Source organism: Chanodichthys erythropterus, chromosome 24 (assembly GCF_024489055.1).
Source record: "Chanodichthys erythropterus isolate Z2021 chromosome 24, ASM2448905v1, whole genome shotgun sequence".
NCBI lineage: Eukaryota > Metazoa > Chordata > Actinopteri > Cypriniformes > Xenocyprididae > Chanodichthys > Chanodichthys erythropterus.
The window spans coordinates 9,669,002-9,775,391 of NC_090244.1; the positions used below are offsets into that span (position 1 = coordinate 9,669,002).

The following is a 106,390-nucleotide window of genomic DNA, read 5'->3' on the forward strand; positions in this document are numbered from 1 at the left end:
CATCTTATAGCAGAACTTCAATTGCGTTAGCATCCCCATTGACTCCCATTCATTTTGGCGTCACTTTGACAGTGAATAACTTTACATCTGAGGCGTTTAAAGACTCAATTTGTCCATTATTTATTTCCTAAGATACACGACAATGTATAAAGGGCTCCATTACCTATGTTACATTATGGCCCCGTAGAAACAGTTTTTGTAAAAATAAGCTAACGATTGCATCATAACCACTCGACTCTCTGTCGCACAGTAGAGAAATTACCGTACAGACATGAGGAGAAGCTCGCAGACAATCGGGGAGATTATCTTAATATGGCGTACTGGCGTTACATTTTAAAATACTATACAAAATAATTAATCACTCCAGCTCACTCACGCCAAAGAACTCCCCGCTCAAGCTCGCCGTCTCTGCAAGATTAACAATGGCAGTTTGCACGCACAGCTACTAGAAGATTTACATCTGTCAGACAGGTTGCGGACGTCATCAAGCTTAGTTTGAGTCTGCGCGTCAGAAATGGAAGTACTAAAAATGGCTAAAAATGGGCTTCACTTGACTCAATTGAGTTCCAATGGGGTCGCTGTGTCCATTTCTTTTACTGTCTATGTGTGGGCCTTAAACTCCTCTTCTGTCATTAATAGAGCTTGGCAAACTACGTCACTGCGCGTTGCATTCTGGGTAGTCGCTGCCATGTTTTATGTCACGCTCAGGAGCGTACAATGACAATAAATACAAATGACCAGATGAAAAAACGACTTTATTTACGTTCATTTTTAAAGAGCTGCTTGTACTTACTGAAAATAAATGGACTAATATTTGAATCTCTTGTGTTCATTCGATCGCTCAGTTGTGTGGCCAGGACACGATATATACACACATAGAAATCATACCCCTGGTGGAAAAACCAGCTGGACCAGCTCAAGCTGGTCAAGCTGGTCAACCAGCATGACCAGTTCAAGCTGTGTTTTGGAACATGGTAGCTGGTTAGACCACCGAAAACCAGCTTAAGCTGGTAGCTGGTCAGACCACCCAAAACCAGCTTAAGCTGGTAGCTGGTCAGACCACCCAAAACCAGCTTAAGCTGGTAGCTGGTCAGACCACCCAAAACCAGCTTATGATGCTATAGTTTACTAGTTGTTTTTTTGTTTTTGTTTTTTTGCAGAATTGTAAACAGCCAGGGTCTGAAGCTGTGTAGCTGGTCATTGATTTAATTTAAAATAGCTGATAGTTACAACACCTACCCTAAGCTTATGATAAAACCAAACCTATGCTTTAAGAATGGAGCACACAGACACAAATATATCCATTCAAGAGAATCCAATTTATTTATGTGAATACCATTTTCATTAATACAAAAGATAATAATAAAATAAAATAAAACAATACAACAGATTTGTTTGTTTTTTTCTTTATATTTGTATGAAATTATTAATTATTTGTAAATTTAAACCAATAAAACATTACAGTGTAACTACTTAATAGACAAAAAAGTAGTTAATAAAGCAACCAATTTACTTATTTGGCTTTTTTACTTTTTTGTTGATGTCCTGAATTTTTCTGTCAGGTAGTGTCCAAGTTTCATTGTTCTAGCCTTCAGCTCTGCTTCCTCTAAGTTTTTGCCCTCCAGCCATTTTTGAAAGCAACCTAGGAAAAAATATATACACAAGAAACCCCTTAAGCCTTGACTACCACAAACATAATGTTCTTGAATAAAGCTAAATTTGACCATATGAGCTATTTTATTCTTGATCATTTGATTAATTTAATACTCAGAAATGATTGATCAATTGCACTGTTATCAGTATAATCAACTGATTAGTGAACAGAAAAAAAAAAAAAAAAAAAATTAACATCTATAATTAAGAACGGGTTATTTTACCACCAGAGTATGAGTACTATTAGCTAACCATACAGAGAAACATACAGTTGTGGTCATGAGTTTACATATATCTTGCACATATCTTACAATATATTGTAATGATTTTGTCTTGAGGACTATATTAAATTACATTTCACAAATATATTCCCCATTTGTAAATGTTAAAAAATAATGATATATGTTAGGCCATATTATTCTGAATGTATTTTCGATGTATTATTCGATGTATTTTTCACTATGTGGCTTGATGGCACCATAGAGACACAGTGACACGCGTTATAATCTGATAACCACGCCCACCAGGGGGTAAACAATCAGAGTCCCCATGGACTTTAAATAGCATAAGGCTGCCTCTTTGTCATTTCTGGCTTATAACAAAAAATAGAACAATGCCTAAAAGCTGCATTGTGACATGGTGTACAGCAAACAAGTTAAAAAAACCCAGAACTAAGATTTTATAAGCTGTTAACCCCAAAAAACTAATGTTTAAAAACACAAAAGTGGATACAGGCAGTGAGACAGAGCACCACGGGTCATATTACCATAAGAAATGAATTAGTGGGGAACGTAATCGGCGACAGGTGAAATAATTCATTGACATGGTTAAAAATAATTATTATTTTTTTCTTTGTTTGTTTAGCATAACCTGTCGTTGATTACGTTCCCCTCCAATACAATCCTTAAACATTTGTTGGGGTCGACAGCTTATAAAATCTTCGTTCTGGTTTTTAGCTTGTTTGCTGTACACCCTGTCACATAGCAGCTTTTAGACATTGTTCTATTTTTTGTTATAGCCCAGAAATGATAATGCGCTCTGTCTCTATGGCTTGTCGGACAAAGCAACACTAACTAAGGAGAGTGGGTCTTTGTGAAGGGTCAATTATTCATCCCCAGGTTGTTCCAACACTTTATAAATTCTTTGTTCTGTTGAACACAAGGAAAAATATCTTGAAGAATGTGGGAAACTTAACAGTTCTGGGGCACCCAGATCACAGAATTTCATTTTGGGTGAACTATCCCTTTAACCGCTAGAGCGCCAAAAGTTCAGGACTGCAGCTTTAACTATTAGTTTATTGTACTATAAAATCTATGTAACATTTGCAACTGTGATAATATATGGCAAAACTGCTTGGTCGTGTTACGGTACTTATCTATATCATATACTTAAATTAACATTGTGAATTTTTACCTTCTTTATGTGCACGTTGCTAAGCTCATTTGTTTCAATTTCTCCACGAAAGTCTCTCACAAAGAGACAGGCAGCATTAACTTGTTACCATAAATACATTACCCATTATCAATCACGGTTTATACTGAATTTAATAAAATCAGAATCATTCTCATATTTTGATGCTTCCTAGTTATTTTTGTCACTGAAGTTTTAATCAGGCTACTTGTCTGGTCGGGCAAGTACAATTCTCTTTTTTGTCCTGGACATGTGTTAATGTTGAGCCCTGAACATTATTTTTAACAGTTTTAACACATTACTTACTTTTCAGTGTTCTAAATTTATGAGGTGTCAGAGGTGGCCTAGGGTCGGATTTGGTGGTAGGGCAACTTTTCCCTTCTAGGCTGCGGTTGGCCAGTGTACTTGTTCCCCAGATACACACAGCCAGCTCTTTCACGAACAAGCTGTCCTTCACATTGAGTTGAATCTTGTTCCATTTTTGACGGTGTATTACTACACCTTCACCAATATTAACCTGTAAGAAAAAAAATAAAAAATTCTGTCATTAATTTCACTTCACTTTCACTTAATTTCAAATAACAACTTTGTTACTTTGTTGCCCATTCTCGATGGGAAAGCACCCAAGCAACATCGTTAGGCAAAACTGCCCAGCAACATTGCTCAAAAGGTTTCCCCATGTATCATCACCTTAAGAACTCTGTTCATCTTCAGAACACAAATTAAGATATTTTTTGATAAAATCCAAGAGGTTTTTATCTTCCATAGAGAAACAACAAAATTACCACATTCAAGGTCCAGAGAAGTAGTAATAACATCATTAAAATAAGGTTCAATCTTAATGTTATGAAGCAACAAGAATACTTTTTGTAGTCTGTCAGTCTCCTTCTTTCTTTCTGTCAGTCAGAACGGCAACTCATTATTGGCCGGCTCCTGCATCAGCATCACACGCATGTGTAGTGATTCGCACATGAACAGCATCGGCTAATACTGAGCGCTCTGATGTAAACACAGAACCGCTGGACTGTTCACATACCTCATGGTTCTCTGAGTTTTGATCAACAGCAGAACTGACCTCTGTGGAAGGGGGTGTGCAGTTAGGGAGGCGATGTCTTCAAAACAATTACAGATTAACCAGATTAACCATATGGACAAATCAGTCAAGGAGCACCATGATTTTTTTTTTTTTTTTTGCCAAAAAATGTTTTTATATATATAAAAAAAACTTTATGACTGATTTGAAGCATCAGAGTATTGGGTAAACAGACTTTCAATGGAGGGAAATATCCCTGATTTCATTAAAAAATGTATTTATTTGTGTTTTGAAAATGAATAAAGTCATTGGGGTTTGGAACAACATGAGGGTGAGTAATTGGTAGGGGATAGTCCATCCATATAGTTAAACTGGCCCTGTCATACAACACATAACAACAACAGTAATAGTATTAATAAAAATATGATTGATTTAATAGAAAAAAAGTTCTGCATAGATAGATCATATACTAAACATCTTACCAGTTGCTGTTTGGGTTTTTTTCATGAGGTCTAAAGGGGGGCTGCTCTCTGAGGCATTGAATGAAACAAAAAAATGCATCACAATATTCAATATACACAAAAAATCTGCAAACTTGTAAATAAACACTGCAAGTTTTTAAGAGCACTGAAAGTAGAGAAGGTAATACAAATTTAAATTGGTTTTATAAAATGTAATTGTTTTAAATAAGGTAACCAGGATTTGTTTGTAAACGAGACCTCCCTTTGCTGACTCTACACAGTAAAATCCCCAGAGTTAAATCTACTCTGCTCAGAGAACATTTGGTCCCTCTCTGAATAGTGTTAAAGTAACAGTGAAGCAGAGTTAAAGGTAATGAGATAATTAAGCTATTAATTCAGGGATGATTAAACATTAATGATGAACACCTGCTTTTAACAAGCAGAATCACTGAAGAAAAGAGAAACACAAGAACTACAGCTGACTTCAGTCACAGCCTTAGATGAAATCAACTGAAGATAAAAATCATTGAATTTCTCAAGATCTGATTCACTTATTACTAACCAGATTGACTTTATTTCTTTCACATGTCTAAATAATTTCTTGTTGAGAATTAACAGAGGTTTAGATGTTGGTGTTTTATTGGTCAATAAAGTATGCCACCATCGTGGTGGTCAGGGTTTGTTTTAGTTGGGCTCTTGACCTTTTTCTGTTTTTAAAATAATTTGTGTTTGAGCAATTGCAATAGTGTTTCACAGCAAACACTTGTGCATTGCTGAATCAAAAGACTAAAGGAGCAGATCCTTTCTATGTTAGATTTTTCTCTGCAACAATGCATATGTTGTTTTAAAGCAGTGAAGTCAGTTCTTATATGCTGAGATATCCTATATGCTGAGGCCCGATTGTATCCAAAGCAACTGATCATATGTTTAGTCATTTGTACATTTTGGTTTTGCATTAGCAAACCTGTGAAACTACAGCATGAAAAGAAAGTGCTGCAGCAAACAGATATAGGTTCATTTTAAAACCATGCAGTGCATAAAAAAATATTGAACTACTGCCTCACTTAGACACACACAGACATCAAGAATCAGCATATGAATCTCAACAATGGTGATAAAAAAAAATGCTTCATGCTACAATGCATGCTGGGTATCACCATAGGACAAAACTCCCATCATGCCCTGCAGTATGAATAATTATTGTCACCACTGTTGAGGACTGTATGCTATATTTTCTTGTATAAGCCTGAGCTGTAATAGTTGCTCATTTTTAGCACTGAAGTATTACGGTGGCATTAGTTTAATGGAATTTTTTTTTGTTGTATTTTTTTGATAGCTGAATCTCAGTCAATAAACCAAAGAGAACAAGACCTCTTTGTGATGCTTATTTGAAATGGCTTTCAAGCTGCAAATTTATGTGGATCTGCTCCTTTAGCCATTTGATTCAGCAATGCACACATGTTTGTTGTGAAACACTATTGCAATTGCTCAAACACAAATTATTTTAAAAACATAAAAAGGTCAAGAGCCCAACTAAAACAAACCCTGACCACCACGATGGTGGCATAATTTATTGACCAATAAAACACCAACATCTAAACCTCTGTTAATTCTCATTAAAAACTTTTGTAGACGTGTGATAGAAACAAAGTCAATCTGGTTAGTAATAAGTGAATCAGATCTTGAGAAATTCAATGATTTTTATCTTCAGTTGATTTCATCTAAGGCTGTGACTGAAGTCAGCTGTAGTTCTTGTGTTTCTCTTTTCTTCAGTGATTCTGCTTGTTAAAAGCAGGTGTTCATCACTAATGTTCAATCATCACTTAATTAATTGTTTAACTATCTCATTAACTTTAACTCTGCTTCACTGTTACTTTAACACTATTCAGAGAGGGACCAAATGTTCTCTGAGCAGAGTAGATTTAACTCTGTGGATTTTACTGTGTATCTGTAGTGTAAATGTGATAAAGTCTTACCAGTCGTACTTGGAAGGGCTTGATTTGTGGCTCGTGGGGTGTTGCATCCTGGAACATAAAATGTAATCCTAAATACAAAATTATTTTTGAACACATTGTAGAAAATGTATTTGGCCTTAGAGTGATTAGGATTAGTTCTTATTATTTTGCATGGACACTTTTATCCAAAGTGACAAATTAAGAAAATACAAGCATTTATCTTCATTTTTCAAACATTACATGTGTGTTAAATCATCCTTAGCAGACAATTTTGATTTTTAAAGCCAGTCCTACCAGTTGTCTTTGGAAGAGCTGTAGTAGCTGTAGCGGTGTTGCAACCTGAAAGGTACAATGTAACTTCATATGCAAAAATTATATATTTCTACAAACACTGCAGAAAATAAATTTTGCCTTGTTCAGTTCAATGAGCAATTCCCTGTAATCTTTATTTTATTTATTTATTTTTTATTATGCTGCACAAAATCTTACCAGTTGTCACTGGAAGGTCTGGGATAATGGGTGGAGATGTGTTGCTTCCTGGAACATAAAGTCTCAAATATTATGTGTGCATGTGTTAAAATCATTGGCAGACAAATATCAGCTTGAGTGTGGTGCTAAAAGTTAATAATAATAATAATTACCAGAAAGGATTTTGGCTACTAAACATGTTTGAAGTTCAACATTCAATTTCCTCAGTTCCTTCCCTTCAGCAATAGCCTCTTGATACTTCCGGGCGAGAGATTTGTATCTCTTGTCAAGTTCATCAAATTTTGATTTTGGAATTAGTTCATCTTCACTCTCACTTGATATATCATCCACAATACGTTTTTCCCTTTTGGGTGTAGAATGAGGAGGAAATAGTGGTTGCTTTCTTTTCAAGGCTTGTCTCTTTTTCAAAATGTCCATCAGAAAGGTCTGCTTTCCTTCCTCAATGCTTGCCTTCTGGGATGCCTGAAAATACAAGTAACACAAGTATGAGGCTTTTAAATTTTTTCAGTTAATGGAGTTCATCTTGCAGTCTTTTCATGTTACTTACAGCATTATCCTTAGCCTCCTTTCTTTCTGAAGTTTTGTTCTCTGGTGGACTTTTATCAAGCAGCTTTGGCACTCGAATCCTTTTCCCAGTTGCCAGCACATTTTCAATTTCCTCACACGTTTCTGGAAAAGCAATGAGAATAACTGTCTTACCAAGTAATTGTTTATGTTCAGTCTAGGATTACACTAAAGGTAACATCCATTTTTACTCTATATGTAGTTCTACTTGATTCAAACCTCTAAACTTTTAAATGAACAGAGATAGATAGATAGATAGATAGATAGATAGATAGATAGATAGATAGATAGATAGATCGATCGACAGACACATAGATAGATAAGATAGATACATAGATAGATAAGATAGATAGATAGATAGATAGAACAACAACAAACAGATAGACAGACAGATAGATAGATAAGATAGATAGAACAACAACAAACAGATAGACAGACAGATAGATAGATAAGATAGATAGAACAACAACAGACAGATAGACAGATAGATAAGATAGATAGATAGATAGATAGATAGATAGATAGATAGATAGATAGATAGATAGATAGATCGATCGACAGACACATAGATAGATAAGATAGATACATAGATAGATAAGATAGATAGATAGATAGATAAGATAGATAGATAGATAGATAGATTAGATAGATAGATAGATAGATAGATAGATAGATAGATAGATAGATAGATAGATAGATAGATAGATAGATAGATAGATAGATAGATAGATAGATAGGCTAATTATCGGCTTCACATGTGTCACAAAAACTCGTCAGATCTGTAAGCTGTTAGGGCTGTAAATGAAAAGATACTTGCCTTTCATCAACAAAATTTGTCCCTTTAGGAAGCGTCCTTTCCGCAGGATCCAGTAAGTGTGAGCAGAGAAATCCTCCGTATTTTTCGGGGCAAAGTCTTTAATGTATTTAACATTAACAACGTCCTTAACCCCATCGTCTAAATAATGAACATATGCGAACATTTTAGTAAAAACTATGTAACGTAAATGTAGATATCTAAAGCCCTCTCGGTAACCGTATTCAAAAAGTAACCGTTAATCACGTCACGTGAATGCGCGCGATACTTTGTGGCTCGCGCAGTAGTTGCGCACTGGAGTAGTTGGCATGGAAACCATAGACTGTAAACATAGAAGAGGGTTTTTTTAGCGAATTAAAGCTCCACTAATGTAAGTGACAAAAAATATATGTTTATTTTATATTCCACCCAAATGTTTCTATTTCTATTTGATTAACTTGATCTTTTTTGACAGATAAATTAACACTTTGACCGTTAGATGGCGCTAGCACCCAGCTAATTCTGTCTGAGATACTACCACAAAGGCTATAATTCTCACTAATACAGACTCATGGTGGTGAGTGAAAACAGTCTACTAGTTGCTAGTATAATATATATATATATATATATATATATATATATATATATATATATATATATATATATATATATATATGAGAGACAGAGAGAGATTGTGTAGGATAAATCAAATAAATAAAAAATATAAATTTGTTCTTTACAAATATGGTAGGCTTATGTCTCATCTTAGATTATACATTGTTTAACAGAGTTTAAGAACCAGACAACAACAGAGGGACTGTGTTCTAAAATGAAGAGGTATAAGAAGTACCTGGAGCCAGACACTACTTATCTATTGCCAAGGACAACAAGATTCAGATCAAACACTTACAGTTCCAACAATGATGCACCTGGACCATCTAACAATGATCAGCATCCTGAACTAGATCACAGAAACCGTATACATAGCATTGAAGGGCATGGAGAGGAAGAATGTGAGATAAACAAAGTATGTGATGGAGTTGAGCCAGAGGAACAAAACAGCGTAAATGGCACTGAAGTCGATAATGTGGAAGAAAGTGAGACAAATGAAGCAAGCGATGGAGAAGCAATGGAATTAGAGGAAGGAAACTATGTAGATGGTGACAGTGAAATAGCAAGTGATGGGGAAGTCACTGAAACTGATGAAAGTGACGAAGGCAGTGATGTTGAGGAACATGATGATGATGGAGGAGAAGAAAACCAGTCATTTGCACATGATACTGGTCCAAAATTTGATGAAAACCTAAATGTCCCAATATGCAGATTTCTCTCAATTACAAAGGCTGAACTCCTCCTGCTGCTCATAACATTCACACTAAAGCACAATTTAGCATTTGCTGCACTGCTCGACCTTTTGAAATTGATTAATTTTGTTTTCTCTAAAACGGTTCTGCCAGCCAGTAAGCACATGCTTGGTAAGGTGTTCACACACTTCAGCCAGAGAACAGAACTTCATTTCCTTTGTACATTCTGTCAGTCATATCTTGCAAGTCATAAAAAAGATAATCAGAGGAAACACTATGTGTGTTCACACTGTAACAAGATAAACAGTACCCAAGATCTGAAAAGTCAGAGTTACTTTGTAACTTTACCAGTGGATTTACAGGTTAAGTCACTCCTTGAAAATGACAACTTAAGAAATTCACTAAATTTTAGATTTACAAGAGAAACATCAGAGAATGTACTCAGGGACATTTATGATGGTGATATGTACAAAGAGCTCTCGCACCCAGGTGGAATTCTGCACAATAAGGATAACCTTTCATACGTGTTTAATTCAGACGGAAGTCCCTTGTACAAAGCCTCAGGTACATCAATCTGGCCAATACAGCTGGCTATAAATGAAATTCCACCTGCTGAACGTAGAAAAAACATGATACTTGCTGGTTTGTGGCATGGGAAAGGGGAACCAAGGATGGATATATTTCTTCAAAAATTTGTAGAGCAAGCGAAAAAACTGGTTGTAGATGGAGTAATGTGGTGGAACAAAATCACAAATTCATGGATAAAAAGTAAAATGGTAGGGTTATGCTGTTGTGTGGACTCTGTTGCTAGACCCATGATGCAAAACCTCACCCAGTTTAATGGCTACTATGGTTGTGGGTTTTGTTACCATCCAGGAGAATATATCTGTGGAGCAGTCAGGTACCCTGTTAGTGAGGAGCAACACGCTGACAGAAATGCATCAGAAATGATCCATGACATGGAGGAGGCAGTTAGCGGTGGGCAACCTATCAGAGGGGTTAAGGGCCTATCACCATTGGTAAATTTACCATATTTTGATGTGGTTTATGGATTTGTGCCAGATTATATGCATTGTGTTTTACTTGGCGTGACTAAACAATTGTCAAAGTTGTGGCTGGAGGAATTTGGTAGAGAGTTCTACATTGGCTCTCCGGACAATCAACGTGTTGTTAATGCACGCTTGTCTAAAATAAAACCCCCTCAGTATATTCGCAGACTTCCCAGGGATCTCAGTGAAAGAAAGCACTGGAAGGCTGCTGAGTGGAAGAGCTTGGCTTCTTTTTTATGCATTGCCTTGCCTGAAAGATATTCTCCCTTCAAAATATCTTTGCCATTTTGCGCTATTAGTGCAAGCTGTTTACCTACTTTTGAGTGACAGCATTTCAAAAGATGATGTAAACAAAAGCAGACCAACTACTCCTTGAGTTTGTTTTTCGCTTTCAGATGCTGTATGGTGGAAAGTGTATGACATTTAATGTCCACTTACTACAGCATTTGTCAACGAGTGTGAAAAATTGGGGACCTCTTTGGGCGCATTCAGCATTTAATTTTGAAAATGGCAATGGAAAGCTTGTAAGACTTGTTAAAAATGCCAGGGGAGCACCACTTCAAATTGTTAACAAGTTCATTATGAGTAGAACTCTTCCATTATTAGCAAGCACAGACACAATCAGTGAGAGCACACTCCAGTTTTGTCGAGAAGTTACTGAAACAAATAGACTAAAGCATACTGACTCACTTTGTGAAGTCTGTTTCCTTGGCTCAGCTGAAATTTTGTCACTCAGTTTTGAGGAGGACGTTGCTGTGAGGCAAATTGTTCAAAACATGCCTAGAGGTACAGAGTTTAACATCTACTGCCGACTGATGGTGAACTCTGAGGTCATTCACTCCACTGATTACCAAAAACCAGTCAGGTCAAATGACACTGTAGTTGTTTTAAAGGATGGAACATTTGGCATTGTCAGTAAGATCATAACTTTGAAAATTGAAGAGTCAGAGAGATGCCTTTTGCTGATAAAAGAAATATGTCCAGTTGATGCACCCCTTTTGGAGAATGGAAGATCAAGGGTTTTTCTTCCACATATTTTACTGTGCGCTTCTAATTTTGGTCAGTTAAGGGCCATTCCACCAACCGAAATCTTAAAAAAATGCTTATACATTACCTTCACAAATGAAAAATACATCTGCATCTTTCCAAACACAACTGAAAGGGACATTTAACTGAATTGAAAATATAAACTCTGTAACAGCACCACAAAATTACTGTAAAAAGTTAGGTTACATGTGTGATATTGTGTCACATGTGTTATGATATTCTACTTTATTATATATAGCTAGGCGCAAAAACAATTATTTTGAATAATTATATTATGTTAGCATTTTATTTCAACTGTAGTTTATAGTATTTTACCTATATGATATTTAAACCATTTAAAAGGTCAATATGTACCTATTTGCATTCGTACACTGTATTTTTTCCCAAAATATACATATTTTTTTATAAATATCTTTAAAAAAATTACTTTATATTATAAATTGTATGTGTATGTATGTGTGAATATTTTATAAATATCTTTTAAAAAATTATATTTTTAAATATTTGTTTAGCTTACATGTACATTAATATTTAAAATGGAATATTGTGCTGTATTCTGTGTTCTGTATTTTTATCTTGTGTATGAATTATAGTCATTTTTACATTTCTGTTTCATTATTTAATATCTGTTTGCCTAACTTATTAAAAGTTTCATATTTGCTATTTATTAGATCTGTATTTTATTTTGTATTTAATTAGCGCAAATGTACCGTAATTAGCACAAACCTCAACACACTGCAACTGAAGAAAACATGCATATAGAAAAAAAAAACACCAGCAAATTAAGAAAACACCTTCATTTTACTGTGTTGCAAATACGCACATCACCACATGCTTCAGACTTCAATTAACAAACTTTAAAGCAGCAACAAGGATGAAAACAGTTACTTATTTGCCATTTAGCTGTTGATGTTTTAGTTTTCTGTCTGACTGACTTTTTATCTGAATACCTATATGCAGTAGGCTGTATACCTATATATGAAAATGTAACATGGATCTTATTGGCTGAGAGTAAACTGCACCAGGAATCTTTAATCGGATCTTTAATATCAAATCATCTTAGAAATGGCTTGAATGGGGCACTTGGATTTTTATATAAATAAGCTAGTCTAACAGCTTCGTGAAAAACGAATATGAGGTAATTTCAGAATTGTGATTTCCAAGTTTGGAAAAAGTCATGCAAAAATCATGTAATGTTTTTAATAGTCAATATACCATATGCATACTATATCCATTTTAAAAGGGCTGTACAAATGTAATCTAAGTACAGTGACTGGTATGCAACACTAGGTGCAGCTGGTCCACCAGCTCAACCAGGTCACGACCAGCTCAGCCAAGCTGGTCCACCAGCTCAACCAGCTCAGCCAAGCTGGTCCACCAGCTCAACCAGGTCAGCCAAGCTGGTCCACCAGCTCAACCAGGTCACGACCAGCTCAGCCAAGCTGGTCCACCAGCTCAACCAGGTCACGACCAGCTCAGCCAAGCTGGTCCACCAGCTCAACCAGGTCAGCCAAGCTGGTCCACCAGCTCAACCAGGTCACGACCAGCTCAGCCAAGCTGGTCCACCAGCTCAACCAGGTCCCGACCAGCTTGGACCAGCTAATGACCAGCTTGGGCCAGCTACCAGCTTGAGCTGGTTTTAGCTGGATTTTCCACTAGGGTGACGCCTTCTATCAGACCACACACAGGACAAAAGAGATTTCTCTATTTCAGTTTTTAATAACTAAGTGTGTGGTCTAGTCATCAACAGAAAATTAACGGACTGAGAGGGGAGAAAAATGGATTTTGGCGTGACATTTCTTGCGTGTGCGTGAGAGATTGATGCTGAAAGCGTGAGTGTCACGCCAGATGCGTGAGAGTTGGCAACCCTGCATGCAGCGTCTAATCGCGTAAGTACAGTGTTTATTTTGATGTTTACATTGATGAATGAGTTTGAGGCTATGCTCCGTGGATAACGGCTAATGCTACACTGTTGGAGAGATTTATAAAGAATGAAGTTGTGTTTATGAATTATACAGACTGCAAGTGTTTAAAAATGAAAATAGCGACGGCCCTTGTCTCCGTGAATACAGTAATAAACGATGGTAACTTTAACCACATTTAACAGTACATTAGCAACATGCTAACGAAACATTTAGAAAGACATCACTAAAAATATCATGTTATCATGAATCATGTCAGTTATTATTGCTCCATCTGCCATTTTTTGCTATTGTCCTTCTTTGTTTACCTAGTCTGATGATTCAGCTCTGCACAGATCCAGACGTTCTGCACTTGTCTAATGCCTTTCATAATGTTGGGAACATGGGCTGGCATATGCAAATATTGTGGCGTACACTTCGACTGTTACGTAACAGTCTGTGTTATGTTGAGATTCGCCTGTTCTTCGGAGGTCTTTTAAACAAATGAGATTTATATAAGAAGGAGGAAACAATGGAATTTGAGACTCACTGTATGTCATTTCCATGTACTGAACTCTTGTTATTTAACTATGCCGAGGTAAATTCAATTTTTGAATCTAGGGCACCTTTAATGCAACTACAAAAGTTTTAAGTACACTAAACTTGAATAAGTTGGCAAAACTCAATTGGCAATCAGTTACCTCAAAATTAAGTTATAATTTTAAGTTAAGATTTTTAAAGTTTAAGTAAGCAAAACTGGCAGATTTTTATTTTATACTACTCATACATTTTAATTGTTCTAAACCTGACTTCAGTAAAGTTGGTTTTATATTCGCACATTTGGACATCCGTATTCAATAGCCTTTTCAATCACACTACACTGGACATTCAGTGGACATTCACAAGTAAATATGCTATTAAAACAATACTTGCCTATTTTGAAAAAATGTTGTAAGTTGACAATCGTTGGTTGTCAATATCATGTCGCTGCTTAAAATTCGCAAACTTTAATTTATTGCACATTTATTGGAAAGTCTGAATTTATCAGAAGTCCGGATGTGCGAATACAAAACCAACTTTACCGAAGTCTTAACTTTAAATGTTTGAGTACACTCATACTGTAAACTTAAAATTATGATGTAACCCCAATGTAAACATTTCTATTAGTGTAAAATTAGCTTGTTATAAGTACTAATTTGCTAACGTGCTAATTTGTTAACATGTTAACAATGGTATAGCACTTGCTGAATGTTGCTTTTTTTTTGGCTTTTGTTTGACTAGCCTACTGTATTTTTACAGTATGTAAGTGCTACAGACATTCAGTACTATACAATATTCAATACAATACTATACTTAAAATGCATTGACCTTAGCCTACTACTGTAGGTTGCGAATTGCAAAATTTGTTTACTGTGTTATACTTTTTTTCTGTAACCGCATGCTTTGGATGCACTGTTTATATTTTGACTGGTTTTGTATGATCTGAAAGCATTACTTGATTTTGAGCACAGATAAAATGGTTTGAGGTCAGAAGAGTCAGATGTTTTCTTTGGTTTGGGTTTGGAGAAAGTGGGTGATGGTTTTAAGTAATGTTTTAGCATTCGAATTACTTAATAATTATGTAATTATGTAAATATCTCCTATACCTTTGTATTTATTTAAGGTTTGTTTATTTGTTTATTTTTCTCCTTTAACTAGTCTAGTCTCTACTGAACAAGATATTCAGTGCAGCTCAGCCCCACCAGCAGAGGTCTCCAGTAAAACCTCCTGCGCTTTTTTGCAGCGCGCTGTAACCTCTGCGCATGCGCTCTTACCGCGCGTCTCTTCCCTCCCCGCACTATCAAACTCCTGCCTGTCCGCGCCGCCGAAACGCCGAGCCGACAATGGCACAACTGGTGGGACCTCTCCGCAAAGAGCTCGCTGACTCCCTCTCCTCCTGCCGGGTGTTGGTGGTCGGGGCGGGAGGCATCGGTTGCGAGCTGCTTAAAAACTTGGTGCTCACCGGCTTTAAGAATATTGAAGTGGTAAGTTGGAGGAAGGCGGACTCTCTTTGTGCTGCATGAATCAGGCCCCATTATCACCGACTCTCATTTATAATAGTTTGCAATGAAATTGAGAGCCATGCACTGTATATACCAATGCATTACACGTTGCATTTAGCGTTTTAATGGCGTAATGCTGTTCGTCTCATCGTAAACATTGAGAACAGATTTTTTTCTTTCGCGCCATGCTCTGTCTGTGACGTACAACGTCCCTTGAAAACATTGACCACAGTGGCCGTACTTTACGCTAAATTTCCCCGGGTAATTCGTCAAATGTTTTTTGTTTTTTAAAGTTTATTTTAAAAAAGCAAATGTCTATAAACATTTCTGATATATAATATATTTATACGTGATATCAGGCAAATAATGTTTTAGTGTTAATAAACAGCCATTTTCCATCTCTAAATGTAACGTATGGTTTGATATTATAGTAACGCAACGTTACTAAGTAAAAGTAGCAGGATTTTTTTTTTTTTAGTTTATTTAGCAATCGTTAATCTTGTAGACAAGGTTATGAAACTATACAAGGTGTTTATTAGAAGGATAATTAAATGCAGGTGTTTCTACAAATATTCAGTTTTCGATAATCAGTTGTTTACTGTACAAAATCATAGTAACAGTGTTGACTATTTAAGTTTTCTACTGACAAATGTAACAAGCATATATTTGACATTTCACATATTTGAACTTGAAGCGTTTATTTCCTGAAAGGAGGAGGATGAGGATTCAGTCACCATTTCATATTGAATGACAAAAAAAAAAAAAAATATATATATATATAACAATTTTATTTGGAATTTGGCTGTATTAAAACATTGCAAAAACAACAATGACATGATGAACTTTCTGAGTGACGTATGTCGTCATCTATCGACATTTAGCAACATATTTATATGACATTAAAAAAATGGCATTAAAAAGCATTAAATTAGATTTGATGAAACCTGTAGAAACCCTGTATCAGTGTGTTTTTATTTATGTAGTTGTCCATCTATTTAATAAGGGAGTGTTACAGTAGAACACAACCTGTCTTTAAAATGCTTGGTGATTTAATCAGGGGTTTCACTATCAATTTGTTGTGGTTTGGTTAGTTAATAATCCACATTTGCAGATTGATCTGGACACCATTGATGTCAGCAACCTCAACAGACAGTTCCTGTTTCAGAAGAAACACGTTGGGAAGTCCAAAGCTCAGGTAAATTGGAAAACTGACATCAACTTATGTGTGATTTAGAAATATCCATCAGACATTGATGACTTGGTGTGTTTCAGGTTGCCAAGGAGAGCGTGCTTCGGTTTTGCCCATCTGCGAACATCACTGCCTATCATGACAGCATCATGAAGTGAGTTCAGTTACGTTTTTGCCAAGATGAAGGCTTTTTGTGTGAAGATTCATTGTGGGTTTCAAGTGTCTGTGGTTACTATATCAAGCACTAATTCTTTGGGCAAAAAGTTTGATGTCCAGTGTTGATGTCTTTGCTCCTTGCAGCCCAGATTACAATGTGGAGTTCTTCAGGAATTTCCAGCTTGTCATGAACGCTTTGGACAACAGAGGTATGGTTTATTCAGCAGATCTTGGCAGAAGTGAATGAACACTACCATCTAAAATGTGTCTTTTCTGTTGTCCATGCAGCGGCCAGGAATCACGTCAACAGAATGTGTTTGGCTGCCGACATTCCCCTCATTGAGAGCGGCACGGCTGGCTATCTGGGACAAGTCACGGTTATCAAGAAGGCAAAGATCTTCTGTTGAATCAACTTTTTGATATATTTATTTCAATGTCATGCTCTTGGCATTCACGTCAATTTCCAAAATGCAGGGTCAGACAGAATGCTACGAGTGCCAGCCTAAACCTACACAGAAAACCTTCCCAGGCTGCACCATTCGCAACACGCCCTCTGAACCCATTCACTGCATTGTGTGGGCCAAATATCTCTTCAAGTAAGTTCACTACAGTAACATCTGTCCTGTCTAATATAAAGATGTCGACTAAACTGATGTTGTGCCTAATCTAGGGCCCTGTGAAACAAATATTATTTTTTTCCCAAATTCCATGTTTTCCATTTAAATTTCTGGATTCTGTTTTTATGGTATAAGTTTTATTAACTAAAAAGGATTTCTATAATTGTTTTTTTGCTTTAAAGCAATTTTATAATTCATTTTTATAAAAAAAAAAAAATTGGGTCCTGTGAAATTTTCTTCTTCCCCCCCCCCCGGTTCTTTTTTTCTAGATTCTTTGTTTTATAATTTAATACACATTTTATTATCAAAAATGGTGGAAAACAAATGAACGTGTAACACTTTGTAAACGATTACAATTTAAAAGATTCATTTGTTAGTTTACATTCAAATATGGATGAAATATTGTTACATTCTTTAATGTTTTAATAAACTTTATTCATATTCATGTAATGCCAAAAATCAGAGCCATTTTTCATTTCCACAAGGGTGTTGCACAAAGTATTTGATTTCCATAACTTGTCTTGTGAAGCTGTACTTTTTCTTTGTCTTGTTAAATTATAGGAGAAATCAAACTCAAACACTTATCAACGTTACAAAAACATGAATTCTAGACTTTTTCACGGTCAAAAGACTGTCTAGCACCAACCCTTCCTTCCTTATTCTTCTTCAAAATTGTTACACATACGTAACACTTATAAAACTAGTCAGTCACGTGACTATACCACAAAATATGTATTTATCTAAAAACATAATCACTTTTTTTTAAAATAAGGCAAAATATTACAATATTCTTATTGTTTATGGCTCTAATAATGAATACTTTGAGAAGTAGTTTTCTGCACAACATTAATATATTTCTGCCATAATTTCTTCAAGTTAAATCAAACGTTTATTTTGGCAGGTTGTGGTGGAAAATCTTTGAGTTTCTGTGTAGCTGACGATAGTTTTAACCAATAAAATGCTGTATGAATACAGGCCTGTTTTGGGCGAATTAGCTTGGTTTTGAGGGCAAATTTAATTGCCCTAAGCTTAAATGTTATATTGAATGCCTTTTATAGTCAGCTTTTTGGTGAAGAGGATGCGGATCAGGAGGTATCACCCGACACAGCTGACCCTGAGGCTGCCTGTGAGTAGCCGCACATTTACAATTTACAACTTTTTTACTACTACAATGGTGACCATTTCTGTGGCAGAGTGCTTAAATATACTTGAACGAAAAATAAATATACATTTTGGTGTATCAAAGCCAGAAACTATCTTTATATTTATGCATGGAGACTTGTTCTGTTAAGTATGTACTGCAAGTTAAAGGGATAGTTCACCCAAAAATGAAAATTGTCATCAGTTGCTAAACCTCAAGTTGTTCTAAATCTGAGTGAATTTCTTTCTGCTGCAGAAGATATTTTGAAGAATGTCAGTAACCAAACAGTTGATGGACCCCATTGACATCCATAGTTTTTTTTTTTGTTTTTTTTTGTCTCCATACTCTGGAAGTTAATGGGGTCCATTAACTTTTTGGTGACCCATATTCTACAAAATATCATCTTTTGTGTTCAGCAGAAGAAAGAAATTCACACAGATTTAGAACAACTTGAGAGTGAGAAATGATGACAGAATTACATTTTTGGGTGAACTTTTAACTAATTGCTCAACATGTTGTGGTTGTTGGGACCGTCTGATAAGAAGTTTGTGCATTGATTATCAATCACAGGGAACCCTGCAGATGCAGCAGCCCGAGCTACAGCCTCAGATCAGGATGGAGACATCAAGCGGGTGTCCACTAAAGAGTGGGCTCGCTCAACAGGCTACGATCCCGTCAAACTCTTCAACAAGGTGCAAGCTCTTTTATAAATCTGACCTTACATCATTACCCAGTCTGTTCTTTTAGAAGTGGTCTAAAAGTGATATTGTCCTTTCAGCTTTTTAAAGATGACATCATGTATCTGTTGACCATGGATAAGTTGTGGAAAAAGAGGAAAGCCCCGTTACCTCTAGATTGGACGGAAATCCAGCAGCTTGGTGAGTCTGTTGACAAATTCAACAAATTTAAGTAATTGTATTTCAAAGACATGTTTAATGAGGCTGTATGGTGTGTGTGAAAGCTTGTTCTCAGGAGGAGGCTTGTGGCACCGGTCTGAAGGACCAGCAGGTGCTGGGTGTTCAGGGTTACGCCCAACTCTTTCAACGCAGTGTAGAAACTCTCCGATCTCAGCTGACAGAGAAGGGTGAGGGTGCGGAGCTAGTCTGGGACAAGGTGAGTTTCCACAAAATTGGTTTGAATTGTCCAAAAGTTTGTGATTGGGAATGTCAATGGGTTCAATGAGGGGCTATAAATTATATATATATATATATTATATTTATATATATATATATATATTAATATATAATATATAAAAATTGCGCTCTATACCCTTATATAGTACTATTTTTGGGGACAGCCATTTATAGTAGTGACCGAAACCATAGTGGACATTATTAGGGTTGGGAATCGAAAATCGTTTCTGGAATCGGATAATTAAGGTCAGGAATCGGTTATAAAATTTTAAACCAAAACGTGGGCACAGAAAGCCACCTCTCATACTGAATAGTGCGCTTTACTCAAAATATCCTCGTAAACAGTCAGTTTAAGTGAACATAAATGATTGACAAAAACTAAAATGTGTAATGGGCGCATTAGATCCGTGCAGTTCTTAAAGTGACAGCAGCCTAATATTCCTGATGGTGTCTATAATAACGTTAATCAAACAATAAAAGACACTTGTTGTTCTTGACTGAATAGCTTTTGTAACTATATTTATAATGTATATTTTATTGTTAACTTCAATAATGCTTGAAATTTATATTAGCTAGGCTAGTTGTTTTTGTTATGGTATTTTTAAACCATAGGCAAAAGTTCCTTGTGTAAGTTTTTTTTTTTTTTTTTAGCCTGTTGATTTTTGTTCATGGTATTCAGCTATGAAGTGTTTTGCAGTAAGACTTGAATATGAATGATGTACAAATGTTTTTATTTTTTATTTTTTTTATCTTACTGGAATCAATAAGCATAATTGTTGAAATTCAAATGGTACCCAACTCTAATTCACCTCAATAACTAGTGTACAACCGATACACTCAACGGCCAGGCCAATGTGAACATCCAGGATAATGAATTCAAAATGGTTATGGTTTTCACAAAAATATTAACCAGCACAACTGATTTCAACATTGATGATAAATGTTTCTAGAGCAGCAAAAATCAGCATATTTCTGAATGATTTCTGAAGGATCATGTGACACTAAAGACTGGAGGAATGATGCTGATATTTTTTTTAAACAGACAAGTGTTGAATTATATTAAAAATACTTATTGGCTATCTGTCAATTTCTGTTTCATCAAAATAAAAGAAATTCAGTTTTCATTTCTAATTATTAAAGATTGTTCAGTGTGAACTTACATTTGTGGTGCTATTTTCAGGATGATCCTCCAGCCATGGACTTCGTAACAGCAGCTGCAAACTTGCGCATGAATGTCTTCAGCATGAACATGAAAAGCCGCTTTGATGTCAAATGTAAGTGTTTAGAAGGCTGCATTGTCACTGTGATTTAATTTAATTATCAGACATTATTTTTAGTTGGCGTTTAAAAACATTTGTTGAGTAAAACTTTTTTGTGTTTTTTTTTTTTTTTTTTTAAAGTTGTCCCTTTTTGGCTTAAATTTGTAGCAATGCTTTTTCTTTTTTTTTTTTTTTTATTACCAAGAGCTATGACCTTATGGCCTTATGACTCAAGAGACCCAGATTCTTTGGTTGTGGCTAAAAAGTTAGTTCTGAATTTATAGTGGCTTTAAACAGTGTTGTCTTCTCTTTTAGCCATGGCAGGAAACATAATTCCAGCAATAGCCACCACTAATGCCGTCATTGCGGGTCTCATTGTTCTGGAAGGGCTCAAAATTCTCAACTCAGATTTCGAACAGTGTCGCACGGTGAGCTTGCGGTTTTTCATTTTAAGATTATAATCAGAAACGTAACAACCGAACTGCATCACATCCTGTGTTATCTAACACATCTTTGCGTTTCTTTTTCTTGCTTGGTTTAAATTCATTACATGTCAGTTGTGAAGACCTTTTCCTGTTTTGAAAGTTTTGTCAAGTGATATAGTTGAGAGTTATGGTCTTATTTCTATGTCCATCTTTAGATCTTTCTGAACAAGCAGCCAAACCCCAGGAAGAAGCTTCTCGTACCGTGTGCACTGGACCCTCCCAATCCCAACTGTTACGTGTGTGCTAGCAGACCCGAGGTCACAGTCAAACTTAACGTGCACAAAACCATCGTGCAAGCTCTTCAGGACAAGGTACCACAAGCGTTTCCATCCACAAGCACTGTTCTTTATGTGACCTCCATGAGAGGTTAAAGTTTGGATTGGAAAGTTCTCATTTATATTTGCGGTGGGGCTCTTACAGATACTGAAGGAGAAGTTTGGCATGGTGGCACCAGATGTGCAAATTGAGGATGGAAAAGGAACAATCCTCATCTCCTCGGAGGAAGGAGAGACTGAAGGTGTGAATTATTTCTGCCACTAGAGGGCATCTATTCTCTACTGTAACAAAACTCTGAGCTTTAGGGTCATTCTGTGTCAACTCGGCTAACATGCAGTTACGGTACTGCGTATTTTATCTCTTGTTAGCTTCAGAAGCTGTTAAAATGAACAAAATCCCATCTTTCAAATATCCCTAAAAGTGATTCAAATATATATATATTATAGTAAATACACTTTTAAGAGCAAGTTAATGTGTATCAACCATTTTCAGTGAATTTTTGGTACTTAAGAGTTGTTTTATGCACTTCTTTTGATAGAGGGAAATAAGATACATTTCTAGTTTAAACAATATTTATTCTTCAGACATTCCTCTTTAAATGCAACAAGTAATCAGCTGTGTGCAAAGTGACCCACATTTGGTTTTTGATCACTGAAAATAGTGAACTATACAAGGCTTTGAAAATTAAGATTCCAAAAAAGTTTATTAATAATGAGAATCTAGAAGGAAATTAAGATATTTTGAATATTTTTAGAGTTACAGGCATGCACACTTTGGAAAAGGGATATTTATGGCACTCAGACAGCTATGTTCTATGCAATTGAGCTGATAGAAAAACATTACATTTCTAGGTTCAACATTATTTGCTCTTCAGATATTCCTCTTTAAAAGAAAAAAGTATCAGCTGAATGCAAAATGACTTGGTTTTTGACCACTGAAAATGTGTACAATTTGCCAATTTACTCATGGAGCTGCATTTTTAGATCTCAATATTTCTGGGATTGAACCATCAAGGGCTTTTAAAATCAATGAAGATAGCAAAAGGAAAGTTTACGAACCAGAATCTAAAAGGATTGATTATATTTAATACTTCTTGAGTTACAGGCATGCAAACTTGAGGCAAAAAACAGTGCTTTTTGCCATTTTTGAACAGTCACTGTTGGGATATAATGAAAGAAAGATAGCTAAAGTCAACAGATTTTACTAATAGACCTACCAATCTCTGTGTAAAAATAAAATAATGATGCTGTCATCTTTCTAAAGTCATTTTTACACCCCTGTAAATTGGCTCCATGTCTCAGGTGAAATGTCATTTTGACCCCAGTCTACAAAATAGTGGATTACTCAGTAAATATCTGTGACATTTAATATTTTGGCTTTCATCACCAATAATATTCGTCTTTCTACAGGAAAAATATTAAGTCAAAAATTTGAGCCTGAAATTTGGTTGAATTGACACGGAATGACCCTTTTAATGTTTTGGTGTCTCTGTTTCTCTATAGCAAACAATAACAAGTTTTTGTCCGACTTTGGGATTCGGAATGGGAGCCGTCTTCAAGCAGATGACTTCCTACAGGATTACACTCTTCTGGTCAATGTAATTCACAGGTTGGTGTGTTCATTTAGCGAAGAGGATACTTCTTTGCTCTTTCTTGAATATTAACATTTATTTTTTATTTTTTTGTAGTGAGGAATTGGAAAAGGATGTTGAGTTTGAAGTAGTGGGTGACGCCCCAGATAAGGCTCCAACTCCGAGTGCCCCAGAAGAAGGGAAAAACATTGCCAACGGTAACAAAGATTCTGCCCAGCCTTCTACCTCATCTAAAGGTAAGAACAACATTGATTTCCTGCAAGATTTTGGCAAAACATCAGCTTTTTAGAGGAATGGTTCACCTGAAAATTAAAATTTGCATTCAGGGGGGTGAAATCCACATTTTTGGTGGGGTTCCCCTGCTCAAGTTTGCATTCCAGGGGCTAAATATCATGTTAAGTGGGGTTGCTTTAACCTGCAGACATAAATCCTGTGGGAAAACTGCAGAGTTGGCGATACTGAATATAGTACGCAGTACTCATACTTGCTTTTGTCATTTTGGAGTTTTGCAAAACAAACAGCTTGGAGATTCTGCTAAGCATCTCCTACTGTGTTTTGCAGGCAAAAGAAAATAATCCAGCATTGCAATGACAGAATTTTAATTTCATCATTGCTTTTTTGTGTTTGTTTGCAGCAGCTGCAGAGGATGATGACATCCTTATCGTAGACTCAGACGAAGAACCGTCCTCGAGTGCCATGGACGCTTCCCCGGAGCCTAGTAACCGTAAGAGGAAGCATCACGACGCTGAAACGGACGACGCTGCGTCTAAGCGCAAACGCCTCGACCAGCAGCCGGCCGATGATGATGAAGACATCATCGCTCTAGACTAGCATTTTTGACAAGATTTCTCCTGCCCTTCGAAAGAGGACTTTCCTCAAGTTGAATTTTTGTACGGTTTCTCTTACCAAACATGTAAATATATCTGTACAATATGGTTCAAGCTCAATGGATGTCGTCTTTTCCTTCTGTCCTTTGTTTTTTTGGGAACAGAAAATGGCTGAGTTATGAACTGCACTCGGTTAGGTTTTCCTCAGATGGATAAAATGCTTTTCAACTTTGTATTTTTTACAATATGTGACCTGGTGTTTTGCCGTGTTTTAGAGAAGTGCTCACGGTATTTGAATGCATTGTTTCATCTTGAAAACCATATTCCATATTTATTACAGGTTTTGTTTTTGTTGCCAACCTCAGTAATATTTCAAAAAAACCAAAACATTGTACAGTAACACTTACTGTATGATGGCCTGGCCATCTCCTGTTGCATTGCTTTAGCACCATGATAATAAAAAAATATTGCCTTTTTTAAAAAAAACAAACAACAAAAAAAACCACTCAGACAACTATTTATACCATTGTGTTTCATTCGTATATATTTAGCCTTTAGAAGTATAAATGAGCCCATGCCTCATTTACTGACCAAACTGAGGAGCTGAATAAAGGACATCTCATTTAACCTTTATTTACCATAAAAGCGTGTTCTTAAGAGGGTACAATGTCCTAATTGCATGTTGTTTACATTGCAATGTTTGACGTAAGAAAAATCTGTTTTCACTTATTACTCACGTAGATGTCAGAGTCCACAGTTCACGTGGTAGATGTCGTCAGTAAGATGTTACCTGACATGATTACCCTTCCCCTATTTGGCAACTCGGGTAAAATGCAAGTTTTACGTTTTCAGTGGCACGTTTCGTGGGAGATGTTCAAGTTTGTTTTTGTTTTTTTGTAATTGGTCTAGATACCTGTGTGATGTAAGAAAATAGTTTTTGCAGGAAAAAAATATATTTTACACGACAAATATCGAATACAATGGAGCAGTAACTTACAAATGTTGGTTTGGTAACGGAAAAAAACGAGGGAATTCATTCTCAGTCGTCCTGGCAGTTGAGTTCATCGGCTGAACACTAGTTATTGAGGTGCATTATGGGATAGAATAAGTGCACTCGATAATGTCCCCTATGGTTTCGAACACTACTAATGGCTGACCCCACAAATAGTTCTCCATAAGGGTAGAGAGCGTTTTTGTTTTTTCTTTCATTAAACCATAACTTTTGGACATTTCGAAGCTGTAACAAGTTGCAATTTAAAGGGTTAGTTGACCCCAAAATAATGTAATTTATTACTCACTCTTACGTCGTTCCACACCCATCAGACCTTCATTCATCTTTGGAACACAAATTTAAGATATTTTTGTTGAAATACGATGTGGCCTGCATAGCCAGCAATGACATTTTCTCTCTCAAGATCCATTAATGTACTAAAACATATTTAAATCTGTTCATGTGAGTACAGTGGTTCAATATTAATATTATAAAGCGATGAGAATATTTTTGGTGTGCCAAAAAACAAAGTAACGATTTATATAGTGATGGCCGTTTTCAAAACACTGCTTCAGGAAGCATCAGAGCGCTATGAATCAGCGTATCGAATCGTGATTCGGATCGAGCGTCAAACTGCTGAAATCACGTGACTTTGGCGCTCCGAACCGCTGATTCGACACGTGTTTTGAAATCAGTTATATAAGTCTTTTTTTTTTTTTGTGGTGCACAAAAAATATTATTGTCGCTTTACAATATTAATATTGAACCACTGTGCTCGAACTGATTTAAATATGTTTTTAGTACATTAATGGATCTTGACAGAGGAAATGTCATTGCTGGCTATGCAGGCCTCGCGGAGCCATCGGATTTCAACAAAAATATCTTAATTTGTGTTCCGAAGATGAACTACGGGTGTGGAACGACATGATTCTCAGTAATAAATTAAAGAATTTCCATTTTTGGGTGAACTAACACTTTTTGCTTTGAATTGAGTGATGTAAATAATTTTTAGTAGTTAATGCAATTTATATGTAGGCTTTTGTTTTACATAACAAACAGCGTTTTGTTCTATATGTATTTATAATATAATTGTCACCATTATTATCCAGTTTTAACGTGTATATTTCATTAAATGAATGCCCTAAATAAACCTTGAAGTCCCATCCTCTGCATATAATTAAGACCTAACGCCCCTCAGAGGATGAAGCTGATTGGACCGAGGCTGGAGACCCGACCCCCAACTGGACCTAGTCCTCCATTTTATCCACCTTCTACTGGGATATTTAAACCTGTCCGTCCACTTCTGTCTCGACTACAAACAAAAGCTCTTTGAGTTTCGTAACACCGAGACAATAGGAAACATCTAGATAGTTTGGTGGGCGTTGTTAACCAGCCGTTTTTTTGTCTTCAGCCTCCAATCAGTAAGGCGCGAGAGTAAGTTGAGTGTTGTTGGCACGAGCTCGGCGCGAGAGCGCACGTCAAAAGACTATATTTTACATGGCGTGACCTGACATCTACGATTAATCAAGCTTTAAGTTTTAATCCGAGTCTTTAGGCAGTCTTCAGATAGTTTTTGTTCCTACATAATTCATTTTTAGCTTGTTAAAGTGAACTGAACACAACATGGTGACACTGACAGCGATCGTAGCGCCTCTCGGTCGGCAAATCCACAGACATCTGGTGAAGCATGTCAGAAGCCAGCGATGGATACCTGCTCGGGCATGCAACTTGTCTGCATGCTCCAGCAAATTAGCCCTGAGTCAAGGTTAGTGCAGTTTTTAAGTTTTTGTCATGGTAAATCGCCTCCACCCCATGTTGTTTGGGTTCATGGTCGCAATTTGTGCAATATTTCCCATTCTCCCACCACTAGGTTATATTACAGATGTTGTATTGTAATTTATGACTGGGTTGATGATTATGGAGTCACAATGTGTATGTTTATTATCAGCGACAACGCCTTCCTGAATGACTTCCGGGTTTTGAATGATAGTGAATGTTTACAAGAAACACGATGGTAAATGATCAGTGCATTGATTATATCAGGGCAGCTGCAGCAGTGTATTGTGTTTAATTTTTGTGGGGCAAAATACACCTTGAATGGTATAATTTTGGCTATATGAAATAACCCCATCCTTTTACAATGTGCTTTACATGATTCACATGTCACTGTTTTTCCACAGGCCCCGCCCACAAGAGATATATAGGCCATGTTTATGATGTCTGCAGAACATTTCATTGAAAACATCCCTGAAGATGCAATATAAGTCATGTTTTTTGTGCCTGTAAGAGTTTTTAAAAAAGGTTGTAGTAAGTAGACAAATAAAGAATAGCAAACAGGGTATAAAACGGGGTCTGAAACTCTTTTTTTTAATGTCATTTTTACAAGAATGAATGGGTAACTAGATTGTAAACTTAGGCTAAACTGTCAGTCAGTGGGAGTAGTTATTTATAAACTCATAAATTCATCACTTTTGTAATTGTTTTGCACACAAGGAATATATCATGTATAACAATGTCATATTCTTGAATATTAGTATAACTGTTTGTACTCATATCTTTACCATGCAATTAGTAGCTGTTATCGATTTAATTTCTATTGTGTAGACCTTATCTTATCTAAAACCGATTGGTTTATCAACACACAAACCAGTCTTTTCCGATTTTAATGGTTTATGCCTCACATTGAAAGTCATATAAAAGCAAAGAACAGTTAAAGGTTACTTACAACTAACCTAGTTGTAAAAACAAGTAAACATTAACAAAGAAAAAAATAAAATGTTTTTCAGTTATTGTGGTCTGGCAGCTCCATGCTTTTGGTAATGAAAATTACATCCCAAATCAAGTTTATTGCAAAAGTTCATTTTAATCGACATTTAATCAAAGACTGAGCTTAAATATAACAGAGTTATAGTTAGAACCCATGTTGTGTTTGCTTACCACAAAATGGGTCAGCACAGTTATAATCCCTCTTTACTAGACCACTTAAATGGCTGACAGGGTCAGGAATTATAGTAAAGGCCATTTTAATCTCTTGAAAGGCCTGTTGATCACATTCTCTGGTCGCTTTAATTCCTTCTGTAGAATTTAGAGCATGTGACCACAATCTAAGCAGTTATTGTGTAAGAAGAGCTCTGATGGCAAACCTTCCTGCCGTATAAAGGAACTCTTTCGTATTTGCTCAAGGATTGCCTATAACGTTCCCAAGGCAATAACTATTCATAAAGCTGGCATAAAACCCTGCTGACTGTCTTCCTGTTGAGCATTACAGTCAGTTTTTCCCTGACATTTCGAATGTCAGGGTTTTTTTCTTCTTCTTTGAGTCATCGAGTCACAGGAGGAAGCATATTTTCTTCTCGACTTTTACTTCTCTAACACATTCCAGAAGGACGGCTTGTCTCCTCTTTGTGCCGCTTGAATTGGATTTCTTTTTGCTGCTTTTTTTCTTGTTGGGATTTTAAGCTTTTAATTTTAGAATCGGAACAAATGTGTAACGCAACGTGTGAGGATGCCCTGTGTGCTATAAAATGTAGGTTTCTATCTATCTATCTATCTATCTATCTATCTATCTATCTATCTATCTATCTATCTATCTATCTATCTATCTATCTATCTATCTATCTGTATGTTTTATAAAGCAGTTTTCTTTAGCTGTTTTTGTCATATTTGTTGTAAAAAGCTGCATAAATTTTTTGAAATGTCTTGTTCTATTGTTAGACTGTCTAAAAACCTAGTGTGCTGCCTTCATAGATGGCATTTTGGAGCATCTTGCTTGTTTTTGCACATTTCTGATAGTGCTGATTGCTAGGTTTTGCTTATCCTGGTCATTCTCTCCACAGTACATCCGATGTGGCAGGAGCCGCTTGCCATTCCCGGTGGAGATCGCCAGTCACCTATTGACATCGTGGTGCGTAAAAGCATCTTTGATCCGCAGCTCAGACCTCTGAAAGTACAGTATGACCCAAGGACCTGCCAGCAGATCTGGAATAATGGTTACTCTTTTCTGGTCGAGTATGATGACACCACTGACAAATCCAGTAAGTTATCTTCATTGACTTAATACCAAAATTTGCTGTTATCCATAGAATGTTCTACAGTTACCGCAATAAAACCGCATTAGAATAAAATGACTGGAAATCTTAGATCCTATATTAATGAATTAAGTATTTTATCACTGTGGTGGAGACTTTGCATGCTTTAACTTTTTCCAAGTTGGAATTTCCTATGTGAGCTTGGTTAAATATGTGGTTTTAATTGTATTATGGTGTAATAACTGTGGCAGAAACTAACAATTGAACTGTTTTGTGACCTGAAATGAATCTCTTTCAGCTCTGAAGGGAGGACCACTGGAGGATCAGTTCAGACTGTGTCAGTTTCATTTCCACTGGGGAGAAAACAATGCCTGGGGCTCTGAGCACTCCATAGACCGCCGCCTTTACCCTGCTGAGGTACCCTTACGTAAGATTTTAATATATTTTAAGGATTTACATAGCAATGAAGAATGAAAATGACTTTTGAGCCATCTGGATGTCATTGTTTTACTATGAGGAAGTATTTCTCTCTTGCGACATAGAGCTTCTCTATAATAGAGGGTGGAGACTTTAAAGGATTAGTTCACTTTCAAATAAAATTAATAATTTACTCACCCCCATGTCATCCAAGATGTTCATGTCTTTTTTTTTCTTCAGATGAAAAGAAATTGAGGTTTTTGATGAAAACATTCCAGGATTATTCTCCTTGTAGTGGATTTCAGTGGCCTCCAAACCGTTGAAGGTCAAAAATAACAGTTTCAGTGCAGCTTCAAAGGGCTTTAAACGATACCAGGCGAGGAATAAGAGTCTTATCTAGCAAAACGATCGGTCATTTTCGAAAAAAATACAACTTTATATGCTTTATAAACACAAATGATCGCCTTGAACGTGCTTCCGCTTTCTGTATTCTTCAAAAATCCCGCTATTTTCACGTGAAAATAGCATATTTTCTTAACAATAGATGCTATTTACACTGCGTAAATAGAATATATTGGTATTTACAAAAATACTTAAGGAAAAAATGGAACTGGCACTGCGTTCGTTCCGTAAGTAAGGTGTAGGACCTACAGCGTAAGCTTTTTGAAGAATACAGAAGTGCGGTTTTGGCGGAAACACTTGAAAGGCAATTATTTGTGTTTATAAAGCATATACATTTAGATTTTTTTGGAAAATGACCAATCGTTTCGCTAGATAAGACCCTTATTCCTCGTCTGGTATCGTTTAAAGCCCTTTGAAGCTGCACTGAAACTCTAATTTTGACTTTTAACCATTTGGAGGCACTATATGGAGAAAAATCCTGGAATGTTTTCATCAAAAACCTTAATTTCTTTTCGACTGAAGAAAGAAGGACATGGACATTTTGGATGACATGGGGGTGAGTAAATTATCAGGAACATTTTATTTGAAAGTAAAGTAATCCTTTAACGTTAGGAACAACCTTCTATTTTTGTGTAAAATCTGAAAGATAGTTACTTCAATGAATATGTGACACTACCCCACGATAAGTACTGTACTCTTTAAGTCCTCATAGCCAGTTACATAAGGAGGTATGTGTGAGTGACCTTACTGTGCCAAAAGTTTGCCTTTGTTGGTGCTGGTGAGAATGTGACCTCTTTGCGGCTCTCAACGCTCCTTTAGTTTTACTGATATGTCTGTGTGAGTGTGTGTAACAAAGCTCAGATTTCAGTCCTGTAAATGGATCCTCTATTGCGTAAAGTGCTTTCATTCCCTCCTCCTTGGTTGAATCTAACTGTGCCAGAATGAATGGAGGGCTGTCAGTTTGTATGGATGTTGGCTTAAGCTATCATGACACGTCAAAAGCACAAAACCCTGCTATGTTCAACTGCAGGATTGTGTAATCGTAACCTGAACCAAATGAAAAGGCATTATGGAAAAAGTGCTCATAATTATAGTTCATATTATCATGGGTGTGTGTGTGTGTGTGTGTGATTTTACAGCTCCATCTTGTTCACTGGAACTCTGACAAGTACAGTTTGTTTGAGGAGGCTGTCATGGAGGATAATGGACTAGCTGTTATTGGAGTCTTTCTTAAGGTACTGATGTGTGTGATTATTATCGAACTTCTTTTTCATGGATCTTTATGCTTAGTAGCCCTTTTTTTAAAGTAAATTTGATTTGGTATTTGCACAGATTGGGAAGAGGCATGAGGGTCTTCAGAAACTGGTGGATGCCTTGCCATCAGTCAGACACAAGGTAAGGCATCAAACATTGTGTTTTGTACACATTGGCATTGTTGTGAGTTATAAACTGAGATTAGGAACCTCAGAGATCCATGATATTTTGGAAACAGAGGGATAATCTTATTGCATACATTTTTTACAATCCTACAGTATGTAATATTCTCATTCTTTGTCATCCAGGATAGTGTGGTAGAGTTCACCAAATTCAACCCTGCATGTCTCCTTCCGGAGAACATCGATGACTATTGGACATACGCAGGTTCCCTGACCACTCCTCCTCTTACTGAGGCAGTGACATGGATTGTGATGAAACAGCACATTGAAGTCAGTCACGATCAGGTAAGAGGCTGATATGAGACAGGAAATTGAAGGAATATTTTCCCCCATAGCAAATTTAATGAAATAACATTATTCTTTGTAATATTTGTGGATATTACACATACGGACAAGGTAGTCAATTGATCTTAAAGTCTTGCTGTAATGTAAGTAGCGACAAATCAGTTATTCTGTATTGTGACATTCATCAGAGTGAAACGGATTATTGAGAAAGAAAGCAATGTATCACGTGGACTTTGTTCACATTGGTGGTTGATTGGATGGAGGCACTACTAAGCTTGCAGTTAACTTGTAAAAAAGGGGCAGGGTTTAAGTAAACTAAATGATTGGATAAGTCCAACATGTCACCAGTTTCACTGGAAGATCCAGCTATGATGTTTTGTAAAAAAAAAAAAAAGAAGAAAATTATGAGGTTAAAAAAGGCAGCGCATATTTTCCATATTTTCTTAACAATAGATACTATTTACACAGTGTAAATACCAATATATTCTATTTACACAGTGACACTAGCAGCATTTTCTTAGCGATATGCTATTAACACTAGAGTTGCGTCCCAAATGACTCACTATACACTATGCACTATGTACTCATTAATGTAGTGTATGAATTTTATGCGTTTATTTTGTCATTAAACATCGGAAACATAGAATAGTGCATAAATTGGGACGCACCTGTGTGAAAATAACAATAGATTCTATTTACACCATGTAAAATATCAGTTCTTTGCAATAACAGTAAATAGTAATTAGATGCTATCTATACTTTATATAGCAAAATTCAAGTGTGATGGTGCAGTAAAATGTCAAAAAAAGAAAAAAAAAAGTCTAGTGTTGCATTTAAAGGTACAATATGTAAAATTTTTGCAGTAAAATATCCAAAAACCACTAGGCTAGTGTTATATATTTTGTCCAGCTGTTTTCAACTACTTGTAAATCATGAGAAAATTCCCATTCTAAACAGTGACACGGGGCAGTGCAGTCGCCTGTCAATGATGCAGTTACCTTTGTTACCGCTTTTACTGACGTAGAAACCACATGACAACAGTGCCGTGGACAAATGCGGAAGTAGTGTCTAGCGTCCAGCAAACCACTAGCTTGCTTCAAGCAGTTCCTTATTTACTTCTTGCACGTTTTATGGTGGATTGTGTTAATTATTTATGGAACATAATTACTGTTTACCATCTGCCGCTGGTTCTGTCGACAAGGACAGCTCCCGTAAACTCATGACCGGAAAAGCGGAAGCGGCGCCGGCGACTGTGTCATAATAAAAGTCCCGCTGCTCGTGAGGTGTGTGTTGATCAATCGGCTCCTCGTTCAGCTCCCACAACACTCGGTCCTGCTCTGCTTCATACTACAGTAACGTTAATAATCGCATCCACGAACATGAGTTCTTCCAGACTCCAATCCCTATTCTTTTGCACCATCTGTTGAGATGGAGACCACATGTCCCAAGTTTCCGCTCTAAAACTTGGCGTCATCAAACTACGCCTTTGTTTTGAATAGGCTTCTAGCGACCTCTAGCGGAAAAAAATATCACAAATTGTACCTTTTAATAACTTATTTTCATGTGTTAGAATTAAATGGTCAGCTTTCGCTGCTGCACCTTTGCCACCCTCTTCATATGTAAAATTAGCATTAGGTGTATCTCTATCTCTGCTCACACACGAGCTTTAGCTTTGTGGCTGTCAAGTATTGTTTTTAATTGACATACACTTCGATAACAGCCTCTTTGCAACTCCTCTATTAGATTGTAAAAGGATCTAAAAAAAAAAAAAAAAAAAATCTCTATAGACCCTTTTCACATTTCCAGGGTTCTCAGAAGCAGAAGTCATCATAGTTGGGTAAACTTATATAGCAGCGAACAGGAAATGAGAGCAAATATAATTTTTGTATTTCCATTTGCCCCAATAGCAAAAGAAAAGAATCCATGATAGTCACTTCAAAATAGGGAAAAAAATATCAAGACATTGATTACAGCAGTTAGAAGAGAGCAGTATGTGACATTTGCTTTCACTCCCGTCCCTCAGCCATTGTATTAGAAACACATTTGCAGCAGTGTTATTTAGCTTTCCGCCAAGGTAACATTACACAAAGTACAGCCTTATAAATGTGCATTAAATTTTTTAAAAATTAAATTATTTGATTTGCAATGTTGATCACTGTGGAAATCTCAGTCTGTCCATTAGATTGTAAAAGCATGTGCAGGAAAAATGCAGAGTTTAACGCAAGTCATTAATTCTTCTGGTGTTCAGGAAAAATATATATTCTGCTTCTTGGTGTCAGAAAGCTGTGGAAGTTGGGTTTTTGCAGCTTAGTTTCAATAAATGTAAGATTTTTTTAGTTTTGAAAGTCTGTGCAGTACATCAAACTGCAAACAGGCCATGAAAACCGTACATTTAAGCTTTGAAACCTCTCACACTGGATGTTTTGACTCTGCTGGGAGTGTGTTTGTTATTCCGACTTCATTTTCCACTGCTCCATGGTAACCAGGGAAATGGAACAGAAAAGCTCCTCTGCCTGACTGCTGATATCTGTTTTCTCTGTTTACCCTGTTTGTCTTTTAAATATAATCTTTGTCTCATTCTAAATAGCAATATATGGATGTGTTTTCTATTATATTTTTACATATTCTCTCATAGTCTTTTTCTTTCTCTCTTTCTCTCTCAGTTGGCAGTGTTCCGAAGCTTGCTGTTCACATCAGCAGAAGAGCAGGAGCAAAGAAGTATGGTCAACAACTTCCGCGTTCAGCAGGCTTTGAAGGGACGAACTGTCCGTTCGTCTTTCTCCCCCTTTCTCCAAGATGCGCCCACAATGGAGTAGCAACACAACTCAGTGATCTAATTCACATCCTAACCTCCAAAAGAAGCACAAAAAGACTCATCAGTCACTCTTTTTGATGGAGTGCTGATATCTGTATGGTCTTAACTGGATTTTGTAAATGTTTTCACCAGAGATTCCATTGAAAAGGGATTAGCAAATATATAGTTTAGTTATTGAAGAGTTAGTTAATTCCTGTCAAAAAATTCATCGTCATTTCGCTGTATTTGTGCAAGTAATGAAAATAATGCTAGAATTTAAGAAATTCTAATTGCAATATGAAACGCACAACATTTCCTCTCACAGTAGTGGCAAGGGATGTCCATGTTTGAGGACGAACAGCTCCCTCTTGTGGATTACTGACAATACCTTGTTTTTGGGCATTAGACCTTGCAAAGTTTTTAATTTGTGTATAAAGTAGTTTTAGTTTAGTGCTACACTTACCTTGTTTGCTGCGAGGGAATTTATTTTATGCATGATACTGCACAATGTCTATCACTTTAGGTTGGTTTTTAGATGCTAAATACAGTATTTTTTCAGTAGGTCTAATATACAGCTAGAGAATATGTTAAGGCTACATTAGAACATTGCAGTATGAATAAGAATAGAAATATAGTCTTTATAAAAGGTGCACAAGACATTTAGAAATTTCAAAGGAAAAGGAATAGATTAATGCGCACAATTGTTTAGTGAAGATGCATTACTGTACTTGATATGTGTCAGAACCTACAGAATAGGTTTGTATCATCCTTAGTGCCTTTTGCATTGGACATAATCATTGATTAGTTATCCATTGCTCTCATGTAATCAGTAATCTGCAACTGCACAAGTGGTTGGCCATATTTGCCTTTTGGTAAAATGTGCCTCCAGTACAAATCTCTTATAGTCTTTGTTATAAGACTTTGTTCTCATGATATCACGTTCGTATTTGTTCATCTGTAAATCTTGAACGTGTATTTAGTGTTGGTGACTTTAAAAAAAATAACAGAGAAAATAGTCTTTATGTAAGAATGTCTTTTGGGAGCACCTGGATGTGTCTTTCCACTATTTCATGAAATGCCTTTCAGAAAGGAACCTCCATTTTAGAGCATATGTGCTCTATTTAATTTCTCCACTAGAGGTGTACATGAAACCAGACACAATGTAGAAATGAGATCTACAGTAAGACCAACTGATAGTTATATTTCAATATTGGTGCATTCCGTTTTCCTTGTCTGAAATATGCTGTAAGTGGCAATAAGAATGAAACTGAGACACTAAAATTGTTAAACATCCAGGACCTTTTATGCTGATAATATTATATGTGCAAATGAATTGTGCATTTATTGAACTCATGGAGAGTTCAATGTTTTTAGATTGATGATAACATTTAGGAGATGGTTGAAAAGTAACAGCAATGTTTAGTTCCAGGCAGGTGCAGAAACAGCAGAAGTTCAACATGCAGCTAAAATTGCCAAGAGACGCTGGTCTCTTTGTGATGGCTGAATAACAATGCTCTTGTATAAACTGTCCCTAAAAAGGCCTCTCATTTGAATGGGCCACCTGGTTTTCTCCCTACTTGGTCCATGGTTGAAATTCAAAATGATACTAACTAGACTGGAAAGCTGGATTTACACTGTACAAACTTTAGGTTACAGGGAGACTGGGATCCCTTCCCTCCACCTGCCCAAGTCTTTAGCTACTCTTATAGTAGTGAAAATTTTTTCACATCAGGAGGCCCTGGAACAATATTTTCTCATTGAAGCAGCGTTGAATGGTGTGTGAAGACACCTTTTGTTGAATTTGAATTATGCAGTGAATGAATAATGGATTGATTTAAGGTTCTTGGACATTCTGACTCTTTGCTGATGGTATTGAGCGCCATGTTGGCATAGTTTAGTACGTTCCCCCTCCACACCCATGATTTGCCTCCGTTTTGTCACTTTTAAGGGAATTTAATAAATATGGTTTAACACTAAAGCTAGTTTTGTTTTATAGACTACCCCTTTACTTTTCACTTGAAGTCATTTATATAACTGTCACTTGTGTTGCCTATATTTTATGATGCAAATGTATGCAAAACTTTAATACGATTAATTCTTGTGTGCAAATACTGTTATTCATTATTAGTTTCATGAGATTTTGTAAGAAATAGAAATGTATTTGGCCCATTTTTGGTTTATTTTCATTTTGTTTTACTTTTGGGTGGATGTAAGCATGTTCCCTGGGGATTTAAGCAGGAAGAGGGTGGTGCCGGAGGTTTATGGGGGGCCCCATCTCAGCAAGCGTTGTTGCAGGTGCTGGTTTGGTCTGGATCAGCTGCGCTAAAAAGAACGTGTTTTAGTGGACTTAACAAGGGGGGGAGCCTACAGACCCAAAAATGAACATCTACATAACCTCTCATTCATGCTGTCTGACATGTGTATTAACATTTTATGTGTAAAAAAAAAAATGAAATAAAACAATCTTGATCCAAGTCTTCATGGGTGGACTTTTATATTTAAACCTTTAATCAAAAATGAAATTGCAGTGGTGCACAAGTAACATTACATACTTTTATATGAACAAATTTACCTAAACTTAATTTTTACATTTACATTTTAATGGCCGGATATGAAGTGCCACTCAAGAAAGTGTATTTTTTTTTTTTTTTTTTTTTTTTTTTTTTTTTTTAAACCTGTATCTAAAAAAAGATAAAGAAATAAAGCATTTAGGTTAATTCTGTTTTCAAAGAAATGTTCCCTCTGCTGCAGTCTCCGTCAACCAATATGAAATGGAATTTAAAATCGTATGTAAATGCAGAATTGTATCGTGAAGATGAAGGCATAACAAATAAATAAATAAACTTATAAGATGATGGTGTCAAAATGCAAGCATTTTGTTGACAGGTAATACCTTTTTTGGACTGTTATCAAAGGTAAACACCTTTTTACTCATTTCATAACCATGGCTGCTATCGATTGTTCTTCTCTCAGAGTTTAGAAGATTTCAGGCAATAAATCTGAACCAGTGGAGAGCAAGTTTCAGATCAGTTTGGGGCTAAACAGCACCTTAAAAGACACGAGACAGAGAAGAAGGCCAGGGTGTGGGTGTTTGTAGAGGCTGGGGAACCTGGATTGAGTTTTGTCTCAAACTTGGTTCAAAAAGATTCCGTTCCATGTTTGTTGTTCTTGGCTGCATGAGTTATAAAAATGGGACGAGACACTGGGTTTTTGCGTATCCCAAACACAACATGGTTTCCCATCATTGTGTGAGAGAATTTGGAAACATGCTCTTTGTGCTCTACAGGAAAAACAAACTATAGAGGTGAACCGATTGAAAAGCGGCAGATCAAGTCTTCTTTTTTGCACAACCTTGAAGGTTGTCACAGTTTTGATGAGGAAAGAAGTTCTGTAACTGCAATAGTTCAAGTGATGGTGAATGCTTCTAAGGGTCTCTAGCTGCATCTGTCTGATGATCAGGCATCGCTAATTGAATAGAAGTCACAGATCAAAGCTTCTAATATGAGGCTCCTTCCTCTACTATGGTTTTGTTCTTCAATGTTTTTGCAGGTTATTTTTAGACAAAAAGAAAACCATTCAGTCCTATTTGCTTTCTATAAACAGGAACCTATGGCTTAAAGATGTTTCTCAGAACTCCAATCCAGCCGTTTTCCTCTTTAGATCAAACATAAGAGTTCATCAACTTACTGTTTAATATGTTTAATAAATGTTTCAAACCAATCAATTGTGTGTTTAGATAATCACAGAGAGACTTTTACTACTGATCCCTGACCATGTATGCGAACCTCCTCAAATTATTAGTTACAAATGAAATATATGTACATTAATTCTTGGCTAAAACCTGACAGGCCCTCTGAAGTTTCACTTGCAGAAGAGCTGATTGTTTTCTACTTTTAATGATAACCAGCCTTTGTGATGCCAGGGAACTGAGACGCCCACGCCCCTCTCTCCCGTTGAGAAAGAAAACTGAACTCTTAAATATCAGGGCACAACACAGCAGCAACCACATAACTTATAAAATAAAAAGTCACCTGCTGTCTCATTTATCTTTAAGCTGAGAAAACATACACCATAAATAAGATTGCATAAATGAGAGCACACATACAAAGAGAATGCAGGTGGCAGCAACACATTTTTTCTAAAGCATGCCTTGATGAATAACCTTTAAATTAAATACAAACCTAGGTCACGAAGTTCAAAAGTATTAGTACAACACACTTCCCCCCCTGCAGATAATACTCTCCAGGTCTTCTGAGATTGATACCTTGTAGGCATGTGACATGTAAGTCATTCTCTTTGAAACACACAAGCTTGTGGATTAAATTTAAGTTGTTTTGTTTAATTTGAGAACCAATATCTTTAAAGCCCATGGGGAATGTGACATGATGTTTTGGGGGCCTTTACCTGAAAACAGGAAATTAGCAGGGACAACTTTTGTTATTTTTTCATATGTTTCTTCAGACATTATGATCAAAGGAGTTTGAGTCTAAAGAATTTAAGGGCTGGACCTGAAATGGCAAGTAATGGCAATTCACGTCTGGCCATGGATTATAGTTTGAATATATTAAATAGAAAAACTTGACTGAAAAAAACTAAAGACTAATTATGCTACAGGGAAAACTCATCTAGAGCAGAGTTTTCCAACCAGTTGTTCACAAATGGAACTGCAGGGGGGTTTTAAGGCTTATACCAAATTAAATAAATGTGTATTAAAAAGTGTAAAATTAAAAACATCCACCAAAATATTCCTCTTGTCTGTGTACGCCAGAATTTGAATCTCTCGTAAACGCATGGATGGACATTAGCAGAAGCAAGTGATTAAAAAGTGTCTATAAAGTTATAAATATGGATATTTTTGTTACAAATATGCATCGCTTCACGTCAGAAGGTCTTTATTAACCTCCTGGAGCTGTTTGGATTATTTTTATGATGGATGGATGAATGTGCTTTCTTGGCCTTCAAAAAAATTTCAGTTATTCACTCCCATTATAAAGCTAGGAAGAGCCAGGATATTTTTAATATAACTCTGATTGTGTTTGACTAAAAGAAGAAAGCCATATACACCTTGATGGCTTGAGGGTGAGTAAATTATGGGATAATTTTCATTTTGGGTGAACTAAGCCTTTAAGCAAAGACTAGAAAAAATTAATCAAAATACTGCATAATAATAATAATAATAATAATAAAAAATCAATATAAGCCTCTTAGAATATTCTAATAGCATTCCTTGCTTTCTATAGCATTCAAAAAGTATAGTTTTTCATACTATTCGAAATTAATAATATTTGTAATATAAAGAGAAATAAATGACCATATTGATTGCCATAAACATGTAGCCCTAATTCAATTATTATATTTATTTAAATGTTATGATGTGGAATTTCTTTAAAGGGTTAGTTCACCCAAAAATGAAAATTCTGCCATGAATTACTCACTCTCATGTTGCTCCACACCCGTAAGACCTTCGTTCATCTTCAGAACACAAATTAAGATATTTTTGATGAAATCCAAGGTATGACTCATCCATTACCAGCAATATAATCACCACTTTCAAGGTCCAGAAAGGTACTAAAGACATTGTTAAAACAGTCGACTTGGCTGCAGTGGTTCAACCTTGATTTTATGAAACGACGAGACGCAGGAGCTGGTCAATAATGAGTCGGCGTTCTGACATATAACCTGGAAGCACTGAATGTAAACAACCTATGAGAATGACAAAGAAGATATTGTTGAATAAAGTCAATTTTTTTTTTTTTGTGCAAAAAAAGTATTCTCGTCGCGTCTTAAAATTAAGGTTGAACCACTGTAGTCACATCAACTTTAACAATGTCTTTCTGGACGTTGAAAGCGATGATTATATTGCTGTCTATGGACGAGTCATATACCTCTCGGATTTCATCAAAAATATCTTAATTTGTGTTCTGAAGATGAACAAAGGTCTTACAGGTGTGGAACGACATGAGGGTGAGTAATTAAAGGATTAGTTCACTTTCAAATGAAAATTACTCAAAGCTTTACTTACCCTCAAAACCATCCTAGGTGTATATAACTTTCTTCTTTCTGATGAACACAATCTGAGAAATATTAATAAATATCCTGATGCATCCGAGCTTTATAATGGCAGTGAGCAATACCAATGAGTATGAAGCTGAAGAAAGTGCCTCCACCCATATCCATCCATCATAAACGTGGGGGGTTAATAAAGGCCTTCTGAAGCGAAATGATGTGTTTGTGTACAAAAAAAATCCATATTTAACAAGTTATGAAGTAAAATATCCAACTTCCGCCAGACCACCTTCCGTATTCAAGCTACGGAAAAAACGGAACTGCTGTCGCGTCAATTAAGCTTTTTCCGTAAGTTGAATAGGGAAGGCGTAGGACGTAGCGTAAGCTTTTTGAACTGCGAGAGGCATTGCACTTTCTTCCTATGTTGAATATGGAAGGCAGTTTGCCGGAAGCCAGATATTTTACTTCATAACTTGTTAAATATGGATATTGTTTTTTACACAAATGCGTCACTTTATTAACTTCCTGGAGCCGTGTGGAATACACGTTTATGATGGATGGATGGGGATGGAGGCACTTTCTTCAGCTTATACTCGTTGATATCGCTCACTGCCATTATAATGCTTGGATGCGTAGGATATTTATTAATATATCTCTGCTTGTGTTCATCAGAAAGAAGAAAGTCATAGGATGGCTTGAGGGTGAGGGTGGGGTAATTTTCATTTGAAAGTGAACAGAATTTTAATTTCTGGGTGAGCTAAACCTTTAAGGAAATGATACACTAGAGGGCGATAGATTCACCATCAATACTGGACTCATGACGCGATTAGGAGGAGGAAAGAGGCAGGCCGAATCAGGAGATGCTTTCTTGCGTCTACAACGTTGACTTGACACACTTCAGAAACCACGTTTCTCTGAGCCGGACCGGAATCCACTGTATCACCGTTCATCAGACTGAAGGAGCTGAAAGGGTCATTTTTATACATAATAAAAGCAAAACAAAGCGTCTCGCTTTGTTTGACAAAAGGAAGCAATGTCAGGGTTGAAGAAACGGAGTTCAAATACATCCGCGGACCGGGATGAAGACGACAAGCAGGTGACGGAGAAGATGCTCAGAGGTGGGAATGGCAACATGAGCCGACCAGGAGACGGCACGCCTGAAAGCCCAACCGCAGATATTAGCGCTGCGGATGGAGAAGAGACAGTCGTGCTGAAAAGAACTATAACTCTCGTGAACGGCGTGGCCATTATTGTAGGCACCATTATTGGCTCTGGCATCTTCGTAACTCCAACCGGAGTGGTGAAAGAAGCCGGTTCAGTCGGGTTGTCGCTGGTCGTGTGGGCAGTATGTGGCGTCTTCTCCACTATAGGTGCGCTGTGCTATGCCGAACTGGGGACCACCATCACAAAATCAGGGGGTGACTACGCTTACATCCTTGAAGTTTATGGCTCCCTTCCTGCGTTTCTGAAACTCTGGATCGAGCTTCTCATCATAAGGCCGTCCTCGCAGTATATTGTCGCCTATGTTTTCGCTACCTACCTCCTGAAGCCCATCTTTCCCTTCTGCCCTGTCCCTGAGTCAGGAGCCAAGCTGGTCGCCTGCCTGTGTATCCGTAAGTAACCTGTTACCTACCTCGTTAGGTCACATGAAAGTTCGTCTTACCTCATTATTTCATATATAAAGAAATTCACTGAGGGCTTTAGTCAGCTTTTATCGTGAATCTCCTCAGTTTAACGTTTCTGACGGTAGAATTTACCTCAGCTGTCATCATGCGCGCCACGCGCGTGCTTCATCTTCTCAGCGTTCAAGTCTCCTCGTGTACTCACCGTCAAAATATTTCTCAAAATTCGGCCAGATTATAAGTATAAACAATTTTAACTACGTGTGTGATAGAAAATGTTTCATTAGAGACAGAAACGCCATGTTTTAAAACTGAAACGTCGTGTGTAGCCTATAGGAGGATGTTGAAAAGGTGCAGGAGAATTTCATCATCTAGTGAAGAAGTGGCACGCGCTTTTACATCATATTGGCGGGCTTTATGCAAATTCGATGCATTGTTAATATTAATTATACCAATTTAGCGACGCTTTAATATTAATTATATTTTGATTACGAATATATTTTAAGAAAATGCACATTAGATTTCTTTTAGCATGAAAAAATGCAGAGTAGGCTAGTTATTCATTAGATATTATTAACTAATGTAAAATACCTTTATATAAACTCACTCCATTTTTTTATTTTTCAGAAACTCCACTTAACTATATCTGTAGATCTATATGCAATAATATAACCTGTCTAAACTAAAATTATTCTTTGTAAATTATCAGGCTACTAATTGCATTCCCATATTATAGTGTGCTGTAAATTGTGTGTGTGAGTAAAACACCAATAAGAGTTAAATAACGCAGACCTGTAGTGCTACAATCACAATCACAGATCTTTGGCATTCATGCTCATATGGCAATATGATGAGGGTGTGATTTACCATGGCGCCCATGTGAGCAATGAAGCCCTCCCGCAGGTTTAAACCAGTCAGGATTATCAGAATTAGCCCAAGCCCTAATTACCAATTGGCCAACAAATTAAACCCCATATTTCTTTTTCTTTCTCCCTCTCTACTCTTTTCTCATTTTGGCCAGATCTGCTTGATTGAGGTACAGGAATGTGTATTCTTTGTGATTGTGAGGGAGTGAATGAACACAGCAACCACTATCCACCGTAATCTCGCCCTGCTAGTGGCTTGTCTAATCCTTCCATAAGAACCCACATGACAAGACAGAAAGGGAGGTAAAGACGACTATGACCATAGGCTCAAGCTGAGCAACGACACGTTATGGGATTTACACATTTGATGCAAACACTGAATGTTCAGCGCAAGTGCCCAGTTTTATGGTCTGGTTCCTCCTAGACAGTATTTGGGTCTGTTGGTGTAGCAGCTGGCCATTGTTCCCTTGACCCAATTTCTCATGTGTTTTGAGGTTATGATTGAAAATGGGACTCCAGGATTGGTTCGTGGCATTAAACTATGCTGCGTATCCATGGGAGAGGCCCCCTGAGCGGTACCATGCTCTTGCCATGAGGGAGTTTAGGGAGGAACCTGTCTCATGATCCTTAGTCTGTTAAGACAAGAACTGCAATGCCTGACAGAGTGTGTTATTGCATGAGGGAACCCATGCTCTACTGTCCTACCCGATACAGACCCCCTTTTGTACTTTAGGGGCACACAAAGGCCGCTGGGTTTCGCCTCTGTTTGGTGCCTAGACCGATTTACAGCTAATGCTGCTTTGAAGTATTCATTAGTTAATCACATTTAATAGGGAGCTTGGAGACAGGGTCTGGAGGCTGAGATGGTAGGAGCTCATGATTTTTATTTATTCCTTCAAAATCTGTTTACCAGTATTTAGTTAGTGGACTTTCATGTTTCAGGAAGGCTGAGGCACATATACCTGCTCATTTTATATTCATACATCCATCTGTTTTTCAAACCACATCCGGGCCGTAGGCAGGGAAGCACACAAACAGAAAAGCCTCATGGTTCATCCAGGACTCAAACTGAGGACCTTCTTGCTGTGAGGCAACAGTGCGGCTACCCATTGAGCCACTATGCCACCTATATTCATACAGTTATGGCTATTATGACTCTAGTATATTTATTTATTGAACAAAACAATATGACAAAATAATTTCAATATTATTTTTTTTAGTTAATTCATGTAGCCCTACACACACCCCTTGCAAATCTTGGGGGAAAAAATTGCAATTAGATTTGTTTCCCCACAAGGCTATTAGCCCCGACAAAGCCAATCACTGTGTCCGAAATCAAATACTTCCCTACTATATAGCATGTGAAAAACAGTACGCCAACAGAGTAGTAGGGCTGGGCGATATATCGAATGCTTTTGTCGCGCATTTCGTCAGTAAAGCCGGTTCCCTGATTATCGCTAAATCGCCATCACCTGCTTTCAAATGGAGCGCCATTTAATAGACAGAGCCGTAGTTCACTGACAAGCCATGCGAACTACGGCTCTGTCTATTAAATTCAGGGAACCGGCTTAACTGACGAAATGCGCGTGACAAAAGCATTCGATATATCGCCCAGCCCTACAGAGTAGTGTGTCCAAATACACAGTCTTCGAAAAACAGTAAGCGAAAAGTCCCCGGATGACTTACTACTTCCGGCGATGGACACTTTTCTATCCCACACAGACAGAGCGACACGCGTCATAATCTGAAAACCACGCCCACCGGGGAGGAATCCAACCTTCTCCATTGACTTTGTATTGCGTGAAGCTGCCTCCTTGTCATTTCTGACTTATAACAAAAACAGAACAATGTCTAAAAGCTGGTATGTGACCTGGTATGTACAGCATACAAGCTAAAAAACCCAGAACTATGTTTTTAGAAGCTGTCATCCCCCCAAAAAAGAAGCTTTTAAGGACACAAAAGTGGATACAAGCAATTGAGACGGAGCGCAATGTGGCATATTACTCTGAGAACTACGCCCACTGGAGGGGAACGTAATCGGCAACAGGAAATATAATCTATAAAACTGACATTTGGATATTTGACTTACCAGTGACAAAATGTTTACTGCACACATAGGTATACTGAGGCATACTGAGTGTCAAGATCCAACAATTTACCCATTCTTCCTGCTGATGCTTCACGTCTTGTTGCCTGTATCCACTTTTGTCTCCTTAAAGGCTGGTTTTTATGGTTCGGTAGCTTCTAAAAACGTAGTTTTGGGTTTTTTAGCTTGTTTGCGGTAGACCCTGTCACATAGCAGCTTTTAGGCATTGTTCTGTTTTTTGTTATACGTCAGAAATGACAAGGAGGCAGCTTCACGCAATACAAAGTCAATGGTTGTTTTCTCCCCTAGTGTGGGCGTGGCCTAAATGCACTTTGTCTCTATGAGGCTAAGGAGGTAATTTATCGATGGAGGTGACACAACTGACGCTGGTAGGTCATATGATAATGACAACATGGTAGATTTAGTACATCTAGATTACATTCATATAGAACTATATAGAACATACTTTTTTAACAGTCGCAAAATAAGTTAAAATTCAAAATTCGCGATTTTGGACGCACCGAATCAGTCAAAATGTTGTCACATAGTCATCCAGTCGATAGGCTTTCTGTTAATCGCATTAAAACAGAATTAACCAAACAAAAAATTTGAAGTAAGTGGATGTAATAAGTAGGGCGAGACATTTGAATATGATTCAGGTAATCATCTGTAGATCCACCCTGAAATATAATTAGAATCCATTAGGTGGATTAATGTGACCTCTAGTATATTATATTTCCAATAATTTGAACCTTACATGTGGTGCTGAGTCTGACATTTTCAAGATTGGACAGATAGTTCTTTTACCCCAGTTTATTTGATGTCTGATTTCCCATTTAACTCTAACAAGACCAAATTTGCCAGCCACGCTATTTCATTAGAAAAAGTTGCACACTAGAGAGCATGCTGCCACGTGTACCTGAAATGTAAACAGCACTTTGTGGGTGACGCCTTCTGAGTTCAAGCGTGGCTGACAAATTCTACCCTAATTAGTTTACCAAGTATTTAGGTTAACTTCCTCTGAGCCTCTGTTGTGAAAGACTAAAAATATATGCCTGTCGTTCTTTTTCTCCCTCCTTCTCTCCCCATAGTGTTGTTGACTGCTATCAACTGCTACAGCGTGAAGGCCGCCACAAGGGTCCAAGATGCCTTTGCCGCTGCTAAGTTACTTGCCCTGGGCCTCATCATCATTATTGGTTTTGTGCAGATTGGCAAAGGTGGGTAACACACACAAACACACCTAAATGTCCTCCAGCAATCAGTCAGATAACTAAACAAGTGCTGAAGAATGGAATGGAAAGCAGGCAAATAGCTGCTATTTTGGATAATGATGGTGTTTCTCTAATATAAATTTAAAAAATTATAAATTGGACCATGTCACATGGTGACCACAAGAACCCATATGAATAATGCATGTTTGTAAATACTAGCAGAGGGAATGTATTATGTTTTCTATTATGAATAAAAGTTTGCTTGGACTTTGTTTAGATTTTCTATGGATACAATGTACTGTTCCAACAGTTTTCATTACAATGTCGCTTTGCTTAGCTGGGTGAAAAGTGTTCGCAAGATAAGCTAGACAACGTTCAGTTCAACATCAGCCTCATGCAAAAAAAAAAGAAAAGACATTTTCCATGAATAGGGTACAAATTGGTAAAAAAATAATTTTTTAAAGCAATTAATAGATAAACTATTAGCGAACATAAAATTAACATAGAATTTAGTTTTAAACACATTAAATATCCCACCTTAGAGGTTCTTGGCTGTATCCAACAATTAAAATCACACAATATTAAAAATTATTTCATAATTAAAATCATACAAAATATCATAATTTGGAAGACAAGTAATATATTATAATCTCAAATTTGACACAGATTTAGTGTTATATTGCTGGGCCATTAAACTCTTTACTAAAAATTTGATGAAACTATTATTTTTCTAATATTTATATTTTATATAAAAATATATTAATAATTAAAAACCAACATTTAATCACAAACAAGCAATTTTTTGTCATTTTTACAAAACAATTTTTATCAATTTTATTAAATTTTCTTTTATTTAATTATTATATTTTATTTAAAATTTTATTTACTTTTTCATTTAATTTAATTTTACTATACTTCTGTTTTTATTTACATTTTATATTATATTTATATTTACATATAATTTAGATTTTTATAGTCAATTTTCCTATTTATTTCTTGAAAATAATGTATATAATCGAAAATAAAAATAAAGTTTATCAGCAGTCTTGGTCCAGTAATCTTGACTCATATGTGACTCATATTCAAGCTACGTAAAGGCAGCGTACAGTTGTAGTTATATAGTTGTGAACCAGCCGGTTTGGCAAAGAATTGTAGACCAGCTGAATGTGCAGCCAAAACAGCAGCTCTGATTGTTTGCCACTGAGACACTAAAGCACTGACAGCAATAGTCTAGAGAAATAGTGAGCAAACAAAAAGAAAGAGCAGTTTAAAGATTTGTAGTACTAGCTGGCAGACCTTACCGCCAGCTTTGACATGAATGAACTACAGTAGTTTCTGTTTAAATGGCTGTCAGTGGTTTCACAAAGAATAACATTTACTTTTATACATTTAGCAGATGCGTTTTTGGGTGCATTGTTCCTTTATATAACATTTTTTTTTCTTTTGGTTCGGTTTCTCATTAGCTTACTGGTATAAGCTCACAAATTCAGAAAACAACAAGAGGATTTCACAGTCTGAGATGCAGATTAATAAAGGCCCATTCTCTTGGTACATGCCTGTGTCTGCTGCACAAACAAAGACCTGAAGCTGGTATCACTCACTCAGTTGTGAGTCAGCAAGACTGGACAGGTTAATTTGAATGGATTATTAGATTACTAGATCTTTTATCTCCCCTCCATCTACTCTCACTGCCCACAGCAAGTGGACATGTAGTGACAGACAGCAAGATTGTTATTAAATGAAAGAAAAATGGGAAGGAGACACTGTGCTGCTTGTTGATTACTGAAACCTGCAATATGGGAGCCAGAACTCTAGGGCATGTCTCTTTTGATTGGCCTGCCTCACCCTAATTTCGCCAAGAATGCCAGATTTTGGCCTTGCCTTTGGGTGTGGGTTTCTTTGAGCGGTTAAGCCTCAGAACTAGCCTTTTACTAGTTGAGGTTGCAACATGTATGATAGGGATGGGCATTTTTGCTATTTTTTATTTCAAGTACTGATAGGTCACAAAAATGAGTACTCAAGTACACTGGAAAAAATTTAGGTTGAGAAAACTTAAAAGTTTAATGCAACCTCCAACTCAACTTGTAGTTCCGTTTACAACAAGTTGAGAAAACTCAAAAATCTCCTGCAGCTGGTTGCGTTAAAGGGTTAGTTCACCCAAAAATGAAAATAATGTCATTTATTACTCGCCCTCATGCCGTTCCACACCCGTAAGACCTCTCATTTTTGGAACACAAATTAAGATATTTTTGTTGAAATCCGATGGCTCAGCGAGGCCTGCATAGCCAGCAATGACATTTCCTCTCTCAAGATCCATTAATGTACTAAAAACATATTTAAACCAGTTCATGTGAGTACAGTGGTTCAATATTAATATTATAAAGTGACGAGACTATTTTTGGCGTGCCAAAAAAACAAAATAACGACTTATATAGTGATGGCCGATTTCAAAATACTGCTTCAGGAAGCTTCGGAGCACAATGAATCAGCGTTATTTTGTTATTTTTTTGGTGCACCAAAAATATTCTCGTCGCTTTATAATATTAATATTGAACCACTGTACTCACATGAACTGATTTAAATATGTTTTTAGTACCTTTATGGATCTTGAGAGAGGAAGTGTCATTGCTGGCTATGCAGGCCTCGCTGAGCCATCAGATTTCAACTAAAATATCTTAATTTGTGTTCCGAAGATGAACGAAGGGCTTACGGGTGTGGAACGGCATAAGGGTGAGTAATAAATTACATTATTTTAATTTTTGGGTGAACTAACCCTTTAAACATGTAAGTTTTCTCAACTTTTGATTTTTTACAGTGTATTCAGGGGCAGGGCCAGTCTGGACAGCATGATGTCTAACGCAAACCAATCAGACTGTTTCTTTTTTCTGATTGGTTATTGTGGGATTTTGGACAGTTCTGCCCAAAATGCCACAATAACCAATCAGAAAATAGAAATATGTATTTTTTAAAGTGACTGCGATCATCGTTTTCATGATGTATCATCGATTTTCATGTCCAAGTACTTGAGTCATGCCCTAGTCCGAGTACTCTGGAGTAAATCTGGAGTCTTCAGTGTCACATGATCCTTCAGAAATCATTCTAACATGCTGATTTGGTGCCCTAGAAACATTTATTATCATCAATGTTTTATCAACAGTTGTGATGTGTAATATTTTTGTTCATTGAAAAAAGCAGGTGAGAGAAATGTCTATTAAAAATATACTTGTATTTCATTCAGTACTGAAAAATATTAACATCCCAGAATGCATTGCGATGAACTTTGTGAAAAAGAAAATCCAAGATGGCTGATGAGGCAAGTGAAATGCTGATTGTAAATATACTTATATTTCATTCAATACCAAAAAATATACATTAAACAAAAAATACAAATACAAAAAATATACATTAAAATGTGTTAAATTTGAATGGAAAATTGGAAATAGTATTTTGGCAGATGTGTGCTGGTATTTTCATGTTTAGATTTTGATATTCAGGTCTAATGAGAATCGCTTATTTAGCTTAGCAACATAAGACAAATAGGACTCTCAGCATCCTGTGGTGGACATTGAAGTGTGATGTCAGAAGCCACGCCCCTACCCAATACATCACCTTGTGACTCCTCATCCCCGTTCCACCCCAGAAACTCGATTTGTTGAATGTAGGTTTCCGATTGAATGGGTTTTTAGGTGTAAGGGTAGGTTTTAAGCTGGTTTCAGTAGGTTTTAGGTGGGTTTCAGAATGTGCATTCCAGATTAAAAGGGTTTTAAGGGTGGGTTTTGAGTGGGTTTCAGTATGTAGGTTCCAGATTAAAAGGGTTTTTTAGGCGTAATGGTAGGTTTTAAGCAGGTTTCAGTAGGTTTTGAGTGGGTTTCAGTATGTAGGTTCCAGATTAAAAGGGTTTTTTTAGGTGTAAGGGTAGGTTTTGAGTGGGTTTAAGTATGTAGATTCCAGATTAAAAGGGTTTTAAGGGTAGGTTTTGAGTGGGTTTCAGTATGTAGATTCCATATTAAAAGGGTTTTAAAGTGTAATGGTAGGTTTTGAGTGGGTTTCAGTATGTAGAGTCCAGATTAAAAGGGTTTTAAAGTGTAATGGTAGGTTTTGAGTGGGTTTCAGTATGTAGATTCCATATTAAAAGGGTTTTAAAGTGTAATGGTAGGTGTTGAGTGGGTTTCAGTATGTAGATTCCAGATTAAAAGGTATTTAGGTGTAAGGGTAGGTTTTGAGTGGGTTTCAGTATGTAGATTCCATATTAAAAGGGTTTTAAAGTGTAATGGTAGGTTTTGAGTGTGTTTCAGTATGTAGAGTCCAGATTAAAAGGGTTTTAAAGTGTAATGGTAGGTTTTGAGTGGGTTTCAGTATGTAGAGTCCAGATTAAAAGGGTTTTAAAGTGTAATGGTAGGTTTTGAGTGGGTTTCAGTATGTAGTTTCCATATTAAAAGGGTTTTAAAGTGTAATGGTAGGTTTTGAGTGTGTTTCAGTATGTAGATTCCATATTAAAAGGGTTTTAAAGTGTAATGGTAGGTTTTGAGTGGGTTTCAGTATGTAGAGTCCAGATTAAAATGTCTTTTTAGGCGTAATGGTAGGTTTTAAGCAGGTTTCGGTAGGTTTTGAGTGGGTTTCAGTATGTAGATTCCATATTAAAAGGGTTTTAAGGGTAGGTTTTGAGTGGGTTTCAGTATGTAGAGTCCAGATTAAAATGTTTTTTTAGGCGTAATGGTAGGTTTTAAGCAGGTTTCGGTAGGTTTTGAGTGGGTTTCAGTATGTAGGTTCCAGATTAAAAGGTTTTTTTTAGGTGTAAGGGTAGGTTTTGAGTCGGTTTAAGTATGTAGATTCCATATTAAAAGGGTTTTAAAGTGTAATGGTAGGTTTTGAGTGGGTTTCAGTATGTAGTTTCCATATTAAAAGGGTTTTAAAGTGTAATGGTAGGTTTTGAGTGTGTTTCAGTATGTAGATTCCAGATTAAAAGGGTTTTAAGGGTAGGTTTTGAGTGGGTTTTAGTATGTAGGTTCCAGATTAAAAGGTTTTTAAAGTGTAATGGTAGGTTTTGAGTGGGTTTCAGTATGTAGTTTCCATATTAAAAGGGTTTTAAAGTGTAATGGTAGGTTTTGAGTGTGTTTCAGTATGTAGATTCCAGATTAAAAGGGTTTTAAGGGTAGGTTTTGAGTGGGTTTTAGTATGTAGGTTCCAGATTAAAAGGGTTTTTTTAGGTGTAAGGGTAGGTTTTGAGTGGGTTTAAGTATGTAGATTCCAGATTAAAAGGGTTTTAAGGGTAGGTTTTGAGTGGGTTTCAGTATGTAGATTCCATATTAAAAGGGTTTTAAAGTGTAATGGTAGGTTTTGAGTGGGTTTCAGTATGTAGATTCCATATTAAAAGGGTTTTAAAGTGTAATGGTAGGTGTTGAGTGGGTTTCAGTATGTAGATTCCATATTAAAAGGGTTTTAAAGTGTAATGGTAGGTTTTGAGTGGGTTTCAGTATGTAGAGTCCAGATTAAAAGGTATTTAGGTGTAAGGGTAGGTTTTGAGTGGGTTTCAATATGTAGATTCCATATTAAAAGTGTTTTAAAGTGTAATGGTAGGTTTTGAGTGGGTTTCAGTATGTAGATTCCATATTAAAAGGGTTTTAAAGTGTAATGGTAGGTTTTGAGTGGGTTTCAGTATTTAGAGTCCAGATTAAAAGGGTTTTAAAGTGTAATGGTAGGTTTTGAGTGGGTTTCAGTATGTAGAGTCCAGATTAAAAGGGTTTTAAAGTGTAATGGTAGGTTTTGAGTGGGTTTCAGTATGTAGTTTTCATATTAAAAGGGTTTTAAAGTGTAATGGTAGGTTTTGAGTGTGTTTCAGTATGTAGATTCCATATTAAAAGGGTTTTAAAGTGTAATGGTAGGTTTTGAGTGGGTTTCAGTATGTAGAGTCCAGATTAAAATGTTTTTTTAGGCGTAATGGTAGGTTTTAAGCAGGTTTCGGTTGGTTTTGTGTGGGTTTCAGTATGTAGATTCCAGATTAAAAGGGTTTTAAGGGTAGGTTTTGAGTGGGTTTCAGTATGTATATTCCAGATTAAAAGGGTTTTTTAGGCGTAATGGTAGGTTTTAAGCAGGTTTAATAGGTTTTTTCAGTATGTAGGTTCCAGATTAAAAGGGTTTTTTAGGTGTAAGGGTAGGTTTTGAGAGGGTTTCATTGCGTTCTGTCATAAAAAGAGAAATGTAAAAAGTAAATGAAAAAGTATTAGGTGTAATGGTCAAGTCTTCTCAATGCTTCATCCTGTTTTCAAAGTTAAATAGGATGCGTGATTTTTTTTTTTTTTATAGTGCAGAATGTAAATGCAGAGTTTATAGTATATTATGTCATATATACTCACTTGTAAAGTGAGTTGATTCTCCCCATGTGAGCTGGATGCCTATGTAAAGTGTTTCAAATCAGTCATGTATGGCTTTCAGTTTTAGTTAAAATGCATTAGATGATTGTCCAAATTGACTAGGCAGCTGGCTAGCCTTTGGGCGTATTTGTGTGAAAGCTAGATAAGCAAATGCAAAATAATTATGAGAAGAACGAGGCCACAGAATGATGCCTGTGAATTTGTTCTACAGATAGACACACCCTTCCTGTCCTTAGAGGGTAATATTTTATATGTTGGGGGAAATGTCCTCAGATTTGTGTATGTCTAAAATGTGTTCTATTTAATTTATTTATGAAGTCTTGCTGTTGAAAGAGCTGTTTAATTCACAGCATCTTCCTGTGTGACATTTCCTCTGTCTCTGTCAGTTTCTGTGCACAAAGTGGCTTCTGTTTGACTGCTTGATAGACTTATCTCACTTAAAAGTCCAGAAAAGGTCTCATTGTGTATCTTAGTGCCTGTGTTTATTTTGAGAGAAAAGTGCTAGTTCTTAATACAGTTGTGTTATCACTCCAACCCACCCAGCCATAGCTAAAACGTAGCGTGCAACAGGACACCTCGTGGTTTTTAGGTTATCGTGAACTCTGCTGGGACTGGAGCTCCGCCCACACTAGGACAGTTGGACTCTGCCCCACTCTACAGACTCCATCCACTTATTAACATAATTATTGGTGGGAAGTTTTAAGTTTTGGTATTTTTGCTGCTGTATTGATAATTATAGTTGAGAGCTGAGAAGTGATGATGGGTAAAAAGGAGGGAACAGGAAATGCACTCACGTGACTCACGCTAAAAGCAGGCAAATGGTTTTTTGGCAGAGTAAATATTTGATGCAAATAAGTCATAATGGAAACACAATACGAAACCAGCATGACTACAGCACCACTTCTGAAGTTGTGTAACACTTCCTGTATTTCGATTTTAAAACGTTTTTTGTAGTTTTAAAGGAAGTAAATGATACAAAACTAATGAATGAAGTCACTTCAGGGTGATGAACCTCAACCCATATGTACTTTATTTTGTGATATTAAATGGCTGGTTGTTTGGGGACAGTAAGATTTTTTACTGTTTTTTGTTGAAGTCTCTTTTTCTCACCAAGGCTGCATTTATTATATCAAAAATGTAGTGGAAACAGTAATATTGTGAAATATTCTATATGAATATATTTTAAAATGTAATTTATTCCTGTGATAAATCATTCTAATATGATGATTTGATACTCAAGAAACAATTCTTTATTATTGTCAATGTTGAAAACAGTTGTGCTGCTTAATATTTAACAATGATACATTTCTTAAGGAATCTTTGATGAATAGAAATTTCAAAAGAAAAGCATTTATTTAAAATTTTACATTTTTTAACATTATAAGTGTTTCACTGTAACTTTTGATCAGTAGAAAATAAATTAGTTCACCCAAAAATGAAAATTCTGTCATTAATTACTCACCCTCATAACGTTCCACACCTGTAATACCTTCGTTCATCTTCAGAACACAAATTAAGATATTTTTGATAAAATCCGATGGCTCAGTGAGGCCTCCATTGCCAGCAAGATAACTAACACTTTCAGATGCCCATAAAGCTACTAAAGACATATTTAAAACAGTTCATATGACTACAGTGGTTCAACCTTAGGGTGTTTTCACACCTATGGATCGCTTGTTTTGTTCCGAAACAGGGTCTAAATTTGTTACAATGTTGCTTTTTTTTCTTGGTTCGGTTCGCTTTCACATGGCAAAATTTCAAAGCGTACCAAAATGCGTTAAGGTAAGTCACATGGGAGTAATACTGTCCTCTTATTGGTCAGAATTTTCTCTGCGTCATCCATCAAAATAATGATTGACAAGTTCACTCCATGAGTTTATTGTGGCTTTATTTGTAACTGTCGAGACACACACAAACACTTTATAAATGTAGCTCTCTCCCGCAGTTAATTCATAGCTTATTTGCTGCTGCAAATTCAAACCCGCGCTCTTTCTCTCTCTCTCCATCTCTGGATTTCCCAGCGCTGTCTAGTAGGCGACCTGTTGTCCGTGTGTCTGTCGAGAGAGACCATTTGAATTTTATAATGAAGCAGAGCGGGAATTGAGACTTCGTCGGGACAGCATTCTCGCACGGAGAAGTGTAATTACACACCAGAGGCGCTCGTTGGCTTTCAGATATTGTAAATAATGTGCTCGCTCACAGAATCAGACATTACTGATTTTTATATCATATTTTCCGTTATGAAAATGATATAATTTGGTTCGTTGGTCCGTTAACTGGGTCGATTGCTTTCACATCTCAAGCGAACCGCTCCAGAGTTCATTTGAAAGCGTACCGAGACCACCTCTTCAAGCAGGTCTCGGTACGCTTGTTTGGTCCGCTTTTGGTGCGCACCCGAGTGCGATTGCTGCTTTCCCACCTGCCCAAACGAACCGCACCAAAGGGGCAAACGAACTCTGGTACGATTCAACCGAACTAAATGAGGCAGGTGTGAAAGCACCCTTAATGTTATGAAGCGACGAGAATACTTTTTGTGCTCCAAAAAAACTGAATAACGACTTTATTCAATAATATCTAGTGATGGGCGATTTCAAAACTCTGCTTCATGAAGCTTCGAAGCTTTACGAATATTTTGTTTCAAATCAGTGGTTCAGAGTGTGTATCAAACTGCCAAAGTCACATGAACAACTGAAATTTCGAAACGTTTTGAAACACTTGTGATGTAACAAAGCCTCGTTTACTGAAATCACGTGACTTTGGCAGTTTGATACAATCTTCAAAGCAGTGTTTTGAAATCAGCCATCACTAGATATTGTTGAATAAAGTCATTATTTTGTTTTTTTGGCACACAAAAAGTATTCTTGTCGATTCATAACATTAAGGTTGAACCACTGTAGTCACATGAACTGTTTTAAATATCTTTAGTAGCTTTCTGGGCATTGAAAGTCTAAATTAACTTGCTGTCAATGGAGACCTAACTGAAAAATATCTTAATTTGTGTTCTGAAGATGAACGAAGGTCTTAAGGGTTTGGAACGATATCAGGGTGAGTAATTAATGACAGAAATTTCATTTTTGGGTGAACTAACCCTTTAATATTAACATTGTTTTGTTTGATACTAGAATATGACAATACATTTTTCCAGTATGTGATTGGAAATGTCCGGTTGTCCGGATGCCCTAGTTTTCCTCACTATCTCTCAAATAACTCTCTTTGTCCATTAAGCTGTCCACATTGATGTGACAACGGTTACACAACTGATGCTGACGCTCTACTCACTAAACTTACTCAGCTTCACACACTGAGCTGTTGTCTGTTAGTAAAGTGTGTGTTTGAGTTTGCCAGTTGTTTTTAGGAAGTCTTCAGACTGGATCTAGGCTATGTAAGCTGAGATCTGCTGTCAAAGCGTTTCTCTCAGACAGAGATTGGGCTCCTCTGGGCTGGCGTAGTTTTCTGAAGCTCAGGTCTGAGCCCGTAATACTCAAGTTTTTACAAAGAGTTTATACAGGCTTTCAAACTCGTTCTGCGCCTGATTGCCTCAGGCCTACAGTCACACACACCTACCTCGCCTGCCGTGTCATGTGACCTGGCGGCGTTGGCCTCCATTGATCACATTGGTTCACATGAGCTCGCCTTGGGCTGCAATCATTCTTACACAACAAACATATTCACAAAATTACTCTCACAATTCATTGCCATAGGACAACACTTGTACTTGTACATTTACTATGGGGAAACAAAGAAAAATATTCTATTCATTGTCCAATTTTAGATTTGTGTTTTACTTTCGGCCCTTAAAGTCGTTAAACCTTGAAAATATGCAAATTAGGACATTAAATCAGTTGATGCTATTAAAGAGCTGCACAGGAATGATTGAACAAATAACCACACATTCCCAAAGGAAAGTACAAGATGGTCTCCTTGTGTAGCAGTATTCACAGAAATTATTTCTAGAGGACTCAAGTTGCAAGCCATTTTTTTATGATTTAGTCTCAGATTCTTTTGCTCTGCATATCTATTTCTTCAAACCTGTTAAACTAGTTCGTTTCGGACCTCTGTCCATGTTTGTTGCTAAACTACAGTTCTTGTTGGGGCAGAGTTTCCTAACCATAAATTGAACCCATACAGCATCTACTTTTAGGGAAGCCCTCGTTGTTGTACGACCCGCAGGCATCTGAGAGATGGATGTACTTAGAGGCTTGATCTCCCCCGGCTTTCTCATGGGATAGATAGAGAGCGGGCCTCAGCCTGAAACAACACTATGTTCATCTGTTGATCCAGTGGGAAATTCACAGGCTTTGGGTGTTCAAGAATGCGCAAACCCTCTGTTTTCTCTCCAGTTCTTGTTTTCCCATCTCTCTTGCGTTTCAGTTGTGACATCAGCGACTCATGCACTGACCTGCTGCCCACAACCAGCCTTGAGAATGTCAGCGTGATGATTTTAAAAATTCATTGTAATATGATAGCAGGAAACAGTCTTCCACCTTGAAACTTTTCCATGCAAGCTTGTTTGTTCCTCTCATGGGACATATTGTGGGAATTGTAGAGTACTCCCCAGATATTATGACTTGTATTGGTTGTTTGTGTTACACAATGTTCCTGATAGTTTGCAACAGCATTGTAATCTCATGTTTCACACTGTTTGTTTCTGTTGCAGGTGACACTGCTGATCTCCTGCCTGAAAATTCGTTCAAAGGAACCAAATCAGACTTTGGCAACATCGGATTGGCTCTTTACAGTGGGCTGTTTGCTTATGGAGGATGGTAAGACTACAGAACTACTCTAAATTTGGGTGAAAGCAGGAAGTATTAGACTTTGACCTTTTAATAAGGGTAATCACTTGTAAAATGTAATGCTACACCATGCCATCCAAGATATCTTTCCATGTAAATCTCTTTTTTTTTTTTTGTCCTAAACATCCATGACTACAACAACGTAGCATCATCAAAATACCTTCTGAATAGAGTAGACCTATCCACTGTGAAATCCCATTGGACCAAAATCCCATTCCACATAACAACATAACTGTTTTGATAACTCCACAGTTATTTGCACTTTACATGGAAATCAGCTGAATGATTGTAGTGATGTCCGGTTCGCGAACGAATCGTTCTTTTTAACCGGTTCTTTTCAGTGAACCGGTTGAACCAGTTCACCAAATCGGTCTGAATCGTTCCAAACAGTTCGCATCTTCAGTAAGCAAACATGAATCCACAAATTACTAAAGTTACTCACTTTTTGACGTGCCTGACACTACCTCTCGAAATAAACCAACATTCCGGAGTTATTCAGTTACTCCAAAAGTACATTTACATTTACATTTATGCATTTGGCAGACGCTTTTATCCAAAGCGACTTACATTGCATTATACTATACATTTGTATCTGAGTATGTGCAATCCCTGGGATCGAACCCATGACCTTGGCATTGCTAGTGCCATGCTCTAACCACTGAGCTACAGGAAAGCTACAGGAAAGCTAGCAAGTACAGTGACTTAACCTGCTGTAAAGAGAGAACTGATGATGATGGGCACGAGCTGCAGAGCAGCTGATATGAGTGCGCATGCGCGGCGCACACGAACGAACACGGCCTGTCACGGTTCTCGTTCTCGAGTCAAGAACCGGTTGCAGCGGTTTTCGGATCATCAGTACACAACCGAGAACCGCTTCTTTCGGACATGTCCGATTTGAGAACCGGTGAGCTGATGATACTGCGCATGCGTTTAACTTTTCAAGTGAACGAAAAGCACGTTAGTCAAGTTTTGTTGAACATCGGACAGTGTGATAATATAAAACATACTGAAAATATGTTTATGACTTAATTCAAAATACAAAAAGTTTATTGTGCTTTTCCAAATACACCATAGCAGATTAATAGCATAAAATACTGTACATAATACTGTACATAATAAACTACATGCCAACATGAACATATTTTGTACACAGATCAAACTAATGTTCAGAAATAGTTCTACTAATTCATTTTTCTATATTAATATTATTTAAAAAGCAATAGCAAAAGTTGTGCAGTTGTGCTTTCAAGTTATTTTTTTTTTTTTAAAGATTGAAAACAATTGGATTTATCAAACTAAACATTTATTTGTTTCATAAATAATCCATGGACAGCTTTAATTTCTAAACAAGGTGATATAAAGATAAAAAATGACGTAATCAAACTACAGCGAGAGCAAACAAGCGACTCCTTTTGAATCGCTCTCGCGGTTCTCGAATCTCAATCTCGTTCTCGAGTAGAATCGGTTGCAATGGTTTTCGGATCATCAGTACACAACCGAAGAACTGCTTCTTTCGGACGTGTCCGATTTGAGAACCGATGAGCTGATGATACTGCGCATGCGTGATTCAGCGTGTGATCTGAAGCTACCGAACAGTACAAGCACCGGCTAACTAGGACAACTGATGCTATGAGAGGACTCGAATGAGGGGCCAATCTGGCGAAACGTAAGTTTATTTAATCATAATGTAAGAGGATGGTTTCTGCGCTGATGAAGACTAATTTATTCACTTTATAACTGTAAAACTTTGTTTGCACATCACTGCCTGTATATGTGTTTGGATGCTTTAGATGCAAAACTAAATTGTAAGAAACGCTTCAGATTATAATGTTTTAGTTGACTGATGTTATGATTACTAACTTTATATATTTGAATCACTTATTTTTTCAACCCGGCCCGCGATAGACGACGTCATCGTGGATGACGTCATAACGTTGGAGCGTAAAAGAACCGGTGAACCGTTTTTTTTCAACCGGTTTATTGAATCGAACTGTCCGAAAGAACCGGTTCGCGGAAAAGAACCGATCTTCCCATCACTAAATGATTGAATTATACCAAAGTCCCTTTAAGACAAGTCATTTCACTCGGCGGCCATCTTTAGAAACGCCTCTCGCGCATTCAAGTGCAGCTCCTATCTCTTTGAATGGGGAAACATCAAATTCTCCAAAGCTGTTTGCCAGGCTTTCGAATCAATTTCACATTTGAAATCACCAATGAAATCTGACAACTGTCTCATAAATTTTGTTTCTAAACGCACGAATCATGACAAAAAAACTGTATTTTTCAGGCTGGATCCAGCTAATGCGCAGTCCTAAATGCACGTCTCTTGTGCCTCATTTCTGAGGCACATATCTAACCGGAGCTTCTAACGTCCGCTGCAATGACGCAATGACTTTACCAATCAGTGATTGGCTCTTATTTAAAAGGCGGGATTTATTCCGGCATATTCCTCGTTGCACTTTCTCGCATTCATAATAATACAAGTGACATGTCTTGTGTTATTCTATAGTCTTTGCTTATACTTCACTCTCCATGTTCAGCTGGCACAGCAAGATGTATTATAATATTTACAAAATGTCACACTTCCCCTTTATTAGAAATCAAACCTATCTATCAGTCATTCTATAATTTATCTGCATCTTCTTTCATATTATTATAGTTATAGTTATTATACTTTTCCTAGCCTTCATTTTGGCTTTCAACAGTTGAATTTGTAGGACAGTATGTTTTTAAATGTTCTCATTTACTTTTTTTTATTATCAGGAATTATTTGAATTTTGTCACAGAGGAGATGATTGAGCCATACAAGTAAGTGAAAAGAGTCCTTTTTTCCTCATTAATTTTTTAAAAAATAAATAAATAATACATTTTTTCCTCATTAAAAAATGTTACCCCTAAAAAAATGAATATATGAATTTAAAATCACTTCTATGAAAAGATGAATCCAGTGCTTGTGGTTTGATCCGCACAGCTGTTTTGAGGCGCTTCTCAGTGCTAAACAGTAAAAGGGTGCTACCGTTCCATCTCGCGGTCCAGGATCTGGATGAATATCAGTGGTTTAATTCATGTAAAACATCTAGTAGCCTATAATTCATTTGCCGTTTTTGCACAATAAAATCTTTACTGTTTAAATTGTGTCCATTGAATGGGAACAACTTCATTATGTTATTATTACCTAATCAGAAAAAAAAAAATTTATCAAGCTCCTGATTGGTTAACGCAACGCAGAAATTCGCCAAAGTTCAGATTTTTCAACTTGTGCGATTCGCGCCACAGGATGTCAATTCGCATCTTTGCATTGACTTAACATGTCGCGTCTGGTGTGAACGCACCATAACAAGTGACTATTTGAGTTACTGTTGCCTTTTTATCATCTTGAACCAGTCTGGCCATTCTCCTTTGACCTCTGGCATCAACAAGGCATTTTGGCCCACAGAACTCCTGCTCACTGGATATTTTCTCTGTTTCAGACCATTCTCTGTAAAGATGGTTGTGTGTCAAAACCCCAGTAGATCAGCAGTTTCTGAAATACTCAGAACAGCCCATCTGGCACCAACAAACATGCCACGTTCAAAGTCACTTAAATCACATTTCTTCCTCATTCTGATGCTCAGTTTGAACTTTAGCAGATCGTCTTGATCATGGGTGCATCTCAATCAGCTCCCTAGCTCCCTACATGAATTTGGGCACTGATAGGGACCCTGGCTCACTGCACATTGGGGCATTGACGGCTCTATTTCCGGCAACAGGAGCGAACGGAAGGATTTTGCGATTGAGACAGCCCTTAAAATGGCATACTCCTGATCATTGCCCTGATTACTGAACTAGGGACCTGATTGAGATGCAACCCAAGTCTACATGCCTAAATGCATTGAGTTGCTGCCATGTGATTGGCTAATTAGATATTTCCATTAACAAGCAGTTAAAAACGTGTATCTAATAAAGTGAATGAATTAAATGAATCATGTCAGACTGTTAATAGGTAATTTGGTGTTTAGTTAAAATTTTTTTAAATTAAAGTTTTTGAGAGGGGTGGGTTTTGTTATGATGTATGTGCTGCCGTGTTGCAGAAATCTCCCTCGGGCCATCATCATCTCGCTTCCCATTGTCACCATTGTCTATGTGCTGACCAACCTGGCCTACTTCACCACACTCAGTCCGGAGCAAATGCTCTCATCTGAGGCTGTTGCTGTGGTGAGTGTCGCCACATAGACACATTGTATTCCATATTTAGCTCAATTTCCTTTATTAACTCAGTTACTAGTTTCCTTTTTATTAATGTTTATCAAAGTTACATAATAATGTTGTTGTTGTTGTTGTTGTTTTCAGGACTTTGGAAACTACCACCTGGGGCCAATGGCTTGGATAATCCCTGTGTTTGTGGGCCTGTCCTGCTTTGGCTCTGTGAATGGCTCTCTGTTTACCTCATCTAGGTAATGCACACACACGGAAGAGGTCACATTAATCAGATCACTTTGCTTTAAGTTGTTGATTTGATTACTCTGTCTGGTTAGTGTTGTACTAAACTCACCCTGCAGGCTTTTCCACTGCAAACGCTCAGGTTATCTTGAAATAGATCTGTTTATAATGCTGGTTAGTATCAGACCCAATGGGCAATACGGTTTCTCTTGTGTATCTTTCTCTTTCCCTTCAGGCTGTTCTTTGTGGGCTCCCGAGAAGGTCATCTTCCCAGTTTGTTGTCGATGATCCACCCTGACCTGCTGACCCCTCTGCCTTCACTTATATTTACTGTAGGTGTCCACAACAACCAACCACATATCTCACTATGACTTTCAAGTTATGTGATATCCAGTTTTTTTTTCACTGTATCATTTTAGCCATTTTTAATTTGTGAGTTAATAATTCCTTTGAGTCGGTTCTTTTCAGTGAATCATTTCTCATTTTTGAGTGAATCATTCATATTCAATAAATCATTTTAACCGGTTCCAATTTTTGTCAAGTTAGTTCTTTTCTCTGAATTGATTTAACCAGTTCTTTTTAGCCTGTCCTTTTCAATGAATTGATGTAACCGGTTCCAATTTTTGGGCAAATCAGTCTTTAAAGTCCTTTTTTTTTTTTTTTTCAATGAATTGGTTTAAACAGTACCAATTTGAGCAAATCATTCTTTTGAGTCAGTTCTTCTTATTGAATTGGTTTATCCAGTTCCAAATGTTGAGCAAATATATATTTTGAATCAGTTCTTTTCGATGAATCATTTTAACCAATTTTTGAGCAAATCATTTATCGCAAGAGCGATACGCGGTACTTTGATGTCATAAACCAATCGGTCTGCGCAGCTCCGCTTCAAGTCGAACACACCTAGTTATTTTGAGAATCAGGTTAATTTTTAAGTGAATCATTTGAGTGATGCATTCTTACGAGTTGATTCTTTTGTTTTAAGTGAATCAATCTGTTGAGCGAGTTCTTTTCAGTGAATTGTTTGTACTGATTCACAAATCAGAACAAATTTGACTTTATTTTACTGTAAGGTCAATTAACACACAAAGAAATGTTTAAATATTGGCAAAACAGAAAGTCTAAACCGCCTTTTTTTCCTTTTTCCCCCCACAGTGTATCATGACTCTTCTCTACGCTTTCTCCAATGATATATTCTCTGTCATCAACTTCTTCAGCTTCTTTAATTGGCTTTGCATTGCCATGGCGATCCTTGGCATGATGTGGTTACGCTACAAGAAACCGGAGTTGGAACGACCAATTAAGGTGAGCCAGGCTGTAGAGCTAGTTAGCCGAAAACAACCTTTGATTGGCTGAACATCTGTAAGCGAACACAGATGGGTTGTGTGAGGGTGAACGAGGTCATACTTTCAAATCCATGAGAAGTGACCTGCCATAATATATGTGTTTCTGTCTGAAACCGGACATAGCCAGCAAGAGAACGGTAACACACAGACCCTTTTGTGCTCCTCTCTCACTCATCCACATTCTGTCTCTCGCTTCTTCTCATCACTGCACTCAGTGGCCTCCACTCATCTGCCAGACACAGAGGGATGTTCATCAAAGGAGGTTTGGAGGCACTGGACTGAAAGAGGCCATTTGATTATTGTTCATCATTTTTTTCCATTCTAGGTCTCATTAGGGACAATACATTGTCTGTTGGTACTTTATTGCCTGTAATGTTGTCTTTAGACTCTTTCCTGATTTCATTGATGGTTTTAACTATTGAAGTGTCAAACTTTATAGATGGTAGGAATCCGTAAAGGGTTAGTTCACCCAAAAATGAAAATTCTGTCATTAATTACTTACCTTCATGTCGTTCCATACCTGTAAGACCTTTGTTCATCTTCAGAACACAAATTGAGATATTTAAGAGCCGATGGCTCAGTGAGGCCTGCATTGACAGCAAGATAATTAACACTTTCAAATGCAAAAAAGCTGATAAAGATGTATTTAAACCAGTTCATGTGACTACAGTGGTTCAACATTAATGTTATGAAGCGACGAGAATACTTTTTTGCGCCAAAAAAACAAAGTAACGACTTTATTCAGCTTCATGAAGCTTCGAAGCTTTACGACTCTTTTGTTTCGAATCAGTGGTTCAGAGCATAAAAGTCACATGATTTCAGTAAACAAGGCTTTGTTACTTGATAAGTGTTTCACCACTGGGGAACATGACTTTAGCAATTTGGTACGCACTCCGAACCACTGATTCGAAACGAAAGATTCGAAAAACTTACTATACTATAGATATACTTTTAACTCTAATGCTGCATATAAGTATGTATATAAATGTAAATGCAATATAAAAGTACAAAAATATAAAAAAAACTTATATTGTAGTCTAATTACAGTATGATTATTTTATAAGTTCTGAGTAAATAGAAAATACATTAAAAAAATATATATATAATTCCTAATATTAAAAAGTAGATCTATTTTATGAATATATCTCCTAATATAAACTCAGTACACAAAAAAAAATAAAAAAATAAAAATATATGTATATATATATATATATATATATATATTAATAAAAACTAGATCCTTGTGTATTGTATAAAAGTAAATGCTGTATGTTGTCGTATTGCAAAAAATAATTGAACCATAATTAAAAAAAAAAGTTTAAACCTGCTAAAAAGAGCAGCTAAATGTCTGGTCCTCTTAATGAAATGTCTTCAAACCCCTCTCCATTTAATCAGAGCATTGGATACTAAACCAAGTTTCATGTCCATGTGGAAGTTACATGTAATGACGTTAGAAATGAGCTAGTCTTTATCAGAGAGAGCTTGAGGAGTCTGTCACGCCATCTGTCAACAAGCTAAAGTAAGTGAACCCTTCTGCAAAACCAGATCAGTCCGGCTATCACAAAGAGCAAGAACTAATTCTGGTGAACTTTGTGATGAAGTTGTAAGGAGAAAAAAAAGGAGAAGGCTATAAAAAGAGTTGCTTTGAACCATTCTTGGAGCTCTGTGAAGTTACATTGTGTACAAAAAGAGAGAACACAACACAACCCAAACATCAAAGATCAGGATGTCCTACAAGAATGAGCAGCCAGAGAAGAATGGGGATTGTCAGAGAAAAGAGCAACATTAAGCTCTACACTTCTACAGTGCATATGAGAATAAATGTTCTTTAATAAACATACTTTATACTTTCCGACAGCACTTTAAATGGACTTTTGATCATATTTTCAAAGCTGTCCCACCTCTCTCTGTCCACTAGGTCAATATTCTGCTGCCCATTTCCTTTGTATTGGCCTGCCTGTTCCTCATCGTGGTGTCCATCTGGAAAACTCCTGTGGAGTGCGCTATAGGATTCGGAATCATCGCCACAGGAGTTCCCGTGTACTTATTTGGCGTTTGGTGGCAGACCAAGCCTAAATGGCTCTTGCAGATCCTCTGTGAGTATCTTTCCTCTTGTGTGCTTCATGACAATGAGAAAAAAGATGGTTCTAGACAGTTTAAACTGCATTCTTGACATTGTAAACACTATTCAGGTGTTGAAGGCTAAAAAACTTTGTTTTTAACTGACTTTGAGTGCCATTCTTACATCTGACAAAGTTAATGTTATTAAAATCAAACTTTTTGCTTTTTAAGACACATTAACCTCCATAATTTGACAGATTAAAAAAAATTAAAAGAATATTTGGTCGGAAATAGGGCTTGATGTGGCTTGTTTTTATCCAATGAGATTGGATTGTTAAAAGTAGGTGGTTATATTGTTATTTTTTAGGTCCCACATGTAGTGTTGTCAAAAATACAGACTGCAGTACCTAGTCAATACTGAAATTTTAAAAATGTGACGCTTTGAGCGCTGTTGAGCAGATTCATAAACACCTCTGATTGGCCATTGTGTTCACGCACTCATCAGATATGTCTGTGATTGGCTACAATGATCAGTGCTTCAAAAATGTTGTAAATAGTCATCAATGACGCTCTTCACCGAGCGCTTACATAGATACACACAGGAGCGTTTGAAAGCAGGTGTCTTTCACGGACCAGTCGACTGATAGACACCTGCTTTCAAAACGTTTTCAAATTCAAACACTTCCATGTGCTTTCAAACGCTGCCGTACGTTGATCATTGTAGCCAATCACAGACATATCTGTTGAGCGTGTGAACACAATGACCAATCAGAGGTGTTTACGAATCCGCCCAACAAAGCATCGCATTTTTAAAATTTCAGTACAATTGGCACCGAAGTCGGTACTTTTGTCAACTCTACCCACATGGTATTTTTTTAAAAACACAAAAATGTGCACTAATGAATTATATTCAAAATAAAATGTAAAATAAATTCAATTAAAGTTAATAAATGATGCAATTAATTACATGCAATTTTAAATCAGTGAGATTTTGTGAGATTCTGTAAGATTTTTTAATGTTTTAAAAATTAGTCTCTTATGCTCACCAAGGCTGCGTTTATTTGATTAAAGACACCATGTGCTGTTATTTATGTCTATATTGTGTTTTTAATGTTTTAAAGTCCCTGTGTAGTCAATAATTGTATCCCTTAAACTCATCTTTGATCACCAAAATTACATATTTTTAAACGTTTTTTCCTCAAAAAAAATTCTTCATGCCCTGGCTTTCCTGTAGCTCAGTGGTTAGAGCGTGGCACTAGCAATGCCTGACTTGGTCATACTCAATTCTAGTTCGAATATGAGTCAGATACCGCTCCATTGGGCTTTGATTATTGGGGGCGTATTTCAACCGATCCAGGAAAGACCTCAATTGGATAGACCTACAACCAATCAGAGCTACAGAGTAAGTGACGTATGTTGAGCGACGCATAGTTGTCAACAGAACTCTTCTTAGCGACCATCGGGGCCAGCTGATAAATCAAACTTTTGCCGAATCCCGTAGGAAGGACGGCAGACATCTTTCCCATCGACAAATGCCTTGATCGCGGTCCTCTGTTCCTTTTTTAAAATTAATGCTCTGTCGAGATCTTCTATAACGGATGCGATGGCGGAATCTACACATCTCAGTTCTTCATCAGCCATCATTGTTGTAAACTAATTGACGTTTCGCAAAGACCCGCCCCCCTTAGTTACTGTTGCTTTGTCCGACAAGCCGTGGCGCTGTCACGCCACACAGAGTGGAAAATACATTGCGGAGCAAAGAGGAAACTGACAACACATCGACAGACAAGACAGAGCAGGTTACTTATGATATTAAACAAAGTCCCAGCTTTCAAACTGTGTAGTTATTAAAAAAATTCAAACAATAAAAAACGTTTTGTGGCTCTTTAATGTGTTGTGACCATGATCGTGACAGATTGCTGTATTTCCACTTGCCATTGTGCAACGTTTACTATAGTAAAGTTGATCAAGTGGATCAGGTATTCTAAGCTCGAGCGATTGAGTGGAGGCGGGGCTAATTTGCATATTCATGGTTCCGCATATGCTGAATGATGCAAGGGTGTAGAGTTCCATTCAAGCAATATTAAGGAATGAAGACATTATTTTCACAAGAAAAAAACATTTAAATATGTCATTTTGGTGATCAAAGATGAGTTTTAAGGGATAAATTGAACTTTGACTACAGGAAGACATAATAAAACAGTAATATTGTGAATTTTAAAATAACATGATCCTTCAGAAATCATTTTAATATGCTGATTTGCTGCTCAAGAAACAATTCTTGTTATTATCAATGTTAAAACAGTTGTGCTGCTTAAAGGGTTAGTTCACCCAAATATGAAAATTATGTCATTAATGACTCGCCCTCATGTCGTTCCACACCCGTAAGACCTCCATTCATCTTCAGAACACAATTTAAGATATTTTAGATTTAGTCAGAGAGCTTTCTGTCCCTTGAAAATGTATCTACGGTATACTGTCCATGTCCAGAAAGGTAATAAAAACATCATCAAAGTAGTCCATGTGACATCAGTGGGTTAGTTAGAAGTTTTTGAAGCATCGAAAATACATTTTGGTCCAAAAATAACAAAAACTACTGTCTTCTCTTCCGGAATCCTTTCCATTGAATTGATTCCATTGAATCCTTTCATCTGTCGCTGTGGTTGTTATATATTATATATATATAATATATGTTTATTTTTTCTGTCCAGTCACTACCACAGCGACATTCCAGAAACTGATGGAAGTGGTTCCTCAGGAGTCCTGAAGACCATACGGATCGACAGATGCCTCTTCCGCGCACAAAGTCTCCTCTTATCCACCTCAGTCTCCCTTACTGTATTCCTCGACTGCCTCACCTCTCTTTGCGTGAGCCAGAAAAAAGTCATATCCTGCTGCCACAGGCGAAATCTATATTAATTACCACATGCGAAACAACAGCATCAGGGGTCACTGGAGCATTTCATTTGAGATGTAGATTTTGTCAGTCCTTCCTCAATCAAATGTATTATACTGTATACATTTCAGTCTTTATGTTTGAGTTCCAAGTTTTCAGTCAGGATTTTATATATATTTTTTAAACCATTGGAGATATGTGTCCTATAACCACTGTGAGTGGTTTGGTTTGGTCATCCCTTTATTTTAGGGCCTGCAGTAGTATGATCGTAAGCTTCTTGTATCTTGTTTTCAGCTTTTGTTTCAAACTGTACGTGAGGAAAAGTGCGTACCGAAAATGCTTGTGGGGAGGCGCTATTGTCTCTCTCAGCAACCAGAACCATCATCCCCACCTGACTGACAAATTTGCTTCTTGGATTACAATATGTTCTATTACATCTACAATCATTTCCTTTTCTACAGCAGATTTGACCAGTTTGCTGTGCCTTTTCTGCCGGTGTAGAAATGTATAATTTTTTGAGATTAACTTGAAATGACTTTATACTCCGACAGATTTATTTTTGATAGCTTTGTGGTTTTTTTTTAAGTGCTACTAAGAATTTCAAGGAATCTCCGTTTTTTTGGGTCATGGTCCTCTAATTGGACGTATCCAATTGTTTATTATTATTATTATGGAAGGCACTGACATACAGTATTCATAAATTCAGAATCAGAATGCCGATAGCCTTTCTGCGTACCTCAGTGAACATACAGTACATCACACTCCTAGATCTGGCTGTATATTTTTATGCCTAATTATGATTTTATGAAGCACAAAAGATGAGATGCTGTTTGACTTATTTCTTTCAATTACATTTTTTAATATTTAGCACCTTTTTTCTGCGTCTGTCAAACAGATAGCCACATATATACGTGAAGTACTTAACACTGGACCACCTATTTTATTTCATTCTCCTTGTATTTTGGCAATTAGCTTGATAGTTGCGAATTTTTCAAGAAAAATATGTCCATTGTCATAATTATTTAAAACAGTTTGTTGCTGTTGTACTACATATGGCCGGTTGGCTTTTGCGTCTCTTTGTTGTACCGTCAAGGTATCTTTAAAAATCCCCTTACCGAAGAGATTTTAGTGCCTCATCAGTTTGCGGACTGAAAAAATCTGATTTTGCTGTAAAATGCGACAATGTGTTTCAGTTTTAGGTGGCTGCACTTGGATGCAGTGTTTTTTGGGTTAGCTTTGGTTAAATGGTTATTTGTTCCTATACTGGACCAAATTTGCTGTATGTGTGAAAATGCACATTTTCCGTTATAAGTGAGAGAAATACTTTGGGTGTTGCAGGAGATGTTATTTTAGGACAAAATGGAAGTTGTCCTTTGGTTATTATGAATACAGAAACATAGGCTTCTGCTTAGAAGGACTTAATAGAGCTGAGATGCTTTTCTTTAATGCTGTTATGATTTTAGTTGGTGTTTAGATAATGAAGCTTTGCATTATTTAGAGAATTACAGCAGTATGACTAACACTCCAGCCAATAAGACCAATTTATCTAATTTAAATAGTTATGTAGAAATTTACTTATATGTGTTTATTTATTTGTAGGGTCATTCAGTTAGTGCTCTAATAATAAGAATTGTTACTGATATTTTTTTCCTTCTTCCTTCAGAATGATTTTTTTAATATATATATATATATTTGTTTTTTGTCTTTTTTTTACTAGTTTTTTTTTGTGTGTAAATCTATAAATGTTTTTAACTGCTGGCTTGGTTTAGTTTCCATTGGTGCATTAGTTTACAAAAATAACTGAGTGGGCGTTTACACGACACCCTTTTCAACTAAAACCAACTTTTTATGCGTTTTGGCCATTCATTTACACGATAACTGCGTTTTGGGGGCCTGAAAATGAAAAGTTTTGAAAACAGGCCTCAAAGTGCAAGTTTTTGAAAACTGTTATCGTCTCTGTTTAAACTAAAAAAACGCATTTGTCGAAACGGTGACGTCATGCACATGCGTTATACGTGTTCAGTAGGCGTGTAGTGTTTCTTTACTTTAAGTAAACGCCATCTACTGGCCAGGCAGCAGAATATAGCGTTTTTAGTCGTTTTCGTGGATCCATGTGAACAGAGATTGTTTTGACAATGTTGTAATCTGTATGCGGGTGGGGGTTGGTGTGGGTCGTCCCCCTCAGTGCGTATGAGCATGTGCATACCCAGATGCTACGCCACTGGTTGTCGTGTAAACGTACCCTGAGTCTGCCCTGTACTCACATCTGCCTCCTTTGACCTGACATAGAAATTGCATCACAGTGACGTCGACTGTCACTACATTTCACACTTTTTGTGACAAATGATTAATTACATTTGTTGGCATTTCATTTTTTTTAACTTTAAATAAAGAAAAACATCTTAAAGTTATGACCGATTCTTATATGTATGTTTACGTTATCAGAATAAAAATTAAAGGGATAGTTCACTCAAAAATGTATATTCTGTCATCATTTACTCCAAACCTGTATAAATTTCTTTGTTCTGCAGAACACAAAGGAAGGTATTTTGACAAATGTTTGTAACTAAGCAGATCTCGCCCCCCATTGACTACCATAGTATTTTTTTTTCCTATTATGGAAGTCAATGGGGGGCGAGATTTGCTTAGTTACAAACATTCTTCCAAATATCTTCCTTTGTGTACAGCAGAACAAAGAAATGATGACAGAATTTTCATTTTTGTGTGAATTATCCCTTTAAATCTTTAAAAACTCCATATTTTTGCATTTACAAACTGACATGTATAACTAACATTCATGCCACAAACATGAACAATCATCTTTGTGTCACACAGGCATGCAAACCCTTTTACATAAGGGCAGACTCAGTCTTTCGTCACTTCACTTTGAAGCTAGAAAGACTGTTTTCTTGTGTGATCTGTAGATGCTGTGTTCAGCTGATCTCTGATCAGTCAATTACACTGCTTGTTGTACCTGAACTCTGTTAATGATTGTAAGTATTCTGTCCTGTCTTCTCTGTGATGTGAAACACAACTACGAAGAGATCCTATTGAGAAGTTCATAGTTCATTTTCTTTTAATGCCATGGTTATACGTCTACTGTACAATTTTTTTTAGACATTAAACAGTTCATGCTCTGAAGTAATTTTTTGAACATTGTTGAGTATTCAGAGAAATAAAACATGAATGCATTCAAAACTTGAGTACTTGTGGTTTTTTTATCACTGATATAGCAGCACATATATAAAGTTAATATATTACTACGTTAATAATATAGGCGTATTTATAAAAACAACCTACAATACAATATTTCGAAATTTTATAAATAAAATTTATAATGTCATTTATTATATAGTACATGTATAATTAAATAATTTTCACATCATTAAAATCATATTTTAATAATAAAAAAATACTTTTTGATTATTATGCAAGGAGAATTCCACAGATACAAGGATTTTTAGAGTCTGGATGGAAGTTTTTGTTGTTGCTATAAAATATTATTAAACGTGACTTGTGACTGGTTGTCTACAAGAATGAATTCCCTCAAGAAAACATTCTCTGCCATGAATTCTTGTAGCTCGTGACTCCTAAAAATGGGCTCGTGCAAGTTGGACTCCGAGAAACAAGCCATTTTTCCCTGTTAAGGGTATCCGTAATAGCTCTTGTCTCGCATCAGCTGCTGTGGCCTAAAGGAAAGCTTTCATGTCATGTGAGTTGCGAGGGAAAGATTAGCCAATGTCATTTGACTTCCTCTTTTATTTGCTGTTTTATTCGAGATTCACACTAGTATTAATTGTTTATCAGATTAATCGCTTCAGTAAAGCGTGAAGGACACTAATTCAGCCATTAAAGTACAGTAAATAATTCAGTTGGCTGTGTAAGCCTTTAAACGAGTTTTCAGAATGCCATTTTTTTTTTTTTTTTTTTTTTTTTGCCATTCTGCGCATGCTCTGAGTGGTGTAAGAAGTCTTTATGATTTAGGCGCGTTATATGGAAATTGAATTGCGACCACTGACTGACTCTCCCATTTGGATTCGGATTCAACGAGGTAAAATTAGAATCAATTTATGTTCATATGCGTACTGGTGTAGTTGTGAATCCCGCGAACATTTTGTTTGAGAACCTTTTCTACGCACAATACCAGTTGTATGAAGTTTATTTGTCAGTGAGGCCCAGCTGGTCGTTTGATTTCACAGTTTATAAAACTTTTTTTGTAGAACGTATAAAAGTTATTTAGTTAAATTCTACATATTCTACTCTTTACTTTTAGAAAATTAGATTAAAAAAAAAAAAAAAAAAATATATATATATATATATATATATATATATATATATGGGTGATTCTTCAATTAGGGGAACTTTTATGTCCCCAGATTATACATTCATGTTAAAAATAATATATTATAAAATAAATAGTTTAGTTATGTCAAATAATATTTATTGCACCACCAAAAAATGTTATACACAAAAATCAGTATGATTTCCATGTTTAAAAATGTTTTCATCACTAATATTTGGCTACTCAAGCCTTGTCCCCAACCCAGACTTTAAAACTTGTCTGCTCTGAAAATGTGATAAAATGTTATCAGTTCATTAAAAAATCACAATATATGTTTAAACAGTAACTTAAAAAGGCACTTGATGCATAATTTGGGTTCATATCTGTGCAATTTGTGAATATTTTTAACAATTTAGTATTGTCCACAACAATACTGTCATTACCGCGACAGTCTATGATTACAACAAGGATTTTTTTGGGGGTAAGACTTGTTTATGCCGTAACCATGGAAATGAAGACCAGCAGGGGAGCACATGTCAGCCATGGAAGAACAGTGACATTTGATGTCTGAAAAAGTAAGTAATTTAATCATGAATTCCTTCTGATCATGGAGTAGACTTATTCAGCGTCATTACCATTAATGCTGTAGCGGCAATATTTTGATAAATATATGTATATATTCACATGATTTATGTGTATTTAAAGTTCTTTTTGTACTAGCTGTTGAGTGATGTTAGCAAATCCATGACCTAGCATCTTTTTTTCCTGAAAAACAAAAAAAATGTCATTACCGCAACACGTCATTACCAACACACAACTTGTTGTGATGGTAATGACAAGTGATGGTGGTAATGACATGTTCTGTGTCACTATCTATATCATATTATGTGTTTATAAATTAAGTTAAAGAAGCATAATAGTGTTATTTTTACAATGAAACTTAAATGAGATGCCTTACTTCCTAAAACTATTTTTTCTTATTTTTTAACTAGAATGGCTCCCAAGAAATCAGCTAAAAGGTCTAGAGATTAAGGAAAAAAATTTAAGGAAGATCCTGTAAAATACATGTTTGAAAGCAAACACATTTCATTATACACTGTGTGCAGAATTATTAGGCAAGTTGATTTTCTGATCATATTTTTTTCCCAAGCACATTTTACCAATTCCAATCCACATCAATCTTAAGAACTACTATTAATATTGTTTTTAATAATTTATAAGTGATATATAATTGTTCATGAAGGCTGGAAATGAAAAATGCCTTATATTCAGGTGTGCAGAATTATTAGGCAGGTTTTCTTTTTACAGGCAAAATGAGCCAAAAAGAGAGGGTCATACAAAAACAGCTGGAAAAGAAAAGACACATGTTAACTTCAAAATAATTAAGAATTAAGGTGAAGAATTAAGTTTGAAACCATCAGGAACCCTTTAGTCTCCAGCGGCACCATTTTCCAGAACTGCAACCTACCTGGAGTCTCCAGAAGTGCAAGGTGTCAGGATCTCAGAGACTTAGATTAGCTAAAGAATCCTAAAAAATGACCCGCTCTTAATAAGAATCACAAGCTGAAGTGTAATAAAGTACATGAAGACTGGGTTTTTATAGGCCTTATAGACAGACAGCTTGAGAGTGACTCCTGAAGGACCAGCACCACATCCTCTTGTACCACTGTTTGAAGAATTTATCTTCCAGAATCTGGCAGTAAGGTGTGGGAGTTCACTTTTAGTCCATCTCTTATCCTGAAATGTCCATCTTGCAGAGATGGACTAAATGATCTTCCAAAACTTACTGCCAGATTCTGGAAGATAAATTCTTCACAAAGTGGTACAAGAGGATGTGGCGCTGGTCCTGCTGGTATGTATTTCACAACACTTCAGCTTGTGATTCTTATTAAGAGCAGGTCATTTTTTAGGATTCTTTTAGCTAATGTAAGTCTATGAGATCCTGACACCTCACACTTCTGAAGACTCCAGGTAGGTTTCAGTACTGGGAAATGGTGGCGCTGGAGACTAAAGGGTTCCTGATGGTTTCACACTTAATTCTTCACCTTAATTCTTCATTATTTTGCAGTTAACGTGTCTTTGCTTCTCCAGCTGTTTTTGTATGACCCCGCTGACCCAATGAGCATTTCACTGTCCAATGGTCATGCTTTAACTTTGCAATTTTCTAGTATTAAATTAGTATTTTGTCCTTCTGCATGAGTATTTAATAATTTTTGACTTTTCAGTCTGAGTTAAATCTTATCATTTTATCTGTAAAAGAAAACCTGCCTAATAATTCTGCACACCTGAATACAAGGCATTTTTCATTTCCAGCCTTCATGAACAATTATATATCGCTTATAAATGATTAAAAACAATATTAATAGTAGTTATTAAGATTGATGTGGATTGGAATTTGTAAAATGTGCCTGGAAAAAAAATATGATCAGAAAATCAACTTGCCTAATAATTCTGCACACAGTGTATGCATTGTTAGTTTTAACTCAATGCAACTTTTATGAGTTTGAAAACTTTTGTTTTCTGTTAAAAACTTTTATGTTAAACTTTTATGTTAAAAACTTGATTTCACCTAATAGTCATAGTTATGAAATGTTTCTGAAGGATATTTTTATGCTGTTTTATCCCATTGTGACAACTGATTCTCTAGAAAATATTGTATGGTTTCTTCATGATTGAAATAAACATGTTCAAGTTGATGGTTGTGTCATATTTATATATATCTCCTCACATCTGTCCATTTCTTTCAACAACACTCACCAGAAGTCATTATTTAATCCTTTAAATTTGCTTTATGTATCAGTGCACTTTTCATTTATGTCATTACCAAAACACTATGTCATTACCAGAACAGTATGTCATTACCACCACGTTGCTTAATTTACAGAAAACATACCTTTAAAACTGTTTTATGTTCAATCTTGAGGTGCTACATGAAAAGCCTAATGAAATACTCATCCACCTATTCAAAGAAAAACATCTCAAATTAATTTTTCCAGAAATTAAACAAAAGTGTGCTTTGATGAACACAGAAAAACACATTTTGATGGTAAGAACAAGAAAATATATGTAATTCACTGAATGGAAACATTTTGTTTTTTATACGTATTGTTGAAGGTTAACAATGTTTACAAGATAAATGAGTTTAAATGATCTCGTTGATACATTCTTTGCATTATGATACTTTTTGATGTTGTGATGGTAATGACGTTTTGCAGTGCCAGTTGGCAAATAGATATAAAATACTCAAATTATATTTAAGCTCAGTCGTGGCCATTATTATATCTTTACATCAAAGCATGTAAACATTGTCATGACATAATTCTAACAAAATTCAAACAAATTTCATTCATCAAAATGGAAGATGGCAAAATAGCCCCCAATTGAAGAATCACCCATATATATATATATATATATATATATATATATATATATTTGACATAACATTACAACGAATCAGTTTCTGTTTTTACAAGCACCATAAAAGTGCCTAAAAAATAAATTCTGTCATTAATTACTCACCCTCATGTCGTTCCACACCTGTAAGGCCTTCGTTCATCTTCGGAACACAAATTAAGATATTTTGATGAAATCCATTGAAAGTCCTTTGAAAATCCATTGCCCTCTATTGAAACCAACGAAATTACCACATTCAATGTCCAGAAAAACATTATTAAAATAATCAATGTGACTGCAGTGGTTCAACTTTAATGTTATGAAGCGACAAGAGTACTTATTGTGCTCAAAAACAAAACAAAAAACGATTTTATTCAACAAATTCATCTCTCCCTTGTCATTCTGCTATGCTATTTTTGTTGCAGCGCTTCCAGGTTCTACGTCCGAATGGCGGCTCAGTATTGGCCAGCGTTCTGACGTGAACACGGAAACGCAGCACTGTGTCAACTGATATGGAAGAAGAAAAATTGTTGAATAAAGTCGTTATTTTTGTGCACAAAAAGTATTCTCGTCGCTTCATAACATTAAGATTTAACCACTATAGTCACGTTAACTATTTTAACTACTTTTTACTAAACTCTCGGACGGACTTCATCAAAATATCTTAATTTGTGTTCCAAAGATGAATGAAGGTCTTACGGATGTGTAACAACATGAGGGTGAGTAATTAATGACAGAAATTTCATTTTTGGGTGAACTAACCCTTTAAGTTATGGGACTCAAGTTGTGTCAAAGTGTTTGCATAATAACTCGAGTAGCTGACACACTACCCTACTCAGTAGGGAATCCTCATACTTTACCGTTAAATATAACATGTATACACTGACTAACCTCCTTCTGACTGCAGGCCTCATGTGAAAGGACAGTGTGTCGTCTGTCAACAACAGTATAGCACCTAGTCGATTGACCAGTGTGATGCTTGACAGATGAGTCAGATCTACTGAAGCTTGATTTTCCATATTTTTTATGAAATGTTGGAGATTTTTGGGTGACCTATCCCTTTAATTACCCTTTTGTCGTTCCAAACCTGTAAGATTTTTGATCATCTTTGGAATTGGAACACAAATAAAGATATTTTTTGATGAAATCTGAGAGCTTTCTGTCCCTCCATAGACAGCTACGCAACTATATATTTGACGATTCAAAAAGTTCATAAAGAGATTGTAAAACTTATCCATATGAATTGAATGGTTTAGTCCAAATTTTCTGAACACAGATGATTGCTTTATATGATGAACAGATTGAATTTAGGCTTTTATTCACATATAAACACACATAAATATGTTCATCATATAAAGTGATCATGTCTCTACAGAAAATTTTGACTAAACGACTCAATTCATATGGATTAGTTTTACAATCACTTTATGAACTTTTTGAAGCATCAAAGTTTCAGTTGCATAGCTGTCAATGGAGGGACAGAAATCTCTCAGATTTCATCAAAAAGATCTTCATTTGTGTTCTGAAGATGAATGAAGGTCTTACGGGTGTGGAACGACATGACGGTGAGTAATTGATGACAGAATTTTCATTTTTGGGTGAACTAACCCTTTCCTTAATTTAAAAAAAAAAAAATCTTACTGAATATTTTATATATTTGCCGTGTTGCCTACCAGACCTGTTATTGACATTGTGTGTCCGTGTGTGTTTACCTGAGAGAATTAACTCTGTTGCTTTAGTCTCTTGGCAACAGGCAAATCATCAGTAATTTCTCTCTGGTTCAAAAATAAAATCATTTGTTACCACAGTGTTCAATATTTTCATCATGGCCAATTTCCGATCTCATCTCATTTCTTTATATCACAGACGTCTCTGTGGTCACGACTCTAATACAGAAGCCTTTTGTGCAGCTGATATCAGGATGGAGTAGAGGGTCTGTTTTCTCTGGTAATGCAGGCTCATTCGCACACAAGTGCACACAGAACCCCATGTTCTCCATGATGTATATCACAGCAAACACTTGGGTGTAAAATCACATGTGTTTCCTGACACCGAGACCATAGAAGTTTTGAGCAGTGCAGATGGGGGCGATAAGGATTTCATCAAGTACAGCATGTTCCTGGATGTGCATCTTTGTTGATCCTGGAACAACATTCCAATCAACCAGTCAAATTTGAGGGTAGAGTTTACATTTGATCAAGTTTAGGTTTACAACCAGGGTTAGGTTCTTCTACATCAGTATTATTTACCTATCATTTCCATCTGATTTTAGGGTTTTCCCATGGAATTGGGCTACTTTAACACTGTTGCTGTGGCTTGTCTTTCATGTCCGTTGGTTAAAGTGACCCCAAATAACATGATCTTTAGCCCCTGGAATGCAAATTTTAGCAGGGGAATCCCGCCAAAAAGCTAATTTACCCCCCAGAATGTGATTTTACCCTCTGGAATGTGTTAGTCCTAACCCTATCCCTAACCCTAAACCTAAATATCTAACCTTACTGTAAAGTGTTACCAAATATTTTAATTTAATAATTTAAATTGACTATTTTAAACAACATTTGTTTGTGCTATAGACTTTAGTCTATCTAGTTAGCTTAGCAACATGCTAATGTGAAACTCAAATTGACATACTCATGAAATCATCATGGCTGTGATTTCACACTAGTCTCAGCCTCAGACATCATGCCACTGTTAGCCATCCAATTGATTGAATTCTGCATGATTTCCGGGAGATGTGTGTGTCGCATTCTTTAAAAGTCCGCTGGAAACAAAACCGTCATGACGCGAAACCCCCTCATGGAAGAAGAAATCTTTGTTACACTTTATATTAAGGTGTCCGTGTTGCAGTGTAATTATATATTTAAGTACTGAGTATTAACAATTAACTATACATGTAATTACTATAGGGTTAGGGTTAGGGTTTGGTTTATGGTTAGTCGCATGCATAATTTATAGTTATTACTATAGTAACTACATTTAATATGTGTAACAAGGACACTGTAAAAGTGTTACTGAAAGCTGTACAGTCGTGACAATGAATCAGGATCATCTAAACGCTGGATACGTGAAGTATTTAAAGGTGCCCTAGAATTAAAAATTGAATTTATATTGGCATAGTTAAATAACAAGAGTTCAGTACATGGAAATGACATACAGTGAGTCTCAAACTCCATTGTTTCCTCCTTATTATATAAATCTAATTTGTTTAAAAGACCTCCGAAGAACAGGCGAATCTCAACATGTTTACGTAACAGTCAGGATCATTAATATATACGCCCCCAATATTTGCATATGCCAGGTCATGTTCAAGGCATTACAAAAGGGCAGGACATCTGGATGTGCACAGTTGAATCAACAGACTAGGTAAGCAAGCAAGAACTACAGCGAAAAATGGCAGATGGAGCAATAATAACTGACATGATCCATGATAACATGATATTTTTAGTGATATTTGTAAATTGTCTTTCTAAATGTTTCGTTAGCATGTTGCTAATATACTGTTAAATGTGGTTAAAGTTACCATCGTTTCTTACTGTATTCACGGAGACAAGAGCGTCACTATTTTCAACACTTGCAGTCTGTATAATTCATAAACACAACTTCATTCTTTGTAAATCTCTCCAACAGTGTAGCATTAGCCGTTAGCCACGGAGCACAGCCTCAAACTCATTCAGAATCAAATGTAAACATCCAAATAAATACAATACTCACATAATCCGACGCATACATGCAGTATGCATGACAAACACTTTGTAAAGATCCATTTGAGAGTTATATTAGCTGTGTGAACTTTGTTTATGTTGTTTAAGGCAAGCGCGAGCTCCGTGGGCGGGGAGCGTGAGCATTTAAAGGGGCCGCAACCTGAATCGGCGCATTTCTAATGATGCCCCTAAATAGGCAGTTAAAAAAATTAATAAAAAAAAAATCTATGGGGTATTTTGAGCTGAAACTTCACAGACACATTCAGGGGACACCTTAGACTTATATTACATCTTCTAAAAAAACGTTCGATGGCACCTTTAAAGTTCATGCCTTAAGGTCTTTGAACACTGAGGCCAAAATGAACAATGTCCGAAATTTTAGCACATTAAAAAATAAATATGACCTCACGTTGTGTCAATCACGTTTACACATTGCCTTCGAAACTTTCGTCCGTTATAAAAAAATTAGGATCTGGTTCGATTTTCTGTGTTTTTCGCATCCATGGCACACATTTTGTGAGACGTTTTGACAATTCAGAGCCACCATACAAGCGAACGCCAAAATCCCAAACATCTGACAAGTTGATCCAAACAAAGTATGGAATACAAAGAGACAGAATATAAAGACAGATTGTGCCAGTATCGCTAGCAAAGCATCAAACTTAGCTACCGACATCCTGAAGTAAACTTTATATCGCTCGGGATAATCACGCAGCTCCTTGATGAGGTAGAACTCTCCTTCCTCTTTACGCAATCTCAGGATTGGATGGACCCAATATTTCCTCTTTCTTTTTCTCTTTTTAAGAAGAGAGGACAACTAAATCATGCTCACTGCTTGAAGACTACATTTTGTTTTAGGATTTTTTTCGCAACGGATTCATTAATATGCATCGGACTCAGTGTGCAAGGTCTCTGTGGGTGATTAATTTTTAGGATCACGAATATGAAAAAACGCAAACAAAAATTTCGGACTCAGTGTGCAAAGGCCTTTAGACTCTTTAAAATATGTCCAAGAGTTTTACACGCCGGTCTGTTATTGTAGGGACATCGACTTTACATTTTCACGCCCCTAAGCATGATGCAGAACAAAGCGAATTGTGATTGGTTGCTTTACATGTCAGTCAGATGTCTTCTGGGCAGTCCTTGTCCAATGAAAGCGTGAACTATGCCGGTATTCAGAAGTTAGCTAATCATATCTATTATTTTACATAAAGAAGTCTTAAAAGTACAGCTGTTTACTTTTAAGGGTCAGAAAGAGGGTGCAAAATGGTCATGTAATGCTAAATTATGTCTGTTTTTGGTGCAAAACTACAAGATTGTAATGTTGTTTCCGATGGTAAAGATGCAAAAAGGTTCCAAAACAAAAGTGTTTATTAAGTAAAACAAACTCAGGTAATCCTCAGGTATGAAGGCAACGTAACAGTGTGTAACATACAACAATACTGTTATGATTACCGTCTGTTCCTGTCAGTTCCCGGACTACATCTCCCATCATCCTCTCTGCCACTCACCTGCACACGCTTCACACTAATCACTAATCACAACACCCAGCTGCAGCTCATTACCAGGACTATAAAAGACTCTTACACACATCACCTCATTGCTAGGTCTTGTTTTCCCAGTGTAACATTTCCAAGCATTTGTCCTGTTTATCCTGTCTGTTCCGGTTCCTGTTTCTGATCCCTGTCTGGTTCTACTGTTCGGTGATTGATAACTGCCTGCCTTTTGACCACTGCCTGTTCTCTGACTATGTTCCTGCCTGTCTCTGATGTTCCTGTTTGCCCTGTTTGACCATGCCTGTACGACCACGCTCAACATTTAATAAAGCTTTGCATATGGATCTCACTCTGAGTCCCGCCTTCGTTACAGAAGACCTAGCCACACCAAGATCCAGCAGCTTTGTTGGGCGCCCTAGTCCCAGCATGGATCCTGCAATGCACCTTGTCAGCCTTCGTTAAGGTAACTGCACCCTGGAGGCACATATTCAGAGATTCCTGGACATTGCTCCTTTTTCTGATCTGCCGGACTGTGCCCTTATTGACTTCTTTGTTTATGGATTAAACGAACCACTAAAGAACAATTTACTCACCGAGGGTCCCCGAGAGTCGTTCGTGGAAATTCAGAACTTTGCCCTGCTCACTGTTGGTTCACCTTTTACCGTGGGTATCGCAGAGACATGCAACACCAAGGAGAATCACGTAATGGCGGTCGCTAAAGACAACACTCACAAGATGGCGGCTAGCACAACAACAACACCAGTCCATATCTCCGCTGATCGCTCAGAGCAATGGCAAGTCTCCGCTGATCGCTCAGAGCAACGGCAAGTCTCCGCTGATCGCCCAGAGCAACGTCACTTCTCCGCTGATCGCCCAGAATCACGTCACGTCTCTAGATCAGTCAGGGAGCGGAGGGGGTTGCGTTCCAGTGTGGCTGATCTACCGCTGACTTCAGCCCGAGCGGCTGGCATTCCTAAGCCTCCGCTGGCTGCTTCGCTCTCAAGCCCGCCGGCCGCTTCGCTCTCAAGCCCGCCGGCCGCTTCGCTCTCAAGCTCGCCGGACGCATCGTACTCAAGCTCGCCGGACGCATCGTACTCAAGCTCGCCGGATGCATCGTACTCAAGCTCGCCGGACGCATCGTACTCAAGCTCGCCGGACGCATCGTACTCAAGCTCGCCGGACGCATCGTACTCAAGCTCGCCGGACGCATCGTACTCAAGCTCGCCGGACGCATCGTACTCCAGCTCTCTGGATGCATTGGACAAGATGGCCGTTTCGCCAGTGCCCACGGGCAAGATGGCTGCCCCTACAGTGTCAGTGAACAAAGGGGTCGTTCCAGCCGTTGGGTCCGCTCCAGAGCCCGTTCCAGCCAGTGAATCCGTTCCCGAGCCCGCTCCAGCCAGTAAGTCCGCTCCAGAATCCGCTCCAGCCAGTGAGTCTGCTCCAGTCCCGCATGCGCTTCCTGTCAGTCCCATCATGGCCAGAAGGACTGTGTTCGCGTTCTATGTTCTGGCTGTTTTGCGGGCCTGGAGAATGCACTCAGGCTCGTTTGACCATGGACCAGTCTGCCAGCCCGAGCCCGCTGCCGTCCCGGAGCAGCCCGAGCCCCCTGCCGTCTTGGAGCTGTCCGCTCTCCCTGACACGGCCACGGAGGCCGTCACCGAGCTGCCCGCTCTCCCTGACACGGCCACGGAGGCCGTCACCGAGCTGCCCGTTCTCCCTGACACGGCCATGGAGCACCCTTGGTCGGCCCTGCCACCACCGCCCAGGCCATTTGTCCTGCCGCTGCCGCTCAGGCCATCTGCCCTGCTGGCGCCACCCGAGCTCCTTGCCCATGAACCCGCCAATGCCTCCGTTGATTTCCCCAAGAAATTTTTTTTGGGGGGGCAGTATACCTAGGGGTGGGGAGCTTGTGGGTGGGGACCCTGCTCGGCCACTGCCGTCATCGGCCTTTGAACTATTCTGGCCGTTTATGGACCCTGACCCGCCGTGGTTACCCAAGCCGCCTGACCTGCCGTGGTTACCCAAGCCGCCCGACCTGCCGTGGTTGCTCAAGCCGCCCGACCTGCCGTGGTTGCTCAAGCCGCCCGACCTGCCGTGGTTGCTCAAGCCACCCGACCTGCCGTGGTTGCTCAAGCCACCCGACCTGCCGTGGTTGCTCAAGCCACCCGACCTGCCGTGGTTGCTCAAGCCACCCGACCTGCCGTGGTTGCTCAAGCCGCCTTACCTGCCGTGGTTGCCCAAGCCGCCTTACCTGCCGTGGTTACCAAAGCCGCCTTACCTGCCGTGGTTACCCAAGCCGCCTGACCTGCGTGGTTGCCCAAGCCGCCTGACCTGCCGTGGTGGCTCAAGCCACCCGACCTGCCGTGGCCGCCCAAGCCACCCGACCTGCCGTGGCCACCCAGGCCACCTTACCTGCCGTGGCCGCCCAAGCCATCTGACCCACCGTGGCTTTCCGACCCTCCAGACTCGCCATGGCTGCCTGTAACACCTGACCCGCCTTGGCTGCCCGAGGCTTCTGACCCGCCTTGGCTGCCCGAGGCTTCTGACCCGCCTTGGCTGCCCGAGGCTCCTGACCCGCCTTGGCTGCCCGAGGCTCCTGAACCGCCGTGGCTTTCCGACCCTCCGGACTCGCCGTGGCTGCCTGTAACACCTGACCCGCCGTGGCTGCCCGAGGCTCCTGACCCGCCGTGGCTGCCCGAGGCTCCTGACCCGCCGTGGCTGCCCGAGGCTCCTGACCCGCCGTGGCTGCCCGAGGCTCCTGACCCGCCGTGGCTTTCCGACCCTCCGGACTCGCCGTGGCTGCCTGTAACACCTGACCCGCCGTGGCTGCCCGAGGCTCCTGACCCGCCGTGGCTGCCCGAGGCTCCTGGACCTGCATTGGGGACCCCGTTCCTGTCTGCATGCAGGTCTCCAATGCACCCACCCTCCCTCCCTAGCTGTTCCTTTTACGCCGCGAGGACGCGCCTTCCGGGAGGGGGCGTTATGTTATGATTACCGTCTGTTCCTGTCAGTTCCCGGACTACATCTCCCATCATCCTCTCTGCCACTCACCTGCACACACTTCACACTAATCACTAATCACAACACCCAGCTGCAGCTCATTACCAGGACTATAAAAGACTCTTACACACATCACCTCATTGCTAGGTCTTGTTTTCCCAGTGTAACATTTCCAAGAGTTTGTCCTGTTTATCCTCTCTGTTCCGGTTCCTGTTTCTGATCCCTGTCTGGTTCTACTGTCCGGTGATTGATAGCTGCCTGCCTTTTGACCACTGCCTGTTCTCTGACTATGTTCCTGCCTGTCTCTGATGTTCCTGTTTGCCCTGTTTGCCCATGCCTGTACGACCACGCTCAACATTTAATAAAGCTTTGCATATGGATCTCACTCTGAGTCCCGCCTTCGTTACAAATACAGAGGGACTTAAATACACAAAGATAATGAACAAAATACAGACAGGTGTGATTGTTAAATGAATGTCCATGACAACTGATTAGTGGCGGGAAAAAGAGATCAAAGGAACTCAGGAAAAAGGAGACTAAACAAAGGTGAGAAAACAAAAACAAAACTGATCATAGCTGTGACTGTGATAAGTAGATAAAGGTTGAAAAATAAAGGATACAGTACGTCTCTTTAACGTATTGGAAATAATCATATCTTTCCTCAGTGATCCTGCTTGTTGTGCACTTAAATATAAGAGATGAAGCAGAAAAATCACTCCTGGCAGTCCTTCTGCACCACTTGTTATTTATGGAAAACGCACGGCTGAACAGAAAAAAAAAACAGGATTCTGGGATTTGAAGGGGAGGAGAGTTAGAGGTCAAAAGGTGTCGGGGTCAGACGTATGACTGAAAGTCTGGAGGCAGAGAGGCTCACACACACAGAATTAGAAAAATCTCTCACTGAAGGTCACAATTCCACCCTCACAATGGTGGTCAGGTGACTAGAAGAAAGATTCAAGCAGTCATGTGCTTGCAACACAGACTTTATTTGTCCTTTATGTAGATTTGAAAGGGACAATGCACCATATCTACTAACCATTGCTGTTTTTAAAAAAGAAAAAGATTGCTGGAGTTTATACAAAGATGTATGTTTCTACTCACTAAAATTGCTTGTATATTAACTATTTTTCAGGATCACTTTTAAAAGCCTGGTCTCATTTTTCACGTTGAACTCACTTTGTAATGCATACAGTTTCCACTGTGTGTAAAGAAATTCTGTATGCAATTTTATGCAGTTTCTCTTGCACATACTGACTAGTAATAAATAAGAGTGCACATCTGATAAGGATATCTCCTCTGCTTCTGAGTGTCAACAGTGCGAGAGGATATTTCACATAGATTCAGATCATTTTAATTTCCTCTGGTCTCCTGGACCGTTACGTAACACTGAAACATGTGCCCTGTGACAGAGTATTGTCATTGTTTTGTATGTTGGGTCGACACATTATAACTCATGTGACTGTCGATAAAATATTAGTTCAATATACCACATATTATTATTATAGAAACTTTTGTAACAGTGAGAGGTGTACAAACCAAAGGCTTTGCACGAGACATGCATGTTAATTAGTGTCACAGTTATGAGGAGGATGGGGGTCAGAACTTCATGTGGGTCAGTGCCCTCAGGAGTGATCCCATGGTAAACGAATGTAAACCTTATCAGTTCACTCTGTTAACACATTCCACATTGTTCAGGGGAATGTAGAGGCTTCAGATCCATACATGATTTGACATTTATATGACCTTTTAAAAAACACCAATCAGGCATAACATTATGACCACCTCCCTAATATTGTGTTGGTCCCCCTTTTGCTACCAAAACAGCCCTGACCCATCGAGGCATGGTCTCCACTAGACCCCTGAAGGTGTGCTGTGGTATCTGGCACCAAGATGTTAGCAGCAGATCTTTTAAGTCCAGTAAGTTGTGAGGTGGAGCCTCCATGGATCGGACTTGTTTGTTCAGAACATCCCACAGATGCTTGTATGGATTGAGATCTTGGGAATTTGGAGGCCATGGCAACACCTCAAACTTGTTGAGCTCCTCAAACCATTCCTAAACAATTTTTGCTTTGTGTCAGGGTGCATTATCCTGCTAAAAGAGGCCACAGCCACCAGGGAATACTGTTTCAATGAAAGGCTGTACATGGTCTGCAACAATGCTTAGGTAGGTGTCAAAGTAACATCCACATGGATGGCAGGACCCAAGGTTTCCAAGCAGAACATTGCCCAAAGCATCACATTGCTTCTGCCGGCTTGCCTTCTTCCCATAGTGCATCCTGGTGCCATGTGTTCCCCAGGTAAGCGACGCACCCGGCCATCCACGTAATGTAAAAGAAAACATGATTCATTAGACCAGGCCACCTTCTTCCATTGCTCTGTGGTCCAGTTCTGATGCTCACGCTTTCAGGGATCAGCATGAGCACCCTGACTGATCTGCGGCTATGCAGCCCCATACGCAACAAACTGTGACGAACTGTGTATTCTGACACCTTTCTATCAGAACCAGCATTAACTTCTTGAGCAATCTGAGCTACAGTAGCTCATCTGTTGGATCGGACCACACGGGCCAGCCTTCACCGCCGGTTCACCGCTGTTCCTTCCTGGGACCACTTTTGATAGATACTGACCACTGAAGACCGGGAACACCCCACAAGAGCTGCAGTTTTGAAGATGTTCTGACCCAGTCGTCTAGCCATCACAATTCGGCCCTTATCAAACTTCTTAAATCCTTACGCTTGCCCATTTTCCCTGCTTCTAAGACATCAATTCAGAGGACAAAATATTCACTTGCTGCCTAATATATCCCACCCACTAACAAGTGCCGTGATGAAGAGATAATCAATGTTATTCATTTCACCTCTCAGTGCTCATAATGTTAATGCCTGATCGGTGTATATCCATATAATATATGACCAAATAATATAATATAGTATATCCATATAATATATGACCCTGCTGTTAGCTGCTTGTTGTTGTGCTGTGCATATCGAGGTTAGACGTATGATTAGACTGGACGGCTGAAGGCAAAGAGGCTCGCACACTCGCTATTTTATAATCTTAGCTATAATATAAATTATTATTTTTTACCGTTTCCATATTTAGAGATATTTAGTATTGTCGTATTTGTGATATTATATAAGTGCAAACAAGTTACTATTTGTCAGTTTACTGCAAGACACAGCAGCTCACCCAGACCAGCAAGTGTCGCTGTAGCGCAGGAGAGCTCAACATCAAACCGTGTTGTTGGCGGAAGTATATCATACGTCTGGCCATTTGACTGTGATTACCACGCTTACTGCAGCCAGTGTGTTTTAAAATAATCAAAATGGGTAAAAAGGGAAAAAAGGGTAAAAATGAAAAGAAAGTGAAAGGAGCGGAGAAAACCGCCGCCAAAATGGAGAAGAAGGTGTCAAAAAGATCGAAAAAAGAGGAGGTGAGGGAATTTATACCAGCACAAACACTCTAAACCAGCCTACATGTCAGAAAAACAATAACGTTACTTTTATTCTGTGTTTTATTGAAATAGGAGGATTTAGAGGCTTTAATAGCAGAATTTCAGTCCCTGGACGCAAAAAAGACTCAGGTGATCGAGACAGCATGTGCCCCTCCGTCTCCCAGGTGCGCGTTCATGTGTCCAGGTGTGAATCACGTGACTGTTACTGTGCCATTTGACTGACAGCTCGTTCTCTGCGCAGGTTGAACGCCTCTCTGTGTGCGCACCCGGAAAAAGACGAGCTGATTTTATTTGGAGGGGAATTTTTCAATGGGAAGAAAGTAGGTAATTCGTGATGTCCCTGAGGTAAATGTGTAGCTATGCTTTGGAACTGGTTTCTAGCTGGTCTAAAATGGTCATTAGCCAGTTAATCAGCTGTATGTATATATATATATATATATATATATATATATATATATATATATATATATATATATATATATATATGATTAAACAAAAAAAATAAATAAAATTGAAAAGATAGATTAAAATGAATAAATTATGTAAACAATCATTTAAATAAATACATCTAACATGAAAATACTATAGTGTGTAGGGGGAAAAAAACAATTATATGACAGAAATGAAATATTTTACATAAAATATTAATTTTTCTTAGTATACATTTTGTCTTTATACTTGAAAATATATAGCTGGCTTTTAATTTTTTAGAATGAGGGTCCCTTGTATGAGACTGATCATATTTTGGTTTGATTGTGGCATTATTAAGATTGAAAACACTTGCACTAACAGACTTTTTTTTAAAAACAAATGTAAATTTAGAAATTGTACAGATGCAAACTGTGTCCTACCCAAAAAAGCCTTGACTTGATGTCACTTATATATTTCCATTCTTCCAGACTCTTCTGTACAATGAACTATTCTTCTACAACATTAAGAAGAACACCTGGGTGAAGGTAGAGATCCCGAACCCTCCTCCAAGACGCTGCGCTCAACAGGTGCTCCTTTAATAACTTCACTTGAAATATTTAAAAATTGATATGATGTATCAGTTAAAGCAGTGATTTTCTGCATAGATAATGCAGGACATGTTATTTCAGACTTCACCACCAGGGGTCAGACTGTCTTAACATAATAAGTCACATTATCTCAAGCATATTTTTGTTGCTCTCTCTCCATGTCCCTGCAGGCAGTTGTAGTTCCCCAGGGCGGGGGGCAGATTTGGATATTTGGGGGGGAGTTTGCGTCCCCTGACGGTGAGCAGTTCTATCGCTATAAAGATCTGTGGGTGCTTCACCTGGGAACACGCACATGGGAGCAAATCAAGTGAGTATTGTTGTTTCTCACTGAGTATTGTGCAATACTCCACAGTATATTACAAGGGAAAGATAATGCAATCTGAGCTAAAATCTAGACACCATCACATAAGCCAAAATATGTTAAAATGTGCTTAAAGACAACATGACATCAAAAAGACCCTTTTTACACAAGCAAAACAAGTTTAAAAAGTATAATAAAGGTGTTTTTTTTAATTATCTTCAATACTATAGTAGATGAAAACATTATTCAGTACCTTAATATATATCAAATACCAAGGATATTGTGCACAATTCTTTAGTGCATGTTATACTAAAGGAAATTTTTGCAGTCTTCATTATAAGAGATTAATAGCATAATATGAGGGTTGAAAATAATAATTTTTCCACACATGTATTTATTTTGTTTGTGTGTGTGTGTGTGTGAAAAACACTTTATTAAAATTTATTAACATTATAAGTGAATATTAAAATAATAAAAAGTCCTTGTCATGTCAGCATGAATGTGAGTCTTTTATTTTGACGTGTATATATAAGTGAAATTGCACCCTGAATGAGAGAAATTTATTATAAATGTATAATAAATACTACGATTTTTGATAAAAATAAGAATTATCCGTTTAGATTTTATGGTGACTTTAACTAAAACTAAAGCTAAGACTGTAAAGACACATTTTTGTTTTTTGAAATAAAATAAATGTTAACTGAAATTAAATAATAAAAAAATTTAACTTGACAACATAACTTTAACTAAAATACAAAAAATGTATGAAAAAAATTATATAGACTTTTTATAAAAGCAATACCTAATAAAAAATGATGAAAACACACAACAAAATTACTAAAACTTTACCTAAAATTACAATGAAATTGGAAAAAATACAAAAATAAAAACTAATTCAAAATATCAAAGAAAACTGTAACAATATCACAATGCTAAAATAACACTGAAAAGAAAAACAAGCCATTTAAAAAGACTGTATTCATTACTGTAAGTTGAACTGGAAGTCTGATTGTATTTGCTCTTCATGGAAGCTCAGCAGGGACTTTTGGACCTCTGTCCAGTGTTTTGTCGTCATGCTGTGACTTGAGGTTATAGAGGTCTAAACTAACAGGATTGACTTTTGGCTTGGCGTTCTGACCACCTGTTGAAATATGTCCGCTTTGTCCTTTCAGAGCTCCTGGTGCTCCTTCTGGCAGGAGTGGACATCGCATGGTCCTGAGCAAACGTCAGCTGCTTTTGTTTGGAGGTTTTCATGAGAACTCCAGGTACAGGCAGATGCAGAGCTCTCCAACTTCAACTTGTCATTTTTAAAATCAGTATTGTACGGAAAATTTAAACTTCTTGTTGTACCCTAAAGTGTGAATGAGATCTACGCCCCTGGCTACAGGTTCCAGAAAATATGTATAAGATTGTATTTATTTATCAGATGAGATGACCTTGGAATCTTATGTTTTCATTTAATAAATAAGAATTTTAATTATTAGAATATGTTAATTGAAATATTGGATTTAAATATCAATATTTAAAATATTTTACATTATAAAAATACTTAACATTAATACTTTTTGTAATGCATATGTTCTCCGCTCTACAGGGATTATATCTTTTACAATGACGTTTATGCATTTAACCTGGACACATTCACATGGAGCCGTCTCCAGCCCACAGGAACTGGCCCCTGTCCACGTTCAGCCTGTCAAATGACCACCACTCCAGACGGCAACGGCGTCATCATCTATGGTGGATATTCCATATCTGTATGTGCTTTGGTTATTACTGTGATTTTTATTTAATATGCACACTGCAATTGATTACTCAGATTTTACATTTAAAGGTAGGGCTGGGACAATACATCAATTCGTTGTGAATCGAGAAATGATTCTGGATCGATTCTGATATTTTCCATATATATTGCGATTCTCGAATCGATTCTGAGCTTAGTTCTCAACAGCAGATGGCACTGCTTGCTTTTGAAACAGCCGTACCCCGCTTGCTTCCGATTCCTTAAACACACCACTTGAACCTTCTATTAAATAATCATTCATAAATTTCGAAGCGAGTTACAAGGGTGTTTGCAGTGGGCCGTTTACATTAATCTCGCATCACAAAAACATTCTGAGATGTAAGTCCATTCTCAGACTTAGCCGAATGCACAAGCCCTCTTCTTCATGAGCATGCGGTTAAAAATTAACCTCAGAATCGATTTGCGATGCATTTGGAAAATATCAGAATTGATCCATGAATTGCAATGCATCAATATATTGTCCCAGCCCTACTTAAAGGGCTACTTCACTGCTGGCAAAATGGGCTTTCAATAAAACATGGCTGCATATACAGTAGAAAGGCAAAAAAAAAAATTGGTGCTATCTATCTTTCCTTTTTCCAAATAGGTAAGAAAATTTCCAACACCCATAATGCACTTTGCATGTTGCCATCCAAGGCCACTCCCACCAGTCTGCCATAGAGACAGAGCGCAACGCGTCATAGTCTGAAGACCACGCCCACCGGGGGGGAAAACAAACCAACCGTCTCCATTGAGTTTGTATTGCGTGAGGCTGCCTCTTTGTCTTTTCTGACTTATTACAAAAAACAGAACAATGTCTAAAAGCTGCTGTTTGACAAGGTGTACAGCTAACAAGCTAAAAAAACCCAGAAATAAGTTTTTATAAGCTGTCGATCCCAAAAAAATGAATGTTTTAAGGACATAAAAGTGGATACAGGCAGTGAGACAGAGCGCAAATGGTCATAATTACTTTAAGAAATACACTGGAGGGGGTCGTAATCAGCGACAACATATGCTAAACAAACCAACAAAAACAAACCATTCATTATTTTTTACCATGTCAAAGAATTATTTCACCTGTCGCCGATTACGTTCTCCTCCAATGCAATTCTTATAGTAATATGACCCGTTGCTCTCTGTCTCACTGCCTGTATCCACTTTTATGTCCTTAAACATTCGTTTTTGGGGGTCGACAGCTTATAAAACTTATTTCTGGGTTTTTTTAGCTTGTTAGCTGTACACCTTGTCACACAGCAGCTTTTAGACATTGTTCTGTTTTTTGTAATAAGTCAGAAAAGACAAAGAGGCAGCCTCACGCAATACAAACTCAATGGAGACGGTTGGATTGTTTTCCCCCCCAGTGGGCGTGGCTTTCAGATTAACATAAATGCGCTCTGTCTCTATGGATATGCTTATTAAAGTCAAATACCGTCTTGCTTTAGTAGGAAATACTTCTAAGCAAACTTTTAGTCATCATGGTTTTTGACTTGTATTGTTCCCTGGTGCAAGAATTCAAAGAGTTAATGTTTAGCCGGTGTGAGTTACTTTCGGTTTCTAGTGAAGATCCAGCACGTTGTAGGCGGTGGCTAAAGGCTGCAAAGAATCGTAAATACGGGGAGAATGCCGTGACTAAAAATCTGAAAAACCTCTGTATTCGGAGTCAACATTTCAGACTGGATGACCACAAATACAGTGTTTTAGGCCAAAAACTCTCTCTATCCAAGTCATCCAGCTGTCCGTGGGTGGGGATTCAAAAAATATGAACAATATCACACGAGTAGCAGAATCGGCATATTAGAATGATTTCTGAAGGATCATGTGACACTGAAGATCGGAGTAATGATGCTGAAAATTCAGCTTTTCCATCACAGGAATAAATGACATTTTAAAATATAATAAAATAGAAAACTATTATTTTAATTTGTAATAATATTTCAGAATATTACTGTTCTTATTGTATTTTTGATCAAACAAGTGCAGCCTTAGTGAGCAGAAGAGACTTCTTTCAATCAAAAGTTGTTGTTTTGCATGATATGGAAAGTGCAACAGTAAAATGGCGGCGATAGCAATATGATAGCTCACTTTAATATTCAATAAAACATTTAATAATATGGATAAACAAGTAACATTTTCTTTAACATTTTAAGTAATTTTGGTGTCTACTATAGTGGTATATAGTACATATACAGTGGGAATGTTTTTGTACATGCAGTTACATGGTCGCACTTTGTCCAATAAATCATGGTAGTAGTTGCTAAGCAACTTGCCACATAGAATCCTATTGATGACCGGTCACATGAGCTATTTTACAGTGCCTTAATTTGTACAGTCAACTACTGCAAAATTATTCAACAAAATATGTTAAATCTCAATAGTTGAATTGAAGACATTTCATTTTAAGGGCTTAAAATGGTGATATTCAACACCTCCATCTATGAATGTTTCAGGTTAACGTGTTATTAATTTAAAAGTAAATTTTTGCCTTATTTGTCCATCATTAGGTAAGCTATGTTATGTTTAGCCTCATTTTGCATGAGCTTGTTGATGGCAACTGCTCTACACAGAGAGCAAGGTATTGTCATTTCCAGGAGCTTGTCCTTGAGTAAACCCACGAGAGTAAACAGACGTAGGTGGTAATGGCTGCTTTTCTCTTCCAGAGAGTGAAGAAGGATGTGGATAAAGGAACCATCCATTCTGACATGTTCCTGCTGAGGAGGGAAGGCAAAGAGGAGCAAGGTACCATCATTAGAGCCTCCACAGTGATCGCTTGTTTAACGTGGGCTGCTTTTCTGTCCCATTTCTCGTTATTGTTTTGAAGATACACTTTCCCATTTCTGAAAAAGATTAGCTCATGATTTTTGGCCCCATCCTGCAGAAAAGTGGACATGGACACGGGTGAACCCTGCAGGAGTGAAGCCCCCTCCTCGTTCTGGCTTCTCGCTGGCTGTGGGCCCCGGGGGCCGAGCGCTCCTCTTCGGTGGCGTCTGCGATGAGGAAGATGATGAGTCTTTGGAAGGAGACTTCTTTAATGACCTTTACTTTTATGATATCAACAAAAACCGGTGGTTTCCTGCCCAGCTAAAGGTTGGTGTGACGTTTGGCTTTGGTAATGCCCCTGAGTAGAGCCCAAAGACATAAAAAAATTAAAATAAAAATAAAAAATAAAAATATATTTATAATGTCTTTTTTCTCTTTCTTGGCAGGGCAACAAGTCAGAAAAGAAGAAGAGGCGCCGTGGGATGAAGGGAGAACAGACAAATGAAACTGAAGAGGACGAAGAGAAGGCACAGGGTCCCACCGAGATTGTTAAAGAGATTGTCGCCGAGGACGGAACGGTTATGACCATCAAGGAAGTAATTCCAGCTGCACGTGCAGAGGAGGACATTGAGGACGAGGAGGAGGACGAGGAGGAGGATGACGAAGAGGTGGAGGCGGGTGCAGTGGCTTCCCTGGTGGAGCCTTGTCCTCGCTCTAGCGCCATGGCAACAGTAAAGCACGGCAAGTTCTACTTGTACGGCGGAATGTTTGAGGTGGGAGATCGACAGTTCACCCTCAGCGATTTCTACAGCCTGGACCTGCATAAGATGGACCATTGGGACGTTCTAGTGGAAATGGACCCCAGTAAGTGGAAAGAAGGCCCAGAAATTCCTTAGCTTCAGCAGGAAAATATTAAAGCTCTTTCTGTCTGTCCGTCTGTCTATCAGAGATTCACCGGTCGACCGGCCATATATCAGAATTGGGCGGTTTTTGTTAGAAACACAAGATTGGCTACTGGCCGGTTTTTATTTTTATTTTGGCCGATCTCTATTCCTGACTTCCACGCAAACTGCATTGCAATCATTTCCCAAAATGTCATTTGTTTAGAAAAATTACAAAGTCTGTAATCAGGACATTAACACTAACGTCTGTCTGTCTGTCTGTCTATCTATCTATTGGTCTATCTATCTATTGGTCTATCTATCTATTGGTCTATCTATCTATCGTCTATATCTATCTATCTATCTATCTATCTATTGGTCTATCTATCTATCTATCTATCTATCAATCAGTCTGTCTATCGTCTATCTGTCGGTCGGTCTGTCTATCTATTGATCGGTCTATCTGTCTGTCGATCTATCTCTATATCTGTCTATCAGTCTATGTATGTTTGTTGTTCTGTCTGTATATCTGTCTGTCTATCTCCTATCTATCTATAGGTCTATCTGTAGATCTGTCTAAGCATGTCTGTCTGTCGTTCTGTCTGTATATATATCTATCTATCTATATATCTGTCTATCGGTCTATCTGTCTGTCTATTGATCTGTCGATCTGTATGTCTATCTAACTGTCTATCTATTTGTCTGTCTGTCAGTCTATCTGTCTGAATTTTTCTGTCTGTTTAGATTGCAAATAGATTTGTATATTTCAAATTCAAATTCAAAATTGCTTTATTGGCATGACTGTAAATAATACAGTATTGCCAAAGCATATATACATAAAACCATCTGGATAATAGAAGAAAATATAATGAAATATTATAACACTATGAAATATTACAACATAACTTAAACTTAAGTTTTATTTCAAGGTGTTTCCTTTTTTACGTTTTTCTTTATTTGTTCTGTTGTCAAAAGTATTATATCCACACTTTTCAGAGAATGATAAAAATTCTCATAGACTGCTGTTCAAACCCGTAACGTCACATATGAATGTTCAGTAGCAAAAAGTTTTGATATTGCCACACTTGAGCACTGAATTCTTATTTTTTAGAGACGCAGGAGTGGCTGGAAGAATCAGAAGATGATGATGAAGATGAAGAAGAGGAGGCAAAGGGAGGTGATGATGAGGAAGATGATGAGGAAGAGGAGGAATCTGAAGAGGAGAGTGAAGAAGGTATGGATTTTGCCCCTATCCTCTTAATTTTGAAGTTCATAAACATTTATGACAGGGAAAAGTAATGATCTGTTTCATACCTGTTTAAACCATTCAAAGTCCATCCCTGTGGGCGGACACATACATTTTCCTTTACTGATCAAGGCCTTGTTTTGGGTTAGGTCCTTGAGGTAGACATGTGCAGATGACCAAGGGTTTAGCTGCCAAGACCCAGGTCAACATCCACTGATCCTCTTTGACAGCCAGAGCTGTGTGTTTTGCTTTGGGGTCCTTCTCGCTTAAATTCATTATTGTTAGATGCCTGTTTCGCTTGTCAGTTGTAATAACGTCACTGATTGTTAGCTTGTGGCTACCTCATAGTTGAGTAGCATGCCATACAGAGAGACTTTGTTGCCTCATAATCCTTATGAGGAATGTTTTGTGTTCAAAATATCTCCATTTCAGTACTTCAGGTCCCAGATTTTACACTGAACATCAAGTGGCAATACCAAAGTTGTTTAAGAGAACAAAAAGGAATTTTAGGGATTTTTAGAAAGAACAAAAAGGTATTTAGGGATCACTCTGTACAGGTGTTGACATTTTCTCTGTAATTCTCTATTAGATGCGGACCATCCGCCAGTAAAGCCTGGAGAAGCACTTGTGGATTATCAAACGCGGACTGAGAAGTACTGGCTGGGTCTCGCCCGAGCAAACATGGGTCCTGATGCCAAAGAGAAGAAAGTACAAAAGGTCGGCCACGCCATGGCCAAGGTGTTCTTTGAGGATCAGGAATGAGATTAAATGTGTGTGTGTGTGTGTGTGTGTGTGTGTGTGTGTGCACTAAGATAATTAAAGGGTTTGTTTGTGAAAGAGAATGTATATGTGTTATTATATGTGTGTGTGTGAGAAAGTGCACAAAAAAGAATGAATGGATGTGTGTTTGGGTTTTAAAAGCAGCTAAAGCATGTTCTTCTGACTTTAATGTACAAAAACACGGCCTTACTCTTTCTTCAACATTTTGTCCATGTACTTTTTTTACAACAAAAAATTACTGTCCTTCAAAGTTTCTGAACACATTTGGAAGCCATTTTTGGGTCGTGACCACTGCTGTAAATCATACTAAGCAAATATTCATTTTTGACCAATTTTGATCAAAATATTTAATCAATTTTGTCATTTAGAATAAGCAAACCTAATTTTTTAACTAATTTTGATGGTTTATTTTTAACTAATTTTGATGGTTTATTTTTAATATAGAAGCAATTATTAAAGGCAAAATTATAAATTGACTCCCTAACATAAAGTATGTTTGTAAAGTAATCATGCAAAACAGTAATTTGAACCAGGGATATCATAAAGATTTTTTATGATCTTGCTTTCCTGTCCTGTTTTAAATGTTAAAGAGATATTTTAAAGGTGCCATCGAAGGTTTTTTTACAAGATGTAATATAAGCCTAAGGTGTCCCCTGAAGTGTCTGTGAAGTTTCAGCTCAAAATACCCCATAGATTTTTTTTTTTATTAATTTTTTTAACTGCCTATTTTGGGGCATCATTAGAAATGCTCCGATTCAGGTTGCGGCCCCTTTAATTGCTCGCGCCCTCCGCCCCCGGAGCTCGCGCTTGCCTTAAACAACATAAACAAAGTTTACACAGCTAATATAACCCTCAAAATGGATCTTTACAAAGTGTTCGTCATGCATGCTGAATGCATGCGTCGGATCATGTGAGTATAGTTTATTTGGATGTTTACATTTGATTCTGAATGAGTTTGAGGCTATGCTCCGTGGCTAATGGGCTAAAGCTAACATTACACACTGTTGGAGAGATTTATAAAGAATGAAGTTGTGTTTATGAATTATACAGACTGCAAGTGTTTAAAAATGAAAATAGCGACGGCTCTCTTGTCTCCGTGAATACAGTAAGAACCGATGGTAACTTTAACCACATTTAACAGTACATTAGCAACATGCTAACGAAACATTTAGAAAGACACTTCACAAATATCACTAAAAATATCATGTTATCATGGATCATGTCAGTTATTATTGCTCCATCTGCCATTTTTTTGCTATTGTTCTTGCTTGCTTACCTAGTCTGATGATTCAGCTGTGCACATCCAGACGTCCTGCCCTTGTGTAATGCCTTGAACATGAGCTGGCATATGCAAATATTAGGGGCGTACATATTAATGATCTCGACTGTTACGTAACAGTCGGTATTATGTTGAGATTTGCCTGTTCTTCGGAGGTCTTTTAAACAAATGAGATTTATATAAGAAGGAGGAAACAATGGAGTTTGAGACTCACTGTATGTCATTTCCATGTACTGAACTCTTGATATTCAACTATGCCAAGATAAATTCAATTTTTAACTCTAGGGCACCTTTAACATGGTTAAGTGCCATTATTCCTGACTAGCAATTACAATTCTGTTATCAACTGTTAAAAAACTGTTATAAAAGTGAATATTTAATTTAATTCTTACATATGTGACAAATTGAGTCAAATAGATATTAACGTCTACTAAAGGAAAGCTTAGTGCATTTTACTCTCTTTGAACAACTTTTACTTACACTTTTTACCCCTTATCATCAGTAGATTGATTAGAAAACCTTTTTTTTTTTTTTATATTATCTTTTTATTGTTGCAACAGTTCATTCCTGCCATTCAGCAGGATGCTCTAAACACATCTAATAGGAATGAAAAAAAAGCTAAATAAATCTACTGTCTTAAGGATAAAAGCAGTGTTGTTATGAATATACTACTATAATATGTATTAATATTTTTAAATGTTCTTTTACTTTATATTTTAAGTTTTTGTTTTCATTTTAACGTTTTAGTAATTTTGTGCTTTTTCATATTTATTAGTTTTTTCTGTTAAGCTTTATTTTAGTTTAGTTTTAATAATTTAGTGCTTCAACTTATTTTATTTAGTTGAAGGTTTTTTAAGTATCTAATATTTGTATTTTATTTGATCTCGGCTTTATTTGAACAAAAACAGTAGACAAAGGTTTTTGTATTTAAAGAAAACAATGCAAAATACTCTTGCAGCCAGTAAAACGATAGGATGGGGTGGCAAAAAGCTAATTTTATAAACGTGAGAGATAGACAGAAACATCTGTGAGATGTTTCCTCAAGACTTTGAGCTGAGGGAAGCTAAAGAGGATGGCCAAGCGGCAATCACAGTTTCCGAATGAAAGGCGCTTCCCACATTGACCTATTTTTTTGTTGGCTGTGAAGAATGAGCGATGTAGAAAGAGAAGCTAATGAATAATAAATGGCGGATAGAGAGATGGATGAGGTTACGATTACGCAGCCAACTGTCTCCTCATCTCCCCTCTTTCTCTCTCCATCTCTCCATCTTTTTTTAAATTCTGTATTTCTTTTTTAAAAAGACAGAGTTTATAAATAACTAAAAAGTCACCATTTTTAAAGCTCTGCTCTGACGTCCTGAACATAAACCTGCTGTCGTCAGAGACGCGTCAGAAGAGTGTGTGTGAGAGAGAAAGACATTTAAATATGGAGAAACAGGGACAGAATTGCTAGTTCTTTAAGATTTACTAAGATGTTTGTAGGTCACATTACTTAATTAATTCCATTTATTTACCTAGTGGCTGTCCTTTCAACCTCATTAGTCTGCTGAACCAATCAGAAAGAGAGTTTGATAAAAGATAATGAATCATAATTGAGGCTTGACTAATTCGATAGCTTGGGGACACTTTTCCTCACATTATCTAATTTGTTTGGACACAGTTTGAAAAGGCTTGCAAATGGAGCCATTTAATGATCTTTTTCTTACCAAAGGTGTAACAATGGATCTTAGAAAGCATCCGCGTGGTACAATCTCGCAAAATATTCCTTTCTATTGATTTTGATTTAAAGACAAATATTTCCATTTCAGATAAATGCTTTTAAACTTTATATACATTTAAAAAATCATGCTTTCCACAAAAATATTAAGCAGCACAACTGTTTTCTACATTGACAGTAATAAGAAATGTTTCACACTAATGACAATCTCTTTAATATATTTCAGAATAATGGCATAACTAAAGTGTGTGGACACGTTACGATAATGAGAATTAAAAAATGGGAGCCTGATTGTACTTTTTTGTCTTTTTTTGGAGCTTGACAGACCCAGTCCCCATCCACTTTCATTATATGGAAAAGAGCAGTCAGAGCAGTCATCAAAATATCTTTTATGTTGCACAGAAGAAAGAAAGTCATACAGGTTTAGAACAACATGAGGGTGAGAAAAATCTTTTTCATGTAAACTATTCCTTTTAATGTCCCCCCGTAGTTGATCCCTTAAAACTCATCTTTGATCACCAAAATTATGTTTTTGGTGATTATGTTTATGATTGTCATGAAAAAATCTTAATGACCCTAATAATTGGCTTTATTTTTTGTAATGCAAAACATCTAGTTTCTCTATTTGATTTTGAGATTTGCCAATATGCTGTAATCTTCATATAGTCATCTTTCTTTCTTTCTTTCTTTCTTTCTTTCTTTCTTTCTTTCTTTCTTTCTTTCTTTCTTTCTTTCTTTCTTTCTTTCTTTCTTTCTTTCTTTCTTTCTTTCTTTCTTTCTTTCTTTCTTTCTTTCTTCCGCTCTCTCTCCTTCTTGACTTCCGTCTTACCAATAGATTTAAAGAAATCACCCATAATCCTCTTCTAGTGCTGGGACAAGGCTGAACTCTACACAGTGATTCTGTTACAGTAATCTCAGATGAAATTGGCTTAACTTCCTAGCAGACGTCCACCGAACAGACAGGCAGCCGTTCAGACGCACAGTAATAGTGGAGGAGAGACAGAGGCAGCCATGTAAAAATGCCACCAATGCCCAGTAGGGTCAAAATAACTAACTAACCCATACTTGCACCCATGATGAAATTTCATTATGCTCATCAAATGGTTTATTGGTTTTGTGTAGTGTTAAGGCCCATTCTCACCAAGAATAATAACTATAACCATAACTATATTAGTGTCCACACCAACGCACAATATTGTTTTGTTTATTATAAGCAGGCTGCACTTATGTCATCTGCCACCTTAAATGCTCAAGCTCATTAAAGGATTAATCCACTTTCAAATATAATTTTCATGATAATTTACTCACCCCCATGTCATCCAAGATGTTCATGTCTGTCTTTCTTCAGTCGAAAAGAAATTAAGGTTTTTGATGAAAACATTCCACAATTATTCTCCTTATAATGGACTTCATTGGCCTCCAAACGGTTGAAGGTCAAAATTACAGTTTCAGTGCAGCTTCAAAGGGCTTTAAACGATACCAGACGAGGAATAAGGGTCTTATCTAGAAAAAAAATCTAAAAAATACAACCTTTTATGCTTTATAAACACAAATGAACACCTTGCACGTGCTTCCTCCAAAACCGCACTTTCGTATTCTTCAAAAAGCTTACGCCGAATGTCCTACGCGTTCCCTATTCTACAGAAAAAACAGAACTGCGTTTGTTCCGTAAGTAGAATAGGGAAGGCGTAGGACATACAGCGTAAGCATTTTGAAGAATAAGGAACGCGAAAGCATGTGCAAGGCGGTCATTTGTTTATATAAAGCATATACATTCACATTTTTTTTTTCGAAAATGGCCGATTGTTTAGCTAGATAAGAACCTTATTCCTCGTCTGGGATCGTTTAAAGCCCTTTGAAGCTGCACTGAAACTGTAATTTGACCTTCAACCATTTGGTGCCCATTGAAGGCCACTATACGGAGAATAATCCAGGAATGTTTTCATCAAGAACCTTAATTTCTTTTCGACTGAAGAAAGAAAGACATGAACATCTTGGATGACATGGGGGTGAGTAAATTATTAGGAAATTTTTATTTAAAAGTGGACTAATCCTTTAAAGCAGGATGGATTCTGATTGGCTGTCAATGTTTTTATCATTCATCAGCTGGAAAAAGGTGTCATCGAAGTGATTCCAATGATATTGACGACTACAGTGGAGCCGTGATCGTTAAAGTTGTGGTGTAAACTCTGCTATTCTTTTACATTTAAAATTAAAATTGATTTTTAAAACAATATCTTTATCGTTATTGTTGTGAACGGGCCTTTGTTCATGTACACGGCTAGCTTTAAAGAAATAGTTCATGTAAAAATAAAAAATAAAAAGTGGCTTAAATTGTAGACACTTGTAGCAAATGAGGTTATAAATACTGTTATGGTACTTTTTTGTCTTTTTTTGGAGCTTGACAGACCCAGTCCCCATTCACTTTCATTATATGGAAAAGAGCAGTCAGAGCAGACATCAAAATATCTTCTTTTATGTTGCACAGAAGAAAGAAAGTCATACAGGTTTAGAACAACATGAGGGTGAGTAAATTAAAAAAAATAAAATAAATCTTTTTCATGTAAACTATTCCTTTTAATGTCCCCCCGTAGTTGATCCCTTAAAAATCTTTGATCACCAAAATTGTTTTTTCCTTTGAAAATTCTTTATGCCTTAAAATAGCTTGAATGTAACTCTAGACCCTTGCCTCATTTAGTATACGCGGTTCTATGAATATGCAAATTAGCCCCGTCTCCGCTTCAGAGATCCACTCGTTGACGATGATTGGTAACATGGTAGTTTGAGACGTCAAAAACCCCAGTCTTTTTTTCACTGCAGTTTTAAGGAGAAAATACTCAGTGATGGTGTTGACATATGAATTTGCACATGTTTTGTCTCAAAGCATATTTAAAACACCACATAGACATACAAAAAACATTAAAAACTTGATTTTCACCACAGGGGGACTGTAAGATCAAAATCAAGGTTTTGCTCAGGTGCCTCTGTGGACCGACATGAACCATCTCGAGTCAGTTATAGAGGTGGATTTTTACGCTTATTTGTAAGCATTCCACCTCCGTGATTCAGTGATGTGAGAATAGGAGAGATGACATGTGGGGTTAGTTTCTGCAGGAGAGGACAAGGATGAAAGTGAGAGAAAGAGATAAAACAAGGACATAAGAGAGACTTTGAAGATAAAATGAATTGACCTTGTTCCCCTGCAGACTGTATTTCATATTGTCAGTGCATTTCAATTTTTTTTACTCGCAATCCATCAAGTAGGTTCATTTACATTCATGACAATCTGTATGGAGGACGTCCTGAGAGATACAAACAGTGCTTTTTTTCAAAATGAGATAATCTTCATAGGTGTGATGTGTCCAGTTAGATAGGCCACATCCCTAATTCTTGGCCACAGCTCTGGCTTGCCAGAGAACAGCTCCATATTAAGGTTAGTATAGATGAGACACTCTCACCAGGGAAATCTGTTTTTATTAACAGTCGTCTGCACTGAGAATATTGTATCAATTTCACTGCTCAAAATTAAAGGGTTAGTTCACCCAAAAATGAAATTTCTGTCATTTATTACTCACCCGTGTAATAAATGTCGTTCCACACCCATAAGACCTTCGTTCATCTTTGGAACACAAATTAAGATATTTTTGATCCGATGGCTCAGTGAGGCCTCCAAGATGATTAACACTTTCAGATGCCCAGAAAGCTGCTAAAAACATATTTAAAACAGCTCATGTGACTACAGTGGTTCAGCCTTAATGATATGAAGTGATGAGAATACTTTTTCTATGCCAAAAAAAAAAAAAAACCCACTGCTTCGATGGTTTACGAATCTTTTGTTTCGAATCAGTGATTCGGAGCGCCATAGTCAGGTTATTTCAGTAAGCGAGGCTTCGTTGCGTCATAAGTGTTTCGGAATTTCAATAGTTCACGTGACGATGGCAGTTTGATACACGCTCCGAACCACTGATTCGAAACTAAAAATTCGTAAAGCTTCGAAGCTTCATGAAACAGTGTTTTGAAATCGCCCATCACTTGATATTGTTGAATAAAGTCATTATTTAGTTTTTTTTGGTGCACAAAAAAAGTATTCTTGTCACTTTATAATATTAAGGTTGAACCACTGTAGTCACATGAACTGTTTTAAATATGATTTTAATACATTTCTGGGCATCTGAAAGTGTTAATTGTCTTGCTGGCAATGCAGGCCTCACTGAGCCATCGGATTTTATCGAAAATATCTGTTGCATGAGGGAGTAAGTTCATTTTTGGGTGAACTAACCCTTTAACCTTGTTGTATTTTACCCCAAAATCAAAAGAAAAAAACTATAACTATATTTTAAAAGTCAATGAAGGACCATTACTTTAAAATGCCATTTTCAAGCAAATTTTCCTCCTCTCATTACCAGTTTTATAGTATTTTATTACTGTATAAAAAAAATTTAATACAATTTTTCTATTAAAATCAACATAAAGGTTCTGCAAACAATACAATGATCTATACATGCTTTAAAATTCAAATAAAATATCAGAAAATAAATGATATTTTGTGTGAAGACAGTGAAGGCTATTTTATGATTTTTATTTTTTCTTTATTTATTTGCATTGTTTTCATGACAGTTAAGCACTTAAAATCTCAGTACATCGCTGCTTCCAAATGTGTTTTTTTTCTGAGCAAATATATTATAAATTCTTTTTCTGTTTTTCTTTCTTTTTTGATTTTGGGGTGAAACAGGACTTTTGTCAAAAACAAGATTTGTCAGCTCCAATTTTGTGTTTTGGAAATTATTATTATTATTTTGAGTTCCACAATATCATCCCCATCTTTTGCAAATGCATCGCCACTTGACGACTTGTTACTTTTGTAATACAGAGAAAGACAGCAGGAAAAAACCCAGACTCAATAACCACAACACAAGTGCTTACTTTCAAACACTTTCATTATTTTCTCCATATAACTCAAAAAGAAACAAACCCCCAGGAAAAGTAAAGAACTGAATGATAGAGGAAGAGAAAGAGAGAGATAAAAGAACTGGGCATGCTTGGGCATGCTATAGGCGCATAGGGTGACGGATACATCCAGGTCAAACGGTACAAGAGCCGGCGGTGCGGGTCAACTGCAGCAACTTCCTGCTTCAAAGACCCTTTGGAATCCCACCATCCCCGTCACATACAGCCGTTGTGGTATCAAAGTATCCAGTCAGCGATTCGCAAACTTCTTGAACCAACCCAAGGACTCAAGTCGAGGTGAGCAAATGCACAACTCCATACATTTGGGCCCCCAGCTTGCGTTCCTTTATATCAGCATAGTTGTCATTTGTACATTTGATGTTTAATTTTTCTTTTTTTTTCCCGGCTGGATAGAGAAACGGAGAAATATGGGGCAGGAAGGGAGTTGGGCGAGAAATAGGGATAGAGAAAGAGTACACAAACTGTGAATGAATCATTGCCAGGAGGACAGACTCAAGGGGGAGAGTACAAGCCCATACACACATGCTATAAAAACATCTCAGTCTTTGCGTTCTGTTAGCTGGCTATAAAAAAATAAACAAAACACCTCTCTTTGATTGTTTGTTTCACTCGTTTTAGTTTCATCTCTGATTTTGGGGCGGAAAGGCCTCTGGATGCCGAGACCAGCACTTGGACCTCGGGTTCATCATTGGCATGCCCGATCAGACCTGTGTATCATGCCGTTGGCCAATAAGGTAAAAGATTTCAACACACTCTTTTGAAAGTTTGTTGGAGAATTTGTGATAATCTCATTTGTATGTTTTTGTAGGGTCTGCTTACATTCGTTTTAGGGATAGACTATTACGGTGAAGTTTTACCAACAAATAATAATTTTTATTTTTACGTGTCAAGTCGTATGAATTCATACAAAATCGCCAATTCGTACAATACTTACGAATTCGCTTGAGATTGTGTTGAACGTTTTGATGCAAGTCCAAATGAAATCCATGTCCAAAACTGCTATAACACTTTTCTGTACGTTTTTTTTTTTTTTTTTCCCCAATAAGGTTATCTATACAAAACTAAAACATACATTAGCATGCAACTTTGTTTTTTTTTTCTTTTACTTTTAGAAAAACAAGGCAGTCGGCATTTTTCAGACGTCTTGCAAATAGCTAAAAAAGTTTTTTTTTTTTTCTTTTTGTCAATAAATATTTGTTTTTTTGAAAGCAGCAGTTGGGAAAAAAACGTTAACAGTCTCTTGAATGTCTGGTCGGGAACGCCAGCATCTCGCGCAGCATGGCTTTCAGGTGTGCATGGTGAGGTCTGCAGGTGCTCGCACGTTCTCGTGATTTCATCAAAGAGAGTTGGGGGGGGGGAGTTGGCGTCACAAAGAGATTTATAATGATGACCTCACAGAATGTCATGTGCTAGCCCTCATACAACATTCAAACAATGTTTAAATAACGTATAATGCTGCGGAAAAGATCAAACTGAAGAAAGTGCTTCTAAAGATCAAACCCATGCTACGTTGTGTTGAATGTACAGTGTATAATCTAACATGCAGGACCTGTTTATGAAAAGATAAATGAGTCAAACTGTGTAATGATTTATTCTGCTGGAAAAAAAATGTTTCATTTGGAGCAAGATTAATGATGAAGCCCTTTCAGATTGTAGAACTTTTGGATCTGGGAATTTTTCCAAATGCATATGGGTCAGATTCGCCCGAGTGCAAATGTTGCAAATGCAGAAACGCTGGTGGCACTGTGTCTCCGTGATTACCAGTCTTGAACTTTTACTAACCCACTTTGGTGTGGTTGTGCTTGTTTAGCCGATTTCTTTTCGACATACGCAACATTTTTAGGAAAATTCAAAGGTGTTTAGACATCAAAAAGCCTTAGTTTAGGTCCATTATAATTCAAAAGTGTCTTTAATTCTCATTTCAGGCC

The 106,390-nt window shown here is 37.3% G+C and overlaps 5 protein-coding genes across 6 annotated transcripts; 4 read left to right on the forward strand and 1 right to left on the reverse strand.

The window, feature by feature from the left end:
- Positions 1-3,982: 3,982 nt before the first annotated feature.
- LOC137015622 (BEN domain-containing protein 5-like) lies at positions 3,983-8,545 on the reverse strand. The gene is made up of 8 exons (XM_067380671.1): positions 8,383-8,545; positions 7,549-7,670; positions 7,154-7,463; positions 7,002-7,049; positions 6,807-6,851; positions 6,534-6,581; positions 4,579-4,626; positions 3,983-4,140 (listed from the first exon to the last, which is right to left on the reverse strand). The coding sequence occupies exons 1-8, from the start codon at positions 8,543-8,545 to the stop codon at positions 3,983-3,985; spliced, it is 942 nt and encodes a 313-aa protein (XP_067236772.1).
- Positions 8,546-15,425: 6,880 nt separating this feature from the next.
- uba2 (ubiquitin-like modifier activating enzyme 2) lies at positions 15,426-25,772 on the forward strand. The gene is made up of 17 exons (XM_067379241.1): positions 15,426-15,683; positions 16,813-16,896; positions 16,974-17,044; positions 17,191-17,255; positions 17,335-17,435; positions 17,521-17,642; positions 18,722-18,789; positions 19,375-19,496; positions 19,583-19,682; positions 19,766-19,917; positions 21,118-21,211; positions 21,512-21,624; positions 21,837-21,992; positions 22,102-22,198; positions 23,460-23,565; positions 23,645-23,784; positions 24,183-25,772. Exons 1-17 carry the CDS (start codon positions 15,462-15,464, stop codon positions 24,377-24,379), a joined length of 2,010 nt encoding a protein of 669 aa, XP_067235342.1. The 5' UTR covers positions 15,426-15,461; the 3' UTR covers positions 24,380-25,772.
- An 848-nt stretch (positions 25,773-26,620) lies between these two features.
- Positions 26,621-37,378, forward strand: ca5a (carbonic anhydrase Va). Of its 2 annotated transcripts, XM_067379051.1 has the most exons (8): positions 26,992-27,131; positions 27,547-28,892; positions 29,203-29,400; positions 29,693-29,811; positions 31,353-31,448; positions 31,546-31,608; positions 31,776-31,934; positions 34,598-37,378. In XM_067379051.1, the coding sequence occupies exons 2-8, from the start codon at positions 28,850-28,852 to the stop codon at positions 34,748-34,750; spliced, it is 831 nt and encodes a 276-aa protein (XP_067235152.1). In that variant the 5' UTR covers positions 26,992-27,131; positions 27,547-28,849; the 3' UTR covers positions 34,751-37,378. The 2 variants fall into 2 exon arrangements, with proteins under 2 accessions (XP_067235151.1, XP_067235152.1); XM_067379050.1 differs by lacking the exon at positions 27,547-28,892 and having other exon boundaries at positions 26,621-27,131; positions 34,598-37,377.
- Positions 37,379-41,580: 4,202 nt separating this feature from the next.
- slc7a5 (solute carrier family 7 member 5) lies at positions 41,581-70,942 on the forward strand. Its single transcript, XM_067379090.1, has 10 exons — positions 41,581-42,347; positions 46,400-46,525; positions 57,548-57,653; positions 60,447-60,491; positions 61,754-61,877; positions 62,013-62,116; positions 62,338-62,434; positions 63,255-63,404; positions 65,364-65,541; positions 68,218-70,942. The coding sequence occupies exons 1-10, from the start codon at positions 41,768-41,770 to the stop codon at positions 68,271-68,273; spliced, it is 1,566 nt and encodes a 521-aa protein (XP_067235191.1). The 5' UTR covers positions 41,581-41,767; the 3' UTR covers positions 68,274-70,942.
- A 16,583-nt stretch (positions 70,943-87,525) lies between these two features.
- klhdc4 (kelch domain containing 4) lies at positions 87,526-97,794 on the forward strand. The gene is made up of 12 exons (XM_067379055.1): positions 87,526-87,710; positions 87,804-87,895; positions 87,973-88,051; positions 88,631-88,729; positions 88,921-89,057; positions 90,224-90,316; positions 90,646-90,808; positions 93,492-93,570; positions 93,710-93,918; positions 94,038-94,455; positions 95,584-95,706; positions 96,308-97,794. The coding sequence occupies exons 1-12, from the start codon at positions 87,603-87,605 to the stop codon at positions 96,478-96,480; spliced, it is 1,773 nt and encodes a 590-aa protein (XP_067235156.1). The 5' UTR covers positions 87,526-87,602; the 3' UTR covers positions 96,481-97,794.
- Positions 97,795-106,390: the final 8,596 nt, after the last annotated feature.

Bases quoted from the DNA above. Each gene is read 5' to 3' on its own strand.
- uba2 (XM_067379241.1), top strand. From the start codon at position 15,462: ATGCGCTCTTACCGCGCGTCTCTTCCCTCCCCGCACTATCAAACTCCT. The intron at 16,897-16,973 runs GTAAATTGGAAA...GGTGTGTTTCAG, and splicing joins TTGGGAAGTCCAAAGCTCAG to GTTGCCAAGGAGAGCGTGCT. The intron at 21,212-21,511 runs GTAAGTGTTTAG...CTTCTCTTTTAG, and splicing joins AAGCCGCTTTGATGTCAAAT to CCATGGCAGGAAACATAATT.
- klhdc4 (XM_067379055.1), top strand. From the start codon at position 87,603: ATGGGTAAAAAGGGAAAAAAGGGTAAAAATGAAAAGAAAGTGAAAGGA. The intron at 88,730-88,920 runs GTGCTCCTTTAA...ATGTCCCTGCAG, and splicing joins CAAGACGCTGCGCTCAACAG to GCAGTTGTAGTTCCCCAGGG. The intron at 93,919-94,037 runs GTTGGTGTGACG...CTTTCTTGGCAG, and splicing joins GGTTTCCTGCCCAGCTAAAG to GGCAACAAGTCAGAAAAGAA.
- LOC137015622 (XM_067380671.1), bottom strand. From the start codon at position 8,545: ATGTTCGCATATGTTCATTATTTAGACGATGGGGTTAAGGACGTTGTT. The intron at 6,582-6,806 runs GTAGGACTGGCT...TTTATGTTCCAG, and splicing joins AGCTCTTCCAAAGACAACTG to GATGCAACACCCCACGAGCC. The intron at 4,627-6,533 runs GTAAGACTTTAT...TCAATGCCTCAG, and splicing joins AGCCCTTCCAAGTACGACTG to AGAGCAGCCCCCCTTTAGAC.
- slc7a5 (XM_067379090.1), top strand. From the start codon at position 41,768: ATGTCAGGGTTGAAGAAACGGAGTTCAAATACATCCGCGGACCGGGAT. The intron at 62,117-62,337 runs GTAATGCACACA...CTTTCCCTTCAG, and splicing joins TCTCTGTTTACCTCATCTAG to GCTGTTCTTTGTGGGCTCCC. The intron at 65,542-68,217 runs GTGAGTATCTTT...TTTTCTGTCCAG, and splicing joins ATGGCTCTTGCAGATCCTCT to TCACTACCACAGCGACATTC.
- ca5a (XM_067379050.1), top strand. From the start codon at position 26,990: ATGGTGACACTGACAGCGATCGTAGCGCCTCTCGGTCGGCAAATCCAC. The intron at 31,449-31,545 runs GTACTGATGTGT...GTATTTGCACAG, and splicing joins TTATTGGAGTCTTTCTTAAG to ATTGGGAAGAGGCATGAGGG. The intron at 31,609-31,775 runs GTAAGGCATCAA...TTTGTCATCCAG, and splicing joins TGCCATCAGTCAGACACAAG to GATAGTGTGGTAGAGTTCAC.